Below are 144,179 nucleotides of genomic sequence, written 5' to 3' on the forward strand. Positions count from 1 at the left end.
AAAGAATGGTAAGAGAAATTTTAAAAATACTTGACATGAATTCTCTGGAGTTTGAGGCATACAGACACATGGGAGCTGTTGCTTATTTTTGGTCTAGAGCAAGCATGTCAAACTCAAGGCTAACATGGGCCAAATAAGCAAGGTTTAAGTTTATGTGGGCTGCAAAAAAACAAAAGCTTCAATTTTCATAGAAATGTAGGTTTATTTCAATAGAGACATGCTGAATACAAAGGCTGAAATAAATGAGTAATTGTTAACATAATAGAACATTTTTTTAATATTTTATTGATTTTTTACAGAGAGGAAGGGAGAGGGATAGAGAGTTAGAAATATCAATGAGAGAGAAACATCGATCAGCTGCCTCCTGCACACTCCCTACTGGGAATGTGCCCGCAACCAAGGTACATGTCCTTGACCAGAATTGAACCTGGGACCCTTCAGTCCAAAGGCGGACACTCTATCCACTGAGCCAAACCGGTTAGGGCAATAATAGAACATTTTAATAAAAATGAATATTTTTTCTTGAACATTAACTAACCAGACACTGAATAACTCTGCACAAATTAATAAGTGTAATGCAAATAAACCTATTTTTCTTGTTCTCAGAAAGTGAAATATTTCCTGTTGCACACACCAAATAAGTCAGTACAAGACTAATGATGTGGCAATCGGCTGCTAAAATATTCGCTGCTAATATTAGTGGAGAGAAATGGTGCGCCTGCACATAAAGTAGGTAAGGGAAATAGATGCAACACGATTAAGTAATCAGTCATTAGCGAACGTTATAGTTAGTTATTAATAATTATATATAACAGGATATTGTAAAAATTAAGTTATGAAATTTTTATGAAAATGTTTTTACATACAGTTATATTGGCTGGGCCGCAAAAATATTTGTTGTGAGCCGCATGCGGCCCGTGGGCTGCAAGTTTGACATGCTTGGTCTAGAGTAGCGGTTCTCATCCTGTGGGTCGTGACCCCTTTGGGGGTCGAATGACCCTTTCACAGGGGTCGCCTAAGACCATCAGAAAACACATATATAATTATATATTGTTTTTGTGATTAATCACTATGTTTTAATTATGTTCAATTTGTAACAATGAAATTGGGGGTCACCATAACATGAGGAACTGTATTAAAGGGTTGCGGCATTAGGAAGGTTGAGAACCGCTGGTCTAGAGCATTCTGAGGGAGGAAGTTCTGGTGAAGTACTCTGCACCAGTAAGTCTTGAACCATGGGTGCTGCCTAGGAAGAAGTGGAGTACAGCCCCTCCCCAACCAACTTCTCTATGCTTCATAAGAGAAGGAATACAAATATATGTGCTATTCCCATGCTCCACTTGAAGGAGTATGGAACCTAGAGGAAGGGTAAGAGCTGGGGGGCTTTCTAAGAGGCCACCGAGCCAAATGATGGGGTGCTCCACCCTGAGAAAGTGTCAGAACTGTGGGCTGCTGCAGAGGCTAAAGGGAGGTTAGACTATTGTTCTGAGGGGCCTTCACTGATCAAGAGGACTGAAAGGGCGTAAACCACCCATGTGGCATCTACACCATTAGTCTAAGCCAGCGATTTTCAACCTTTCAGTTCATGGAACACATAAACTATAACCACAGACTGATTCCACCTACCAAAATATATCTTTTGCCAATCTGACAAAAAAATAGGTATAATTTTGATTCATTCACACCAACAGCTATTGTGTAGGCTGCTGTGATTTTTGTCACTTGAAAGTCTAAGGAAAAAGTGGTCGATATCCCTGACTAATAGTCGGGCATTGCATGTATTAAACATTCTGTGCCACACCAGTTGAAAATCGCTGGTCTAGGGGACCAGTTTTAGACCAAACAAAGGCCAGTCAGAGAGCTGTCATTCTGAGTTCTATACCACATGCCAAAGTCATCTGGTCACTTGCACTTGAAGATCCAGCTATTTATAGCGTTATTGCAAAGTCTTCAAACATCAGCTCCTGAAAAACATTTCATTATTGTAATGCTGCTTATCAAGTGCGGTGAGCACAGTGCTGCAATGGTACTTCCCTATCCTCCCTCCACCTGCCCACCGACAGCAGCCAGACCCAGGAGTGGGGCCAGCAGCCCTTCCACCCCCCAGCCACATCCGACATGCTACGGTGGGAGAAAGAATGAACAAGAAAACCAGCCCCCAGGCCCCAGCTCCCAGCCCCCAAGCCTTTGGCCCCAAAACCTAGCCTGAAATGGGGACAGAAGGAGCTTTAAATTTATCCAACTATGTTCTTATAACTAAAGTAACCAGAAATTATGGTTTCTGCCTCAGATATCATTAGGAGACGAGGAAAAATCATGTGACACAACACCTCTGAAAGTTGTGGTTGAGGGGAAAATAATATCCTTATACCCTCAAATAATTGACATTCTTGGTAAATGATTTACATATATAATTCATTTTAGAAAGATTGCCATCTAAGGTGGTGTATTTCTTTCTAAGTTTGTGATTTTAAAGAAGCAAGGTTATTCTATCTAGAAAATTAATTTATGAGATATCAACATTTTTTCAGACATATGAAGTATTGCCATACTTTCTTTTTAAAAAATATATATTTTATTGAATCCAGAGATGAAGGGAGAGAGAGAGAGAGATTAAGTGTCAATGATGAGGGAGAATCACTGATGGGCTGCACACCCTCCACTGGGGATTAAGCCTGCAACCTGGGCATATACCCTGACCAGGAATCGAACTGTGACTTCTTTGTTCACAGGTTGACACTCAACCACTGAGCCACACTGGTCAGGCCATACTTTCTATTTAATCTCTTGTCTTCAAAAATAGAAGGAAATTACTGGAATCTGGGATAGATATTGTCATACATAAAAGAAATTTCTTACATAGAAGACATCTTGTCTCTTTAAGCATGAAGAAAGTGCCATTTCTATTCACCTATGTTCAGCGCCTTGGAATAGCATGCTGTTCCAGATGCTGACCTCATGGATAAAATGCATTCATTTATCTTACAAATTCATCTTCAGAACCTGTCCCCAATATGGCATGAGAAGAGGAAGTAGAACTAATGGAAAATTACAGAACAAGAAATGGCTAACCCAATTCGTTTTTCTTGCATGAATTCCTTTGTTTTAGTAAAGAGATTCAATCATCTTAAGTCACCACCACCAAGACAACATCCAATGATATTAGCATATTAGTTACAAGTCTGAGTCTATTTTTGATGGTCATTTGATAACATTTTCACTTGGTTTTGTAACCTCTTTTTCTTTCATAAATTCCATTTTTAAAAATTTGTCTTTATTGTTGAAAATAGTACAGATGTCCCTCTTTTATCCCTCCATTGAGCCCCCTCCTCCCCATTTCTGTCCTCTCCTCAGACCTTCACTCCACCATTGTCTGTGTCCATGGGTTATGCATATATGCATACAAGTTCTTTGGTTGATCTCTCCCCCTCACCCTCTCTTCCCTCTGAGGACCCTCAGTCTGTCTCTGAATTTATTTTGTTTGTCAGTTTATTTTGTTCATTAGATTCCACATATAGGTAAGATCATGTGATTCTTGCCTTTCTCTGATTGACTTATTTCACTTAGCATAATACCCTCCATGCTGTCTCAAAGGGTAAGAGATACTTCTTTATTAAAGCTGCATATCTTTGGTATTTGGGGATTTAAAATTAAAAGCAATCTTTCCTTATATTGAACCTTTTAAAGTAAGCAATGGACATCATCTTTATGTGGCTTTAGGGACAAAGGAATACAATTCTATGTGTATAAATAAATAAAATTTATTTTATTTTAAAACTAGAGGCCCGGTGCACAAAAATTTGTGCACTTGGGGGGGGGGGGGTCCCTCAGCCTGACCTGTGCCCTCTCGCAGTCTGGGACCCCTCGGGAGATAACGACCTGCTGGCTTAGGCCTGCTCCCGGGTGGCAGAGGGCAGGCCCAATCCCTAGGTGCAGCCCCTGGTCGGGCTCAGAGCAGGGCCAATTGGGGAGTTGGGGCACCACCCCCTGTCATGCACAGAGCAGGGCGGATCGGGTGGTTGTGATGCCACCCTCAGTCACACTCAGGGTAGGGCCGATTGGGGGGTTGGGGCACTGTCCCCTGTCACACTCAAGGCAGGGTTGATGGGGAGGTTGCGGTGCCACCCACTGTCACGCACAGAGCAGGGCCAATCAGGGGGTTGGGGCACTGCCCCCTGTCACTCACAGAGCAGGGCCGATCAGGCAGTTGGGGCTCTGTACCCTGTCACGCACAGAGCAGGGCCTATCAGGGGGGTTGGGGCTCTGTACCCTGTCACGCACAGAGCAGGGCCTATCAGGGGGGTTGGGGCTCTGTACCCTGTCACGCACAGAGCAGGGCCAATCAGGGGCTTGGGGCGCTGCCACTCTCACACTCAGGGCAGGGCCGATGGGGAGGTTATGGCTCTACCCCATCACATACAGAGCAGGGCCCGTGGGGTGGGGGGGGGGGGCCCGTGGGGTGGATTGGGGCGCCGCACCCTGTCACACACAGAGCCGCAGGGTGATCAGGGGGTTGGGGAGCTCCCCCCTATCAGGCATAGAGCAGGGCTGATCAGGGGGTTGGGCACCTTCCCTTGTCATGAACAGAGCAGGGCCGATAGGGAGGTTGTGGCCCCGCCCCCTATCACACACAGAGATGCAGGGTGATCAGGGGGTTTGGGCGCTGCCCCCTGTCACACTGATCCTGGTGCTGGGAGGCATATTACCCTTTTACTATATAGGATAGAGGCCTGGTGCATGGGTGGGGCTGGCTGGTTTGCCCTGAAGGGTGTCCTGGATCAGGGTGGGGGTCCCCACTGGGGTGCCTGGACAGCCTGGATGAGGGGATGATGGCTGTTTGCAGCTGGTCACACACCCTTCAGGGTGGGGGTCCCCACTGGGGTGCCTGGCCAGCCTGGGTGAGGGGCTGAGGGCTGTTTTCAGGCTGGCGGGTGACAGAAGCTCCCAACCACTCCTTTTTTTCTTTTTTTTTTTCTTTTTATTCTGGGCGAGCTTTAGCTTTGAAGCTTGGCTCCAGCCCTTAGGCCTCCGCTGCTGAAAGTGGTTTCTGGCCTTTGTTTGCAATGTTGCAATCCTGTTGGCTGAAGCCCAGCGGTCTAAAGCAGGTTTCTGGGGTTTTGGTTAGCTTCTATATTTGTTACATAGTTGCTTAGAGTTGCAGGTCAGAGGCCTGCAGCGGCAGGCGGGTAATGTTGGAGTCCTCCGTCACTGAAGCAAGCAAGCCTCATGTTAGTTTCAAGCTGCCTGGCTGCCGGCCGCCATCTTGGCTGGCAGTTAATTTGCATATCTCACTGATTAGCCAATGGGAAGGGTAGCGGTCGTACGCTAATTACCATGTTTCTCTTTTATTAGATAGGATGAGTTCACAAACTAAAATTGTATTTATTGTCACTGCTCTGCTTTGGACTTTGCCATGTGTGCAGAGCCTTTTGAGATGTGTGTCAGGCTGCACCATGAAGAAAAGATGGTGAGAAAGGACAGATGGAGTGAGGCCGGCAAAAAAAGTAGAAATTGTGACAAATGAACACATAATGGGTTCCCCAGATTAATCTCTGACTTGCTGATCAAGAGAATGAACTTGAGAAGGACTGTAATAAATCAGGGACTGCTCACACTTACTGATGACTGAGCACAAGCCCCCAGAGTGAAATCAGCTCTCCAGGGTGTAGGCTGGTTTTGAGTCGAGAGACGGAGAGTGTGTGTGTGGACTGCTGAGACCCAGGAGAATGTGCGAGAGGGCAGACATGACCTTTATGCAAGGAAAGTTAAAATAAGGTTAAAACCAAGAAACAATTTTAAATCGCCTTACCTTCAGATAGTACTTTGTGATCTTCATTTATCTCATAGTCATTCTTATGCCAGCTGTGGAGTCTATCTTACTACTTTATAAGAGGAGAGTGACTGACTCAAGGTCATCTAACTGGAACCACCAGCCAAACCCAGGCCTTCTGGCTCCAACTCCAGCATTCTTTCCTTGATGGGCTGCAAGGATGAGGTTAACCCAACATGGCCAGGGCATCTCCCACAGGAATGTGCATGCAGGAAAGTTCTTTCAACCAAGGATTAGCAGATGAATTGTATGTTTTGTTCTTGAGAACAATATAAATTTTGCATTTCTCCTGTTTTTTCTTTGATTGCTGAAAAGCCCAGGGCCCAATTCCTGGCTTAGTCTCCAATTTGGGAAATTGCATAAGATCTTCTGGTCATATCATCTCATTCCACCTATATTATCACTCACCTTGACTTTCAATTTACATTTTTCTTATTTTAACGTGGCATGCATGTTATAAGCCTCTTAAAATTATTTGTGGAACAAGGTAGAATATAAATATATAAACAGAAAAGGGAAATATGTGACATTTGACAAGTTTAGGTTTCTGGAGATAGAGGTATGATTCTGAGTCTTACAAACAACATCTAACTATCCATCTTCTACCTGCACTTGGATGAATAACCAGCTATAACTAGTGATATTGTGAGCCATTCAAGCGTCGGTGTCTGACAAACATTTCATTATAACAACTGCTTTTTGTCGAGTGCTGTGAGCACAGTGCTCCAACTCCAGCATTCTTTCCTTGTTGGGCTGCAAGGATGAGGTTAACCCAACATGGCCAGGGCATTTCGACAACTGCTTTTTGTCGAGTGCTGTGAGCACAGTGCTGCTGCAGCTGAAGATGGGCTCACATTCTTCGGTTAGGACCGAGGAAATCCCCACTGGGAAGAGGTATAAGTCTGGACTTTCCAAATAATCACCCCATGGGGGGAAGGGGCACTCATTGAACAGAGTCATTTAATCTGTAGATTCTTATGCCCCTCTCCCCCATACTTCCGCCCCCAGTTCCTGCCCAAATCAGAGCTCAGAGCTCCATTCATTCCTTCTTGAATCCTGAGATTTCTTCTTTTCCCGTCCTCCTCTCAGCCCTGAAGCACTTGGACCCCATGCTTCATAATCTCATTAGACCATCCAATCTCACCATAACATATAAAGCACAGCACATGATATATGTTAAATGTGTTGAACAACATAAAGTTTAACTGTGAAATAACGGGGCAGGATTTTTAACACATACCAGAACTTATGCCCACAATTGAATTTGGCTATGTTCATTTTGTCATTTAAAAAAACAACCAAATAATCCAGTCACTGAGTCCCACCTAGGCTGTTGTAGAGGTGGTCCTTGGTATATTGTTGCCATCATTAACTATGACCACGAAAAGTAATCATTGAATGAATATGGATTTGGTCTAAGTTCTTTGCTTAGGGTGTCAAATCTTCAAGACCTTGGCTGCAGAACTCATGGTTAAGGGCATCCTCCTGAGACAAAAGACTCAGCTAAAGCTGTACCCTGAGCATATCCTATATAATAAAAGCCCAGCGACCAAAACGGTGGAATGACCAGAATGACCAGAGACCAGAACAACTGTGGCCTCTCACCCTGGCTGGCCCCGCCCCCCAGCAAGGACCCCCAACCCAATCCGGGGCCCCCATCAGGGCAGGCCAGCCAGCCCCACCCATGCACTGAGCCTCTATCCTATATAATAAAAGGGTAATATGCAAATTGACCCTAACAGTGGAATAACTAGAATGACTGCTCAACCATTCACTATGAGGTGCACTGACCACCTCTCAGTCCCTTTCCCCAGCTGGCAGGCTCCAATCACCCGATGGCAAACGGGGACCTGGGGGTGGGTGGCAGGGGATGCAGGCAGTGCAGGCCAAGGCCCCTGCCCCACTGGTTGCCCCCCACACAGAGGGCAACCAGTGGGTGGGGGCAAGACCAGTGAGAGGGGACCAGGGATGGGTGGCAGTGGGGGGTGGGGCTGGCTGTGGGCAGCTGGGGAAGATGGTCCTGATCACAGGCCAGGCCTAGGGACTGTACCCGGGCATGAATTTCATGCACCAGGCCTCTAGTAATTACAAAGTAATCACACATTAATTATGCATATGATTACATATTAGCCCACCTGTATCATCAGTCTACAAATCTGGGGTCCCATGAGTGAATGGAGAGTCATTTTGATACAGATATAGGTAAAATTTTCTCTCTCTTTTTCAACTTAAATGTCCTGTGTTAAAATGGACAATTTAGTATAATAAAGCTACCACATGCTTCTGAATCTCTGTACTTGCTTTTGAATTGTTGCATTTAGATCATAACTCTTTACTTTCATTCTTTGTCCCAGACATCTCAGAGATTCTGCTGACTTGGCATATAATTTAGTGCACAGAATAAGAAAAAATAGTTGATTATACCTTTCTTTGGCTTAAATGCCCTCAGTGTGGTGGGAACTGCCATTGGAAGATGACCTATTTCTGAATTTAGTGTTTTCCTGGTTCTAGTGACAATCCTTCCAGGGCATGAAGGAAGCTAACATGGATATTCCATAGGTTATTAATGAAGGGACTTTAATTTAGAAATTCTCAAAAAGGCATGTTTTCCTCATTTGTAAGTCAAGATGGTAGCTAACTTTTCAGGAGTGACTGGTATCTGCTGCGTGTCTTGCTCCACAAATGAAGGGAAAGAAAGAGTCCAGCTAGATTAGGTGGGCAATTTCTTCAGATTCTAGGTTGGTGATTCTCAAACAGTGGCCCCAGGTAGCAGAGTCAGTGCAACCGGGGAACTCATTGCAAGTGCAGATGCTCAGGTCTCACCCCAGATGTGCTGAAGCAGAAATGCTGAGAGCGATGTGCAGGATCACCAGGTTACCGGTGCTTCTGATGCCCGCTGAGGTTGGAGCACCACTGCTCTATCTGTCTAGTGTGAAGACAAGTGTCTTGCATTAAACCACGCCACGAGAGCATAAACGCACTTCAGCTTCTTATACCAGAATGTATCCAGGCTTAGCTAATGCAAGGTAGTAGGTAATGGATAGAATATTAGGAATTACTTTTTTTTTTTAAGTGGCTTGTGGTTTTGTGAGCATAACTCCTTGGCCTTAGTTAATGGTGTCAGTAATTACTTAACTGATCTTAATTAGGCAATGATGTCAACAAATTGAGTGGTTAGTAGCCAGTCTTCTGGAGAGTTGCCTGAACATGGCACAGCCCACAGCTGATTGCCCTGCCATACCCAGGGGCACATCGCAGGCAAACAACCAGATCCTGGAGGGCACATTCTTTCTTAAATGCAGTAAACTCAACACATCCAATCCCTGTCTCCTTTCTGTTTGTTATGTGCTTTAAACACAGCCTCCATGGCCCTCGTTTTAAATATGTCTGTGTCTGAATTTTACAGTGGTTCCTGTGAAATTGTGACAAGAACTTTATGTAAGTGCTGGCATCAACACTTATCCCCCAGGAATAGCCACAATAGTGAGTATACCCAACCTGCCAGGAAGACCTTTCCCCTTCTTGAGCTTCCTTCAACTAACGAGATGTGCAACTGCCAAAAAAAAAAAAAAAGTTGGTGCCAGGATTGCAGCCCTTCCACCCTGCCCTCAGTTTCCCTGGGTACCTGGAGCAGCCGCCACCACCCTGCCCCAACAATGACCTGTTCTTCCTCTGGGATATATGTGGGAACTGCTGCTCTTTTGTGGGAAATGTCACCATTCCTTTTTAAAAAAAAAAAAAAAATTATTGATTTCAGAGAGGAAGGGAGAGAGAGAAACATCAATGATGAGAGAGAATCATTGATTGGCTGCTTCCTGCACACCCCCTAATGGGGATCATACCCACAACCCAGGCATGTACCCTTGACTGGAATCGAACCCTGGACCCTTCAGTCTGCAGGCTGACGCCTTATCCACTAAGCCAAACCAGCTAGGGCACCATTCTTCTTAATTTCTCTGTTGTCACTATGAGACCCAGGGACCTCAAATCAAATCAATTTGAACACGGTAGAAATTAGCATGTATCAAATCAGACCCAAGAATAATTACTGCCTGTGTGAATCCATTAAAAACAGTCACACTGGTCACATTATTATGTCCTGCCATTGGTCAGGAATTTGTAAGCCTCTACTAATGTTACCTTAAAATGTCTAAATGGAAATACTATCCCCAACCCACCCTGAACTTGAGCCTGTAGCTGAAGCAAGGCCTCCCAGTCTCCCAGAACAAGCAGACAGTTATTAATGGAGATGCCCTACCAGCTCTTGTATGCACTAACATCTGTTAGAATAGCATCTGTACAGGATTGCATGCCTGATTGATACAGGAACATATCACTTTGGCCATATACAAGCGTTTAAGATTTCACGATGATGTTTCCCAGAGTTCTAGGTTATGACTATCTGACTTTCAATGTTACAAGTTGAAGCAATCTGCTTTCATCCCAGGGGACTGTGCAGGAGAGGTTTTCATTTGGAACAATCTGCTATTTAAAGAGAATGGGGTCTTTACCAGTGGAGGGAGCCAGAATCTGTGGTTGGGACTCCTTCAGAGTCTCTGAAAGCAATGGTGTAGCCTGATACTCTGAAGGTCTTCAGAAAGAAGGTGTTATGCTCAAAATAGAGAAATTTTCTTTCCAAGTTTATGGTTTGTAGCTCTACTTCCTGGGGAGGGGAGTGTAGGGAAGCAGTGTATAAAGCCAATAATGACTGTTTTTGCTTGCATATTCCGCCGATGAGCATTCTTAATGCTCTTGAACTTGCACTCACTGCTTTCAAACTTTCATGTACTTGGACTTATATTCTAGTATAAACTAGCAAGTTCACAGGCAATGTGCAGAGGCTCTTCGCTTAACAAATTCCTTTATTCTCTAATTTCTTGGAAAAATACTTTTGGAAGTGAAGGAACAGGAAAAGTCTCTATGGTTTTATGTATTATTAGAACGGGACCATTATTTTGTCAACCTTTTTGTTCCTAACTAAAGTCATCTATCTACTCCTGTGGATATGATTATTGTGTCTGTGGGATTTGGCATAAATCACCACTAGGGGGCGCGAGACACCTCAGAATAGTTCACCGCTGAGCAAAGCGAGGCAGGCTGCCAGCTCTGGTGTTGGGAGGCCTCTAACTGGGGGAGGCTCTGGAACTGTTCCTGGAAGGCCTTCATCTGTCTATTAATTGGTTTGACAGAGAAGAGCCCTTCCAGCCCCCAGATGGGAGGGTGAGAAGGGGGATCAAGGAAGAGGTAAGGGACTGAGTAAACTGGTGAAAGGAGGGAGGAAAGGAGGAGAGGAGGACTGGAGGAGGGGAAAAAGATTAAAGGGAAGGAAAGGGAAGTTGCTTTTTGTAGAGGGGAGGGGGGTCCAGAAATATGGGGATATGGTATTTTTGTGGACCATATGGCCTGGCAGGGGGACATGGAAGGAGCCAGGTTTGCACTTAATTAGGAGACAAGGATGTCTCTTAGGTCTAGAAGGTCTTAGCCATCCTATGGGCCTGGTTCTTCCCAGAATCCTCCCAGGGACCCTTGTCAACCTCCAACCTCCATAATTTATCTCTTCCCCAAAGGGAAAGTGAATGACTCTTCACCACATATTTTCTATGGGTTAGAATCAAGGCCCTACCATTAATTATTCTATGACCCTGGGCTTGGCAAGTTATCTAACTTTCCAGCCACAGTTTTCATCTCTAAAGGGGAGATAATAATAGTACCCTCAAAGGATTATAGAGATAATTAAGTGAATAATGTATGTTAATGCTTAGAACATTACCTGGAATGTAAGTATTCAAAATGTTAGTATATTGCCCAGCTGGTGTTGCTCAGTGGTTGAGCATCGACCCATGAACCAGGGGGTCACAGTTCGATTTCTGGTCAGGGCACATGCCCAGGTTGCAGTCTCGATCCCCAGTAGGGGTGTGTGCAGGAGGCAGCCGATCAATGTTTATCTCTCATCATTAATGTTTCTATCTCTCTCTCCCTCTCCATTCCCCTCTCTGAAATCAATAAAAACATATTTTTTAAAAATGTTAGTATTATTGCCATTTAAAATGATTCTTGGCATCCTTTATATTCACTATAAATCATATGTTCCCTTTGGCTTTAATATCTATAGTATGTTGGTATGTTTAATCTTTTTAAATAATTTCTTATTTTTCAATTATGGTTGACACACATTATTTTATTAGTTTCAGCTGTACATCTCAGTGATTAGACATTACATAACTTAGTAAGTGATCATCCTGATAAATCTCATACCCATCTGACACCCCACATAATTATTAGAATATTATTGACTATATTTTCTGCATTGTACTTTATATCCCCTTAACTATTCTGTAACAACCAATTTGTACTTCTTTATCTCTTCACCTTTTTCATCTATCCCCCCCAACCCCCCTCCCTTCTGGAAACCATCAACATTTTACCTAACTATGAATCTATTTCTGTTCTGCTTGTTCATTTATTTTGTTTTTTTAGGTTCAATTGTTGATAGATATGTGCTTATTGCCATTTTATTGTTCATATGTTTGACTTTTTCTTCTTCTTAAAGAAGAAAAAGCATTTTCAAAAACTTAAACACTTCATATAATACTGGTTTGGTGATAATGAACTCCTTTAATCTTTTCTTATCTGGGAAGCTCTTTATATTTCTTTTGATTCTAAATTGTAGCTTTGCTGGGTAGAGTAATATTGGTTATTGGTCCTTGCTTTTCATCACTTAGAATATTTCTTGCCAATTCCTCCTGTCCTGCAAAGTTTCTGTTGAGAAATCAGCTGACAGCCTTTTGGGATCTCCCTTATAGGTAACTAACTGCTTTTCTCTTGCTAGTTTTAAGATTCTCTCTTTGTCTTTAACCTTTTGCATTCTAATTATGATGTGTCCTGGTGTTGGCTTCTTTGGGTTCCTCCTGTTTGGGACTCTCTGTACTTCCTGGACTTATATGTCGACTTTCTTCACCAGGTAGGGGAAGTTTTCTGTCATTGTTTCAAATAGGTTTTCAATTTTTTTGTGCTCTCTCTTCTCCTCTGGTACCTCCATAATGTGAATGTTGGTACACTTGAAGTTGTCCCAGAGGCTCCTTACACTATCTTCATTCTTTTGGATTCTTTTGTTGTTGTTGTTCTGATTGGATGGTTTTTGCTTCCTTATATTGCAAATCACTGATTTGATTCTAGGCTTCATCTACTCTACTGTTGACCCCATGTAAATTATTCTTCATTTCAGTTAGTGTAGCCTTCATTTCTGACTGGGTCTTTTTTATGTTGTCAAAGTTCTCACTAAGTTAACTGAGCATCCTTAAAACCAGTGTTTTGAACTCTGCATCTAGTAGACTGCTTGTTTCCACTTGTTTAGTTCTTTTTCTGGAGTTTTGCTCAGTTCTTTCATTTGGGACATGTTTCTGGCAGTCTCCCTGTGTTTGTTTCTATGTATTAGGTACAGCTGCTATACCTTCCTGTCTTGGTAGAGTGGCCTAATGTATTAGGTGTAGGGTCCAATGGCACAGCCACCCCAATCACCCAAGCTGGGCAATCAAGGTGAGCCCCCCATGTGGGCTGTGTAAATCCTCTTCTTGTAGTTGAGCCTTGATTGCTGCTGGCACATCAATGGGATTTACCCCCAAGGCCAATCAGCTTCAAGGACTGGCTGCGACCACTGATCACTGACCTCTGAGCACAGTGGAGGATCAGCTGTACAGGGACCCACCCCACAGAGCAGGCCTTACTTTGGCTGGCCTCTGGTATCCGCTGAATCAAGGGACCTCCAGTGAGGCACCTTGAGTGTGTCACTTGTGAAGGTGGTTGGGTGGTGCACCAACATGGTCTGAAGCTGTCCACTGGGTGTGCTGGTTCTGAGGCCTGACAGGGGGTGCAGTCCAAGGTCAGCTGCCACCTGTGTTTTGCCTGGGGTTACCTGGCGAAGTGATCGGGAGATGGCTGCAACTTGTGCTAGCCTTAGAGATGCCCAGATGAGGCCAAGCTGCGAACCAAGGCTGGCTGCTGCTAGTGCCGGGTCTGAGGCCACTTAGTAAGATTTACAGGGCAGGCTGAAGCCAGATGCTGCTTGTTTGAGAGATTTTAGAAAAATCTGAAGCATAAGCCCAGATAGGCAATTCATATGGAAATGCCATAGCTTGGTGTAGGCCTGCAAGTTGAATGGGGCTAGGTCTCAGGGAATCACCAGGGGGGAGAGGGGGTGGTGAACAGTGTGAGCTAGGTTGATCAAGATTCAGATATGGTGCCTGCCTTCTGGCTCTGTGTGAGGAAGGACATATCAAAGGAATAATGGCCTCTTCCAGCACTTCTGCTTGGAAGAAAGCTTCCCCTACAGCTCTCATCCTGATGCTGGGCAATTCAGTTCCTTCCATATGTCTCTGTTGCTTTTTGAGCTGCTACCCTATCACTGGAGCTCAGAATGAGTGAGTCTGCATAAATCCATGTACAGGCCTTTTAAGAGGAACTGCCTGGGACTCCAGCAGCCCATTGTCTCATTCAGCCTCAATCCCTGCTGGTTTTCACAGCCAGAATTTATGGGGGCTTCTCTTCCTGGCATTAAAACCCTATGTTTGGGGGCCTGGTGATGGGCTGGGACCCCTCGTTCCTCAAGGAGGACCTCTGCAGCCAAAGTATGCAACCCCATTTTTATGTCACAAAGGGGTGTGGGACCAACCTGTGCCATGTCTCTGCCTTTCCTACCGGTCTTGATGTGGCTTCTCCTTAATTCCCTAGTTGTAGGACTTCCATTCAGCCAGATTTCAGATGGTTCCGAATCATGGTTGTTCTTGGTTTAGTTATAATTTTAATGTGATAGTGGCAGGAGGTGAGCACTGCATTTACCTATGCTACCATCTTGACTGGAAGTCAGTATGTTTTATCTTAAATAACCAGGCAATTCTGGAAACAGAGATAACACCCTGCCGGATACAGTGTTCTATCCCAGAAGACCATGATGCCTATTCTGAGTAGTATCATTTGCAGTTGTGTTTCCATACAAAGAGTTTCTGATGCAGGGGTCAGTGGACTGACTAACTGGGGTTAGAACAGAGAACACATGGAATTTGTGGCCAGAGACAAATCGCTGGGGCTATGGTGCCAGCATAATATTTCCTCGCTCCTTAAAAAAAAAAAAAAGGCCAGATACCCGAGGTTCTCCATCAGTGGTCTTCTCACAGGGCCATGGGTCTCTGCAGATCAGTGACCACCCAGATGCCATCTTGGGGAGATGTGGGGTGAGAGGCAATGTGAGGAAGAAATCTGCCACATCCAACATTACCGGAAAGAAGCTGTGTCATTCCAAAAGAAATATCAAATGACAAGTGGCACATGCAAGTTTTGTCCTTGCTACCTTACTCCGGTTATCATGGTGCATGCTCTTAAGAAGTTTAAACCAGCTCCTGGGTCTGGTTTGTTCTTTCTTAGAACCGCCTTTTGTGTAACATTGTTTCTCTGTTTACTCCAAGTGGTAACAAATATCCGGTTCTGGTTTGCAAAGAGAGACTAACATTCCATGACCCATCTAAGACTTCAGCACACATCTGCTCACCACTACCAGTGAGAGCGTCTTTCTTCAGCTGTTGGCTGTCAGCAGCTCTATGCAGGCTGGTTTCAGTTGCACAGGAAGGACTGTAAGGGAGGGCCATGTGGTATCACCCATATGCTATGTAACCAAAATTGTATTTTCACGGCAGAGAGAACAGAAGCAGGGCTCCAAGTGGATTTCGGATCAGTTCCTGATTCTCAGGCCGATGTCCCATATCTGGTTTCCTCGTCCTCGTTTTACATTTCAACAAAAGGCAGCGCCTTACAATCTAAGAGTTTATTTGGCCACCGTCATCTGAGAATGCCACAGGGTGATTTGTGGTGGGAGAGACGTGTTAACTGGGCCTAAACTGCTATCCAATACCCCAAGCGAAAACTGCTTCCTGCAGGGTTGGGAAAGGAGCTGAGTTTACCTTTCATTTTCTGAGGCCTTCCAATTTCTTGGTTGCAGCTGGACATGCTTTCAGAGAAGAGGAGATACCCTGGGAAAGCAAAGAGATGGCCCGTTGTCCAGCCCAGCCGGGGGCATTGGGAGCGGGAGCCTCCTGGGTCAGTGTGGCTCTCTGCCTGGCTCCCAGTTCTGGGGGCAGCTCTCAAAGCCCAGAGATGGAAGAACGCTGCGTTGATTGGATTCTCCAGGGAGAACCTCCTCAAACAAAATTACCTTTCAGCTTCTCTGCATGTCTTCTTCCCAGCCAAGCACTCTTTCCCAAGTGTTTATTAAGCACCTCCCAGGCGGCAGGCACCATGCTGGGTACTCAGGACCCATTTGCCATTATTTACTTGGAGGTTGTTTACCAGGCAAAATGAAATGTGGATGATGAGCAACCCTTGCTTTTCTGTGCAGTGCTTCTTGCTGAAAATGCCTGTGACTTTCCCACACGTGCCCAGGGCGTAAGTGTGATGGACAGAGTTCTTTCGATTTGTTCCAAATAAAGTTGAGGGCTGAAGGGAGTTGTGAGAAAAGTAGTTTCTACTTTTGAGGTTTCCCCTCAGTAATCGGAAGGAGTTCTGATTGGCAAGGAGGAGTCTCCCCAAGTGGGAAAGAAGTTAATGGGGGTGGAGGAGGCCTAGGCTTACAGCAGGGAGACCGAGCAGCCAGGGCATGCCTGCAGATTTATCTCCCTGAACTACCAACTCCCATCTGTTCTAGCCCCTATTCACAAATGCGAAAAATAGCTAATTTGCAATGGCATCATTAAGAGGGAAAATATAAGTGATTTAAGAGCTGCTCTATGCTAAATGGTTCGTGTTGTACACACTCACCCAGGCAGAGAAATTGCTCTCTCTCTGAGTTAAGAGAGTTCCCTCACATCAGCCAGTTTCTGATTTGGCGGGACTGCAGGACAATTCCCATGAGGATGCAAAGGAGGAGGAGCGAGCCCCGGGACAGGACACTCCCCAGGCGACTCTGCCCAGGCAAAGGGGCAGCCTCAAGGCCAGTTGTTTCAGAATTATCCTAAACTCTTCCGGGATCTACATGTGTACACAGTACTGTGAGTCTAACTATAATTACTATAAATTATTTTTTCCAACTGTGCCAGTGATGAAATAAGGGAGAGGGTATCATGAATCATCTTGGTAAGAAGAGGTAGGAAGGTGTGTACGCACACAAAGCCATAGATTTGAATTCCTTTTTTTTTTCTTTTTGGCTCCTCCTTCCCCTGTCCCTTGCCCTCCTCTATCTTCTGTCTCTCTCTGTGGAAGACCTTCGGAATCACCTGGAGTGGCAGCAGCTTGGGATTGAGGAAAGAGCAAAAGGTTTGGAGTCAGTGGCTGCCTCTAGATCCCTGCCATGCTGGCACCCAGTAATGATGTGAAAATGGGGCAGGTGACAACCTCTCTGAGCCTCACTTCTCTTAGCTGTGGGTAGAGATGAGAGGTACCTGCTCTGTCTCCCAGGTCTTCGTAACCATCCCGTGGATCCCGATGGGACCGTGCTTAGGAAACCAGAAAGCGCTTGTGGGAGTGTGTGCTCTCTGACCCAGCCCTTCCATTCATAAGTGAGGCAGCAAGGCCCCTGCAGTGCTCAGATGAGAGCCTTCCCCTTCCACTTGGTCCCAGCACTCACCTGCTCACCCAGGATGAATTAGACACTTTCATAGCACCTGACTGAGCTGGTTCTGGGGGAAGGGGTCGGGTGGGAGGCACAAGCTCTGGTGGAGGACATAAAATAGAAGATACTTTCTTTGCTTTTGAGGAACTAGTGGGTCGGGTTTCACGCCTCCCTAAGGTTTCATGCTTCCCTGAGAGTTCAGAGACCTGTACCCAGAATCAGCATTGCCAGGAACTTTGGGCATATCACTCAGTCTGCTTCCCTGGGACTCAATTGTTCCCTGCCGTAAAATTAAGAAGTTTACACAAGATGTCTCTAGGAAGTCTTTAACCTCTAAAACTGTACTATTATGATACTATTCAATCTAATTGGGCACCAATTTTTGTTTTATTAACTGTAGATTTGAAACACTCATTTGCTCTGGGATCATTTGGTTGCTTTAAACATACTATGACTTGTTATTTCCATCTCTAATGATCTTATACGTGTAATAAGGTCAACAATACATAAAGTTGGTTCTGAAAAAGTAAACACAAAATGCCAATGGATAATTCATACAGGTAGGCTCTGCATAAGCTTTAAGTAGGAGCTTACTTGGGAGGTGCTAGGAAAAAATTATTCTGACATTTGTTAAAATGGGAAGGAAGACTTCATTCAGGACTACTGCAATAGGGAAGAGAGACTGAGCGTAACTCCAACTACAGAAAATGCCTCTGAGAATTTGTAGCAAAGGAGCAGAATGCGGGGGTCACTGGTTGGAAAAATCACTGAGAGGAGACATCCAGGGTAGGGGGATTCTTGCTAAACCCATTTAACAGGATTCTTGCTGGAAGGAGGCCAGAGTGAACAGGGACAGGGATCGGAATTTGATCTGATTTTGAGGGGATCAGATAGCGGTGGAAGGGGTCTCAGTAAAATGACTTCCTACAACTGGATGAGGCCCAAGGATGAGTCCTGGTTGAAAAGAAGACTGTCTAACGCTTGGTCAAGGAAAGAATTCTTGTCAGTGAGGGGAACTCATCTATTTTCTAAGACGATGTGATAAATTTGTGGGTGAATTTTAAGTAATTATTGTATAATTAGTTCTTGATAATTGTTTTCCAAATGAACGATGGAGTTGGGGGAGGAGGATGTAGAGCATCGGTTCTCAACCTGTGAGTCGCGACCCCTTTGGGGGTAGAACGACCCTTTCACAGGGGTCTCCTAAGACCATCGGAAAACATATAATTACATATTGTTTTTGTGATTAATCACTATGCTTTAATTATGTTCGATTTGTAACAATGAAATTGGGGGTCACCACAACATGAGGAACTGTATTAAAGGGTCACGGCATTAGGAAGGTTGAGAACCACTGCAAAACCATCTCAGTTCACCAGGCTCCCAGGATTCGTGCCTTGTGTTTCTGTCACACTTCCTGGGCTGGGAGAAGTTTCTAGGTAATTAGCATGCAAATGTGCATTTCATTGCGGGGAGGGGGGCCCGCGCACGCGCACGCGCGCGCACACACACACACACACACACACACACACACAGGCGAGCTCCACTCCCCTGCTGGGGCGTTGATTTTGTTAGAGGGCTCAGGAAGGTGTGTTTTCCTGGAGACATGCTTGTGTGACTGCGCACAGAGGCTAAATTCCACCTAGGCAGTCATTGATAAGGAACCGTGTGAGAAATGAGATCCATCCCCACAGCAAGGCAGCCAAACTGTGCCCTGTGCGATCGCCGGTAGATGCGAGCGGCTGGAGGAGTGTCCACTGTGAGCGATTCCGGCTTTTTATGTACTTAAAATGCTGTTGTAAAGGAATTGTTTAAAAAGCTCCAGTGATTATTCGCAGAATAACTAGCAGAGCACTGTATTAAGTCACACGATCTCAGTTCATTTATTATTTCTAAGTGTGACTCCCGAGGGCCTTTGTTCAGTCTTTGCTCCCTCCCAGGAAGGAGGCTCGCTGGAAGGAGGCCTGCGCAGGCTTTTCTCTGGTGATACTCAGAGGGGCGGCTTCCTGCTCTCTTGTAAACAGTGCTGCTTGGAGCACCTACTAGTAAAATGTGCATTTTTAAGACTGGGTTTCCTGGGATTTCAGTCTGTTGGTATTTCGTGGCTGGGATGACATATATAGGATTCCAGATGTCTCCCATTTCCCCCTGGGATGACACATCTCACAGCACCTGAATAAACTGAGCAGGGAGAATTGAGCATTTTGGGCACCAAGGCAGTTGGAAGCTTCTGGGGTCATTTTTGGCCAGACAGCCATTGCCTGAAATGTGAGCTCCCTGCCTTTGGAGCTGAATTGGCCCCACAGTGAGGGGAGGAGAGAGGAGCCTTGTCCTTGAACGGGTGGTGATGGGGGCAGAGGATGAAAACGGGAAACTTCTTAGCATCCAGGATTATGGGCACCTTAGCTTTTAGTCTATAAGGGGACAAAATGGCTACAGTGCTAGTTATCTCTGTCATGGGACTGTGTGTGACATCTGCTTCTTTACATATTTGTCCTCATGTTTAAAACCGTCTACAATGAGACTGTTACTTGTAGAATTCAATTAGTTCTAAAGCTCCCCATCCTGAAGGAGGTCAGGGGGTATCATGGAGCTGGGGACCACGGGAAGGCACTGAGGCGGAACACAGCCCCATCTGGGCTGAAACCCCACCCAAGGCTCCCCAAACCCTGACACTGGCAAGCAGCCTGCCTTCTGCTGGGGTGCTCCAGCTGCAATATGACCAGGGCGGGGTGTCTGCTCCCCAAGAAGGAACTCTCCCATTCTCCGCAAGGTGCTCAGAAGGCCGCCTCTGCTTCCCATCCCCACCTCAGAGGACAGGACGTGGGGCCTGCGCTCCCTTAGCGCTGCCCTTGACTGTGGTACCAGCTTCTAGCACATTGATTTATGGAGCTATTTGGTGTCAAGTAATTGCCCATCAATATCCTATTTATCACCCAGCTTGTCAGGGATTGTGGCTGCTATTCCACAAAGCCAAGGCTTTTGAGAAAGAGCCAGTGACTCAAGACAGAAAAAGAACGTAAGAAATGCAACGTGTCCAAGCTCTTGTCTGCTTCTTACCGCTGGGCCTTCCCATGAGCAGGGACAGGCCTGTCCCAGGGCAGGAGCTTTAGCAGGACTCCTGGAAGACAGGGAGGCACCTTCTCGCCCCAGCCCTTCTCCCCAGCATCCTTCCTAAATAAATGTGCTCTATGTTGGGAAGAACAACAAAAATCTGTATATGCAGTAGGTGATTATGTTTTTAAAAATTCCAAGTTAATAGACTGGAAAGAAATATATCAAAACATGAATACTCTGTGGCTGATAGAAAACTTCTTTCTTCTTTGCTGTATTTCCCATATTGTCTCTAATGAGCGCATATCTCTTAAAAGGAGAGAATGCGTTTGCCTATGTTTACTGGCTCTTGATATTCCACAATTAAAGAGTCGTTTATTCAGCTTCAAGTTTTTCGTGCTTTTAAAATGCAGAATCTTTGCGAAGGTGTTTTTAGCCTCCAGCTGAGAAGAACATCGGGCTAGAAAAGAGGCTTTGGAATTGGCCCCCAGAGATCAGGCTCTGAGGATCCCCCGGTGAGTGGGGCGAGGGGAGGGGAGGGGCTGAAAGACAGGCCGAAGTGGGCTGGGACACCCCCTTTGCCCGCGGCAGGACTTGCCTGGGGTGCTCCTGGTGACCTGGCACACTGGGGTCTCAGTGCAGAAGTGAGGCTCCTCCCCACTTTGAGTGCTGAATTCCTGGAAAGCCACCAGGAGCCCTAGAGATGAGGAATCAGATGGCCGGTATTAAGAACTCTCCAGGCCCTTCCCCTGCCCTTCAGCTTCCAGGGCTCAGTCCAGGGGCCTGGCTCCGTGGGGGAGTAAAGGAAGCCTGAGTAGCTGTGTGTTTCACAACGGAAAGTCCCAGCTGCTGAAGCTGAGTGATTCAAAGTGATTTTTCTTTTAAGAAAATAAAGCCACAAAGCCTTTTGTCATACTCCTCGGGCCCTCATAAACTATTTGGGTAGATTTTCCTGGTCTTGTTTTCACATGCAAAGGTGGGAGAACATACCTGTCCTCACCCTGACTCACCACACACACACACACACACAGAGAGAGAGAGAGAGAGAGAGAGAGAGAGAGAGAGAGAGAGAGAGAGAGAAAGATTTCTGGTTCTGTTCCTTCCAGCTCCACCCTCATTTGTGGAAGGGGCTGTGCATGGTATCTGTCCACAGATTCCTCCTTCTGCTGATTTTGTCTAAAATCTAGGTCCCAGAGCACAGGTGTGGCATGAATGAGGTGAGGAGAGCTCACATTCATTAGGTGCTTTCTCTGTGCCAGGCAATATTTTGACTACTTTCTCCATCCATTTAAATCTTACAATCCTAGGAGAAGGGAGCAGCTATTCTCATTGCCATTTTCTGGGCAAAGAAACGGAGGGCCAGAGAGTCACCCTCCTGAGACCACTCACTCAGTGAGGAGCAGAGCCAGGGTATGAGCACGCCTTCACCTGAAAACCATGACCCAAGTTATCTATTTGCAGGTGCTTATTTCAAATTTGCCTACATCTGTGCATAGAGGTTTTAAACAATAATTATAGTGAAATACCTTTCCAGGCATTATGCTAATTATAATGTGCTAACAATTCATATCTGTAATTAGCAGCCTGCGGACTGCCTAGGAGCCTGTGTTTCTGTTGCTTGAAAACGGAGGGCACTAATATCTCTCCTTGTGGAAACACATACTCACGGTCCAAGAACAGAAATAGCATGCCAACAGGTACTGATGCCCAGTGGGTAAATATTCTCAAGACCCAAAGATTGCAGTGATTAAATATCCCCACGGCATGAGTCTATAAAGACACGAAGGTGGGCCAAACAACTCAAGTCTGCCCCACTTCAGTGAAAGAGAGAAAGAAATATTTCGTACTATCCCTCCTACGTTCTCTGGCTGGGGCCCTGTAAATTGGACTGACAAAATTCAGATTAGCAAAAGAAAAGCATACAGATTTATTTAATATAAGTTTTATGTGACTCAGAAGTCATCATAAGGAAATGCAGACCCCAAGAAAGGTGAAAGCTGAGGGTTTTTATACTAGGCTCGATGAAGTGTGGAAAGCTGTAGAAAATCACAATGGACAAAAGGCCATGAGCTCATGGTAGTGAGCTGGGGAGATCTAGCAAGGCCTGTTCATTCGAATTCCTCTCCTGGTGCCTCTGTCTTCAGAGATAAGGATGCTCCTTTTTTCTGGGTGTAGGGAGGGCACCTCTCATGTGAGAACCCCAGGATCTGCTTCAGGGGAGATGGAGGAGGTAAGGGAGACCTTTCTGCATATACCATTCCTCAAATTCCTTCAGCTAAACATAGTCAATATGGCAAGTGGCCGTATTTGAAGTAGTGTGTTCTAAACCCTGTCATTAGCAAACGATGAAACGTTTAAGCTATTCGCATCTTACAATCAAGCTATTCAGTACAACACAGGCCTCAAATTTCTGAGACAATATCTCTATATATAAAAGCCTAAGTGACCATCCGACTGCAGACCATCCAACCGGTAGCTATCACGCACACTGACCACCAGGGGGGCAGATGCTCAACTCAGGAGCTACCGAGCTGCAGTGACTTGGCAGCTGCATTTCTCGGGTGACGCACCAAGAACCAGAGAGGAGAGAGCTCGCAATCTGGGACCCCTCGGGGGATTTCAGAGAGCTAGTTTCTGCCCGATCCCCACAGGCCAGGCAGAGGGACCCCACTGGTGCACAGGCCTCTAGTATTTAATATAATTGTCTTTTATAGAAATGAATACACTCATTAAAAAATATTTGGTTCCAAATTTTTTTAAAACTTTAAAGAATAATAACTTGCAAGCCTTTATATGGATTAATGCCCTAATATGTGGCCTTAACCTTGGACATGGAAACCTGAGCTGAGGGAACACTTCGGATCCACTCTGGCCTTCTCTCTGGAAATTTCTAATTCATCGCTGTACTCTGTGGGGTTTTGCATTCTTTCTACATAGTATCTTTAACAGAGATGACAACTGTACATGAAAAATGGTAACAGAATGTGTCCTTGGGGGAGCCACTCTCAGGCGTCCCCTCCCAGGCCTCTGACAGCAAGGGCTCTGAAGCTTGGCCAGGGGCGCCAGGCTGAACGCAGACCTGGCTCCTGTCCTGGAATGATTTACATTAAGGCTCTGGGCCAGGTTCCCAGCCTGATGCCACCCCTCTCCCCCTGCCTAGCCCAAGCCTTCTAAACCGTGCCAATAACACGGTTTTAGGTAGCCCTAAAACTAAGGCTAAAAGGAATCAGACAGTCAGTATTAAGAGATTTACCGAGGCCTTCCTCATTTTTTCATTTCCTTTCTGTGGGATTTCACATTCATGGGCATAGTCTCTGATTGTGATGGTGTAGCCGTGTTAGACACGGCCATCCTGATTCTCACGGCACTCATTTTATAAAGAGCGTGTGCAAGAGAAAGCATTAGAGGTATCCTGTAAATGTTTCCAACTCACGAATAATGTTTATGCAGCTAGTGAACATGGCTCGGGGCATGGAGAGGGCTTTCCTGTTGCTAAATATGGTGCTACTCCGAAAGCCAGCCCAGATGGGCTCCATATTATCACTTCTGAATGGGGCTCTGAAGTCCATTTCTGACCATTCTAAGCTGTCTTTTTAATTTATTATTGTCTTATTAGCAAAGGAAAATAACAACTGCATAAGGGAAATATCATATCACTCAATAATGAACTTTCCCCTCTCATCCTGATTCTCAAAGGAGTAAATAATTGAATAGAAAAGATGAAAGTCAAGCTTTCTATTCTGTAAGAGGTTAAGGAGTCAGCATATTTCTTTCTCCTTTCTCTCCCCCTCTCTTATTTGTATTAATAAAATGAGATCAAAATGTCTTCCCGGAAAGCTGAATAAATGAAATCACACGGCTAGAAAGCTGTGCATACAGGATAATGACTATCAATGATTTCGCAAGATAAATGATTTGATAATACAGGCATGAATGCATTCATCTTTTTTTCAGAGTTTTCCTACAGTAAAGATCACGGAATCAAGAGAAAATGTACACACTAACTCAGATTTTTCAAAGAAAGGAACCTATAAATAAACTAATTGGACTATCACTTGATTTGTATGTCAGATATGTAAGTACTTAGAGAGAACACTGTTTGCTTCAGCTGTTCTCATCAGGATGATTGATGACTACTTAAAAGTGCTTGATTCCATTTGTATGCCAGCTGTTCTTGTGCAGAACGAATGGGGACTTTCTCAAGACCATCAGAGTCGGACTGTGGGCAGGATTTGGGGCTGATACCTAGGAGCTGGAAAAGGTTACCGATGGCTCTTAGCTCATTGCTCTGAGATTAGACCACACTCGTGATGAAATGCAGTTGACCTTGAACAACATGTATTTGAACTGTGTGGGTTCATTTTTACACAGATATTTTTAAATAAATACTGTAAATGTATTTTCTCTTCTTTATGACTTTCTTACCATTTTTCTGTTCTCTATCTAACGTTACTGTAAGAATACAGTATAGAATACATATAACATACAGAATATGTGTTTATACTATTGGCAAAGCTCCCAGTCAACAGTAGGCTATCAGTATTAATTTTGGGGGGAGTCAGAAGTTGTATGCGGATTTCTAACTACACAAGAGGTCAGTGCCCCTGACCCCTGTGTTGTTCAAGGGTCAACCATATAACTAAAGTAGATGCTGATTACTGGGACTTGTGAACACAAGATCCTGCTTCTTTGTAGGTTTGGTTGGTGGAAAGGTCTTAGCCAATGTTGAGCTTTTGTTAGCAAGTTAACAAGAACCTAAGTAGTCTTAACTACATGCACTAATAGTCCTTTTAAAGGTAAAATTGCAAGATGAGTCATTCAAGTCACAGACAAGTTGGGCCAAGCAGCAATACGAAAATCATCAAACCATGGAAGCGATGCTATGTCCTTTCATAAGGAAGCAGCTGCCACGGGTTACACCCCTGGGTAGCAAGGTGCTGGCAGTGGGAAAATGCACACACGCACATTGGGGATGGTTTCAAACATAAGCTCCAAGATAGTGGCAGGTCTGCATTTTCACTTCCTGTTGCACATGTTCCAAAGCAGCTGCCAATAGATGAGAGTGATTTTCTTTACCACAAAAGTACTTTCAAAGGTATCCAAATGCAAATAAACACTAAGAACAATCTCATTGTTGTTTTTAAGGTCGGTTAATTTCAGGCTTAAAGACAGTCAGCAAATGCTGCTCAAGCTACTCTGTACTAGCGACTGTACCAGTAGGGTATACACCAGACCTGAAATAGCTCTCCGTCTTATTGGGGGATCAAAGTATAATTGCTAATGGTTGTCAACTGCTTACTATGGTTAGTTAGCACTGTGCTGAGCATGTTATATGCACAATCTTTTTTATTCCTCAGACCAACTTTATGAGGCGGCTACTATTATTATCACCCCATTTTAGAGGCAAGAAAACCAAGACGTTTTCTCAACATCCCATAGGTAAGAATGGAGGGAGCAAGATTCAAACCCAAGTTTCTCTGATGCCAAAGAACACCCATGCTCTTTACCCTCACATGCTATATGTGTGCTTTAGGTAAATGGCAATGCCAGGCAGTCAGCTATGGGAAAATGCCAAACTGACTGACAAAAAGTGTCACAGAAGGTCATCAGAAGAGCAAAAGTCATCTGGAGAAGCTTAGGGAGAAGGTGAGGCTTAATCTGAATTTAGATTTGAACTTGTAGACAAAATATTACTCGGATAATATTGAAGGTAACTACCATATCTTCTCACAAATATTCCTTTGGTGCTATCAGACAAAAAAAAATTGGCCTCATGAATCATTAAACTGATGTACTGTGACCTTTCTTGTATAATTATATGTATACATATAATTTTATATGCATGTAAAGTATATATAAAATTATAGAAGTACTGGTGAAGGCAAGTTCACATAGCCAGGCGTCAATCATCTCTTTTATAGATGAGAAATTACATAAAGTCTTGTGTACTGTATGAATTGCATAAGGTATTGGGAGGCAATTCTCCAGGTCTTTATTTTTTTATTTTTTTTATAGAAATCAGGAAAATAATTTATTCCAAAAGATGGCAGAAGTAAGAAATTCATCCTGAAAATAGACTTTGTGTAATTCTGTCGGGACATATCTCCACTCGAATATGCTCTCCTATGGCTGCCGCGCTGGAGTCTTATTGTCTCCTGACAACTTTTGAACACATCACTGGCCCCCTGTCATGAGCAGGCAGGAGCCACCTTCAGGTCCACAGTCCCGAGGAGAGTGCCGTGTTTCCCAGAGCACCTTCTGTCTCAGAGGAGCACATTACATTTGGTGGCGTCGGCAGCGTTTAGATTGAGGAGGCACGTCATTCATCAAAGTGCAAAAAGGCTAACGGGAGAAACACTGCACTGGAGATTCAGGTAGTCGCCTGTGCCGGGCATGTGTAAGGCAGGATGGCCAGAGCAGGCGAGCCGAGGGAGGCGGCCCCGTGTGGAGGTGACTGCACATCTAGAGGGATTCTCGTCATCACCTCGATGGCTGGGCAGCGGGCCTTCCTCCTCAAGGCCAGTGATACTTGAAATACCAAGTGGTTTCATTTTTCAACTGTGGTCCAAAGAGAAGGCTGAGTTGGGCCAGAACTGCAATCAGCCAAAAGAGATAGCAGCAAACTGAACAGGTCACCAGCATGGTGATGATAACTCCCCGGTTGGGACCCTTGGAAATGAACCGGGGCAGCAGGAGGCCGATGATGTCCAGAACACGCTCATCACCATCAGAGCCACCGGGAGGCCGCTGTACGCCATGGTGGCCGCGGAGCTGCCGGCCCCTGCCCCACTGCCACCTTTGCATGTCTTATAAACATGGGCTTCCTGACAGCCCCTTGCTCAGGACTGCCTTTTCAAGGTTGTTAGCAAACAGCCTCAGAGGATTTAATGTCTCCTCTCTGGTGAAAAGGGCAGGCATGCTTACTCTCCATTATAAAAGATTGGGTTCTCTTAGCTCCGGGTTCCTATCCTGTAACACAACCCGCTGCGCTTGTAGGCATCTGTCTGGGTCCATTCACATTGCCTCCAGGAGACTTGAGAGCCCGGAGAACTGACACGTAAGCTGTCTCATGCCACTTGCTGTGCCATGAGTGATAAAGCTCGTTGTCTCTGACCCAGAAATCTTCTGGCTTCTGGCAGTTAACTCACGAGTAGGGTAAAGCCTCAGGACACTTCACACTTTAGAAAACAGGAAAATTTATTTTCTTTTTTCGATAGGCCATGTCTGTCCTCATGAAAAATAAGGCACCTGCATTGGTATTCATTAGATGGATGTCAAGTAGATCCACCTTGGAGCCTGGAGAAACCAGGGAAGATAAAATGCCCGTGTGAGAGTCTGCCCTGCATGCTTAGACAAGGTGCAAGGGAGGAGTTTCAGGAAAGTACAGACCTTCCGTGTCCACACCCTCAAACAAAGTGCTCAACATCCCAAGAAGCGCTGACAAAGGGGCCCCTCAGCCAAATCGGGTTGACCTTTGTTTCAACACATAAAGTGTATTATCTAGGTATTATCTGTGGCTGCTTTTGTGCTACAATAGCAGCGTGGAGTGGTTACAATAGAGACTGTATGGCTGGCAAAGCTTAAAATATTGACTATCTGGCCCTTTAAGGAAAACATTTGCTGACTTCTGATCTAAAAGAAGAGACAGATACATGAAGAATAAAATATTCCCTCAAAACATGCTAACAGCAGAGGCATGAACAGAACATTATATGAGCATCAAATGGAAAGCTGTAAACACACACACACACACACACACACACACACACGGATATATACACATGTACATCCACATGCACACTTGCATCTAGCATTGATTTGCATGGTCTTATTTTTTCCTCACAGTACCTTTTAAAAAAAAAAAATATATATATATATATATATATATATATATATATATATATATATATTATTGATTTTTTACAGAGAGGAAGGGAGAGGGATAGAGAGTTAGAAACGTCGACCAACTTCCTCTTGCACACCCCCTACTGGGGATGTGCCCACAACCAAGGTACATGCCCTTGACTGGAATCGAACCTGGGACCCTTCAGTCCTCAGGCCAATGCCCTATCCACTGAGCCAAACCGGTCAGGGCCTCACAGTACCTTTATTAAGCATATAGATTGGTTCAAATTTAAAGCTTTGCCACTACTAGCTGAGTGATTTTTGGTAAATTACTTAATTTCTCTGTGCCTCACCTGCTAAACATGAGAAATGCTACTTATACATCATAGGGTCACCAGAAGGATTAAGCGAGGGCATCACTAGCCTCTGACGCATAGTAAGCAATCTGTAAATAGTCCTTTTTATTTACCCCGCTTTCCAGAAGAGTAAACTGAATGTCAGAGAGGTTGAGCAATTTTGTCAAGATCACAGGTAGAAAAAGATAGATGCAGAAATTAATCTCAGCGCTAACTCCAAACCTGGGCTTTTTACCTCTGTGATGATACTGCTTCTCAATTCTAAAGGCTTAGTGACTTAATAAATCAAATCACCACAATACAATCTTTTTACCTTTTCCAACAATTATTTTTATTTTTAAATTATGATTTGGGGTTTATTTATTGGCAGATCCTACAGGTCTCTGGTACCGTGTGAGTTCTGGAAGAGCCTTATTTAAATTCACTATATTAATACATTCACACCGAACACTCAGATGGGTATTGACCAGTTTTATATTAAAATTTTTATATTCATAATTTTAAAAGCAAAGCTTTTGTTAGTAACATATATAACAATATTCAAGTAATTTTAAATACAGAATAGTACTTTTAAATACTAAGTTCTAGATAAGTGATTTGATACCACTGTCTTCCTCTAAGAATATACCAAAGTGTTGTCTTCCATATAGTTTTCATAGAGTCTGTTTATCCTACTCTTAGTATTTAGCTGAGTTAAAACAAACAAGCACCATCCGTGTGTGGACTACAGCCTTCCTGTGCATGGCTCTAAGGGAAAAGGGGCCACCCCCTGAGACACCCGCATCTTATCTCCCAATTACTGCCTTCGGCAGAGGACTGCTATTGGCATATCTTGCTGGGGGAAAACAAAAAAGGTTACTATTTAAAGAATTGTATGTCAATAAAGAAAAAAGACCAGTATCCATTTGATTGTCTTTTGAGCTTCAAGAAAAGTATTTTTCATGGATGACAATGCGGTTTCTTTGACCAGGGAATAATACTTTTGAAATCTGCTATGTACTCACTAAAAGTGCAGTGCAAAACTGGAATCCTCATTTATGATACCTGCTCAAAGGCTGAAAGCCTGTGAAAAGGATTCTATTTAAATGTTCATTTCTTCATTTAATTAATAGCTATTTTTTGAAAGTTAGATATTAACTTTAATGAGATAGTTTGATTTCCAGAAGAGAAACTGTAGCTTTTGAGTCTAACAAGAAGCTTTATATAAATTGTTTTGAAATCTCAAACTACAATAATTGCCATAGTTTCCACAGTTTTTAAGTGACAGGATTCTAACTCAGCTCTCTGTAGTTCTAGACATTGCCCCATATTTCCTAGATCCAGTGCTGACTAAATTCACTTGTTATTCTAGCCCGAAGCTTGTCATTCCTGAAGGAGATCCCTAGCACTTCGTCATCCCACTGTAGTGACCAAGGTCAGCAATTTTTTTCCCTATAATTTTGCTTACAATTTATTTTGCTGAACAGAAATAATTTTGCTTATTCTGTATTTTTCTGAACAAGAATTTAACAGTTTTATGTAGCCAAACTTGTCAACTATGTTCTATGGCTTTTTTTTTTAATCTTATATAGAAAAGATCTTCACTTGCCCAGATCATAATTTTCTGATTGTCATTTCCCTGAGCAGAAAAGCTACGTCTGGACTTAATATTTTCTATTTTTATGTCTGTTTTATACTAATTTATTTTTTACTGTGTTTTAAATATATGTTCTGATATATTATGGGGCTAATTCCTCTATATTGTTGTATTTTAAAATATTATTGGCATTCCTCACTCTTCCAGATAAAATTTAGAATTTGTTAAGTTCTAGAAAAGAAAATGTCTTGGGATTCTATATGAAATTATAGTTAAAAAAAGAAATTATACTAACTGTATATGTTGCTGAATCAAGAAAATGGTGTATATCTTCATTTAGTCAGTTCTCTTTAAAATTTTATGTTTTTTCTTATGTATTTTTTGTTAAATCTATTTTTAGGTATTTTATAATTTTTGTTGCTATTGTGAATGTTTTCTTTTTATAGTGGATTGTATTATTATTAATAATAAATTTTATGGCCAAAACCGGTTTGGCTCAGTGGATAGAGCGTCGGCTTGCGGACTGAAAGGTCCCAGGTTCGATTCCGGTCATGGGCATGTACCTGGGTTGCGGGCACATCCCCAGTAGCGGATGTGCAGGAGGCAGCTGATCGATGTTTCTCTCTCATCGATGTTTCTGGCTCTCTATCTCTCTCCCTTCCTCTCTGTAAAAAATCAATAAAATATAAAAATAAATAAATAAATAAATAAATTTTATGACTGTGTACTTAACTGGTAAAACAGAATAGATAAACTTTAAAGACTTGAGAATTTAAACTCATTCCTGTTCAATAATCACCTAGAACCTAGTTAAGACAGGCAGCATACATAATGTCTCAAAATGGAAATGAAATGTCTCTGGCCTGTGCCAGACTGAGAAATGTGGTGTTCACCTGGGCTGTGTCACAGGGGCTCTGCCTGGAGCCTCTCTCATCCCATTTTGATCTTAGGCCATTGCCCTGTGAAAACTGTTCCCACAACTTACTAGGAGGTTGTTTTTCAAAGATGGTATTTTCTGTATTACATTTGTTATCTGTATGAAGCTCCAAAGAGGAATTCCTGGTCTTTGCTCCTCCGGAGAAACTACTTTGTGCTTTTATCTAGTGGCCCCGATTATAAATCATGTAACTTATAGCATTTCCTTCTGCATTGGCTGCTGGCGGGCATAGAGTCAAATTTTCACTCAGCTCCAACAAATGCATAAGCTTTTCATGGATGCATTTGAATTCTAAGCTTATTCCTGGCCTTGTTGAGCTTTCTTTACTACTCTTACGCCTTTTTTTCCTTCATTTATTTTTATTTTGTTACGTCTTGTATATCTTTGTAATCCACTTTAAATATTTTCTGGGTCCAAACAGACTTGAAAATGCTTAGACGAGTATGTATCCTTGGACCCATGCTCTAGTTCATGAAATTGCATGATAAATATAATGACCACAACATTTGACATACAGAACTTTATTTTGAAATAAAGAATTATACATTCTTTGAATTTACAGATTGGTTCACATAGAATAATCTTGGCCTTAATTTCTAAAATAAAATTCACTTTTAAAAACCTTGTAGTAAAATGATTACACAGGAAAACTTTAGTCTTAAAGCCTGACCAAGAAATAAGCACTTCCTGAGACTCATCATATTACTTATCTTTATCTCTCTTACCACTTAAAACGTGTATTTGCTTCATTTTGTGCTTAATACTGAAAACACAACTCAGCAAAGATTTATTATATTTCCATATTTCAAACTTTCACAGAAAAGAAGGTTTTTTTAACTGAAGGAATATTTCCAAGTCAATATAGATAGGACAAATACAATTTATGGAAATAGTTTTTAGAAACATTTATATTTCAGTGAAGTATATTAAACAGCGCTCTTAATAAGTTTCAAAAAATGTGAACAAAGTCATTTTAGAAAGTAATTTGTAATACTAGAATAGGTCTATAAATAGTCAAACTCTAAACAATCTTACTTTAAGCAAGTGAGAAAGGTGACTGAAGACATTAAAAAACATTGAATTTGCTTAACCAAGTGTTCCTGAGGCCTCTGGGCGCGAAGAATGCCAGTGATGAGGCCACAGAATTGCCTGGGATCAGCAGCTGTTTTACACAAGAATCCCAAAGGGCAAGGATGCTCCTGGGGAAACAGTGGGCTGGGATAATTTTGACAATAATAAGCTTTTCATGAGGGACTTTTCACAAGCATAAGATGATCTAAACAGACTACACTTTTGCCAAAAGCCTGAAGTCAGAAGCACAACCATGTCAATCCAAGTACCCCATTCTCACACAGAGAGGAGCTTTCTAATACTTTTATTTAAATAAATAAAATTAACGGGGAAATTTCATAGAAAATGTGTAGATTAAATGTCTTGTTTGAGCCACTTCTGTATTTGCTACTCTAGAGAAATCTGTAACGATCTGCTTCTTTAGTTTTTAGCTTCATCAGTACCCCTGGATGGAACATGAGGTCAACAACATATTCTTCAGGAGGAGGGAGACCCCCAATCAATCCCTTTTGAGATTCATTCATCAGCTTAACTTCATTCCAAGCTCTGCCATACTCCCCTCGAACCAGAGAGCAGCTGATGCCAATTCTATCAGCCAGAGCCTGTGGGAGAAAACACAAGATCAACCAAGAGTGAGGAGGGAGACGAGGTGGAAAAAAAATTCTCAGTTGTAAGACCCACCTTGGTTGAAGGTGAAATATACAACTCTTGCAAAGAAGTGCTTAGAAAGGAGGCTGAAAAATGTGGAATAATGTGATAGGAGCCAAGAAAATGTGATATGTTCCCTTGTTCCTCAAGATCCTGTAGATTTAAAATCTCTGTGTAGGTCCTGCTGGGAAGTGACATTTTTCAGGCAGTTACACCGCATTGTATCAGGACAAGATTGATAATGCCATTGGAGAAAAGCTATTCCACAGGCTTTCAGCACTAGTGCATCTATCAATCTTTCCAAGCTCCTAAGGCTGCTCTCTGGGTGTGAATCACAGTGAGACTGAAGGAGGGACCAAATGGGTGGGGACCGGTCTCTAGCCAATTTCTTCTGTGTGATGCACATAGACAGATGCTGTGGAGCAGGAGGAAATGTATGAGTGGTTGGTCCTTCTTGGGCTGCCTGCTGCCATCTCCTCAGGGTTTGTTTATGTTTTGGGGGAGTTGTTTCTTTAATTTGCCTTGACATTGAGGTTTTCTTTAAAAGTACCCTTGAAATAATCTAGAAACTCCTTAGCCACAGTATAGGCTCAGATTTCCTGGGTTTGGATTTCAACTCGTCCACTTTCTAGTTGTCACCTCAAGCAAGTGGCCCAGCCTCTGTGTGCTTCCATTTCCTCATCTGTAAAATGAGGATAACAACAGTCTAAACCAGCGGTTCTCAGCCTTCTGGCCCTTTAAATACAGTTCCTCATGTTGTGACCCAACCATAAAATTATTTTCGTTGCTACTTCATCACTGTAATGCTGCTACTGTTATAAATTGTAATGTAAATATCTGATATGCAGGATGGTCTTAGGCGACCCCTGTGGAAGGGTCATTCGACCGCCAAAGGGTCGCGACCCACAGGTTGAGAACCGCTGGTCTAAACACTCTCCTCATCGGTGGTTACACAGATGAAGTGAATCAATACATGTCAAGTGCTTAGAGCCGTGAATGCTGGCACACAGTGAGTACTCAGGTGTTCCTAGTGCTAGAGGGCGGGAATTGTGTTGTTTCAATAATCTCTATATTCATTTATTAATGTGATTTATCTGAATGTATAGCACTCTGTGATACTGAGATTTCTAATAAGAAATATATTTTAGTCTTCATCAGGGTTTGTGGCACAGAGCTCCTAGAACCCTAGGAATTTCCTAAATGATGAGAAGCAAAAAGGTGCCTTTTGTTATGATAAGGAGGTGACTTGGACACACCTGAGGATGGGGGCTGGTTGCCTGGAGAATCAACCACTTAATTAGATGTTTGGAATTTTTGGTCCTACTCCCTCCCCCTACTTCTGAGGAGAGAAGAGGGGCTGGAAGTGGAATCAATCAATGGCAATGATTTAATCGACCATGCCTATGTAATGAAGCCTCCACAAAAACCCGAAAAGACAGGGTTCAGAGAGCTTCTGGGTTGGGGAACAGGTAGAGAGTTGGGGTGAAAGCTCCACACCCTTCTCCCATACCTTAACCTATACTCTTCTCTCCATCTGGCTGTTCCTAAGCTACATCCTTTTATGATAAAACTAGAGGCCCAGTGCACAAAATTTGTGCATGAGAGGGAGGTCCTCTCAGCCCAGGCTGCACCCTCTCCAATCCGGGACCCCTCGGACATCCCTCTCACAATCCTGGACTGCTGGCTCCTAATCGCTCACCTGCCTGCCTGCCTGGTCGCCCCTAACTTCCCCCCACTGCTGGTCAGGTCGCCCCCAACTGCCCCCTCCCACCAGCCTAGTTGCCCCTCACTGCCCCCACCAGCCTAATTGCCCCCAACTGCCCCCCTTCCAGTCTGGTTGCTCCCAACTGCCCCCCTTGTTGGCCTGGTTACCCCCAACTGCCACCCCCCACCCTCCCCCCTCGCTGGCCTGGTCGCCCCATGCAGCCTGCTTGTTTAGTCATTTGGTCATCCCTCACTAACCCCACTGCTGGCCTGGTCATAGGCAGCCATCTTGTGAGGGCATGAGGGTTAAATTGCATATTACCTATTTATTATATAGGATGGTAATCCAGTATGTAAAATGTTTCCCTGAGTTCTGTGAGCAGCTCTTGCAAATTAATCAAACCCAAGGATGGGGTTATTGGAAGCTTCATCTATAGCTGTTTAGTCAGAAGCACAGGTGATAACCTGGGCTTGTGCCTGGCATCAGAAGTGGGGGAGGAAGCAGTCTTGTAGGACTGAACCTTTATCCTGTGGGGTCTGACGCTGTCTCCAGGTAGAGAGTGTCAGAACTGATCTGAAGTATAGGACACCTCGCTGTTGTTGGAGAATTGCTTCAATGTGTGGAACACCATCCCTCCCATGTTGGAATTAGTACTAGAATAATTTTGCACTCATAGTCTTGTGGGGTAGAGAGACAAAAATAAACATATAATTATATTTCCCAAAATAACTTTTACTGATCTCTTACTCCATGTCAAAGCACTTTAAATAATCAAAAACCAAAAAATCTGTGAAATACTTTGTATTTTCTGCTTTATAGACAATAAAACTGAGGTCATACTTAAACTGATGGACAAAAATAGATACAGATGAACAAAGAAACATTGAACAGACTGTCAAACTTCTGGGAAGAAGTGGGAAGGCAGGGGAGGGTTGAGGAGGAGGTAAGAGATCAACCAAAGGACTTGTATGCATGCATATAAGCATAACCAATGGACACTGACAGTAGGGGGGTGATGGCATGTGCCAGGGAGTAAGGGAGGAGGGGGTAGATCAATTGGGGGGATGAGGAGACATATGTACTACTATTTGTAATACCTTAAACAATAAAAACAAAAAACAACAACAACAAAAATACTGAGATCAGATAATTTTCCCAAGGTCACAGCAGGTGGGCCTAAGGTGAGAGCCAGGGAATCTGTCTCAAGGTCTGAGTTCTTACCCTCAGAATAATATTGCTTCCAGCTGAGATGAATCTGAGTGTCCTTGTGAAGTGAGAGACAAGGTCATCTGCTTACAGGAAGAAATGGAGATGCGAAGGTTTAGCAGGACTGAGGAATGTCAGGCCCGCAGGCCATATAAGGCCCAAGAAACCATTTGGTCTGGCTCTGCTAAGGCATTAGGGGTGAGTTAATTGAATGTTTGACAAATATAGCAGGCTAATTTTTAAGCTGATAATTTTGTATGGCCCAGGAATGATGTTATAAATCTCCAATTTTTATGGCCCTTGGCAGAAAAAAGGTTCCCCACCCGTGGCTTAGAGAGAAGGTCAGATGTGGTGCACAGTGGCTGAGGAAACTAGAAGCCTGGGATGAGGAGCTGGAAAAGGGTGGCCAGGCTACCCACATGTCACACACGGTGGACACCTGGATCAGCTGTGGCACTCCGCACTGTTATGTTCCGCAGCCTGAGTGTCACTAATGGAAAGGACAGGCAATCAGATTGGTGGTCTGGCCAGGCAGAGGGGTGGAAGGATGGGTAGCAAAAAATGAGGGAAATTAGTGAGCAAATTATAAGTCTGTGGACAATTCATCTAGGCTTCCAAAGGGGCAAAAAGACAAAACAAAAAAGAGCCAAACAACTGGAAGGAAATGGAAGAGACAAAAAATATACGTAAGAGGAGTGAAAGATTTAGGAGGGGTGGAAGGATAAGAGATTTCATCAGCGAGTTAAATGAGTGTTCAGGATTTCAGCAGTGGCCAAGGCCTGGGTAATTAATTGCAAGACTCAGTTGAGGTGTGAAGATAAAGAATTCAGTTTGGCATAATGTTATAAGTGAATCTCCCCACCCCCACCCACCCAAATTTATATATTGAAGCCATAACCCCCAGTGTGAAGGTGTTTGGAGGTGGAGCCTTTAGGAGGTAATTAGGTTAGGAGGTAATTAGGTTTCGATGAGGTCATGAGGGTGCAGTTCCCATGATGGGATGAGTGCCCTTATAAGAGGAGGAAGAGACCAGAGCTCTGGCACTCACTCTCTCTGCCAAATGATTATACGTGAAGAAAAGAGTGGATGCAAACCAGGAAGTGGGCCCTCACCAGACACTGAATCTCCTGGCACCTTGATCATGGAGTTCTGCCTACAGAACTATGAGAAATGAATGTTTGTTGTTTAAGGCAGCCAATCTATGGTGTTTTGTTACAGAAGCCCAGGCAGACTAATACAGTGCCTATGAGATACTTAAGTGTATCCAGCTCAAGGGTTTCAGACATACAGGGGTTTGAAATCAGGAGAGATTTGTGGGACAGAGGAAGGGGTCTGGAAACTTTAGGTGTATTTAAGGCCACATGAGGGGATGTCCTCACACTGTGAAGTACATAAAGGGAGAAAACGAAAGAGCCTGATGAGGACCTTGCAGGACCCCAACATTTAAGAGAAAGGACAGAGGAAAAGAGGTCTCCAAAGGTGATTGAGACGAAGTAGTAAAAGAGGGCACATTAATAAAGAGACTGATGTCAAAGAAAAAGAATGATCAATGACAAATTCTTCAACATATCAAGTAAGATAGACAATAGATCACTCTAATCCTTACTGAGAGGGAGCAAAAGCCAGACTGCAATGAGTTGAGAAGAAAAATGAGAGATGTCCCATTGGAAGAACACGGAGTTGAGATGACTCAGAATTTTGACCAGGAATGAGAATTGTATGGATAAAAGTATTCTGATAGGTTTTTGATTCAGATAGGCATGGGCTCAAATTCCAGTTGTACCCCTGGTTGACCTTAGGCCAATTTCTCCTCTAAATATCTGTCTTCTTATCTCTAAAACAAGAAGTCATTTCACTTTGGCATTTTTGAGACTCTTCACAATTACATTTATCAAGTGCCTGGCACATAGCTCAAAATGGTGATGGTCTTGAGAATAGGAGCCACTGTAGTGGTTGTGGATGTTATGAGAAAAGAAAAGATACTTACTCTTTAAATATTATAGATTTAAGTTTAGACTTAAAAGGAGAAATAGCTAAGAGTGAAAGAGATTAAAGACAGGAGAGAAGAATTAAGAGAGCAAGAAATCCAAGGAATTAGGAAAGACTGACATCTGGATTGTAAATATAATTAGCTTGGAGCTGGAGGCAAGATACCGTACACATAGATGCAATGAGGTTTATAAGTATTTGGGGGAGGGTAAGACTTTTATACATTCAGTCTATAGTTTAGAAACCATTTTCTTAGCTCCTATTATATTACAGACACTGAACACAATGGAGAAAAACAAAGATCATTCCTTTTATTAACCCTGATCCTTTTTTTAGTGTCCCTCACTTCAGCCAATAATGCCTTCATTAGCAGATGCCCTGCCTAGAACCTAGAAATCATTGTGCTCTTCTCCTATAATCTCTCACACCACATCTAGGCAGTCACCAACTCCTTTCAGATTTACCTCTTAAATCACCCTCTTTCACATCCTCAACTATGGCTTCAGTATAGGTCACCCACACTTCTGCTCCAGTAACCTTCCAATTGGTTTTCCTGTCTCCAGTCTTGCTCCTGCTCGAATCCATTCTCCATTCTGTTACCTGAATGGTCTTTGAAAATCATGTTACCCATTCAATTCCCCTTAATAATTTTCAGTGGCTAATCACATGGTGCTTTATGATCTGGTTTAACCTCATCCAACCCTTCCTCTTTCTTCATCCAGACAAACTAGTCTACATCTCCCAAATGGCCCATTGACTCAGACCTGTTATTTTGTTTAAAATGTTTGCTTTGTTTAAAATACTCTTGTCTTCCTTCCTTACCTGCCAAAATCCTATGTCACTTCCACTATATCATTTTCTCTCCTGAAATTTTCCCTGACATCACCTTAGAATCCACAAGCCTGGCTTTGGTATACCTTGTATACAGGAACTGTCACTTTAGAATCTCTATATTCCCAAACCCTAGAAGAAGCCTTGGCCCTCAGTTGATATATGATAAATGTTGAATGAATATGCTGTCAATAGTCTGTGACTATATATGCACCAGTATATATGTATATACAAATACATATATATCTCAAATATAAGTACATCTAAATGATAGGATTAATATTATCCAGTTAAATACTAGCAGCTGGCTCACTACATTATGATAAAGAGAAAACATTTTTACCTCATAGCAAATGAGGCAAACGTTTTAAATACCTTAAAAAGCAAAGCTCGATGGTAGAAGATTCCTTTTTTGATCTGTCCAATTGGAACAACATTGGATTTAAGTTGAAATTTTAGTTCACTTATATGAAGTTCCCAGCTGAAATCCTGTAGTTTATCTTTTGGAATTTTACCGCCCATTTTTTCTGCCACATACCTGTGTTAATTACATTGAGATCAAATCAATCAAGTTTAATCTCACTTTAGACAATTTGAGTGTAACTATATGTAAAATTATATATTTTTTCTCTGATTTTATTATTTACTTTAAAAAATGTACTTATTATAACTAGGTTAACATTCTGCTTACTAATCCAAAGTATCACTTATAAACAGATATTCTAACAATTTCATTCAATACGTGGCAATAAATGAATGCTAATTTTCCCAATACTTACAAGATACAAATCAGTATCACTTAATTTGTCTCAATGCAGTTTTAAAATTTTATCCTACTCTTGAAAAATATTTGCAAATGATTCAACCTAAAATCCAAGGCATTGTAATAACATATAGTCCTTTTTTAAAGAAATTTAAATTCAGAGATAAGATGAACACAGACATTTTCCCATTAGATCCCCAAATATTTTTAAGTTTTATAATTTTTTCTTTTAATGTAATTATTTTTAAATTTAGAGAAGGACATGGTATTTATGTAACACTGACATTAGAGGAGAGAGGAAGAGGCAAAAAGGAAAAATAAGTAAAAAGGTGAGCAGGTGGGATGGATGTATACTTTGCCTGTGGGCTTCCCTTAATATTAGGCTCTCACTGAAGAAGTCAGTAAACGCACTGTAAAAATTCTCTGTAGATTAAGGTTACTACATCTTGGAGTGAGGGTAGAATTGTATTAAAGAAAGAATTTCCCTTGTTGTCTGTAGAACTGAGCAAAGAACAACAGTGACAGACAAGAGAAAGTTGAGAGTTAATTAGCTGACATGCAGTCCCCCCTGGCCAGGTGTGCTGTAATGAGGGGGTAGCAACCAAAAGCATGGGGACAAATCTCTGTGTCTCTATCTTCATGTGGGCTCAGGGTAACAAGGCAATTATTTGGGAAATGGTGAGAAGTATTTCTGATAGGAACAAAGCATGAGGGAATTTGACAAATGTTGAGATGTGCTAAATCAGAGTTCTGCTTGAGTCATCACTTCTCAACATTAGGAAAACTTTAGCAGCCAAAAATGTTCTATTCCAGGGCTGGCTGAAACGCAGTCAATGATCTGGCGGCTGTGTTTCTTGCAGTTGTTGCATCCAGGTTTGATGACTGCAGCTCACTTCTATTTGGAGTAGATACGAGCTCCCGTGGAGGCCACAGCTGTTGCCAATCCAGTAGCTCAGCTGCTGGTTGGTGCCAGTCAAGGAGGCTCTCTGCTTCTATCTAGTGATTCCTAATCCCTTACCGCTACCACGTTAAGTTCTCAGCTTCCCTTAGAGCCGTGGTTCTCAACCGTGGCTGCACATTAGAATCACCTGGGAATCTTTTTAAAATCCTGATTTCTGGGCCTCATCCTCCGAAAATTCTGTTTCTTTTTTACTAACGTTGTGGCCCCACCCCATAACAAAGTAACAGAATTTCCGGAGGATGAGGCCCAGAAATCAGGATTTTAAAAAGATCCCCAGGTGATTCTAATGTGCAGCCACGGTTGAGAACCACTGTCTTAGTGGAACCAGATTAAATGCTCCAATTAAGAAGGTAACGTCACTGCTTATGCACAGCGCTGAGCCTGCCCAAACATTTTAGATTGCTTACGCTCGCACTTAGAGCAATGTGAAACATATAACATAATAGTAAGGCTTGGTTATTTGTATGAGAAAATAACTTGTGGGTTTACAAATAATTCACAATAGAATTTCTTTAAATTGTGAGAACCCCATATATCCAGGGAATTGTTTCATTTTCAAACTTTTGATTTATTTTAACTTCTTCAAGGTCAAGATTGAAAAGATACTTTTCATGGTTTACCTGAAAAAAATGACAAACATTTTTTGCCTATACTTATTTATTTATTTTAGTAAAACATAGTTGGCATATACACAGGTATTTTTCTTTAGGCAATTTCCAGCTACTAGTTCTGATTCTTGGCAGAAATCTGATCTAAAATAGAAATTGAGAAATTCCCCCCCCCCCCCATTCATATTTTTCTGTTTCAGAGTCAGAGGTAGGGAACTATAAAGTTCAATTTTATTATGGCATAGTTGTCTAAAAATTGGCTAAAAAATGCAAATCACCAAATTAAACATATTTTCCACAAATTGTATATGTGTATATAGACAACTTACTTTGCAAGAGCCTCAATCTGTTCCCTTATATTGGTTATGGGAAGTATTGATTTGGTCACTTCATACACATAAGCACAGAAGTCAGGATCAGTGGGAGGGGACCATTCTTTATCTTGGTTTCCTTCTCCAGCCCATTTTAGTACCACTGTAACCTCTTCCTCCTCCTTCTGTTTTTCCTCTTCTTTTTTACCTTTGCTTTTCCTTTAAGAGTAAACAACAATCAAAATCATAACACGAATAAGCACAATCTGCTCTGAGTTCATCTGAAGAACATCCAGAAATACAGTGTGTAAACCTCAATGATGATACCATATTGTTGTCAAATTTTCAATGACAATGGTAGATTTTTATAGAGTTTCTATGCTTTGCAGGAGATATTAATTTCAAGAGAACACACACACATATATTATGAAAATTATCTATTGGTCTTCTGAACAATTGTGTAGCAAGATGCCTGGCCCATCATAAGTATGATATAAATATTTATTGAATTGAAAAAATAGGTTGCCTTCTCATGGAGTCTTTGCCAATTTCATATCATCTCTTGCTTCAGTTGACATCTTCTGAAGGAAGAATGCAGATCACAATTTTTAAGAAAAATTATTGAAAACATAGAAAAAAGCAAAACAAAACAAGGATGGTATAGAATTCTTGTCATGCAGGGACAAAGGCTCACCAAAAGTTTATCTGGGGAAATGTACTTAGTTATTTATTTAAATTAAATTTATTGGGGTGACATTGGTTAACAAAACATACAGGGTTCAAGTGTACAACTCAATAAAACATCCTCTGCACACTGCATCATGCGCCCATTGCCCAAAGCCAAGTCTCTCTCTGTCCCCATTTATCCCTCCTTTGCTCACTTCCACCTCCCCCCACACCCCTTGAAATGTACTTAGGAAAAATGGCAGATATCTAGTAAACATTGAAGATGCTACTTAATTAAAAGATAATATTAATTAAAATGTCCAGATTCAGAGAAATTACTAGTTATCATATAGGTTTTTTTGTTTACAAAAGATGCAAATTATTTTGTCCAGTGGAAAAGATACTCTCAAAGGTTACAGTTTATTGTTCTAGTGGTTAATATCCTACAGTATGTTTTGTTATGTAATTTGTCAGTCTTTTTCTAACACTTCTTAATTAAGTACCTAGCTTCTCAAATGTTCTTTGAACCAATATTAACATCTTACTGATTCTCTCTAATTAATGAGTTGAACAAAAACAATGGCATGGGTTCTTTTTCCAGGTAACATGGAGTAAGCACACTTAACCTGTCTCTCCCACTGAATATAGTCCTAAAACCTGCACAGAATGTATGCAATCACTATTTGAAGATTCTGAAAAGTAATTAGGAGCAGAAAGATCAGAGAAGACACTGAATCACTACTGAACTGTTGGTGAATCTAACCCTTTATTTTTGTCCACTGTTCTATAAGCTGAACTAGACGTAGCCCCAAATCTGGAAGTGGGCATCAGCACAGGGAAAAGACAGAGTGGAGTGGGGGAAAGTCCTGTTTTTTTCTTATTTTTCTCATTCTCTTGTGCTCCAGCCCCTAAGGAATCCCGTCCTGTGACAGTGGTGACAGTGGTGGTGTCCAGGTCCCTAGGAGCCTAAAACTGCCGTAGACTCAGTCGTCCTGCTGTTTGGCTGCATATATGGATGCAGTCATGGCAAAGCTGTATCAGGACAGAGTATATAAAGGGAAGCCCAATGAACCAGCAAAGACAAAGGAGATTATGCAGAGGAAGGAGCTCAGGAAAGCCACCATATACATTTGTTTGTGGATTCCTAGGCTTACTCCCAAGCTGTGTGCATGGTTCCGACCCAAAAAACACCTACGCAGGTTTTGAAGATGGAACTATGAGATAGACCACTGCCCAAGTCCCAAACTGGACACTAGTTGGCACACAAGCAGGGCAGGTCCAAACAACACTGAAAAATCTTTGAACCTGAGACTGACTGTGGATGACAACTCACAGATCACTGGTTGGAATTTGAAGACTGAAAGCAACTGGGTCAATTACCTACTGAAACATACACACACAAAGGAATATCCTCCTTAGAATGCATAAAAGACGCATAAATAAAAACTGCAGCACTCATAACAGGACATTACAATCTAATTACTCAGCATACAAAGAACCAGGAAAACCTCAACTCAGATGAGAAAAAACAATCAACAGACATCAATGCCAAGATGGCACAGATATAAATGCTGCAATTAGTAACAAATATTCTTGAAATGAATAGAGAGTTAGAAAGTTTTAGAAAGAAATAAGACATATACAAATAGAATTTTGGAGCTGAAAATATAATACAGAAACTTAGAAAAATACAACTTTCTGAATGTGTTTAATACAATAGAGATAACAGAAGAATGAATCTATAAACTTGAAGACAGATTAATAAAAAGTAACCAATCTAAGCAACACAAAAAACAAAAGATTGAAAAAAACAACTGACAGAGTCTCAGGGACTTGTTGTAAGATTAAAAAAAGACCTAATATTGGTGTCATCAAATACCCAGAAGAGTAGGAGAAAGATGAAGTACAGAAAAAAAAATAATTAGGACTGAGATAACTTCCTCAATTTCGTTAAAGACATAAATCTACAGAGTCAAGAATTTTAGTAAATGTAAAGATAAACCCAAAGAATTTCACTCCCAGACACACCAAAATAAAACTATCAAAAACTAAAGACAAAGCAGATGGCATAATTGTCTATGTAGAAAACCCCAAGGAATCTACTAAAAAAACAAAACCCAAAAAAACTCCTATAACTAAAAAGCGAGTTCATCAAGGTTTCAAGATATATGCTCAACATCCAAAAATTGTGTTTCTATATAAAAGCAACAAACATGTAAAAAGTGAAAAAGTTTTGGAGCACTTAACAATTGCTCCAAGAAAGTTAACCCCTTAAGTATAAACTTGCCAAAATATGTAAAGAATCTAAGTGCTGAATATTAAAAATGCTATTGAAAGCAATCAAATAAGATCTAAATAAAGGATGAAACATACTGTGTTCATAGACTTAAAGATGCAACATATTAAAGATGTCAATTCTCCCCAAAATGATTTCTAGGTTTCATGTAACTCCTGTCAAAATCCAAGCAGAGTTTCTTTGTAGACATAAAAATATCTTATTCTAACATTTATACAAGAAGGCACAGAATAGCCAAATCAATCTTGACGAAGAAGAATAAAGTGGGAAGAAACTCTGCTTGATATCAAAGCTCACTATACAGTTACAATAATCCAGACAGAACAATATTGGTGGAGAGAAAGGCACACAGATTAATGCAACAGAACAGAGGACCCAAAATAGACCCACCAATATGCTCAACTGATTTTTTTGACAAAGATACAAAGGTAATTCAATGAAAGAAGTACTAGTATGGCCTTTTCAGCAAATACTGCTGAAGCAATTAAACATGTACGATCCTTGTGGTGACAGAAATGTCCATTCTCTTCATAGAGACATGAACTTACAGATGTATTAAAATTGTACAGAACTACACACACACACACACACACACACACACACACACACACACACGCAGTAAAACTGGGGATATCTGAATAAAAAATCATTGGATATATCAACCTAAGATACAATGTAATCTAAAATCTCTAAGCAAAATTTAATATTTCTCAGCTGTATCATCTTTACCCTTTCCTTTTATGTAAAATAGATAAACTGAACATACTCACATACATAGTAAATTAGGAAACAAAACTAGGAACCAACACTAGGAAGGTCAATTAGAATGGTAGAGAGCATAGATAGGTTTCATTGCTTTCTAAAATTACAGGCTAACTTTATAAGACTGAAGAGCTCCACCCTGTGATTACACAGAGCCACCTATAAAACAGAGAGGTGTACTTCTCACTGAGTGTGCTGCCTGAAATTAGAGTCAATTGGCATGTAGAAGATTTTATCCAGCACAGGGACTAAGCACGTCAGGGAGGGCTGTCTCATTGAGTGATTACAAATAGATAATTTACTGGAACCCTGAACGCTACTTCCCTGTGGATATAAATAGAAGTATTTCATTTGAACTTCTTTCCCATGAAGGCTGCCAGGTTGTGTTATAAGGGATTCAATACCTACATGAATTTCATTTCTAAATAAATATGGAAAAAAGCACTTGGAAATTACAAAATTAATTCCTCTAAAATTAACCTCCAGAAAGAATATCAATTTATGAATAAAGGTAGCGAACTTTTACCTTTCTTGCAGAGACTTTACCAAAACAACCTCAGAAAGCAGAGACTTACTGTGTGGGTCCAAAACAATTAGGATATTATCTATTTTCATAAGAGATGAGTAGGTAGGCAGTTAAGTAGGTAGAGAGAGATTTGTCTGGCCCCAAATTGTATACTGATATTTTCAAAGTTTAATCACTTGCTCTTTTTTGATATCATCAACTAGATGAATACATAAACTATAGGACAAGGCTATAGGAAGAAATAAGTCATGAATCCAATCCACTTGGGGTTTTAATTGAGGTAGGAAGATTTTTGGTAGGTGAAAAGTAATTGCAATACCAAGTAGCAATCAATGAATTCCATTTGAGTGAAAAAATAAGAAATTCAAGGAGTTCAATGTCCATTGGGTGTCCTATTTCTACCCAGTCTATTCCAACAGGATGAGTAGGGAGTATTGTACCAAGTGAAGATATGGTTTATTTAGATTAGGAGGGGATATATACACATATATATATATATATATATATATATATATATATATATATATATATATATACACACACACACACACACATATATATAGAGAGAGAGAGTGATATTAGAATATATCATATATAATATATAGATATATATAGATATATATTAGAATATATATATATATCTTAGAAGCCCGAAGCATGAAGATTTGTGCAAGAATAGGCCTTCCTTCCCCTGAATGCCAGCATGCTGTGGGCTCGCTCTGGCAGCCTGTGCAGCGGCAGCGGAGGACTGGAGAGGTTGGGTGCACAGTGCGTTTCACTTTCCCATTGTGAAAGTGGGATGCAACTGGCCCTCTTCCTCCTCCTCTTCCTCCTCTGCCCTCCGCCTCCTGCCCACTCGCCCTCCCTCCATGCCCATTGCTCCTCCCCTCTTGATTTGGCGAGATAGGGAGGAGGGAGGTCTGATAATTTGGGTTACTGTGTAGGTGGCCCCTTTCATCTATTCAAACCAAAGCTGAGCCACCAGCCGCTGCTGCCACAGCTGCCACCATTGCCTCTTGGCTGGCCTGGGGCGCCCGGGGCGCTAGCGGTGCACCGAGTGAGCTCCTGCATGCGTCCGTGCCTCTGGGGCTGCTCCAATGCGAGAGTTTTGTTTACCAGAGCAGTGGGGCAGGGGTGGGGTAGAGGGAGACGCCAGACACCAGGAGCTATGACCTCAGGCACCAGAGGGTTGCCTCTGAGGCCAGGGGCTGGGCCACAGGGAGGCTGCAAGGACGGTTGACAGGTGTGGGGTGGCAGGGAGGCCCTGAGGAGGCGTGCTGCCCAGAGGCCCTGTGCAGCTTGGGCGGGCCACCGCCATCTTTGCATACTTGCTCCTGATTGGCTGTGGGTCATTGCAAAATGATGGTCAATTTACATATTTCTCTTTTATTTTATATATATACTAGGGGCCTGGTGCACGAAATTCGTGCACTGGGGGGGGGGGAGAGTGTCCCTCAGCCCAGCCTGCCCCCTCTCACATACTGGGAGCCCTCAGGCGTTGACCCCCATCACCCTCCGATCGCCTGATCGGCCCCTTGCCCAGGCCTGAGGCCTCCGGCAGAGGTGTCAGGCCTGGGCAGGGGACCCCCAGCTCCCCGCGACTGCAGGCTCCGCCCCTGCCCAGGCCTAACGACTCTGGCTGAGGCATCCGGCCCGGGCAGCGGGGACCCACAGTGGCAGCGGGGGGCGCCGCAATCGTGGGCTTCGCTTTAGGCCCAGGCAAGGGACTCCTAGCTCCTGGGACTGCCAGCTTCGACCTTGCCCAGCTCCCATCGCTGGCTCCACCCCTACTTCCTGCTATCACTGGCCAGGGTGGAAAAGGCGCCTGATTCTCCGATCATGGCTGGGGGGCAGGGCAAAGGCGGCCCTGGGGCCGCCTTTGCCCTGCCCTGTTGGGGGCCAGATGTAAGCTGGCAAGGTCCTTGCACCTGAAGGGGCTATCAAGGCTGGGACCCTTACCCACACAGTTTTCCCAGACTTGTTTGGATGGCAATTATCAGTAGAATGGGAGTAACATTTGTAGAATGAGAACAGCCTTTCATAGCTTACCAAGACGTCTGTAACTATTTACTGAGATATGCTGTACTGAGAACTTGTCCTTCTGCTGTATCTCTCCCTTAGAGATTAAGAGGAACAAAGAATACATTCCTCTTGACAGACCCTCCGATTCAGTGTGTTGTGTATAAATAAGATTGTATAGCTAATAAACTCGCTTCAGTTCATCAAGAGAACTGGGGTCCTCCCGACCCCGCTTTCCTGTCTTTCTTTCTTTTCTCAATTCCCACCTCCCTGCCTCAGCCCGGCTCAACCCTGTCAGGCTGGCCCTGACAGATCTGGCGCCCGAGCTAAGGGACTGAGGAACTGGGAAAAAGACGGTGAGGAACTCTGTCGGGCTTGGAGAGACGACGTGAGGATCTCCTCCAGATAAAGAGTGCACTCGTTAAGGTAACGGAGGAGCAATTTTTTGATAATCGGGAGTAAAGCATGGGGCAATTAGAATCTAGAGAAAATGCCCTTTATGGGCAAATGTTAAAGTTTATGTTCAATAGTAGAGGAACTAAGGTTAATGACAAGCAAGTAGAAAATTTTTTAAAATTCATTCAGGAGGTCTGTATTTCCTTATCCAATTTAATACGGGATTATTTAGATCCCACGCATGACCATAATCAACCATCTCTTAAGCCAGAACAAAAGGAGAAGCAGTGTGATAGCACAAAACAGGTGTCTAAAAAAGACAGTATATTAAAAAGGAATAATGTAACTTTTAAAGACAATTTAACTCCTCAAGATGAGGAGAATTTTGAGAAAGCTGCTGCTCTTTGTCATGATGATAATACAGGTGTTGTTCAGGCAAAAGAGGAGGAAGAATGTTTTTCTGCTGGAACTGAAGAGGGCAGTGATATAGAGGATGTGTTGAAATCCTTTTTAGAAACATTAAAGCTTTTTGGCAAGAAAAAGAGAAGCCGCGGGGGCCGTTCCCGCCGCTCTCCGCTGCCTTGTGCAGCACCAGTTCCACTTTCCCCTCTTCAGATGGCCTTTCAGGAGGCACGAAAGTGTGGTGAGGAATTGGGCATTCACGCCTTCCCTGTTATGGAACAGGTGAACCCTCACACGGGACAGCGTGAGCGTGCTTATGACCCGCTTCCTTTTAAAACCTTAAAAGAGTTAAAAACAGCCTGTGCTCAGTATGGGCCCACTTCCCCTTATACTTTAACCATCTTGGAAGCTATGGCCTCAGAGGCTCTCCCACCTAATGATTGGAGAGCTATTGCCAAGGCTTGTTTATCAGGAGGGGATTATCTCTTGTGGAAATCAGAATATGATGAAAAGGCTAAGGAACAAGCTTCTCGTAATCGAGCGGCCCGGATTAATATTTCTTACGAAATGCTGGTAGGTGAAGGAGTCTATGCTGATACCCATAATCAAATTCAATACCCCCACGAAGCTTATGGACAGATTAATGGAGCTGGGATCAGAGCCTGGAAAAAGTTACCCACCTCTGGTCAGAAAACAGAGGAGCTCTCAAAAATTATTCAAGGGCCAGATGAAAAGTATCAGGATTTTGTCTCTCGGCTATTACAGGCTGTTGGCCGAGTAGTGGTGGACGGAGAGGCTGGCATGTTAATAGTTAAACAGTTGGCATATGAAAACGCCAACACTGCCTGCCAAGCTGCACTGCGGCCCTATCAAAGACAGGGGACTCTCTCAGATTATATCCGCATTTGCGCAGATATTGGTCCCTCATATATACAAGGAGTTGCCATTGCGACTGCATTAAAGGGAACTACCATTGAAGGAATTCTTCAGCAACAATTTAGCACAGGGAAAAGTCAAACATACAAGTGTTACACTTGTGGAGGAATAGGACACATAGCAAAACAGTGTCCTTCTAATAAAGGGGTTAATAAAGGAAATGGCAGAGGTCCCAAACAACCTGGACTATGCCCTAAATGTAAAAAAGGAAAACATTGGGCAAATGAGTATAAATCTAAGACAGATATCCAGGGAAATTCTTTGCCTCAACACCAGTCGGGAAACTACCAAAAGGGGCCAGCCCAGCCACGGCAAATAACAGGGGCATTGTCTATTTACCCTCCTGTCCCTGTGCTGTCTCAAGGCCAGCAGGCTGCACAGCACCCAGCCCGCCCCAGAGAGCAAAATAGATACAAGAGCTATTCCGAGCAGCCCCCGGAAGTGCCGGGCTGGACCTTGGATCCATAGGAATAAGACATTCTGTCTGCCCTGGGTGCTGCCCTTGCCTACTGAAATAAACAAAATATCATTGGATTTAAAACCTCCCACATAAAGAAGAAATGATGATTTCCTTGCATTTCTGATATAGCTACAGCAAATGCCACCGAATCTGAAATTTAAAAATGCGTCTGGGATTTCTGTACATGTGTAAAGAGAAAACTGGCTTGAAACTAAGGCGCGCATTGTCCGATTTTGGACATTTAGATAGAGTTTCAAGCTAAAATCTCTTTACAAATATACAAAATAAAACCCAAGACTGATTATTTCCTAAGAAAGATGGCAAAATTTAACCCAAAGGAAAAAAGATGCTGGCTAGATTCTAGCAGCAGAATTGGCATTTCCATAATAAAGAACAGTTTTTAAATACTAATAAAGAATATTAAAAAGTTAATTTCAAGGCTGAAAAGGAAATTCAGTAAAATTGTCTCTGTTACAAAAATTTGCTAAAGAATATGCCTTAAAATAATAAATTGGATTTAAATCTCAAGAATTATTAAAATATACTAATTATAAAAATCTAAGTAGCCCAGGTAAAAGATGGCTACACCCTTTAATTAAGGCTGGCTTCCCAAAGCAGTTTCTAATAGAGGAAGGGCTAGCCTCCCTTCCCCCAACAGAGCAAGTAGGCAAAAAATTTCCTGCCAGTGATAACTTTTAAAGAGAGGCTTGCTTCCCAGTTTCCCATCCTTGGTAGAAAGAATGTAACTAATTTGCATTTTAATGGTTACCTGTTTTCAGTCAATGGCACCCCAAGGCTTAGGAATTTGCTAAATTAAATTAGATATTCTGAAATAACAAAATACTAAAATATTAATCTAAATTTCCTTCATGAAAAATCTAGAGGACAGAATTAAATCTATTGATTATGTCATGTATTTTTGAAGTTTATTCTTAAAAATGTTACTGATTAAGAAATACTAAATATTTAACTTGACAGCTAAGAGTTTAAAGTTCTAGTTACATAAATTAGGAGAAATCATATAATTATAATAAAATTTCAACATTTATCTAATTAAAAAAAGAGGATAAATTCTATAATCCCAACCAAAATTTTTAAATACTAAGATCAGTTTTAATTTAATTGATATCTCTTAATAATTATAAAAGGTATATAATCTTTAAATTATAAATACACATATATATTTAATAGTTTTTTAAGTTAGATTTCAAAACTATAATCAAGGAATGACTTTAGGACATTTCCTGAAATGTTTTCAAAAGTTTATTCTCTTTTCTTGAAGGATTTTTTAATAAAGCCAATTTCATATACTTGAAATCACATAGAAAGCTTTATCAGATAAATATTAATAAATATATATTTTAAATTTTTGCCTCTAAGAAAGGGCAAAACAAATTATCTTATTTAATATTTCTTAAAATACAGCAGTAGAATTTTAAGATATAACTTAAAATAACAAAAGCTCATTAATAATTTTTAATATTTTACAACAGCATCTTAACATTTATTCCAAACAAGCTTACAAACTAATTATTTGGCAGGAATTTAATAGAACATAAAAGGATTTTATCCCTTCCACTGTGTGGAAGGCCCCCTAGGAAGGCACTTGAGCATTCTATATTGACTTCTCTTGCCCTTTTTGCCAAGGGGGTCCCTCTTCCAATTGTCCACAGCTGTTACCTAAACTCTCTGTTCATACTGAGGTTGAAGCCTCATGGTGGCTGGTACCATGGATCTGTCTCTTGCCCAATGGCGTAAGCTGGGCCCTCTCTAGAGAAGAAATCTGGGTTCCCCATGATCAATGCCGGGGCCCCGCCAGCAGGTGAGGGGATCACAAGGCAGTTACTGGGCATGGAGGCCACAGGGGAATATGCTACCAAGGAGACAAAACTAAACCTCACATCACCCTGCTTGGCCCTGGAGGATGGCTGGTTAGTCAACGACGGGTAAGACCCCTCTGGGAGGGGCAACCTAAGACAGGCACAGTCGCAGAGGGCCTCAGGGGAGAACTTGGGGGTCAACACAGGTGGGGCAAAGATCCTCACCCCTCCCCCAACTATGCAGGGGCTTGAACACTGGCCCCTTCTGAGGGAGGTCTCCTGCCCCCATGGCTGTTGCGCTTCCCATGCCCAGCTCAGATCGGGACCCAGATAACAGAAAGAGACTTAGCCCAGCTGAAATCGATACCCAGATAACAGAGACTTGGCTAACAGCAACTACCCTATATCTAAATCCAGCTTAACACCAGGAATGCTCGGGGCCTTCTCAAGGATGCAAAATAATCCTTTCCATTAATATTTACAGTATAAACTAAGATTGTTATTAAAGTATTAAATTTAACAGTAAAATAGTAGTCAAGTTTTCAGATTAATTAAATTTTACTAATTAATATAAGTAATTATTCATAAAGTATTAGCCAAAATTTTCATTTCATGGACAAATTGCTTAACATACTATAAACCTAAAGCAGTCATATTTTTATACAAAAATTAAAATTAAAAGTTATCAAGACTACACTAAAAAAAAAAAAAATTTCTAAAAACCTCCTAATATTAAAAAATAAAAAAGGGGGGATAGTGGAATAATAACCTATTAAGTAAATGATAACCTGTTAAGTAAATGCCTTAATTGCTTTAATATTTTTACTTGAAAATTAATTTTTTCATTTATAATGCTAATAGCAAGACACCCATGAAAAACATACATGGTGTCAAAATAGCCAAAGGATAATCGTTTGGACAAAAATTAAAAGAATCCCAAGACTAAATTATAGATATGATTCCTTTATTAACCTTTGGTCGAGAATACATTTGTACATTTTCAGAAAACAACTCCAAGACCATGTGGATTCCTGCAACAGAGAGGAATTATCAGGACTGCTCCAGCCACAGAATAGCAGTGGCCTCATGAGACAACAAGAAGAGAAGCAGTCCAGAAATAAAGATGGTGAAGACGCCTTATCATGCTAGCAGTCAGCAGCTGTGCATCGCTGCAAGTTGCCCAGGACCAAACCAGAGAGGGTCAGACCTGCATTGCCACCATTTGTCCACCATCCAGAACTGAAATATTACTGCTGACATGTACACATAAAAAACTGTCAGACACTGAAACATGAACTTCGCCTAAAAAACAAAGAAGGGGGATCTGTTGGGGGCCAGATGTAAGCTGGCAAGGTCCTTGCACCTGAAGGGGCTATCAAGGCTGGGACCCTTACCCACACAGTTTTCCCAGACTTGTTTGGATGGCAATTATCAGTAGAATGGGAGTAACATTTGTAGAATGAGAACAGCCTTTCATAGCTTACCAAGACGTCTGTAACTATTTACTGAGATATGCTGTACTGAGAACTTGTCCTTCTGCTGTATCTCTCCCTTAGAGATTAAGAGGAACAAAGAATACATTCCTCTTGACAGACCCTCCGATTCAGTGTGTTGTGTATAAATAGGATTGTATAGCTAATAAACTCGCTTCAGTTCATCAAGAGAACTGGGGTCCTCCCGACCCCGCTTTCCTGTCTTTCTTTCTTTTCTCAATTCCCACCTCCCTGCCTCAGCCCGGCTCAACCCTGTCAGGCTGGCCCTGACACTGCCCCCCAGCTCTTAGCTCCCCCCTGGGTTTCAGATCACTGTCAGTGGCAGGGGGCTTCTTCCTGCTTTCCCTTTCGCCTCCCTGCATTGTGCCTACATATGCAAATTAGCTGCCATCTTGTTGGCAGTTAACTGCCAATCTTAGTTGGCAGTTAATTTGCATATAGCCCTGATTAGCCAATGAAAACGGTATCGCCATACGCCAATTATCATTTTTCTCTTTTATTAGTGTAGATATATATATATATATATATATATATATATATATATATATATATGGTTTGTTTTGTTTGTTTTGTCTGTCTCCCCACTAGGATTTAAGTTCTATGAGGACAGAATTCTCACTGCTATTTTCCCCACACTGGAACAATTCCTGGAACCTAGTGTATGGTCAATTAATTTACTTTTTCCATTTTACTGATGAGGGAACTCAGGCAAGGATGCCAACTAAGCACTGTGCTAAAGAGTGGGGATGAAGAGAGAAATTATTCAATCAGAACATGTTCTTGTCCTCAAAGAGCTCTCAGTCCAGTGAAGGAGAAGCAGAGAGTTCCCATGAGGAGGAGAAAGGAGGTGAAGGGCAAAATTGTCAGGGCTGGAGCCATAGCGGCAGGTTAGAAGCAGAGCTCAGAATACTGAGCAACAGAGACTGACAATACAAAACAAGGTCAGAAATGGAAATAAATAGCTCTGAGATCTGGGGAACCTAAACCTTAGGGATCTTAGGGGGCAGTCTCAGTTTAGAAAGTAGCTGGTTCAGATGAGGGCCAAATACACTCCAATTCCACAGTGGTTTTGAGGGCTTACGTCCTCAAAAGTAAAGGGCCATGGAGTGTGGCAGGAGGTCCAGGTGGATTTTGAAGAGTCCAGGAGAGTGCTCACGAGAGAAATAATGTATTTTAAAATATGTAAACAAGTAGGAAGCATGTTTAAAGTATGGCAGGCCTGCAAAACACGCAAACACAGTCTACAATCAGTGGTTCTCAACCTGTGGGTCGCGACCCTTTCACAGGGGTCGCCCAAGACCATCGGAAAACACATATATAATTACATATTGTTTTTGTGATTAATCACTATGCTTTAATTATGTTCAATTTATAACAATGAAATTGGGGGTCACCACAACATGAGGGACTGTATTAAAGGGTCGCGGCATTAGGAAGGTTGAAAACCACTGGTACATGTTTCGGCCAAAGAAGAAGTTGGTCTTGTTTGCCTTGTCTCCCTCTCGGAGCTCCCTGCAGGGTCAGAGACCTCAGTGAGCAGCTGGGTGGGTGGGATGCATGCAGCAGGGAGAGCGGGAGGCCCCAGCCTGTGTGCTGCCACCTGCAAAGGCAGCCACTGGAAGAGGACAGAAACGTTCCTTTTCAGTTGATTACTATCCTGGGTGGGACTTTTAAATGACTGACTAGAGGCTGCTTCCGTCGTCATTTTCGAATTAAAGTGACTGTAGGACTTAATAATGACCAAAGTGACCTGAGTTCTCACCCGGAGGCAGGAGAAGAAATCCTTCTGGTAAATTTGAGAGATGGCGAGAGACAAAAATAAGGTTAATTTTAACTGTATAACATGAGTCCTGCTTAGTTCAACATACTGATGCCACAAGAAGAGCTTCCCATTTAAAAGCCACCCCTCCCTTTCACCAACTTTTTTGGGTAATGAAAACTTGACCTGATTACAATTAGGAGAAGAATAAGTACCGCATTTCTTACCTGGATCCTTTCTCTTTAGCGGCACTTCTGCTAACAGCAGTATTTCGTCCAGAAGCAGGTTCCGATTTCTCTTCTGTGGGAGATCCAAATCCAGCACTAAAATAATAACTAGCTTTTCTTGTCATATGTAAAAAACCACAACCACTTTCAATTATATGGAAAATACATTGCATTTAAAGGCAATTAATAATTTATAAGGCATTTTCACTTCTTTTATATGCTTTGATTCCTTTCACAATTACAAAGCAGGGCACCAGGCATTAGTTCATTTACAGATGAAGAAACTAAGCTTGCTCTCAGACTCTTAACTCATGTGCTCAAGATCTCACTGTGGGTTCACAGCAGAGAGAATGTCAAGCCAGGTTTCCTGCCTCCTTTCCCAGAGGTCTTTCCCATAGCTATTTAAAAAAACAACTACGAAGTTATATTACTCTAAGAAGAATCAAAGACTGGTTGCCAAAATCTAATTTTTGTACTCCCAAATTAAGAAGAGAATTATTTGAGTATAGATAAAAGATCATTTTCTTACCTGGCCTTTTCTTTACTAGCTCTTCTTAAAGAAGAGGAAGAAGAAATACTTCGCCCATAACCAACCTCTGAGGATTTATCTTCCGTAGATGGAGGTGGAGAACTGCAATTTTACATATTTGAAAGTATGGATGAATTAAAATAATTTACTCATCAATATTGGCTTTGTCCTACAAAACAGATTTCTTCCCTGAAAATCATATTTGGAGTTGACTCTTAACAGTGACATTAATTTAAAAGCATAAAGAAGAGGTTAAAATAAGACAATAAATAGTATAAAGCTTTCCATGAATTAGAATAAGACATATTTTTATAAAATGTGTCCCATAAAATGTATTATAGAGATATATATGACCATTTAAAGAAGGATGTTGATGCTTCAATTTTTAGCTCTCCTATTTGCCTCTTAATATATATATATATATACATTGTGCAGTAGTTGGACACCTGCATACAGTTCTTGAGAGTTGTAAACATCACTCTTCTTAGTTTGCTCCTATCTAGTTATACATTCTTCAATTACTTCATGTCACCAGAAAAGTAAGAAGCCCTGGCTGCTGGAATACACATGGGGTTGACTGGTAACACGGAGTCAGAGGGAAAGCTATGGTGATATTCCTGACTTTACTATGTAAGGCTATGGATTTATGCATCAGTGTTTATTTTCATGGGGAAATGAAAGATAGCATACTGGGGATCTTTACATAGTCACATGATCATGGACAAGCAAAAGTGTATGTGCTTCCCTACATCCCTCTTTCCCCCAAAGACTCACACATCAGATTTACTGTTAACCAAGAGTATAGTACGTAGGTCATTTGGTTCTTGTAAGCAGAGATCCTTCAAAGGCCAAAGTTTGGTACCAGGACTTATCTGTGGATAATTTAAAGATTGTAAAGTAATATTGGCATGGGTTATATTTTTTAATATGATTGCTGTTACAATATGTTCTCAACAGTTTGAGGTGTCTGATTTTACACACACACACACACACACACACACACACACACACACACACACACTTAGAAATAGGAACCTGGAGTTGTGGACATCTTGCCTTTGAGCAGGATATATCTCTCCAGTTCCCCACAATCTCTGTTGCTTTATTCTCAGCTATTTCACACCATAATTATCAATTTGACCCCTGAAAGTATCTGGGTTTAAAAATCCACCTATATACATAAGGGAGAACTTATTGTCTGAAAGAGAAACTAGTTACTAAACAGATTACAAAAAAAATTGTGAGGCTATCTGAAAAGAGGCTAGACAAAGCTCTACACTAGCTATTTTATGAGCCTGGTGAAGATTAGATCAGATCACCTTCTGAGGTCATTTCCAACTATATAATAGTTAGACTCCTCTCTCACCCAAGATGCTTTTCATGGTCCTTTTAAAATAAGACAGATCATTTCATTCTTCTGCCAAGGTTTCCCAGTTCATTCAGAGTAAAGGCCAAAATCCTTCTGATGGTCTACAAGACTGACATGACCTGGCCTCTCTTCATCTCTCTGACCTACTCTCCACTCTTCTGCCCCTTGGTTCCCTCAGCTCCAGCTGCACTGACTTTGCTATTTCTTAAGTACGCCAAGTGTGTTTACACCGATGGCTTCTGCACCAGTTTCCTCTGCCTAGAAAGCTCTTCCCCCGGATATCCTCATGGCTAAGACCTGCACCTTCTTCACCTTTTTGCTCAGGTATTACCTCTTGGTGAGGCCCCCCTGACCACAATTTTGAAAATTACAACCATCAACCCCAGTCCTCCCCAGCACTACAGAGCCCCCTTATCCTGCCTCTGCTCTACCTACCTCTCCCTCGTAGCTCTTATTTTAATTATGTGATGTAATTTATTTAGTTGTGATGTTTATTGTTTATTGTCCGCCTCTTCCCACTGGTGCCATGGGAGTAGAGATCCTTGACTCTTTTGTTCACTGACATATTCAAAGCCTACAATACTAGAAATGTAATATTTGCTGAATGAATGAATCAGAGAATTCTTCTTTATAAAGGATATTGTTTCCTTAGCATTTTAAAAAACTCATGAATAAGATAACATTTTATCATCATTTTCTGATCCATGGCAATGTTTTTCTAATATGTTCTTTGTTGATTTTTCTGCTCTTCTCCCTCAAAGCATCTTTATACTACTGTTGTGCCAATTTTTAAAAAATGAATCATCAATGAGATGAGCTTTCTCAGAGCAGTGACTTCTCAGTGGTTTGTACGTGCATTGTAGGGGTTTGTGCCATGTTATGGTGGTGATGGTGGCCAGGGGACGCAGAAGCAAGAGCTAGAGTAAAATTTTAGGCTAGCTATTTTTCATTATTCAAAATACCTCTAATTCTGTTATCATGATAGAGTGTTTCCTGCAAATGTGACTTAGCTATGGGGTTCTTGTTATGGCCCTGTCTCCTCTGCTTCTTTGGACCAATTTGGCCCAAGAGGGCATCTGCTGCCAGCCTTTTCCACCCCAGCTCCTGATCCTGCACCCACCTGGAACAGAGTTTTCCATTTGTACTTCTGAGTTTTCCCATCACCTCAAGAAGTAGATTTAAATATATATATATTGATTTCAGAGAGGGAGGGAGAGGAAGAGAGAGAAACATCAATGATGAGAGAGAATCATCTGCACACCCCACACTGGGAATTGAGCCCATAACCCAGGCATGTGCCCTGACCAAGAATCGAACCATGACCTCCTGGTTCCTAGGTTGACACTCAACCACTGAGCCACAGAGCTGGGCAGGCAGTAGATATTTTTTATAGTATTTTCTGAGATCTGCTACCACTAGCACTCTTGTGCTTCCTTTTTCCCTTTCATGCTTCCTTTTGAACAGCTTCTGCCTGATTTCAGGGATTTTTAGTAACTTTTAAATTTGTTTGAAGTCTGAGGATCATATACGTTTCCTAGTTTTGCCTAAAATGGAATCTGTGGATTTTAAAATGTTCTCAATTTTTCTTATTGCTTTTGCTTTTGGTTTCCAGAAGAAGCAGAAAACACTGGCTTAAGCAGCAATGACAAAAAGTCCTCAAGATTCTAATTTCTAGCTTCCCATTTCTCTCAACATTAACACTGAATTGCACTGTAAGTTGTTTTAAAAATCATAATCAGAAATGCAGTTAAGTAAAACATTATTCTTCTACATCACATTTTAAAATCCAGTACTACAATTTGATTAATTTCAATTATATGATGCTAAAATTAAAAACTTATACTTATGCCCTTATCACTAACATTGAGTCCTAGAAATAACAGAACCCCAAACTGAAAATGTGGTTCTTCCATATCTTCTCTGAAACCTGAACTAGCATAGCAAGCTGATTTAAGTAAAAGTAATCATGTTCTAGTTAAAAGTATATACAAATGCAAAATCTTATAGCCAGACAAAGTCAAGGATGAAGTTCTGATTCCCAAGTGTCAGTCTGTAAAAATAAAACATGTTAGGTGGTTACGAAATTGCAATGTAATGGCATCATGATTAAGGAAGAGACCCTTATCATACATACATACTAAAATACAAGTCAGTGCTCCCACTTACCCGGCCATAATCATAGAAGCCGTCACTGATGATGTTACTTGATGACAAGTAGCCAGTCTGGCTGTATTTCAGAGACAGGTGGTTGTTGAGCAATTTGTTATAAGCTACCTCACTGAATTTATTTTTTCGAGTTACTGATAGGTTGATTTCTTCAAGGATCTCTAAAGCCCTGTCAATAAAAGCAAAAGGCATTATTTGCTTTATATAAGCCACCCAACATTAAGTTCTCACTTATCTACCTAGCCAAGATCTTGAATGCAATGGAAAGGGTATAGCCATCCAACCCTTTTAGATAAAATAATACTGTCAGTTATGAAGACAAATCAGTTTTTCTGAGAACATATATACCTTGTAGTTACTCATGTTCAAAGAGTTGAATAGGACACTTTTGGGGGGAAAAAAGGTTCTTCATTTAAAGCAAAATTAATATTCAACTTCAACTTTTGCAACTAAGCAGACAATATATACAGGGAATAAAAATGTTCAGAAATAGGGTAATCTGGTCTGTGAAACCTAACAACCCTATTTGCTGATGTGCTAAAAACCCCATCTTTCGTAAGTAATGGAACGGATCTGGGGAGGCTGGCTAAATGTTGGGTTCTGATGAAAAGATTCGGGTCGGAGAAGGAGCAAAATGGAGTGGTCATCAGGGCTCACCCATTTTATTTTAGAAAGTTGAGGGACAGAGAGGGTTGTATTACAATAGTTGAGGAAAATGAAGGAAGCATTTCTCAAGAGGAAAACATGGAAAAGGAAATGTTGGACATGATTTTATAAAGGTGGGGAGGAGGGAAGGACCTTCCTTCCACCAGGCAGTCCCTCCAGAGGTTTGGCCCTTGCCGTGCCCTGCAGCACCCTGAGCGCTCTGTAGACCTGAGAGGGGGAGTGTAGACTCTGCCTGACCTTCCTTTGGCCTGAAAAGTGTGCTCTTCATCTTCTGCTCTTCATCTGAGCCGGAAACTTGAGACAGCTCCACTCACCCAAGCCTGCTCAATTCAGCGGCCATCAGCTCATCGCCGGCACAGACCATCACGGCCCAGCTGGCGTGCCTTCTGACTTCGTCATTCTTGGAGCGCAGGAGCTCTATGAGTGGCTCCAATCCACCTGAATTTCTTAACTAGAAGTAGACACCAACACTGTATGCATTAGGAGTCCAGAATATAAGCATTATGATTTAAAAAAAAACCACACACACAACTCATTATTTGATTGTTTAAAGGCTGTAACTATGTAAAGGCATTTAAAGATGTGTCCATATGAAATTTATTAAATTCAGGGGGCAAAATCAATCACAAACCCTTACAAACAAAATCCCAATTTTCTGTTCAAAGTCAAGAAGAGGCCACAGTAAAGTAATCGAGGGAGGTCACGGTGATTTTGCACAGCGTGGAGGCTGGGGAAAGAGCCGTCTTCTCACTGCCCACAAGTGGGATGCCCTGTGGGCTCCTCAATACTGAATGCTCATTTGGCCCTGAGGTAGACCTAGAAGTCCTTGTTTCTGGAAGGGGTCTTGCAAATATGATTACGTTAACAACGATGTCCTGTATTATTAGATAGGCCCAATCCTGTATAATAAAAGCCGAGGTGGCGTCGCACAATGTCGTCACAAGATGGCTGCCCCCACGTCTTCACAAGATGGTCGTCACAAGATGGCCACAAGATTTAATAGGGTCAACCACAAGGACTAAACACACTATTATGTGCTGTACTTGTAGGAAATGCAATTCTATGTTTTAAAAATTTGCAATATGAGAAACTAGAGCGTATGTATAACTCATATGTGTAATTCCAAGAATCACAGTGAAAGGCATACCTGTTCATCTACCACCAGCTTAAGAAATGGCACATTTCAATATCCTTGAACCCCTGGGTGCTCCTCTGAATCACATCCACACCCTTAGTCCCCCAAGAGGAAACCACTTTTTTGAACTTGGGGTTAATCATTCTGTCGCTTTTCTTTATAGTTCTAGCTGGTGTGTGTGTGTGTGTGTGTGTGTGTGTGTGTGTGTGTGTGTGTGTGTATGCATGCCTAAACAACTTCTTAGCTTCATTAGCACACTTTTTAGCACATTTCTGAATGGTATATAAATAGAATCATAAGATACATTCTTCACAACTAGCTTTTGAGATGAAGCTTGTTGAGATTCATCTCTGCTGTTGTCTGTAGCAACAGTTCATTCATTTTTACGGATGTGAGATCCCATTTTTATGAATATGCCATAATTGATTTACCCACTCTCTTAACAGCTGGACAGCTGGCTTGTTCCCAGTTATTTAGATATTAGACACAATGCTTCCTGGAGCATAGAGGCAAGGGACTGTCTTAGGAATACATACTTAGAAACAGAATGGCCGGTCTACAAGGTCTGCTCACATTCTTTGCTAGATAATGCCCATTTGTTTTCCAAAACGTTGCACCAATTTTGAAAGACTTAAATGATGGATCAGTTCAAACATTTGAAAATGTTTCACATGAATCCACCCATAAGTAATGACCAGAAAAATGAGAGCACATGTTATGAAAATACCCACCTCTGCCCGGGCCTCAGCGTCACACGCAGTCGCAGCGATGGTGAGAGCGGCTTTGCTCTGCACGACCATGTTCGCGGAATGCAGCGGGCCGATGAGGGCGTGCATGATGTCGCGGCTCTGGATGCTCACACGCAGAGCCTCCTGCATTGCCATGTTCGTCAGCACAGTGGCGGCGTTGGCCACGGCTCCGTCTCGTTTACTGGACAGGATGTTGACTAATGGATCAATGCCATCAGCTTCGGCAGCAGCACTGGGTAAACGAAGGCGAAATGAGTGTCATTCGTCCAAGTTCAAGAAATTGTTTTTGGAGTGTACAACTGAGCTTATGAAACAAATGAGTACATAAATGCAGTTTTGGAAAGAAATTAATTTACAATGCGATGAGCCCAGAATTGAGGCTCTCGTCGTTTAAATGAAGTCTGGGGGAAATGTCAGAAATGAATGAATTTAAATGATTCTTTTCCTGTATCTACAGCATTGGTTATAGAAAAATGTATGACTACTTCTTAGAAAATCTACTGCTGTTCATTTTTTAAATCAGTGATACATATAAGATCAGGCAATTCTATTCAAATAAAGTCTCTTGAAATATTCCTAACCAACAGGAAAATAAAGCGTTAAATAGGATGAATCAGTGAGCATGGGAACTCTGATTCAGTTAAAATACTTTAGTCCATCTTTCCCCTTTTCAGATTAGGTTGCTAATTATAAGCAGAAATTAACACATTTAAAGGCAGCAACAATTTTGCTTTTATAAGTTAAACAGCAAAAATCAAAGTCATGACATTGACATAAATAAATATATAATTTCAATTATATAGGCATATTCAACTGCTAAATTTCTGATTTCTAGTATAAAAAGACTACATTATCCATTAACATATTAACATTTTCTCACAGTTAGAAAGACTAAATCTCCTTTGAAGAACACCATGTTTTCTATAATCCTTGCTTCATAAATAGTTAAAAAGCTCATAAAATAGTAAAAATAAAAAAGAGATCATTTTAATGAGTGGAAAATGATTTAATTATGTGTTATAATGTTTAAAATGGCTTCAAATAAGAGATGTTCCAAGCAATAAGATATATAGAGCATCCTGGTTTTAAAGGAATTCCCAAAATTGTGAGCTAAAATCCAAGTAAGTCATCACGGGAATAGAGGCAATCAGGGCAATAAAAGCATACTTGAGACTTTAATAATATCAACATCTTTTTTAAGTTTATATTTGACACATTTCATGTAAGATCATGTTAATAACCAACACTGAAAAAAATGTGAGGCTGTATGATGTAGCCCATCACCTGTATGCAGATTAGCTGATTTTAAGTTGGCACTGTCACTTAAATTTGCTGATTGTAAAGAAGAACTGACAACTTCAAGAACAGAAGTTATCACAATTGCCCAGAAAACAAATTCTCGCTAAGGAGACTGGTAGCTCTCGGGGAAGAAGCTATGATGGCGGCCCAAGCCGGCTCTGCAGGAGCCTGAACAGCAGAGACTGGGGGCAGAAGTGACAGAAGGGGGCCGCACTGGAGAGTAAGTCTTGGATGATGTTAACCTTGAAGGCACCTCCCACCCTGGTTTTTATAAATCCACCCAGAAAACACACCATACTGATACCAAGGCTAAGCCAGCGCCTAGTTCCATTTCTCTCACATTTAATGTATATTTAACTCTTCTTGTGACATCTCAGACAAGGCATCCCTGAAAACTAAGGTTTGGTTAGATGACTTTTAACCCCAATTTATTGATATAAAGACATTGGGAGGAAGGCCCGGCATCTCACTATGATGACCTGAGGGCTAGCATTTAATTTCCTTTCTTAGGGGATAAAATAAACACATTTAAGATAATTTCACTTTTAATTATCTCTCCTAGTATTAATTGACTTGGCAGTCTTTTGATTTTATAAATAAGGGAAAATTTGGGAGTTCTAATACATTTATTTATCAGAAACTTATATTGAACTTACAGTTGAAACACTGAAAAAAACTTCCAGCAAGAATTTCAAATGATTAATGTTTTCTGATTAATTAACATATACTTAAACCTTTCCAAAAAATCATTTTTCCTTTGACTTATTTTTCAGGTACTTAATGCAATCAATTCCTTAGACCAAATACTTCTTAGGTTTTATTAATTATTTATTATTGAGTGGAGTTGTAAGCAATCAACTAGAAATCTTCAACTATGGAATTTTAATATCAATGAACTAATCATCTGCTCCCTTACATCCCTAACAAAATCACTTGGAAAACACTTACATTAGAATAGGCACATTTTCCAAAAAGATTTTTATTTTTTGTGTTCTTCTCTCTCTCTCTCTCTCTCTCTCTCTCTCTCTCTCTCTCTATATATATATATATATATATATATATATATACATATATACACATATATACATATATATATATTTAAATTCTTTATTGTTAAAAGTATTACATATGTGTCTTTCTTTACTCTCCAAGATGGTTTATAAACAAGAGAAATTAAAATGATGCAGCGTAACCCTGTGAACGCCTCCTTTCCCCCACTGACCTCTACTCAGCCGCTCTCCCCCCCCCCCCAAGCACAGGCCCTCACCCCTACTGTCTGTGTCCATTGGTTATACTTATCCACAGCACGGATGGACCTGGAGAGCATTATGCTAAGAGAAACAAGCCAGTCAGATAAAGGTAAATATCACGTGATCTCACCCATTTGTGGAATATAATTATGAACAAAAGTAGATCCAGAGACATAACGGTAGAAGCATCGAACAGACTGGGGGGAAGGTATGAGAAATCAACCAAAGGATCAAATATTTTTTAGTTGTTGATCTTTATAAACATACTTTGGCTAAAATGCACGAGACCTTTGTCACGGAATAGCTTTTCCTTTGACAATGTTCACTTTTTAAACCATCTTGGGGAATAAAAAAAAAGAGTACACATGCATCCACAACAGAAGTGTGCCAGGTACACGCATACCAATGAGTTCTCAAAGGCTGTCTCTTGTGTGGATCAGGGAGCTTTTGGAAAATTTAAGGGAGTGCACAGGGTCATGCTGCATTGTTTTAATTTCTCTTACTTATAAATAAACAGCGTCATGGAGATCAGGGGTTTTTCATCAGGCGTGCCTGTGCTCAGAGCCTTTCTGCTTGGCTTTTGTCTCTGCCTTTCTCCTTCACAAAGCCGTGTTTGGCTTTGCTTCACTTATACTCTACCTTCGGCTCTTTTCTTTGCTCTTTATGGAGGCAGTAAAGGGAAGTACATAAAACCCAGCTGTTTAAAAAAACCAACGCTTCTAGTAACACGGTGGACTATAACGTTTACTAAATCGAACATAACTGCCAGCACAGAGAGACAAATCACAGCGCACAGCTGGGAGAACCACTTGCGTGGTCCGTACATATCTGCCCATAATTCGTGTGCAGTTCTGTTTACGTGTGAAAACCATCACTGCAATTAAATTATTCTGGTAAAAATTCAAGCTCTTATTCTTACCTGAAAAAACTAATTTTAGTTATAAAAGACATTGTTTTATTTTTCCCTGTCTTATATGCACACAAGCTGACGTCTGTCATATTCTAAAACACATTTCCGTTTCCCAGATAGCACAGCGTTATCCAAATGAATGGGACAGAAGTCAAACTGCTTTGTTACAAAATCCAGAATTACAGGGCCATATGTCATCACAATAATCTGAAAATGTTTTCTGATATTTACTATTATTAGTCTCCATCCAGTTGGAGTTTAATCAAGTCAGAGTTTAAAATGTAAACTGGAAGAAGAACCAAGCTAAAATAAAAAAGGGAATGCACAAAAACATCTGTTTGTACCATTTGATATATGTAAAAAGAAGTCAAGTTTGACATGTCATGTGTATCCAATCTATTACCAAGTCCTGACTGTTTCCCACCTCCATATTTCTCGAACCTCTCCCCTGTCTCCGTTTCCATCTCTCCCACTGAATCCAATCCGCTATGCTCTCTGGTGAATTAGTATAGATACTGTCCCGACAGGTCTCTCTTAATTGTCTGCAATTCTTTCTCCATCTTACAGCGAAAGTGATCTTTTAAAATTATAAACATAATCATATTGCTTCCCTGCTTAGAACTTTCTTGGCTTCCCATTGCTCAGATGAAGCTCCAGGTTTCTCAGAAGGCCTCCAGGTCCCGCCTGAGCCAAGCCCGCCTGCCCCATCTGCCCACGATCCCCACACGCCTCCAGGTTGCCCTGTGCTCGGGGCCTCGCCAACGGGCCAGGCTCTGTCTCACCTGAGGGTATTCACCAGTGCTGTCTCCACCTCCTGACACTCTTCCCGCTGGATATTCCCATTCATCTTTCAAGGATTGCACACATGACTCAGGAAGAATGTCCTGATCTCAAAACTCAGTTAGGTATCTTTTTTTTTTTAACATGAACTCAGAGTATTTATTTGCTAAACATATATACAATTATTTTTGTTTTAAAAAAATGATGTTTGGCCCAGCCACTGTGGCCCAGTGGTTGAGCATCGACCTATGAACCAAGAGGTCACACAGTTCAATTCCCAGTCAGGGCACATGCCCAGGTTGCAGGCTCGATCCCCAGTGTGGGGCATGCAGGAGGCAGCTGATCAAAGATTCTCTCTCTCATCATTTGTCTCTATTTCTCTCTCCTCCCTTCTTCTTTGACATAAAAATATATATATATATATATTTTAAAATGATGTTTGGCACTAATGTTCACAATCAGAGAATAGCAGCAACCTTGAAATATTATTTTACAGCACTTGTTATAGAAAGGAATTCAGCACAAAGTTTTTATATAAGTGCCCTTACACCCTGGGCACTAAGAACATCATTAAGGAAAAACTCAATTACAAAAATAGTGTCCATTTATGGCTCACTGAAAATACTGTGTGATTTCATGTCTGTGAGCCTTTGCATTCACGTTCCCTTTGCCCCAAACACCCTTCCCTACTCCTCCCTCACTTCTGCCTGCGGAAGCCTAGTTCACCCTTCAAAACCTGCTCAACCACCCTTTCCGCTAAGAAGCCATCTGTGGCATCACCGCCTCTCCTTGTTAATCACTCCCTCCTCTGGCTCTGTCTGCACCTCTTACTTACTTCTTAGAGGCAGAGTTTGAGTCTTATTTATATCCCAAGTGCTGACAAGTCAATATATTTTAATTGACTTGGATCAACTCAAAGAAAGTGACGAAGAAAACCTCTGTGGGTGTTGAGAAGGGGTCAGGAAAAAGTACTCAGCTCAAATCTAAGTTTGCAAGAAGGGAGAGGACCCAACAACATTGCGATCCCCACTTTTACCCTTTACCACTGCTGTTGAAATCAGACTATTTCCTCTCCACTCCCAATGCTCTGCAGTTATATCATGAAGTAACTTTTATATGAAGTTTAATAAATGAAATTTTTCACTTTGGACAACTTTTTAGGAATCCGCCTATTTCATATATCAAGGGATGTCTATATTTTGTCTTTGCCGACATTGTTGACTCCATTTATTTTGGTTGTGTCATCAGATGACACCATTTGGTACCTCCCAGAATTTGACCCTTGCTGCAGTTTTGAGGTTCCCATTTACCACATCTGCAAAGACTGGTTACACGAATCAAGGGTGACCTTGGGCAGTGTAGAAATCTGTTTAACAGAGCCCACATACAGGGTAATACGTGGAACCTGGTGGAACAGATGGTAATATTGGCAATCAGAACCTTGTTTGCTAACAGTGATTGCAACCATTCCCACCAGCATGGATTTTCATATGTCTCCGTGAGTTTTGTCACACCAAGGAAGACACATTGGCAGCAGACACACTGCAAGTGGTCAGGAGAGGTGCGTGTGCAGCAGCCACTGGGGGTTGGTGTGTTTAAGCCTGCGCACTCCCAGTGTGTCTATACAGGTGTGTGTGTGGGGTGGGGGGGGGGGGGGGCACAGTCGTCATGAGAAACAGGTCGCCTGCTTCTCACAGCCAGATTTGGAATGCTGTAAACAGGATTCCTGACTCTCATCCCAGCCAGTTTTTCAACAAAGGTAATGATCCAAGATGTCTAGTGTGTTCCTTAAATTGATCAATTTCAGAGTCCAAAACAGCTCTGACCCCACTGCAGCCCCACAGCTGCAGAGACTGGGATATGTGCCCCTGAACTCTGGCTGAACTCCAGGACTGACAAAAGTAGCCAGGAAACTTTCTCCTTTTTAAGAAATATTATTTAAAGAAGCTTATCGGTAATAAGGGGGAGAATCACAATTAGTTGCAGGCAAATGCTTGAAGGGTGTTTAAGTAACATAATTAATAAAGTAAAGCCTAACAAAAGAAAGAAATGCATGAAGTTTTCCATCCCACAGCAAAATGAGAAAAATGTAAAATTATTTAAAAGTCTGTGAAACCATACTGTTTCTATCATATTGATTCTCCGTAGTGGGCACGACTTTGAGACTTTCAGAATGTGCTTTCCTGCTGTAGTTGCTGTGACATCATGGCTTTTCAACAGAGAAATACTAGTTGCAAAGAGGCTAGTACATGCTAACCTCCACACACAGCATCCAGTTTTTATCTAGGGAAATCAAATGTAATTTTCTTACAAGTGACATGGAATCCTTATTGACCTATCTCTTCAATCACAATACTTCACATCTATACACACCACCTTCTGTCTCTAGAGCTGGAAATCCTGCCAATAATTAACCAGCTGCCATCAGGAAAGAACAACTGTCTTCATTTTACATGGCTGACTTGTCTCCTGATAGAATAGATATAATGGTTAAGGTGTTATAGTCATAATAAATGGCTTGTGCAGTAACCGAATGTTTCTGTTCAGCCTGGAAATCAGTCTATTTACATATCTGGATGATAAGGGACACAATCCCAAAGTAATTAGAGATATCCTGTTGCTGATATTCTTAACTAAATAATAAGGACACTGAATGCTTTAGTGAGGCAGCAAATAAAACCACCCTGGGTCCTTGCCAGGACTGGGTTAGCCTCATCAGCTGTAATGTCACTTCCTCAGAAAGGCCTTTTTTGATGAGCTCCATGCCATTCTCTACGACTCCTTTCATAGCTTCAGTCTCATGCATGCCCTCCCTATGACACTGTGCTGCTTTATTAAATCTACTAGAGGCCTGATGCATGAAAATTCATGCAAGAGTAGGCCTTTCTTCCCCCGGCTGCCAGCACCGGCTTCCCTCCAGCACCCGGGACCTGGGCTTCCCTCCTCTGGCCGCCTGCATGCACCCGGGACCAGGCCTGGCTTTCCTCGGGCTGCCCACAGGCACCCAGGACCCGGGACCTGGGCTGGCTTCCATCCGGTGCTGGCTTTGTCAGGAAGGACATCCGGAATGACATCCAGAAGACGTCCAGTCTAATTAGCATATTACCCTTTTATTATTATAGATAATGTTATCACTTCTGAAATTACCTTTCTAAAGTTTCTCAAGTATTGATTGTCTCCCTGACTAAAAAAGTAAGTTTCATGAAAACAGTTTCATGGAAGCTTTGTCGTGTCCCCTACTATAACCCTACAGCCTAGAACGGTGCCTAGCACATTAAGAACACCCAAGTAATGGTGAAGGGATTACGAAAGAAGCCTATGTTCAGAGGTAATAGGTTTCTTGGCTTTAGGAATAAAATGATGACAGTGGTAAAGTTCCTGGTAGTTGTGCTCTAGGCTCCTTGTGATACTGAGTAGAGGGCAATCACTAAGAGGCACAGAATATAATAGATAATCTAGATTCACTTTTTATTGTTTGTTTTATAGTTAAGAAAGGTAAAATTGAGAGAGGCTAAAAACTTATTCACCAAGCAATTCAATCAACAGACACAGGATCAAAACTATGGTGTTCTATTAGCACATTACCTTTTTTATGATTATCAATCTCTTAAGCTTTAAAAAGTAGAGTATTTTCTAGAAGAAACAAAAAGGTCAGAATCTACTTGGTTCACTTCATCATTCCTCAGGGAATAGAAACGAGGCAGACCATTTTAATTTACAGTATAATGGGAAATTTTTACTAGTCATTGGATATATTTTTTGCCTTGTCTTACTCTCTGTAAGAGGGGGAAGAGGAAATAGAGGGAGAGAGGAGGGAAAACAGGGAGAGGAACGTGAAGCAGAGTGGAAGGAGGGGAGGAAGGAGAGGAGAAGAAAACTCACTCCTCCAAAGGTGAGATTGCCTGGGTTTGAGAGTCCATCCCACCTCTGCGACCTTGAGCAAACACCGTGCCTCTGTTTCCCTCTCTGCAAAATGGAGGTGACAATAATATTCCATACCCCATAGGACTGTTTGAGGATTTAATGATATATTCCATTTCAATTACTTAGCTCAATGCCTGGCACACACATGCCAGCCATGATCATCATCATCATCTGCTCATACTCTGTGAGCCACAGGGCAGAGATTTCCCTATATCCTGTCACAATTTCTTGGATCATGGGAAAATATGATCATAATTCAAAATTTGCATGTGTGTGTGTGTGTGTGCAATTTTCATTTTCAGACAACTCAGCTAGACAGCCAAATCTCCAACATCTGCAGGGCTAGAGCTGGGGCATTTCCTCAGGAATTCCACCCAAGTTTTTCCATTTAGGTGCAATCATTGAGCAACAAAGGCCATTTCCGGAGGGAAAACAAATCTTGGGAAAAGGCAAATATAAAAGGTCAAAGATGAGTAAAAATGGGATTTATGTAGGTTTTTAAAGTACTGCTTCAAATTGAGAGAGTGAGAGAAAATTCACAAAATGTAAAGATAGGCAAACTGATCATTTCCTCTAAAAATCAGTAACAATGGAAATTAAATCTAAAAGAGGTACCAGCAATTTAAAAATAGTATTATGCAAATGTCAGCCTCTGAGCTCTAATAAGAGCACATGGATAATTTTCTAATTGAACATTTCAAGGGATTCACCTAGCTTCACAAAACAGGTAGCTAATAAAGTTCAAATTGAGAAGGTCAAGTGGGCATCAACTGACACAAAATGGGGATGTGGAGTCAACTTGCTTTAATTGCAAAATCCAGCTTTTCATTTTATATATTTCTTCAAATCCAGAATAATTTTCTAATCCAGAATAGTTTATGTCATGACAACATTCCATCAGGCAGAAAAGGAATAGTAACCATTCAGTAAACTTGGCTAGAATAATTCTTAAATTTACCATGATGACTGTGCCCATCCATTTAATCTGTTCATTTCAGAAGCCTTTTAAAGTAATGAATAACACTTTGTATAGTTCTTTGAGGAATCATCCTTAATACAAAAGTTTGAAACATCCTTAATGTGAACCTGAACTTCCTGAGATATTTTGGAACTAGCTCAAATTATCTTGTAGGGCACTTATATTGTGAGCATTCTAATTCAAAGAACAAAGCATCTTTCAACAAAGCAATATACATAGAAATTTTAAAACAAAATAATCTTTTCTATACAAAGTCAAGAGCAAAAAAAATCAACCCTAGGATAACTACAGTAACAATAAGATTAATCCACAACAGATATTCAGCCACCAGAACAATGAATGTGTCAACACATTTTGAAGTGGTTGCACCTTAAAAAAAGGACAAAGACAAACCCAAACATCTATTAATACACATTTAGCAGTAGGATATTATCTCTTTAAAGGCATCACAATTAAATGATTTCCAGATCATTATCTTTTAATAATGCTTAAAAATATTATTTTAGGCACATCGGAGAGTGCTTCCAATTAAATTATTGTGCGGTTCACTAAAATGCAGAGGAAGCAATCTTCCATTACCTTTTTTGCCCCTCCCCCAACTTCCTCCCAAACTGCCACTAGGGGTCAGTATAAAGACATAGTTCCCCTCACTGTTCGCGAGAAGGATACGGAAAAACATTCCCCTGTGAAAAATCCTAGGCAGCAAAGACAATACACAACTGTAGCATTACTAAGTCCAATTGATACATCACGTCTATAACATGAGTTTACACTTACCATAAGACTGCATTTTAATTTTGTAAACCACCTTGGATTATTTCTATGGTCAATGTTTCTTTAATAATAATTTAGAGAGCATTCTAAATGACAAGATTACTTAGCTAAGTGAATCTTTGCCTATTGGCCAAGGCCTATGATCTGGAACAGACATTAAAATTTATTTTCAAAGGATGATAGTACACCTCTCTAGCCATCTCAAAGGTAGATATCCCATCTCTTCCTTAAGGAATGAAGAGTAGGGGAGTAAAATTGTGGTGTTTTGCCAACTTTAAGAGAGGTAGGGCTTTTTTCCTTCAAAAGGACGATCAGTTCACTGAACTACATACGGTCTTAAGTGCACAATAAAATGTAGGCAACTCTAAGGAATAACATTAGTCTATACTTAAATCTACAGAATGAAAGAAATGAAAAGAAACAGTAAAAATAAATATATATTATCTCTTCCCAATTCTATTTAATGGGGTGGGGATGAAAAACAAACAAACACAAAAGCCTTGAAAAGCGCCTTCTGTACACATTAGAGAGATTTAACATTTCAAGAAGTTCATTAAGGTCAGGCCCTTTGCTGACGATACTGAAATGTCCTAGAGAGTTTGGGTTGCTGTGAATAAATAAAGTACTGCCCTTTCTTAAAGTGCTTACTGTGTGAAGTGCTGTATGCGGCATACCTTGTAAATATTTTTTTTCTACAAATTTCATGGCGTTCCTAGGCATGGTACTCCATGAATAATTCTAGTAGGTATTAAAATTTAGTTAACGCTTTATTTTTATAATGAGGATATTCAAAAGTTCCAAAAGCTCTCAAATACACATCCACGTATTTGGGGGGCATTCTGCCTCTTTCTGGGGTCCTTTTGGGATATACTCCTTTCTGACTCTTCACTTTCTTTGTTGTGGTACTGACCTTATATCACAGTAGCGGGACAGTCCCCAGAGAGAAGCTCTTTGTCTTTGCTATTGTGGAGGCCAGCATTGGCCCAGCAATCAATCAATTTTTTTCCCAGTAACCAATATATATGCTGCCCTCAGAACTATATTGAGTCAATGCTGTTATGGGAAGTCAAGAAGGGGTATAAAAAATAAACAATAAAGTAACAAGGACATTGAGATAAAAGGAGTCAAGATTTCGGGAAATCATCCAGTTTTTCATGGAGAGAATGTAGAATAAGGATGAAGAGTCTGAGCTAGTATGATCTATATGTAAATACTAGACTTGATTACTAGTATTTTCTATAGCAAAACTGCAGTTTTGATTTATCTATAGGCATTAAAATAATTATAGGTATTACTTTTTATATTTTTTATTTTATTCATTGTGTTTTATTTCCTAAAATATTCATCTCTCTTGAAAAACATCTAGTTAATAATTATAATATTTTGTAATTTTTTTCATAGTTTACCAATAGCCAAAATTTAGTTAGTGTTGGCAAAGGGAAATGAAAAACACTGACCACTTTTCATTCTTGGGATAACTTAGAAACTCTAATTCTGATCAAATCCAACAGATGGCGGTGATGTTATAAATTAATAGTTTAAAATTTTCTTATAATATGTAGGATCTGCCCCTTAGATGAATGTCAATCAAGAATAATTCTCTTATTGCATAAATAGTGTAAAACTTTGATATGATGAATTGGATAGAAGAGTATAGATAAATATAATATGAAATTTAGCTGACAATAGCATTTTCTCTTTTAAAAAGCATTATCTTTTTCCTTTCCAAAAAGCATTACAAATTGAGAATTGTCAAAAAGGTTAGCAGTGAGTCAAGAAAGGATAAAGGATAAAGGATAGATAAAGAATCCATACTAACTATGTGGATTATATTTTTACATAAAATTCATTATTGCTCTTGGATTCTATTTTTATTTTCATCTATTTTTTTATAGAGAGTTGTTTTAGCCTCCTCACTTTTTATTTACTAACTTAAAAATAATTTTACTTTTCTTTCTCTTTCTATCATTTTAAATAAGTGAATCTAGTTGTTTTTACCCTGTTTTCCTATTTCCTATTTCCTTTACACACTTTTATCCATTTTAAGTGATAATAAAGAATTCTGCAGATAATAAAGAATGAAAAGTATGAATAGAAGACTCCCAAGACCTTCAGACTTGGACTGAATTACCCCACCATCTTTCCTGGGTCTCCAGATTACAGAGATCAGATCATGGAACTTCTCAGCCTCCATAATCAAATGAGCCAATTCCAATATATAAAATTATCTATCTATCTATCTATCTATCTATCTATCTATCTATCTAATTACCTTCCTCTTGGTTCTGTTTCTCTAGAGAACCCTGACTAATACACATATCAATTAAGATTTAGGGATGATAAAGAATTATTAGTTTATTTATAAAAGTTTCCTTTAAGAAATTCTTCCTGTTTTATAAGGAAACTAGAGGCCTGGTGCACGAAATTTGTGCGGGGGCAGGGGGGCGGTCCCTTCAGCCCAGCCTGCACTCTCTCCAATCCAGGACCCCTCGAGGGATGTCCAACTAGGCAATGGGATTTGTGTAATAGGAGCTCCATTATAATCTTTGGAGACCGCCATTATATATGTATGTGGTTGGTCATTGACTGAAAAGTCCTTATTGGCACATGACTGTGTCTTTGCAAAACAGGCTTATCTGATGACTTATTTTCACATGGGTTTTGAAGGTTTCCTAAGAGTTTATCCCAAGGTAGATCATCTGAAAGAATGTAAACTTCCTTGAAAGCCAAAATATTAAAATGTGCACTTCTTGCACTGTTAGATTTCCCATACAAGGCAGTGTTGAGTCTTTTTGTACTTACTTTGCATTAGTGGGATTGCAAGTGGTCAGATTAGCCAGGGCCAGGGCTGCAGCTTCCCTTACCTCTTCATTGTCACTTTTCAGCAACTGAACTAACTGTGGGATCCCTACAGAAAAAAAGAAAGGTAAAATGTAACTTTGTCGGCAAAGAATATGGTAACCTAAAAATGAACAAAATGGTTTTTTCTAGTTTGCTTACCCTGATGATTGAAAAATTCTTTGCTGGCTGAATTCTCACACATTACCGAAATAGCTTGGGAAGCAGCAATTTTAGTTCCATCGCTTTCAGAGCCCAAAAGGGTTATAAGGCATTTTTCAACCTCTTGCTCATGAAAAAATTTTCTGTTTTCAGCTTTCATTAAAAAAAATAAATAAATCAGAATTTTGCTGCAAAAAAAAATTGTCCAAAATATAATAGGAATTCAAATTATTTGCTAGCTTTAGTCACAGAGAATCTAGACTACACAAAAAATATACCTATTTAACCTTTAGAACATAGCGGTTACACAAAATGAGTCGGGAACATTGATTGCTCTTTTTTCTATCTCCTTATATGATATCACTTTGGGAAAGAAGATTCTATAATAAGAGAGAGGCGAGTTTTAGATTTAGCAAGAACTTACTTAATACCAATTATGTGCCTGGAATGGTGCTGTGTTCACATACACTATCGTCTCACTAAGAACAAATACCTGTTTATTTGATGTCTATTTTAAATAAAATCCCAATATTTGAAGAATAGCTAAGATGTACAAACTGGTGAGCTAGAGAAAGTAAAAATGAATAATAAACTATGATTTCAAGTCTTAGGAATTTATAAGCTTATATTAAAAATTGTAATCATCTTTTACTTAAATTACAATACATAGTGACATCGCAAAAATTAAAATAATTAAATTGCTAAATTACTATACACATAATCTAAACATATATCAGCATAGTTTTCTTTATCTGAAAACAAGTAAAGTTACAAATCTAAGTACATACCATGATAATTCACCCCATTATAAAATAGTAAATTAGCCGAGACCGGTTTGGCTCAGTGGATAGAGCGTCGGCCTGCGGACTGAAAGGTCCCGGGTTCGATTCCGGTCAGGGGCATGTACCTGGGTTGCGGGCACATCCCCAGTGGGGAGTGTGCAGGAGGCAGCTGATCAATGTTTCTCTCTCATCGATGTTTCTAACTCTCTATCTCTCTCCCTTTCTCTCTGTAAAAAATCAATAAAAATATATTTTAAAAAAAATAGTAAATTAAAAACCAAAGTATTTTTAATGTTCTTTTCATTCTTTAATGTTTTTTCTTTTTTTCCATTTTATTTTTTAAAATAAATTACAACCTCATTACTATACCAAAGAAAATATTTTATTCAACTAAATTAGAACATTAAAACCTAATTTTTTGCTTTGTGTTTATAGTTCATTCTAAATAAGCTGCTTTCTATTAAAAAGCGTGTACCATAAAATATATATTAAACCAAATTCAGTTTTAATGCCACAAGAAGTACCAGAGACTACTCTGAAAAGAAACAGCTTACAAATAATTTTTTGCTAATTTATTTAGCTCCTTCGTTAAACTTTGTTGTAGGTTTGATTCTCTATTTAACCTTTATAAAGTCAATTTACATGATTAAAATGGAGGAATGTGAATATATGTTATTAGGATGCTGATAAATAAGAGAATATTCTGTTAAAATAAAAATCTCTGCAAAAAAATGCTGATGCTGATATTAATTGAAATAACAGCTACTAGTACATGTGGAATTAATTCATTACTTATACATATTTTAATTGTGTTTTTCAGAAATGACTGCAACTAGGTTTTCATTTAAAAGTTAATATATGATTTGTCTTTTTTCAACCATAACTTTTAAATCACCCCTTTCACAGAAACAGTGTCACATTTAGATGCCACCATATTTGCAAATACTTTGGCCTTTCATCTGAGTATCTGGCCATAATAAATGGCACAAGCTAAATTTCTAACACTTCTGTTCATTCGTCTTAAACCATTCATGAACCATATCCTGTAATCCTATCATTTAAATCCCTTGTTCCTGTCATTTAAAATTAGAATTCAGGCAGTCCATAATGGTTTCAGTAAAAAGCTGCAATTAATAGTTACATCGAAAGTACATGGCTTATAAAATGTTTAAAAATATATATGATCCTTATTTGTTTTTCTGAATAATCAAGATCTGAAAATTTTCCAGTCTCTGACCTAAAATGCTTAGAGTTATAATTAAGACTTCTCTGACGGCTCTAAGTCAACTTTACTAAACACAACAGGAAAATCTGCCAAAAGAATTAATTTGAAAAGACTAAGTTTGAAGTATGTGATTGTTGCATTAAAAGAAAAACAGTATATATGCAATTATTGGAGAGATTTTAAAAAATAATTTAAATAATTTAAATGGGCAATTAGTTTCTCAACCCTGCTGATAGTGTTCTCAAAATCCAGCTGTGTTCACCAAACCTCAAAAGTGCTGACTGCAGCGTGGCTATAATAAATTTAAAAGATGAATTAACATAGTAACCACGCACCTTTATTGAATTGCTACACGGAGAAGTGAAGTATTTATGTTTTAATTATGCAGATAATAAAGATGGCAAGGTAAATATGCTATTAAAGAGGAACGTCCTTTAAAAATTACATTTGTTCAATATCACTAAAATAAAAAGCATGAGGTTTTGTAACTGAAAATAAATCTGTATGTAATGATGCTTTTCTTCACCTCTTCTCCTAAGTCGCTATGGTGCCACCTCTGCTCCTGCTGAGATGTTAATGCCAGTTCATAAACCTCCTGGCAACGTGGTAATTAACACCTTCCTCCTCCTGATGCCAAGTCGCAGGCATACAGATTTGGGCTTTCCATGGTTAAAATGCATGTTAAAACTTTATTCAACAAGCAAAACTTAAAGAATGTGCGCTATGTGTTTTGTATTATTGAGCCTACAAATTTTTTGATGATGATGAAAAGTAAAAAAAAAAAAGTTATAAATAAGCACTGATGGGTACATTGTTCTTAACAAAAGTATAAGGAATAATATTTGTTAAAACTTAGTTAAGAATGGAATTTTCTATAGGTGGAAAATTATTTTAAAACTCATGATTATCTACTTTCAATACAGAAATATTAGAAGATAACTTTGTTAATCCTTATAAGCTTTTAGAGTTTATCTTTGTTACTAATATCAAATAAGGCATGTCTAAAATAAAGCAAGGCATGCCAACCTGGCTGGGTCTGCGGGAGCGGGCAAGGCAGGCAATGGCTGATATAAAAGGGGGTAGACAAGAAACACAGGTAGGGCCTGAAAACAAGGTACGGTCTAGCATGGAGGCAGAAAGGAAGAGGTGGGCATGGTGGAGCTGGCCAGGTAAAGAGCATTACAAGGTAAGTAAATCAACAAAAATAGAAGAAAATAGGTAAATGAGGAAGACGCCTGTCTGTCCTCCTGCACGGGCCCTTGGGGAGAGGATTGGTTTTGAGCACAGTGGGCAGCTCCACCCACAAATGCTATGGCTAAGGCAGTTCAGAGTCCTGAGGGGAATTCTGCTTCTGCGGAAGTTTGGAATAGAGAGATGTTCTCAAAGCCCTGTCCTGCCAATCAGGAGAGGCCTCACTCTTCGGGATGTGTACAGAAAGGAAGCTTGGATCTTTGTGGAATCATCTCTTTCTAGAGGCTCCAAGAATCAAGTTGCCAAACTCGACTATAAGAAAATTAAGCCACCTGTGCATCCATTAGATTTGCAGATTCATTTGACTCACTTTTCCAGTGTTTGCACAATCACCAAAGGTGGAAACAATTTAGGAAGGAAGGAGACCATGCCAGAAATTATAGAAAAGGTTTCCAACTGTAAGCTTTTCAGTAACAGATGAAACCTGTAAGATAAAGTTGAAGGATCTCTACTGCAATACACATGGGCAGTGGGTCAAATGATGTCAGGGTAGCTGTAAATCTTGTTCCATCTGGAAGATGGGGGTTCTACTAAGCAATGGAAGTTAACTTTTGTCTTGTGCTTGGTTGATATTCCAAAGTATCAGGTCAAACTACCTGAATATAGCACCATGGAGAGCATCTGAGCAAGAAAAAAATGATAACCAGTGGCCATATCATAGTACAAGATGGAAAAATCTCTGATTCCAAGCTAGGGCATCTGGACTTGAGCCTATTTATTCTAGTTCAAGAGTTACTAACATGGAGTCCTGAATCCAGAAGGCATAGATGAGCTTCTGGCAGCCTATGAACTCCCTGAAGTTATAGGCAAAATGTTGAGTATTTGTGCATTTGGGAGGTGAGTCTCTTTCATTAGATTTTTCAAAGGAATTAATGACCCCTCAAAAATTGAATTTGGGTAATGTAGTTGAATGTGCTTGGAAGTCATCAGAAATATAAGCTGGAATTCAGAAGACAGGTCATAATTAGACACAGATTCGGGATTAATAAGCAAATAAGGAGTCAGCTGAAACATGAGTTACAAGTATGATTACTCGAGGAGATTTGAAAGACAAGACAGAAGTTGGGAAGGCAAGTTTAATATTGAAATGATAGGCAGATGAGAGAAAGCTGATAAAGGCAAAGGGTTGGTCTGATGATTAGAATCACACCAGGGAAGAGGAGTGCTATGGAAGTCAAAGGATATAAGAGGTTTCCGGTGGAGGGGGCAATCAACAGTGTGGGATGCCACAAAGAGATCAATAAAGAAAAAACTGAAAATGTATCTGTAGGATTTAGGAGTTGGGACGTTAATGGAACATTCTACAAGGTCCGTTTTTGCAGGATGGTGGAAGCAGGAGGTTAAAGGATGGAGATAAGATGAAGAGGTGAAATTATTTAAATTGACTAGTCTTTTTTTTTTTAATCCTCACCCAAGGATATTTTTCCATTGACTTTTAGAAAGAGTGGAAGAGAGAGGGAAAGACAGAGAGAAATACTGATATAAGAGAAACACATCAATTGGTTGCCTTCTGCACAAGCCCTGACCAAGGCCTGGGCCAGGAAGGAGCCTGCAACCCAGGTACGTGCCCTTGACTGGAATCAAACCCGGACCCTTTGGTCTGTAGGCTGATGCTCTCTATCCACTGAGCCAAATCGGCTAGGACTAAATTGACTAGTCTTTTGGTTGAGAGGTTGATTGAGAAGAAAAGAGGGCCCTAAAGCAGGGGCAAGAGAGGAAGAAACAAATTTCCATAAATACCCCTGGTCAATGAACAATTATGGGCCCCACCAAATGTTCCAAATTTACATCAGCTTCCTCCTATATAACCAATGGGGCCAGGAGGAAAAGACCACATTAGTGTTGCAATGCCGCATTAGAGAGGAGCTTCATCATCATCCAAATCTGGGCAAAAGTACTCTATTATCATCTCAACTGATGAAGGAAAGACAAAGGACACCCCTGTCTGTTTATTAAAATCAGGTGTAGGCAGAGCACTCCTCATTTTGGAGTGTGGAATAGGTATAGAAGAAAGAGGACAGAGGTGTTCTAAAGTTAATAAATATTCCTGGGGAAAATATGAAATAAAACAAAGACAATAATCAAAAGTATAATAGAAAAACAAACAAAACATGATTCTGGAGATCAAAAAGAGATAGAATCTCAAACATATTTTGGCAAAAAATTTTGACTCATAGGATAAAGGATCTACTCAAATACAAAAAGAAAGCATCCTATATAGCAAACAGGCTGGCCTTAGACTCAGACTCTACAAAAACAAGGTTCATAGAACTTTGAGGAGAAAATGTTATGGCAGAAGAATTCCAAACTCAGCTACACTGTCATAAACAGGGTTGGGCAAAAGTAGGTTTACAGTTGTGAGTAGAAGTAACAGGGTTTATTCTTGTATTATTATTTATTAACTAGAGGCCTGTTGCATGAAGAGATTCATGCAATAGGCCTTCCCTTCCCCTGGCTGCCGGCACCAGTTTTCCTCCGGCACCCGGGACCCAGGCCTTCGCTCCTCCAGCCAGAGCCTTCCGTCTTCACTGCTCTGGCCGGAGCCTTCAGGGACGGTTGGTTTACATGTTTGTCTATTATTAGGTAAGATTATTGTATTCTTTTCCATATGAACAGCTGTAAACCTACTTTTTCCCCACCCTGTATGTATAAAGGCAACAGACATTCACAGGTAAGGACTAAAAAAATATGCCACTCTTGACTATTCCTAAAAAAAAAAAAATACTGAACTGAAAAAAATATACTCTGGTTAATTGAGAAACAAATGAAAAACAAAATCTTGAAATCTAGCCCTGGCTGGTGTGTTTGGTAGTTAGAGCATTGGACCTCTCACTTGAGGGTTATGGGTTCAATTCCTGGTCAAGGGCATGTACCTGGGTTGCAGGTTCAATCCCCGGCCCCTGTCGGGGTGCGTGCAGAAGGCAACCAATCAATGTCTCTCTTACATAGATGTTTCTCTCTATCTTTTTCTCTCTCCTTCTCTTCCTTTCTCCCTCCCTCCCACTCTCTGTAAAATAAAATTTAAAATAAAATAAAATAAAAATCAATGGAAAAAATATCCCCAGGTAAGGATTAACAATAAATAAACAAAATCTTGAGAAATTCACAATGTATACTGAAAGAGATCTAATATGTATAAAACTCTAAAATTGTAAATGTGAATAAAATTGAATGTAATGGCAAAGTGATTCTTAAAAGAAGAAAGGTTTATATAGATTTTATTTTATTTTTTAAATATATTTCTCTTGATTTCAGAGAGGAAGGGAGAGGGAGAGAGGGATAGAAGCATCAATTATGAGAGAGAATCATTGATTGGTTGCTTCCTGCACAGTGGGGTTCGAGCCCACAACCCGGGCTTATGCCTCGACCAGGAATTGAACCATGACCTCTTGGCTCATAAGTCAATGCTCAACCACTGAGCCATGCTGGCCAGGCTATATAGATTTTAGAGAGGAGAAGCTATAACCCCTATGAAATGTACAAATATCAGGAAGAAAAAAAGTTTCCAAAGCAAAAATGCTAAATATATTAAGGTAGAAAATTTATCTTTAAAATAGCCATGATTTTAAAAATCTGTGTAACAAAAAGAATTAAAAGGAAATCAAGGAGAGAGCATAGAAAAATAAAAAGCAAAAAATCATAAAATGTGATGTCAGAAATAAGGCCAAATACAATAGTTGTAAAAATAAGTCTAACAATGTTTTATCCCTTGCCTTTGGATCTAGTGATGAGGATATCTCAATATTGCTAATTTCTGGGGACCTTACCATCTCTTGTTTATTCCCTTGACTACTTGTAAAATAGTCTCTTTATTTTCTCTTTATTTAAACCATCTGGAGTTTGCAAAGCTGTGTTCTGCCAAGACCATTTTTGATAATAAAATGGCAATCTTTTTTTTTTAAGTGATTCTTTTTAATTTTTATTGCTTTCAGAGAGGGAGGGAGAGGGAGAGATAGAAACATCAATGATGAGAGAGAACCATTGATTGGCTGCCTCCTGCACACCCCCTACTGGGGATCAAGCCCACAACCTGGCCAAATGCCCTTGACCGGAATCGAACCCAGGTTGATGCTCTCTCTATCCACTGTGCCAAACCGGCTAGGGCCATGGCATTCTTAATATATATTATAATTTAAAGCTAAAATCAGTAAGTGAGGTTTTAAAAAAATGAGTAGTGGATATAAAATAATATTAAATTAAGCAAAGTTAAAGTTATAAGGAAGAAAATCAACAGAAACAACATAATGAGAAGCCTCTAACATACCACTTTTCATCAGTGATAGATCAAAGAAAATAAAATATAAAGACAAAAGGGGCTGTACAATATAATCTATTAAGTGGAGCTGAAAGATAAATAGCAAGCTCTACAAGAGTGATCTTTCTTTGAAAAGTGAAAATCTGCAATGTTCCCTCCTCTTTCTATGTCAATTCAAGGCTCTTTGTTGCTATCAATATAAAGTTCAAAGTCCTTAACTTGACTTATAACATCCATTAGCATTTGGTTTCTCATTACTCAACAACCTTAACACTCAGTTTTCTGCTGCATTCTATTCACTAGCCATTCTGAAAACGTTCAGTTCTGGAACTTACCATCCTCTGTCCCCCTCTGGCTTTTACACACACTGTTCCATCAGCTTCAAGTGCTACTTATCCTACCCCCTTCTACCAGCAGCTCCTTTGCTCAGCCAATTTCTATTATTTACTCTAGGTTCTAGCCTGAATAGGTCCTTTCTATTTCAGGAAGACTTATCTGATCCAAGTCTGCCTTAGGTGGCCCTCCTGGGGTGACCTCATTCTTCCATCATCAAATCCATTTACATTGTGATTGCCTATTTATTTGCCTGTTCTGCCTTTATGGACACCAAGGGGCTAAGCTCAGTAAATCATTAATAAATGAATTAATAAAGAAATTTTTTATTAACATTTAATATGCCCAATAAATATGAACCAGAGTAAATAAAACATTAATGTATCCTGGTGAAATCACAGAACAGCTATGACCAAAAGGCTTTCCAAGTAACCAGAAAGAAAACATTGCTTTCAAAAGAGTGACAATTACCTGACATCTGACATCGCTAAACGATTTCTGTAGGCCATGCTCAGGGAGGAAAAAAACACCTTCAATCAAGAATTCAATTTCTGGCAGAAACATGTTTACAGAATGTAGGCAAAATATAGAACACATTCAAAATACAATGGGGAGGAGGAGGTTTCTCTGTGTGATATTGAAACGGTTCTCTTTCCTTTTATTTTATTTTATTTTTTCGGGAGATTCCCAAGTCCATAGCTGAGACAGAAAGATCTGAATCTCATAGTTGGTGTGGCAGATCCTTACCCATAGCGAGGGCCCTGAAGATGCTGGATGGCCCAGAAAGGGCAGCAGCCACAGAGGGCCCCAGTGGCACACAAGGCTCCCCCACCAGAGGAGGAGAATCCCAGGGCCTGTTCTCCCCCAGTTGAAATGCAAGATCTGTGGGAGCTTTGGGCACAAGGAAAGCAGCCTCAGGTGTCCCATGAAGCGTTGAGATAGGGCTGAGCACCCCCAGCCCCGAGGATCCAATAAGCTGAAGAAGAATCAGAAACCATTGGCTCCCCAGGATCCTCAGAGCCCATGTCGTTCTTACATGACTGCTAGGGATATTGAGCAGAAATCAAGGCTCAATGAAGAACAGATCCTGGCTCAGAGCGAGAGAGACAAAAAGAGGCCCCAGGAAACCTGGGAGGACGAGACAGAACTCTGTGGCTGCGTGAGACACCCAACCCGGCCGATGCCCACCCCACAAGCAAGAGAAAGTATGTGCAAGACCCAGACGTCACCACTGAGTGACCTGTCAGAAAACCTGACGTGACATCCTCAGCACCTACGATCAAGACACTGAGGGAAGCACCCGCTCACCTCCTTGACTAATAAAGGGCAGGGAAGGCCTGCAGCAGACACTCTTCACCCAGCAGGCACGCTTTGTCCAGAATCCCACCCAGTGTCCACCAGAGGAAGAACAGGCCCTATTTTGCCTCCGGCATCCCAGGCTGCCACATGCTCATCCCTCAGGAACAAGCCAGGATCCCTGAGGCCCAGAGAAGCTGTCGCTCACTCATAGTCACACATCGAGGCCAGTGCAGTGCCAGCAGTGGAACTAGTAGTAGAACGGAAACACCAGGAACTCTCCATGCGGTGTTCTTTCCCCTACTGTGTCACATGAAGGTGATAAACTCATGAAACTCACTATCCCAAAAGAGGCTGACACTATCTTTGAACAGCCCAGCCATACTAATCCAAAGAGAAGTTGAGATATCCACAAATTTTAAGTGGTTCCTGTCTTCCTACTACCCTCTCTTTGGGTCTCAAACAGCTAAGGTCTGCAATAGATAGAAAAAAGAACTGACCAGATATGATAAGGTCTAGTTCCATCAGACAGAATGCAGAATCAACCAACTTTTGCCAATATTAAAAACCTTGTTTTTTATAGCCTGTCTTTAGATATGGCACATATACTAGTAACGTAACTCAAAAGCCACTCTATATCGACTATGTACTGGACAGTGAAATTTGGCTTACTGTATTAAAACCTCGCCTGAAGAAAACCAGTATGAGTTGAAAAGGAAATGTTTCCCATAATATACACAGAGGTATATATACAGATATGAGTATATTTGTTTAGAATATAACTCACTTAAACTAGTCAAAGTTGTTGTCATTCATATGAGGAATGATGTGGAAAGGGAAAAATAAAGTCACATCTTTTCCTAAATCATATACTCCAAATATACATAAATTAAAACTATAATTTCATCTTTGGTGCTTGTGATATAATTAATCTCTCATATTTTACAGATTTATGTCAACATAGCTTGCCACTGAAATGAAATTGTGTTATGTATAGTATGAGCATATTATTTTTCACAGCTCTATAACATGGCACTGACTCAGCTGAAATCTGAAATTACTATATAGATATCACTCTAAATGTGGATTTATTGAAATAATGTTTTCAGGATCACAAGCAATGTGCATATTCTGCATAACTCCAAAATCAAGAGAAATAAAGACTTAAAACTTAATTTAGGACTTATTCATTTAAAATAGATAGGGTTATAATTAAATCATGTTCAGTTTAGTATATCCTTGACAAAGCAATATCTATTTTAACTCACTGGCACTGAGATGAATTTTGGTCTTAAATAGTAAGTATAGCACTATTCTCAAATGGTCATTTAAAAGCAGACAAATACTCTAGTGTTTGCTAGTGCTAATCAAAATCAAGAATACAGATGGAATATGTGTGCTTAGATTACATAAATTGAGACATACGTTCATAAGCTGCTTTAGTAATTGCTTTTGCTGCATTCTTCTGAATATCAGGAATTGTAGAGTTTTCTGCAAATACTAAGAGCTTCTTAAGACCCCCTGTCTGTTGAATCTGCACCATGGTATCCATATCTTCAAGGCAATTGGCTATCACTGAAAGCGCTTCTATATGAAGGTCATTTAGTTCCTAATAATAAAAGCAAACACAATTTTAGAAAGTTGTACTAAAATAAATTTATACTTTCCAAATTCTACACAAGAGGAACTACGGTCAGTCAGAACATAATGTAATTACTTTTGTTGGGACAGAGGCCCAAGGAAACAGTTCTGCTTATTAACATAACATCACTTACCCTAACCCAGTGGTCGGCAAACTGCGGCTCACGAGCCACATGCGGCTCTTTGGCCCCTTGAGTGTGGCCACGAAGTTTTAATCGCACTGTACGTGCGTGCCTGCACTTGGTATTTTGTGGAAAAGCCACACTCAAGGGGCCACAGTTTGCTGACCACTGCCCTAACCGTTTGCCCCGTCTTTTCTCATCTCCCCTACTCCAAAGGGTTTTATAGATAAAAATAATTACTGGAAACTTCCGGTAATGGTATTCAAGTGAAGGTGCTCATACGTTTCACCAAAAGTAATGTTCAAATCTGGAGAAAAATTGTTTTAAAAAAGCAGACAGAAGCTGAAGGAAAGTATATTCCTTAAAATCTCCAACTGGTAGAGAGAAGCATGTGAGTGTGTGGCTTTCTTGCCTGAGGAATCTCCCAAATCCCCACAGCAGTGGAAAACGGCAGCCTTACCTGAGCTAGAGATTTAAGATGGAAATCCTTAAAGTGAAAGAAACACAGGAAGATGTGTCACCGTCATGGTATTCCACACAGCATTGCTTCTGGTCAAGGAGCTTACTTCACAGCAAAAGAAGTGTGGCATTGAGCCCATACTCCTGGAATTCAAGGGCCTCACCCTGGTCCTCATCATCCTAGAGCAGCTGACTTGATAGAATGGCCTATTTGAGGTTCAGTTACAGGGCAGCCAGGTGGCAATAACTTGTAGGTCTCGGGTGAGGTCCTCCAGGAGGCTGTATAAGTTCTGAATTGGTATCTAGTACTAGTATATGGTGCTGTTTCTCCCATAGTCAGGGTTCATGGGCCCAGGACTCAGGAAATGGGAGGGATACCACTCACTCATTATTATCTCTAGTGGCCCACATACAAATATTTTGGCTGTCTATGTGACCTTATGTTCTGCTGATCAAGAGGCCTTAGCTTCAAAGAGAGAAATGCTTCTATCAGAAGACACCTACAGAAAAGATCGCTGCCTGGCCAGTTTGGGCTCCTTATGCCTCTAAATCACCAGGCAAAGAAAGGAGTTACTGTGCTGGCTGGGGTGATTGGTCCTTACCACCAAGAAGAAATTGGATTGCTCCTCCACAATAGAGGTAAGAAAGAGTATATCTGGAATACAGGCGATCCCTTGGGGTGTCTCCTATTATTATTATGCCTGGTGATTAAAGTAGATGGAAAGCTACAATAACCCAATCCCGGCAGACTACTAACCGGCCCAGACACTTTAGGAAGAACATTCAGGTCACTCCACCAGGAAAAGAACTACAATGAGCCAAGGCCCTTGCTGAGGGCAAAGGGAATATGGGATGGGTAGTGAAAAAGGCAGTTACAAATACCAACTATGACCGCACAGCCAGTTATAGAAAAGAGGCTATCATTGTTATGAATATTTCTTCCTTATTTTGTTACGACTATGTGTGTATATGCAGCATCTTTAATTTCTTCCCTCTTTAATTCCCTTACATAAGATATCTGACTTTAGAACTACTAGTAGTATTTAAGTATTGTTCATTTTACTTCACAGTATTTAAGTTATGGGATATCAAGGAGAAGAGTAAACATCATCCAAAGACTATGCATCCTTTTCTGGGAAAAATGTCAGTGCATCTTCAGTGGTACACAGGATATCGGTACCATGTTAGGCAGAAGTAGGACAATGTTATTGTCTTTATTTGGAAATTAAGTGTGATTTAAGATGTGTACGGGTGCCAAATTGGCAAGAGTGAATTTGTAATTGTTAATTTTTATGTTTTAACTTGGCTAGGCCTCAGTATCTAGATATTTGATCAAATATTATTCTCAATCTAAAAATATTAATTATTTAGATATAATTAATATTCAAATCAGTAGACTGAGTAAAGCAAAGTACCCTCCATAATGTGGGGGTAAATTACTCATCTTGCTTTACCCTAGAGAAAGTTATGGCAGACAAAGGTTAAAAAACGAATTCTAGCCATTTCAGGAAATCATGAAGATCATAAACAGTACTTTAAAACCTTAAATTTTCTTAACCAGAAGATTTTGATTAAGGTATAATTGACATATAGCATTATATTAATTTAAGGTATACAGCAGAATGATTCAATATATTACAAATATCACCACAAGTTTAGTTAACATTTGTCACCTTACATAGTTACAAAATTTTTTTCTTGTGATGATAACTTTTAAGATCTATTTTCTTAGCCACTTTCAAATGTGCAATACGGTATTATTAACTATAATCACAATGCTGTACATTACATTTCATAGAAACATTTAGGAGAGATACATTTCCTCATAGACAATTGAATAAATGTTTTAAATACCTTAGCTTCCAGGATCTTAATAAGGTGGTCCATCCCTTGATTGTCTCTTAGCATTGCTCGTGACGCCTTATCATTTGTAATAACACCTAAGGTTTTGAGAGCCAACAACTGAATAATTGGATATTCTGACTTAAAAAGCTCTAATATAGGAGGGATTGCATTTAGTTCTGGAAGTGTAGCTCGACACTTAAAATCCTGCCATGAAATACAAACGATCAAATAAGTAAATTTTAAAGCAAAATATAGCCTCAATAATCTAGAATTTCTATTTTCTAACAAAGAATATTCTAACTTATAGCTTTGAAATCTTTCATTCCAGATTCCCTTCTAAAATAATTCATAAACCAAAGTAAGCAAACCCTCAATCGACAACACCAAAATATTCCTTGTAACTATGCAGGCATTGTCAATAACAGGAAATAGACATATCTATGACTTATGCAGTAGCTATTGTTTCTTTATTTCATAGCAAGTTCTTATTACCATGAATAGTATTACAATGAAAGCTATGCATAATGAAATTCTTTTCACATTCTCTGTCCTGTGTCAAATAGTATTTGATAAGATGAAATTATGGCATCAGTTCTTTATTATCTTTATTCAAAAGGATCGTTTCTGAAATGCAATGCTATTTGCAGGCTCTGGGCATGCAAATTCACATCAGGTTTAGTTCAGACACATGACCTTTATTTAAGACATTTATAATATCAAGGGGTCATTAGAGTCTAGGCAAATTGCTCTGCATTGTCTGTAATTTCGTGTGTGTGAGTTGGGTAGGAAGGGGTTGGTTAGAGTGAACAGTGGAGAAAACAAGACAAAATGCCATGAAAAGCTCCCAAACTCTGACATTTTAAATCAAATGTGTAAATGTAAAAAAGTATTGAAAGTGGAAAAGGCCTCACTTACAGCTTAGCTTTCCTCTATCCATCCTTCAACTGTTAATATTCAGCTTCCTTCAGATATAAAAATTGGAGGTTTCTGTGGGTTTTTTTTTGTTTTGTTTTGTTTTTGGTTGAATTGTATCCCCCCAAAATATAAGTTGAAGTCCTAACCCTCAGTTCCTAAAAAATGTGACCTTATTTGAACAAGGTAATTGCAGATATAATTAAGGTAAGGCCCTAGTGGCTTAGGGTAGGTACTTAATGGTGTCCTTATAAAATTGGTGTCTTTATAAAAAGAGAGGAAATGGAAGAGGGAGAGGTTGCAGTGCTACAGCTGCAACCCAAGAGACATCAAGGATTGATGCCATCATCAGAGGCAGAAAGAGTCAAGGAAGGGTTCTACCCAGAATCACAAAGGGAGCACGGCCCCCTGACACCTTGATTTCAGAATTCCAGCGCCCAGCACTGTTAGAGAATAAATCTCCATTGTTTGAAGCCACCCCGTGTGGTACTTTGTTACAACAGTCCTAAGAAACTAATAACACGATTACTAACTAGTGCTTCTGTTATTAGTAGTGGAGGTCTTTTCATTTCTGTTTGATTTAAAAAAATATATGGGGAACCCAGCCAGTGTGGCTCAGCTGATTGAGCATGGTCCCCTGCACAAGAGGTCACCGTTGGTTCCTGGTTGGGGCACATGCTGGGTTTTGGGCTCGGTCCCCAGTAGGAGGCGTGCAGGAGGCAGCCAATTGATGTTTCTCTCTCATCAATGGTTCTCTCTCTTTATCTCTCTCCCTCCTCTCTCTCGAATATCAGTAAAAACATATTTTTTAAAAAATAAAGGCAAAAAGAGCTGGAAAGAGACTTGGGATGTAAAACACACACACTCTTGGAGGATTATTTTGGCCTTTTGAAAAAGGTAAAGTCTTAAGTAACCCGAAAAGGGAAACAGAGCTGAGCTGTTTTTCCAGGATGCCCTTTTAGGGAGAAGCAATGGTAAAACCAGTCACTTCCCAGCCAAGTGCAAGGACTGCTAAGGCCACAAATGAATGCTTTTGCTGCCTTTGGCATAGTCTTCTGGGTCTCTCTTTTTCTGTATGATTCGTAGAGACAGTTTACCCAGAACCCTCCCTCATCTCTGCTTTGCCATCTCTTCCTTTCACACTCTACTGATAGCTACTTAGAGTGGTATTTTTGTATTTTCAGTTGATCTAAGCTGATCAAATGTGCGTGGGAATTGTTCAGAAACCTGAGCGAGGAAAGAAGCAGCGAAGGATGTCCATAGAGTCAGGGAGCTGACCTGCTGTGGGTGTAAGAATGCAAATGCTGCGTTGGGAGGTGGGGCAGAGGTGGGGGACAGAGGACAAGCCAGATTGGGGAGGAGAACGTAGTCAGTTTCCATTACAAGAGAGAGCAGCACAGTGAGGTCACATCTTGCAACTGTGACTGATGAGTTCTGTTCAGTGTCCTCAGCTCACTAGGCTTTCACCAATACACCTGTCCCCAAATCCTGGGACACTGAGGAGGGCGTATATCATACCCACTGTGCTTAGATCACCAAGGTTAGGTCAATAGTAACTGCCCAGGTCAAACCTAGTTAAACAGGAATATTAGATTTCCTGTTTCAGAAGAGATACATCTTATCTAGTATAATCCCACCTTAATTTGTAAACCATGCCATTCTTTTAAAATTTAAATACATTTATAAAATGCCCTTTCATGGGAGACAAATACTTGTAAAACGCAAAAACGGAAAGGAATCTACACTCAATGTCCTTTATATCTGAATGATCACTATTAAATAGTACTAAGAAGTATTAATTAAAACCGGCGAGTTTCAGGCTTTTTCTTTTTAATAGGAAAGCAAATCCTACAATCAACTTTTGGTCAAAATACATTTTAGGAACGAAACTTACCTGCACCAGGTTGTAAATGCACTCAATGGAATTCTTCTTCACATCGGGGTCTGGGCTGCTCAGCAGTCTGATGAGAGGCTCTAGGCCACCGTGTTCAAATATTTGCACTTTGCTGGTGTACTCCGCAGACATGTTTGCTAGGCAAAGACTAGCAAACTCGTGGATAACTACCTCTTCTGCATACGAAAAATAAATGACATGAGTATGCTAAATACCTATTCAGCCATTGCTTTCAAGCATGTTCTGAAAACCAAAGCTCCACAAATCTTACCTTGGCTGGAGCCCATCTTGGCTTGAGAGAGTTTAATGACAATTCACAATTGATATTTCATAGGCAGTTTTAATAAGTAGTGTATTCAAGTGTGAAAAGTACACCAGCCCCATTTTTAAAAACACATATAGGATGCCAATTTACCTTCCGGAGCAAGCTGCGCAATAACAGAGTTCATGACATCTAACTCTCTTAATAGTTTTTTAACATCATCTACAACAGAAGCAAAATATTAATGTTTGTTATTAATGATGATAATGGCCATGCCTGTTGAATAGTGTTAATGAGATAGGCTCCATTATTATTTTTTACAGAGAAGGAAAACGAGGCTCAAAACCAAACACTGTAGATCAGTGGTGGGGCCAGGTCTCACACCCAGGTCTGCCTGACCCTGGTCACACTCTCGCCTGTGCTCCTTGATCACTGAGCTGTTATGCTACCTTCCAAAGCACTAGAACAAATAACCATAAAGCTGAAAAATGTGATTAGAACATATGCCCACAATTTGAGTTATGGTGCCCTACACTTGTTTAGTATATAATAGTAATTCTTTTTTTGTATTTTGTCGGAACAGTGTTTTTAAAGCTTGATTTTAGTAAAACTTATACAGAATTCACATAAGAATTATCTTCAGCCTTTTTTGGATTAACACATCTTGTTTACATTTCATTTCATTTCATTATCAAAATGCCAAAAATGCTTAATGATAAGTACACTGATTTTTTTTAGAGTTCACTTTTGTACTATTTATTCTAGAGGCCCGGTGCATGAAAATTCATGCACTGGAAGTGGGGACCATCAGCCCAGCCTGCCCCCTCTCACAGTCTGGGAGCCCTCAGGGCGGGAGGCGACCCGGCAATCAGGGGAAGGCGACGCCACATCACACCTCTGCTGCTGCCACTGCCGGTAGCGCAAGCTTCAGCCAGCCCTGGTTACCTGAGCCTCAGGCAGCCCTGGGAGGCTGGGCAGCTGCCATCAGAGGCTTGCCTGCATCTCGGGCCTGCCCTGGGCGGCTGGGCAGCTGACAGCTGAGGCTTGCCTGCACCTCGGGCCAGCCCTGGGCGGCTGGGGGGCTAAGGGGACTGGGGGACTCTGGAGGCAGGCATGCCAAGCAGCCGGGCCTGCCTAGGGGTGGGCCCGGCCTTGCCACATGCCTGCTGCCCCAGCGGGGCTGAGGGAACTGGGCACCACCATCTTGTGGCTGTGGTCACCGCCATCTTTGAGGGTGGGGCAGTCAATTAGCATATTCTCTCCTTATTGGCTGTGGATGCCTCTATCTTTGAGGGTGGGGCAGTCAATTAGCATATTCCCTCCTTATTGGCTGTGGGTGCCGCCATCTTTGCGATGGTGTGAAGGTCAATTAGTATATTCCCTCTTTATTAGATAAGACTAGAGGCCCAGTGCACAAAAATTTGTACACTCAGGGGTGAGCGGGGTCCCTCAGCCCGGCCTGTGCCCTCTCGCAGTCTGGGACCCCTCAGGAGATAACGCCCTGCTGGCTTAGGCCTGCTCCCGGGTGGCAGAGGGCAGGCCCAATCCCTAGGTGCAGCCCCTGGTTGGGCTCAGAGCAGGGCCGATTGGGGTGTTGGGGCGCCGCCCCTTGTCATGCACAGAGCAGGGCAGATCGGGAAGTTGCGATGCCACCCCCAGTCACGCTCAGGGTAGGGCCGATTGGGGTGTTGGGGCACCGCCCCGTCACACTCAAGGCAGGGTCGATGGGGAGGTTGCAGCGCCACCCCGTCACCCACAGAGCAGGGCCAATCCGGGGGTTGGGGCGCTGCCCCCTGTCATGCACAGAGCAGGGCCCATCAGGGGGATTGGGGCTCCTTACCCTGTCACGAACAGAGCAGGGTCGATCAGGGGGTTGGGGAGTTCCCCCCTGTCATGCACAGAGCAGGGCCCATCAGGGGGTTGAGGAGCTCCCCCCGTCACTCACAGAGTAGGGCCGATAGGGGAGTTGGGGCACCGCCCCCATCACCCACAGAGCAGGGCTGATCAGGGGGTTGGGGCACCACCACTGTCACATTCAAGGCAGGGCCGATGGGGAGGTTATGGCTCTACCCCATCACACAGAGCAGGGCCCGTGGGGGGGGGGGGTTGGGGCGCCCCCCTCTATCACCCACAGAGCAGGGCAGATCAGGGGGTTGGGGCGACGCACCCTGTCACACACAGAGCCGCAGGGCGATCAGGGGGTTGGGGAGCTCCCCCATATCAGGCACAGAGCAGGGCTGATCAGGAGGTTGGGGCGCCTTCCCCTGTCACGAACAGAGCAGGGCGGATAGGGAGGTTGTGGCCCCGCCCCCTGTCACACACAGAGCCACAGGGTGATCAGGGGGTTTGGGCGCTGCCCCCTGTCACGCTGATCCCAGTGCTGGGAGGCATATTACCCTTTTACTATATAGGGTAGAGGCCTGGTGCACAGGTGGGTGCCAGCTGGTTTGCCCTGAAGGGTGTCCTGGATCAGGGTGGGGGTCCCCACTGGGGTGCTTGGCCAGCCTGGGTGAGGGGATGATGGCTGTTTGCAGCTGGTCACACACCCTTCAGGGTGAGGGTCCCCACTGGGGTGCTTGGCCAGTCTGGGTGAGGGGCTGAGGGCTATTTTCAGGCTGGGGGTAACTGAAGCTCCCAACCGCTCCTTTTTTTCTTTTCTTTTTTTTAATCTGGGCCAGCTTTAGCTTTGAGGCTTGGCTCCAGCTCTTAGGCCTCCGCTGCTGAAAGTAGGTTTCTGGCCTTTGCTTACAATGTTGCGATCCGGCTGGCTGAAGCCTGGTGGACTAAAGCAGGTTTCTGGGGTTTTGTTTATCTTCTATATTTGTTACATAGTTGCTTAGAGTTGCAGCTCAGAGGCCTGTAGCAGCAGGTGGGGAACGTTGGAGTCCTCTGTCACTGAAGCAAGCAAGCCTCATGTTAGTTTCAAGCTGCCTGGCTGCCGGCCGCCACCTTGGCTGGCAGTTAATTTGCATATTGCCCTGATTAGCCAATGGGAAGGGTAGCGGTCGTACGCCAATTACCATGTTTCTCTTTTATTAGATAGGATGAGCCTAAGTAAAGATAGACAGGTATGGCCATGCTTCTTTTTTGCCATCCGTAACCCCCCTTTTCTGAGAAATAGAGCATGGCTGCTACTTTAGTTTTGCAATTTTTCTTCTTGGTCAGTTATCTTTGTCTGTAAGCAAAAATTGGCATTACCAAAATTTTGGAAAAGTTCACTTGGCAGCAGCCGAAACAGATGGTTACTGGATGAATTCTTCCACATTAATTGCTGGATGTTTTTGCCGTGTTTTGTGCGGGGTTTTTTTTGACACCTTTTCCTGTGAATTTCAGGGATGTGGCTATTCTTCAACTTATCTGTTTCTGTTCAAAATGGCTAAATGAGGGCCAGCAAAATGATAGCCAGCTACATGTATGTGAATATGCCTGAAGTACAAAAAAAATTGAGCTTCTGAGAAGTGTTGTGTCCCAAGGTGGAAGAAATTATTTTATAGTTGAAACTCATTTAAAAAATACATTATCTCCATAGGCTAAGAAATAATAGATCATTCTAAGTGTTCCAGTGAACTGTGGAGATGTGCACCCTCTGGAAGAATCTATTGGTATTCTCTTCTCTTACGAGTCTGGTGTGTATTGCTAGGAATGGTTTTGGGGAAGGCTATAACAAAGTCTCCTCTTTTGCTGGGCTTCTAGATCTCCAGGTACATTCCCCATTTGGTATACAAAATAGCCTTCCACCGAGTAAGCTTCAAAGTTTCTGCTGCAACACTGACCATGAGGTCCAGAAGATTCATGCTCTGTGTACTCTCTGCACCTCTGACTTCTCTGCAGGAAGGATCTGCTCCTCAACCCGGGGCGAGGCCACCTTGCTGCATCTGTATGTGACACCAGGTCTTGTCCTGTCAGAGGATTCTCTGTGCCATAAAATCCCTTTCCATCTTGAATGTAGCCCAAGTCTGTTCAACAACAGATCTCTTAAGTCCATCCACTAAACAGTTCCTTATGGTTCAATGGACAATTCAAATTCACCGGCAGCTTTTGTAAATTGGTGGCATCATTGATCAACTTATTATTCTGCCTTTTGGCAGCAGCTTATTCAAAGAATCTTTTCTTGAGGTCAAATCTGCAAAACAAGAATAGATAAGCTTCTACTGCCATCACTTTAAACACAGTATTGATCTCTGTCCCCTTCTTTCTAAACAGGGGAAACTCTCAGATATGGCAACTGAATAGAATTTCCAACTTGTGGTTTGGCTCATGAACATGTTCTAGCTAAACAGTGTGACACCTTCAAATTTAGTTGTTTCAGAACTGCCAGCACCTTATTTCTTGAAGCACATTCATGCAATCTGTTTTACTTGCATTTTTATTTACATTTTTTCCTTTTTATTTAATTCACTGGGTGACAATAGTTAACAAAATTATACAGGTTTCTGCCCTAACTGGTTTGGCTCAGTGGATAGAGCGTCAGCCTGCGGACTGAAGGGTCCCAGGTTCGATTCCGGTCAAGGGCATGTACCTTGGTTGCAGGCACATCTCCATTAGGGGGTGTGCAGGAGGCAGCTGATCAATGTTTCTCTCTCATTGATGTTTCTAACTATCTCTCTCCCTTCCTCTCTGTAAAAAATCAATAAAATATATTTTAAAAATTATACAGGTTTCAGGTGCACAATTCTACAACACATCACCTGAACATCTCCTCCCATGCCATTTATCTCCTCTATACCCTCCTCCATCTCTCCCACCCTCCTTCCCCCTGGCAATCACATTGTTGTCCGTGTCCATTAGTTTTTCTTTCTTTTTTTTCCCCAATGCCTCCCTTCCCCATCCAGGCTCCCAATACCCTCCATTTCCCGACAGCTGTCAGCCTGCTCTCTATCTATGAGTCTGTCTCTATTTTGCTTGTTAGTTCATTTTGCTCATTAGATTTCACATGAGTGGAATCTTATGGTACTCATCTTTCTCTGACTGGCTTTACTTGGCATAATAGTCTCACAGTCCATCCATGTTGTCCCAAAGGGTAATATTTCCTTCTTTTTTACAGCCGAGTAGTATTCCATTGTATACATATGCCACAGCATTTTTATCCACTCATTTACTGATGGACACTTGGGCTGCTTCCAAATCTTGGCTATTGTAAATAATGCTGCAATGAACCTAGAGATGGCATACATACTTTCAAATTAGTGCTTTGGATTTCTTTGGATAAATTCTCAGAAGCAGAATCGCTGGGTCATAAGGCAGTTCCATTTTTAATTTTTTGAGATAACTCCATACTGTTTTTCCACAGTGGCTGCACCAATCAATCTGTATTCCCACCAACAGTGCCTGAGGGCTCCTTTTTCTCCACATCCTCACCAACACTTGTTAATTTATTGATGGTAGCCATTGATGACAGGTGTGAGGTGATATCTCATTATGGTTTTAATTTGCATTTCTCTAATGACCAGTGACACTGAGCATCTTTGCATATGTCTATTGGCCATCTGTATGTCCTCTTTGGAGAAGTGTCTATTTGAGTCCTTTGCCCACTTTTTAATTGCATTGTTTGTTTTTTTGGTGTTGAGTTTTATAAGTTCTTTATATCAGCAAATATGTTCTCCCATTCAGTGAATAGTCTTTTCATTTTGTTGATGGTTTCCTTTGCTGTGCAAAAACATTTTAGTCTGATGCAGTACCATTTGTTTATTTTTTGTTTTGTTTCCCTTGCCTTAGGAGATATATTAGAAAAAATATTGCTATGAGAAATGTCAGAGATTTTACTGCCTAAGTTTTCTTTTAGGATTTTTATGTTTTAGAGTCTAACATTTAAGTCTTTAATCCATTTTAAGTTTATTCTTGTGTATGGTGTAAAAGGTGGTCTAGTTTAACGTTTTGCATGTGTCTGTCCAATTTTCCAAAACCATTTATTGAATAGATTATAATTACCCCATTTTCTGTTTTTGCCTCTTTTGTCAAAGATTAATTTACTATAAAGGTGTGGGTTTATTACTGGGCTCTCTCATTCTGTTCCATTGATTTATATATCTATTTGTATGCCAGTACCATGCTGTTTTGATTACTATAGCCTTGTAGTATAGTTTGATGTCAAGTAGTGTGATTCCCAAACTTTATTCTTTCTCAAGATTGCTGTGGCTCTTCAGGGTCTTTTGTGGTTCATATAAATTTTTGGAATATTTTTTCTAATTCTGTGACATATGCCATCGGTATCTTGGTAGAAATTGTGTTGCATCTATATGTTTTGGGTAGTATGGGCATTTTAATCCATGAACATGGTATGTGCTCCCACTTATTTGTATCTTCTTCAATTTCTTCAGTGTCTTAAAATTTTCTGAGTACAGGTCTTTTACATCCTTGATTAAATGTATTCTTAGGTATTTTATTCCTTTTGAAGAAATTGTGAATGGGATAGTTTTCTTAGTTTCCCTTTCTGATAGTTCATTATTGGTATATAAAAATGCAACTGATTTCTGGATATTTATTTTGTATCTTGCTACTTTACCAAATTTATTTATCAGTTCTAGTGGTTTTTTGGTAGAATCTTTAGGGTTCTCAATATATAGTATTATGTCATCTGCAAATAATGACAGTTTTACTTCTTCCTTTCCAATTTGGATGGTTTTCATTTCTTCTTGTTGTCTGAGTGCTGTGGCTAGGACTTCCATCACTATACTAATAAAAGGGTAATATGCTAATTAGACCCATGTCTTCCAGACAACCTTCTGGACATCCTTCCTGACAAAGCTGGGCCTGGGAGAAGCCACTCATGGCCCTGGGTGCCTGGGGTTGGACTGGTAGTCAGACATCCCCTGAGAGGTCCCGGATTGGAGAGGGTGCAGGATGGGCTGAGGGACACCCACCCCCATGCACGAATTTCGTGCACCAGGCCTCGGATGTTTAATAAGAGTGCTGAATGCGGACATCTCTGTCTTGTTCCTATCTTTAGGGAAACATTTCTAGTTTTTGCCCATTGAGTACAGTAAACCCTCAAATTTGCAGACCTCAATGTACTGGATTTTGAGTTTAATGGATTAAATTTCCAGTCCATATGTCATGTGTGAAAAGTAACACCCTGTTATGTTAATCTTAAAATGCTTTTAACCAAAATTTGCTTATAATTAACAGGTTATTTTTTGTTATTAATTCACTCTTACTTTTAACAAATTATAGCGAATAGGCCATATGTTGGAAAAAACACTGTAGTAATTTTGCCAACATAAATATTACTAGTACACATCTACAACTACAGGCCACATATTTAAATCCAAGAGTCATCACTCATAACCAATGTTTAGGGAATGATCAGCACGTGGTCACACAGCATCACACGTGGTAATTGGGTTCTGATGTTGTGTGGCATGATCTTCTGCAGCAATTTTAATGCCTGCTGGCCAGTGTTCCTACGTATGCTGAGATGTGCCCCAACCATGTGCATTTGTTTACTCCAGTGACTGATTGCCGGGAGCCGGTCCATCCTTGCTGTTTCAAAGGACCTGGCATATATGGCATACTGTTCTTAATATGTTTGCTCACCTTCTTGGCACTATGTGTTTTAACCAAGGTCTCTGAGAAAGGTTGTTTCTTCAGGTAGGGATTTTCCCCTGAAGTTAGGGAGGGAATAAAACCCCTCAACTAAGTGCCAGGCGGGTAATTAATCACTTTAACTACGAACAATCATGCTTAAGCTACATAATCTTTACTCCCTGGAATGGAGATAAGAAATGCCCTAACCTTTGTAATAGAGATTGATAGGATTGAATCAACTGGTATAAATACAGATGTAACAAGACAGCAAGACTCAGAACTTAGAATACAGAGCTTAGAACACAGAACTGAGAAGACAGAACCTACACAGAACCTAGAGACAGAAGAACTTCGCTGGAGAGAACATGGCAAAAGATCCTGGACTGAACCTGATTACAGAAATTGGCAAGAGAACCTGACTAGAACCTGGTGACTGAACCTGGCTGGAGAACCTGGACAGAACCTGGCTGGAGAACCTAGTGAGGGAACATGGCTACAGAACCTGGCTGGAGAACCTGGAGAACCTAGCAAGAGAACATGGACACAGAACCTGGCTGGAGGTCCTAAGCAGAACCTCTCTGGAGATCCAGACCAGAACTTGGCTGAAGATCCTGGCTAGAGATCCTGGATAGGCTGCTGATCAACTGAACGCTGTCTTCGTGTCATTCCTTCTTCGCCGACTCCGTCCACACCTTTGGGGACTCCTGGACCTGCTGGGGTTGGACCCCGGCATCTTGTTCTCTCCAGCGAAGTTCTTCTGTCTCTAGGTTCTGTGTAGGTTCTGTCTTCTCAGTTCTGTGTTCTAAGCTCTGTATTCTAAGTTCTGAGTCTTGCTGTCTTGTTACATCTGTATTTATACCAGTTGATTCAATCCTATCAATCTCTATTACAAAGGTTAGGGCATTTCTTATCTCCATTCCAGGGAGTAAAGATTATGTAGCTTAAGCATGATTGTTCGTAGTTAAAGTGATTAATTACCCGCCTGGCACTTAGTTGAGGGGTTTTATTCCCTCCCTAACTTCAGGGGAAAATCCCTACCTGAAGAAACAACCTTTCTCAGAGACCTTGGTTAAAACACATAGTGCCAAGAAGGTGAGCAAACATATTAAGAACAGTATGCCATATATGCCAGGTCCTTTGAAACAGCAAGGATGGACTGGCTCCCGGCAACTGATAAATACACACATTTACTAGACCTACTCAGTATTAATTTAAAAGTATTGTAATACATATAGAAAACTTTTCTGTGAAATTGAGCTTTTCATACATACTTAATTTTAATTATAAAAGTGTGTGTGTACATAAGTAAAAACAGATAACCTAATTTGTCACATTTTTAACATGCGCATTCCTGAAAAACCTACTTTATTATATAATGGACTTTGGGCTTTAACGGGCTCCCTCTTGCCCAAATTAGTCTGTTATATTGAGGTTTTATTGTATGATGTTGGCTGTGGGTTTGTGATATATGTATGGCCCTTGCTACATTGAGGTATGTGTTCCTCTATTCCCTGCTGAGAGTTTTTATCATAAATGGGTGCTGGTTGTTATCAGATGCTTTTCTGCTTCTATTGATATGATCATGTACTTTTTATTTTTCATTTCACTTCTGTAGTATCATGTTTATTGATTTGTGAATATTATATAATAAATCCCACTTGGTCATGGTACATGATCTTTTTAATATATTGCTGGATTTGGTTTGCTAATATTTTGTTAAGGATTTTTTAAATTGATTTTGGAGAGAGAGGAAGGGAGAAGGATAGAGAGATAGAAACATTGATGAGAGAGAAACATCGATCATTGATTGCCTGCCTCCTGCATGCCCCTCTCTGGGGATCGATCCGGCGACCTGGGCATGTGTGTGGGCTTGGGTACAGCAGCCCAGTGCCAGCCCGAATGCAGCTGGGCACAGAGCCTAAGCTAGCAGAATCGGGACAGGGACTGAGTGGGACTAAGCTTTGGCATGGACTGAACTGAGGCACAGAATTTCTGGACCCTGGCCCTTCTCCCACTGCAGGATGGATGGAGATGAGATACCGGGAACCTGGGGACAGTCTTTTATTTCTACTCCAATCAAAGACCGCAGTCCATCTCATTCTCAGGCACAGGCCACCGAAATGCTTTTCTCATGACCCTGTGGAAGAGATCTACGGGCACCAGCAGCACTACCAGGCCCAGTGTGGCTTCTTCTGTAAATTCTTGGTTATCAGGCTAGTCTTCAGTTGGTTATTCAGGGTGACTGTCATATAATTCAGTTGTAATTCCATTTTGGTCCTGGGAGGGGGTGAGTATAGCTTCCATCTACTCTGCTGCCATCTTGGATTTCCCTACAATTTGTTGGTTGCATAATATTGGCCATCTGATTTATCCTTGACCTTGTATACTCTTACATCAACCTTTTCCTAAGATGGCAAGCTCTTCAGATTGCCTTAAGTGGTACAAAGTCTAGACTTCAAAAGCTACTTCTCACAGGGATCTTGATGAAATCTCCCTTTAACTGACTTCATTAAATGAGTCTCTGTTATAAGACCTCATCAAACTAAATACAAACTTTCAATTAAAAGAAGACAAAAGCTCCGTTTTGATAAAAAAAATATGTTTAACAAAGTAATTTAAGTGCCTGTCTCAAATGACTCAGGCTTAGTATAGGCACATAGCTCAACCACTCTAAGGAAAAGAAAAAGAAACAGGAATTTGTTTCAACTGCCAAAGGGAAAGATGGCTCTCATAACAATCCTTTAAGCACCTGGAATTCTGTTGGAACTTCTGTTGGTTCATCCACTGTAAACATAGTTATATTATTGAGTGCATGAAAAACATATGAAGAGACAAATTTCTGAAGAAGCAGCCATTTTTTTAAGACTTCCCAAGGATGATAAATTAACTGTGTATTTATAGATTATTCTGGAAACATGACTTTCATTGAGATCAAATGACCGCTTATTTTTTGTTCTAAGTTTTCCATGGGCATGTGTGAAAAATGAAACAATCGCTGTTAATGGTTTTGCTCTCTTAACAAAAAAGGAAATTCACACGCATTTGAGGATGCCATGTGCTTTATCCATGTCCACAGATAGATCAAACAGAAAATCAGTTCTGTTAACCCCCCAAATGGTTTGTGTGTGTTGTTTTTTCACCCAATTCATAGAATCCAGGGAAAGCTCTTAGAAGTTCATTCAGCATACCTGAGTCTCCAGCACTCAATGGAGACCTTGAAGGCAGTAAAGTTCTCTCCAATGTTAAGCTTGGCGGTTGCCGACTGCACTGGCCCTAGCACTGGTCCCTGTCCAGCAACAAGCTTAGTACAGAATATGGCTTGGCAGGTCTAAGAGGGTTAATTCATTTAGTGCCTGAATGTAACAATAATCCTTAATATTTTCAGGTCACAGATTCCTTTAGAAACTCATGAAATTCCTCTTATAAATCTGCTCAGAAAAAGTTTGCAACCAATTTGGAGGGCTTCCCAGATTATAAACTTCTCATATATTGGAACATGAGGATAGAAAATAAAGTGAATAGAAATTAAGAACTAAGTAAGCAGGAAAAAGTCATAGAGAACTAGACTTTAAACTAGAAAATATAAGTATAAATAAGAAATTATAATTCTCCTTTCCAAATGAGATGCATTCTCCCCCAATATCATTTAGAAGGAGAACCTGACTTAGCATTCACACTAATGTTAAGGGTCATAAAAGATTTGGTGAATAGAACGTCTGCTAAACTATGAGTCAGAGGGTAAAGTTCCAATTCTAGAACTAATCTTAGTTCTGTTAATAGCCACCTGCATGACTTTGGGCCAGGAACCTAATCCTTTAGGGATAATTCTTATTTTTAAAATGAGGAGTTGTACAAGAGGTGTTACAAAGCACCTTTGGTTCTCAAATTCTGTGGTGTGTAAACAGAATAAAAACAAAAGAAAAATTTTAGTTTTCCTTTTTTTTGGCTATAAATACATTCGACACAGCACATTCAATATAGCAACCCTTGAGATAAATGTATGAAGTCCCCGCAATATAAATGATTACTACTTTATTTAACTTCTCTGTGCCTCAGCTGCCTCAGCTGTAAAGGAAAAAATAATAACACCAACCTCGTTAGTGATTTAATAACATAAACAGCACATACAATAATGCCTGTAAGTTCTACGTTAAGTGTTGACTAATGTTATCATAATCCAAGTTGGTGAAACACCTACTCCCTCACGACTGTCCTCATCCTGCTGTCATCCCCAGAAATACTCTCAGAGCCCCAGCACAGCCACCATTTGGAACTCCTGCAGGTGCTGCCAGAACCCCCTCCACTAAAACTCCCAATGGAATCCGGGTTCTCCCCACACAGGTGCTGCTGGTGTAGTCTCTGCAGCTGAGGTGGTAAAGGCACGGATGCCAGACAAAGCTTTCTTCCCCAGTCCCTCCCCAGCCTCCACTCAGAACTGTCTCTGAAGACACTAAGGCCACAGTCCTGCTGGACACCACAGAATAAGGAGACCCCCTGCCTCCCACAGGGTCCAGGGAACGTGAGGGAGAGGGGGCAGGACGTTGGGGGAAAGTATGATACAGTGAGAAAGTCTGATAGTTTTAGCCAAGTACTATGATAGAGACATGTTCATTCCTAGCAGCCTGAGGTTCATGTTAGAATTCAGTCTCCACCAAGAATATAATTTTTTATTACAAATTACAACGCTTTTGTTGGCTAACTCAGAAACCTACCATTATAGCATGAAAATGACTTACAAATGAGAACCTATCCTGTTCATTAGTCAGGGACTGCCTTTATTTGCATGATTTGGGTCAAACTGATATTCCAATAAACATAACAGCATATTTTAACTAATATTATTGCTCCATCCTATTACGTATATGAAAATATTCAAACAAATAATAGATCTGATGTAAATGCATGTCTGAATTTATTTTTGGCAAAATATAGTTTGTGGCTTCCAAGAATAAATGTATCAAAACTCTTTACCCTGAGTTTCCTTCACTATGAAATACATATGAAGAGTAACTTACATATAGGCAAACAAATTACATTATACGAACTCAAGAAAAAAAAACTAAATTTAAAAATTTTAAAAGACAATGATTTAAATTGTCAATTTTAAAAGACAATGATTGCTCTCCTAACTAGTAAGTCTGGGACATCACCAACTTGGAGAGCATTTGCACATATTTTTATATTTTAAAAATGTCCCTTAAAATATGAAATCATACATTTGATACATCATACTTAACTTTTTCGGTTAACATTAAAGTTAGTTTAAATAAAATTAAAATAAATCCCTTAACATTAAATTTACAAGGCATTTATGAGATTACTTATTTTAAAAAGTCTCTACTTACTATTAGAAGCCATGATTCCAAATATCATAGTGGCATTTCTTCTTACAATTTTGTCTTCATGGGTGAGCAGTTTAGTTAAAGGTTCCACTGCTCCCAGTTCAAGGAGGGTTGTTTTATTTTCCTCACCTGACATTACAGGTAAAATAAAATAATGCATGGCTACCATCAATTTCACCAAAACTTCTTTGTGTTATTCCAATTCCTTATTTGCCATCTGCCTTCCCCGTTCCTCTGCCTCCAGGTGTCTTTCTGCCGACTCAGCTTTAGAGCACAGGTATCCTGGGCGTCTGCTGCTCTCCCTTCCCCCATGTTTACGAAGCTGGCTTCCTCTTGCCATTCCATTCTCAGCTCGCCCTGCGCCTCCTGAGAGGTCTCCTTCCACTATCTGTCTGATGTTACCACCTCCAAGTCTTCCTTCTCTCTCTCTCTCCTGCTTTATTCTTTTCATACCACTCACTGGCCTCTCTGCAATGTTTGCCTACTCCACTATAACTTAACTTTCCACGAGGACAGATACCCTTTCTGTTCTATTCCCTCATATCCTCACGCAGTGCCTAGCACAGTGCCAGTCATGTGATGACATAATTAATTGAATAATTGCTTAGTTAGTTATAAAATTAATTAACATTCACAGGAGTATGTTATTTGTTTTCTATTGCATGATGGTCTCGAGTTCTTTGTGCTATTGATTTTTAATTTAATTCTATTGTGGCATGGCATATTTTTTATCATTAGAACTCTTTTTAATCGATTAAGGCTTGTTTATGGCCCAGAATATGGTCTATTTGAAAAATGTTCTCTATGCACTTGAGAAGAATGTATATCCTGCTATTTTTGGAGTGCTCTATAACTATCAATTAGGTTAAATTAATTAATCTTGCTGGTTCAATCTTTTAGTCTTTTAATGATTTACTATTTACTCGTTTGTTTGTTTTTCATTAACTGGGGGGTGGGCATCAAAATCCCAGCTACAATTGTGACTATATATTTCTCCTTGAATTTCTAGTTCCATGTATTTTAAAGATGTGACATTAAGTAATGCCTGTTTAGGATTTTTCATAGCCTCTTGATTAATTGATTCCTTTATCATTATAAAATGACTTTCTTTACCTCTGTACTATCCTTTCTGTCTACTTTTTTAAAAATATATATTTTATTGATTTTTTACCGAGAGGAAGGGAAAGGAATAGAGAGTTAGAAACATCAATGAGAGAAACATTGATCAGCTGCTTCCTGCTCACCCCCTACTGGGATGTTCCCGCAACCAAGGTACATGCCCTTGACCGGAATCGAACCTGGGACCCTTTAGTCTGCAGATCGATGCTCTATCCACTGAGTCAAACTAGCTAGGGCCTTTCTGTCTACTTTTATGATAGTAATAAAGCTACTCCATCTTCCTTTTGTTTGGTGTTATCATAGGATTTTTTTCATCCTTTTACTTTCAAATAATTTGTGTTATTATATTCTAAGTGCAGTACTTGATGGTGGCATGTAGTTTGGTCCTGCTTTTTATCCAAGATAACACTCTCTCCCTATTCATTGAAGTACTTAGACCATTTTACATTTAATTTCATTTCTGATAGAGTTAGGTTTAAATCGGCCATCTTGTCTTTTGTTTTTATATGCCCCATTATTCTTTGTTTTCTTTTTCCCTTCTTTGTATAAACTGAATATTTCTTATGATTCCATTTCATTTCCTTCATTAGCTTATTTGATATATTTTTGTTCTGTTATTTTACTGTTTGTATTAGCATTTGTAGTATACATCCTATGACAGTCTACTTTCAAGTGATAATCCAAGAACCTTATCATAGTATACTTCCATTTTCCCATTTCTACCTTGGTGCTGTTGTTGTCATATATCTTATTCATATGTTTCAGACCACAATATATGACTATTATTTTCATTTAAAATAACCAAGTTGCTTTTTAAGTGATTTCAATAATAAGAAAAATATCTTAAATGTTACTATTTCTAGTACTCTACTTTTATTCTTTGTGTAGATCCATATTTTTATGTGGCATCATTTTGCTTTTGTCTAAACTACCTACCTACTGAACCATAGTTAGCAGTGTGGGTCTGCCCTCAATGAACTGCTTTTACGATTTTTGTCTTTATCACTGATTTCAAGCAATTTGATTATAATGTAAGCTGGTGTCATTTTCTTCATAGTCATTGTGATTGGTTTTTTATTTCTAATCACAGTTGACATACCTTATTATATTATTTTCAGGTGTATACCCCAGTGATTGAGTTTTGGTGAGCTTCTTGGATCAGTGGGTTTGGAGTTTTCATCAAATTGGGGGTATTTCTGACTATCATTTCTTCAATTTTTTTTTCTGTCCTTTCCCTCTTTTAGAGATTCTAGTCACACATATATTGGTTTACTTTCAATTCACATATTGATTTATATCCTCATTATGAGTTATATTTTCCTGCTTCTTTTTCATGCCTGGTAATTTTTTATTGGATGCCAGACATTGTGCATTTTACCTACTTGGGTAATGGATATTTTTGTATTCTAGAAATTTGTTCTGGGACACAGTTATCTGGAAACAATTTGAACCCTTTAGATCTTTCAGAACAGTGCTCAATCTAGGGTTAATTATTTCTAACTACCAAGACTCTGTATTCTGCACAATGGTCCGTGCATCCTGAGGTTTTTGTTCTGGCCGTGAGGACAAGCACTATTTCTGGCCCTGTGTGAGGACCAGGCACTGTTGCCACTAATCCTGAGGGATTCTTTGTCTGACTTCAAGTAGTTCTCTCACATGTACATGCTGATCAGTACTCAGCTCAGTACCTGACTGGGCTGCTTTACAGATCTCCAGAGTTCTCTCTCGGTTAACTCTATCCTGAAAACTCTTGCTGCCTTTGTCCGCTGGACTCTCAGGTCTGTCTTCTCAATTCAGAGAGTCCAATAGGCTCTGCACAGGCTACCCCTTCTTGTGCTGTACTCTGGAAACTCTGAAATCAGTAAGTTCAGGCAGTCATAGAACTCGTTTCCTTTGTTTTCTGTCTCTCAGTGGTCACTGTCCTTCGTTGCCTAATAGTCAATGTTTTGCCAACTGCTACTTTATATATTTTGTCTACTTTATTGGTTGTTTTGGTTAGAGGGTAAATCTGGCCCCTTACTCCATCTTGGTCAGAAGGCAAAGTCCCATCATTTATCTTAAAAACTATTTCAGAAAATACTGCTAGTATAAAACACCAGAGTTACAATAACTTCTATATTGATTAAACATAAAATACATGCCTACCTATTTATTTATCTCATGTCATATCAAAGATGATATATAATTAGGTACATAGGACAGCCAGGTGACTTATGATGGCTGAAATGGGACTTATGCTACCATAGATGCATAATCCAATGTCTCCATGAAATTGACCCAGTATTCTATATAATCTGTTCATAAACTATACCTTCCAGAACCACTCTGGATTTTGTCTGGATTCCCAATGATGACAAGAGTGACATAACGAGACGAGTATTTTACCATTTGCTAAATGAATATTTTTTTGTTCTATCATACAAGTCCTCAACCAATGTTTAATCATTTCTTTAAAATCAGATTGTTCCTTAGTTTAACAGATCTTGTTAGATATACACTAAATTCTTCAAATAGTCACAATTAAAATATTATACAGTATAATAAAAATCTAATTTCATCACCATTGGAATGAGTTAAAGTATAATCATCTTTTATGTTTATAAATCCTCAATGAATAAATATCTCAATAGAATTATATTTGAAATATTTACAATGTTTTAATAAACTTTATTTTTTACAACAGTTTTACTTTCACAGAAAAATTGCAAAGATAATACAGTGAGTTCCCACATATCCCACACCAAGTTTCCTCTGTTATTAATATTTTACACTAATTTTGGTATATTTAATACAATTTGAGCCATTATTGATGTTTTATTATTAACTAAAAGCAATAGTTTGTTCAGATTTCCTTAGTTTTAGCCTAATATTCTTTCTCTGTTCCAGGATCTTATCTAGGATTCCCCCCCATGAGATTTCTTATCACATACCCTTGGCTATGAGAGTTACCCAGGATTTCTGGCTACATATTTGTAGAATGTCCCTGAGTGGGAATTTTATTCTTTTTAAATAATAATTATACTGAGGTTATAGGTTTTGGGGTTAAATAACACAGAAGTAAAGTGCCATTTTCATTACATTCTGTCAAGGGCACTTGACTTATTGACAAGATTATTAACATGACTTATCACTGTTGATGTTGATTTTGATCACCTGGCTGAAGTAGTTCTGTCAGGTTTCTAACTATAAACTTATTATTTGTTGCCTATTTCCTTACTGTACTCTTTGGGAAGAAGTCACTAGGCACAGCCCACACCTAAAGAAGTTATATTTTGCCTCCTTGAGGGCATAGTATCTACATAAGTTATTCAGAATTCTTCCACTTGGGAGATTTATCTTTCCTCTTCCATTTATAAACTTACTCAATCATTTATGTATTGCAGTATACTCATGGATATTTATGTTCTACTTTGGGTTATAATCCAATACTACTTTATTTTGTTGCTCAAATTGTTTGGCTTTGACCACTGGGAGCTCTTTCAGCTCCTGTGTCATTTACAATTTTTTAAACAATAAAGTCTTCAAAATGACTCTTCTACCCAGTGAAAAACATTACTCCTTAAGATTAAGTTAGGCACTTAGGGAGATACACTATTTTCAGGTAATGCGATAAATATCTGGTTGTCTGAAAGAATTCATCTGACAGGAAGTAAGTTGAAGACTGGGGAGAAAAGTGCCCCTTATGTAGTAAATATTTTAAGCAACTAATGACATAGAAAGATAAAGTAAAAAAAAAAAATTCAAACCTTTTAAAGCAAATTTATAAATGGCTTCACATGCTTTGGCCAAAATTTCTTCTTCCGGAGAATTAAGCATTAGCACCACAGTTGCTACTTTTTTGCTTTCAATTGTTAATGGATCAAACTGAAATGCAGAGAAAGAAATATCAGGTTCACATTTGAGCTTTGAAGAGCACATAAAAAATGAATGGTGTCTTGAGACTTAAATAGAACACAATCTTACAAAAAGGATGTGGTCACTGCTCAGGAAATGCATTGTAACGTTTTTACTTAAAAAGCGTCACTAATACAGAGACAGCTACCCACACTGACAGCTTTGGAATACCTGGTGTATGGTGGAAAAAGCAAAGCATTTTGGAATCTGGAAGACTTAGTCTCTCAATTTAGCTATGTGGAATCAAAAAAGTTCTTAAGCCACTAAAATTTCAGTTTCCCTTTCTATGTAAAGGGCAAAATAATTAAGGAGAAAATTAGATCATCTATATACTGCACTGAGCACATTAGCACATAATAGATGCTCATTAAATAGCATATGATAGTATAATTCTTAATCAATACACAAGAATCCTGAGTACCTGTATATATTAGATGCCCTGACAGTCTCAATAATCTGTACCTGCTTTCCATACTGCACTCTTTCTGGGAAAGCAGCTATTATAATGGAAAACCAGTAGAAAACAAGGTATAAAAAATATAAACTTGGAAAAAGTCTGGGATAGAGGAAATGGTAATATAGAATAAAGAAAAAGTATAAGACTGTAAGAAGACCTATATCTTGCTGTGATCTTGAGAGTCATGAGAATTCATGTGCAGCTGAAATGAACAATAACAAACTCATGACACCTATGGACTTCCTTTATCAAGGAGAAAATAAATTATTACACAATTTCTATTCGTTTCCAGAGACTGGTGGAGGAGGGAGTTCTGCTTATTTTTTAAAAAATAAATAAATAAATAAAAAAAAAAAGCCCTAGTTGGTTTGGCTCAGTGGATAGAGTGTCGGCCTGCAGACTGAAAAGTTCCAGGTTTGATTCCAGTCAAGGGCACAAGCCCAGGTTGTGGGCTCGATCCCCAGTAGGGGTCATGCAGGAGGCAGCCAACCAATGATTCTCTTATCATTGATGTTTCTATCTCTCTCTCCCTCTTCTTTCCTCTCTGAAATCAATAAAAATATATTTTGAAAAATATGAATTTCAAAGCTTTAGCTGGTTCTTACTGGCTAGCTTATTGTATTTTAGGATCACAAAAACCGATGTTCAGTTATAGGTAGAGGATGGAGAGATAGATTAGTATGAATAAGGAGACAATTGTGTGAGGTTGGAAGAATGAAGAAGACAGAGAAGAAAGCAGTGAGCGGAGACCTGAAAGGACATTGCTGGGATAAGAATTCTCCTTGGAGGGGGAATGGCTGTTGTATTTTAGGGCAGCGTTATCTAACATCCAAATTAAGCTTTCATTTGTGTATGTCTGACATTATACTAGAACAGGGGTGTGCAACCCCTGGCATGGGTGCCAAACATGGCACGCCAGTAACTTTTGCTGGCACGTGAAACCCTCTCTTATAATCTTCCATTTACAATTTTTGTGAACATTTGAATGACTTAAATGTTAAATTACAAGGAACTGACAAGACACTTGATGTTATGTTTGGATACATAAACGCTTTTGAAAAGAAACTGGAAGTCTTTAAGAGGGATGTGGATGGTGAGAGATTTAGATATTTCCCAAACCTCAAGAGGCACATCAAAGACCTCCCAAAAGATGACAGAACAGACCGTCAAAGCCTTCAAAAGCTGTTTTTAAACATCATTGAGTCAACTATTGAGCAGTTCTTCTCAAGATTTGCGAAATTCAGAGAACTGGAAGAGACAGCAAAATTCATGAGGTTTCCAGACAGCATGAAACTGGAGGAACTAAACTTACAAATGTTTTCATGGATAGACATGGCTGACTTTGAAATGCAGTTGATTGAATTTCAGAGTAGCTCAATTTGGAAGCAGAAATTTATTGACTTTAGAGTTGACTTGGAAAACATTGAAAAAAAGCGATTAGGGACAGTACCAGAGAGAAGTGTTGAAAACGAACTATTGAGGACTTGGAATGCCATTCCAGAAAATTTTTTCTGTTTAAAAAAACTTTGCAACAGTGTTACTCTCCTTGTTTTTATCCACATACACTTGTGAATCTTTGTTCTCAGTGATGAATTTTGTTATGTCTCGTAATAGCAGTAGCCTGACGGATGAAAGTAGTAGCTCGTGCATATCTCTGAAGGTCACGAAATATAAACCTGATGTAAAATCTCTGTCATCAGCGATGCAGCAGCAAAGGTCCCACTGATAATATCAAATGGAGTCATAAAGTTTTCTGTCAGACTATCAGTGTACATGTATACATTAAAAAATGTATTTTTCATCATCATATACTGTGTTTTCGTCGCTTGGATGAATTTTATTATTTCTTCAAAGTTCTTCACATACATACACCTTAAGAGATATCAAGTAAGCCTAACATGTTCTCAAAAAATTAGGGTTGGCACGCAGAAGAATTTTGAGTCAGAGATTTTGCTGGTTTTGGTACGTACTCACAAAAAGGTTGCCCACCCCTGTACTAGAAGCTGTAAGAGTTATAAAAGTCATGTTGTTCATTCTCAAGCCTTTTAGACTCTTTTTGGAGAGACAAATCTTCAGTAAAAGTTGGCCATATACTCCAGGCTTGTAACACTTGCAGGTGTCCAGTGGCATGACCAGTGAGGATAAAATGGCCTCTAGCAGAGCCTACAGCAATGGCTTGGCCGCAGGCTGCAACCCTGATCAGGAGATCATGAGGACCTGCAAACCCGCAAGGTTTTTTAAGGGAGGATATCTGTAAGTATTTGGGGATTGAAGCTTGAGAACTATTTTATTTAGGTATTAAAGGCTAGCCCCAGAATGCCAGGAGGCTTGGGGTCTCTGGGTTACAAATGTGGTTTAGTGACCACCTCTTTTTTAATCTGAAAAAATGAGGGAATTGGATTATATCTCTTAGATCTCATCCAGACATAAAATCCTAGGATTCTAGGAAGTACGAAAACATGTGGCAGAGATAATAAATGTGATGAGGAAGGGGAAATTATTATGAATTGGGGTAAATGGAGAAAGATCCATGGAGGTGGTAGAATTTAGATATAATCTGAAGAATGGATAAAATGGAGTAGGATGAGATAAGGAGGAAGAATATTTAAAAGGGGAAAACAATACTAGGAAGGTTTAAAATAGGAATGAATATTGTATTTGTAGTGATAGAACAGGAGCTTGACTAAATAGAAAATATATAATAGAAAGCAGAAATAACACTGAATAATAAAGATGATGTATCAGCAAATGAGCTAGCTAGACCCTCCCTTCAACCAACTTTATATTGAGAATAAGCAACAATTTTCAGAAGGAAAAAGATTATAACACTAGAAATTTAAACCTGGCTAAGTGATCATTCATACATGAAAAAGACATGTTCAGGCATTCACAGACTCAACAAGTATATCAAAAACTCCAGCCAGAATTGAGGAGGACAGAATATAAAAATAATAGTGTTGAACTGAGACAATAAAATAAGTAGTTTAACTCAATGATACTGATGCTGTGAATCATAATGTAATTTTAAAAAAAGGGTTCCTGAAGTAATAATGACACATTATAAGAAAGGGAAAAAAAGCTAGATTCTAGGTTTTTTTCAACAAAACTCAGGTAAAGGAAATTTTTGGTAAAGGGAACAGGACTGTTGTCTATTATTGCTCATTCTTTACATTGAAAAAATACAGGTTTAGATATGTGTCAGGTTTAGATATGTGTATTTTTAAAAAATATAGTTTTATTGATTTCAGAGAGAAAAGGACAGGGAGAGAGAGGAACATCAATGATGAGAGAGAATCATTGATAGGCTGCCTCCTGCACATTCCCTAATGGGAATCAAGCCAGCAACCTAGGCATGTGCCATGACTGGGAATCAAACTGTGACCTTCTGATTTATAGGTCAAGGCTCAACCATTGAGCCACACCAGCCAGGCTAGACATATGTATTTAAATGCTACAGATGAGTAGTAGGAGTTCCACAAAAAGAAAGGTTAACAAAGGAAAGTTGCTCAATTCAGAAAAAGAAGATACAAAAAAATACAGCATAAAAACATAGCAAAGAAATACCAAAAATGTAATGTAAAATGATAGAAATAAAATAAATCAATAATCTAAATAATCATCCCTATGGCAAATAAACCTTATAAAATAGTAAGATTGGGTTAAAAAGCAAACTCGACTCTGTTTTTTGTGTACTGACAGATATTTCTTTCACTTGATCTTTCAGAATACAATACCTCTCTGACCAAGTTACAAAACATTCCTATCATCCTGAATATTTCCTCAAACTCCTTCCCCAAAACCCTCCCAGAAAGATAACCATTGTTCCTACTTTCAAAGTCATAACTTAGTTTTTCCTGTCCTTGAACTTCATATAAATGGCATTCTTTCACATCTACCTTCTTTAGCTCAGCACAGTGTCCCTCAGATTCATTCACATTTCGTATAATTGAGTCATATTTTTATGGCTATTTGGTATTCCATTGTATGGATATACCAGTTTGGCTTCTTTTATTTCAGATTGAGGCTATCATAAATAAAGCTGCAATGAATATTCTTGTTCATGCATTTTTGTGCATATATGCCTTCATTTCCCCGGGTATATTCTGAGGAATAAAATTGATGAGTCACAAGGTAGATATATATATTTACCTTTCACAGGTACTATTGAACAGATTTCTAAAGTGGTTTTATCAGTTTACATTCCCAGCATTTATTAATAAGAGTTCCATATCCTTACCAACACTTGGTATTATCAGTCTTGTTAATTTGCCTGTCCACACACACCTCTTCTGATATTTTTAAATCCATCTGCTTTTTATTTAATTAAAAAAATTATTAATGCTGACATTATTGCAGGAGTCTCCCTCCCCACCTTTGCCCTCCTCTCCCCTCCCCCCTTTCCCCGTCCTTGGCCTTTACCAAATTATTGTCCGTGTCCATGGGGTATACACATATGTTCTTTAGCTATTTCCTTCCCCATCTTTATCCAGCCACCCACCACCCCTCTCCCCTTGGGCACCAGACAGTCTGTTCCATGTATTCATGCTTCTGGTTCCATTTTGTTCATGAGTTTTTTTGTTCATTAGATTCCACATATTAGTGAAGTAATATGATATTTATCTTTCTCTGACTGGCTGACTGGCTTATTTCACTTAGCATAATACTCTCCAGGTCCCTGCATGCTGTCTCAAACAGTAAGGCTTCCTTCTTTTTTACGGCCGCATAGTATTGCATGGTATAGATGTACCACAGCTTTTTTACCCACTCATTTACTGATGGGCACTTGGGCTGTTTCCAGATCTTAGCTATTGTAAATAACACTGCTATGAACATAGAGGTGTGTACATTCTTTCTGATTGGTGTTTCAGGATCTTAGGATATATTCCTAGAAGTGGGATCGATGGGTCAAAAGGCAGTTGCATTTTTAATTTTTTGAGGAAACTCCATACTGTTTTCCACAGTGGCTGTACCAGTCTGCATTCCAAGCAGCAGTGTACTTGGGTTCTCTTTTCTACACATTCTCACCAGCACTTGTTGTTTGTTGATTTATTGATCATAGCCATTCTGGCAGGTGTGAGGTGATAGCTCATTGTAATTTTCATTTGCATCTCTCTGTTAGTGAGTTTGAGCATATTTTCATGTCTCTTGGCCTTCTGTATGTCCTCTTTGGAGAAGCATCTATTCAGGTCCTTTGCCCATTTTTTAATTGGATTGTTTGTTTTCCTGGTGTTGAGATGTGTACATTCTTTATATATTTTAGAAATTAACACCTTATTGGATATATCATTGGCAAATATGTCCTGCCATACAGTGGGCTCTCTTCATTTGTTGATGGATTCTTTTGTTGTGCAGAAGCTTTAGAGCTTGAGTTGCTATAGTGGAGGAAGTGCCCTACTGCAACCCACCACTACTACATCCTATCCAGAAGCAGAAATGTTCTCATTACTTTTGAAAATTCTCTTCTATGTCCTCTACTTAATTCCGACTCAGTAGCATTCGTCTATCATTCAACTTTGTTTTCTGCTATTATGATATCCCACCAATTTCTCTTTACCTACTCACTTTGCTTTCTTAGTACCCACCATATTCAGACTTTAAGGATTTCTTGGTAGAGATACAGCTTCATTATTTGGCTACTCCTACTACAGCTATCCTTCAGTTTCATTGGGATACCCCCCCCCATTTCTCCCTCTACTTTCACTTCATCCAGTTTCTCATTTCTTCAATTCTTATGCTGCTTAGATTTTATGATCTATTATTTTAATAACACTCCTAATCAAACCTCAAATCTCCTTGTTCCTCTATCTTCTGATCCGTAGTCAGACGCGTTATCCATTGCGCCACTGGCCCAGTACCTTGTTCCTCTATCTTTTCATCAAATTAATTTTCAAAAACTCAAACCATGAATGAACACTAGTTTTTGCTTTCTTTCATTTGCATCCAGTCATCCCTTTCACTGTCAAAAATCTTATGAACTTGCTGAAACCGGTTTGGCTCAGTGGATAGAGCATCGGCCTGTGGACTGAAAGGTCCCAGGTTCGATTCCGGTCAAGGGCATGTACCTTGGTTGCGGGCACATCCCCGGTGGGGGATGTGCAGGAGGTGACTGATCGATGGTTCTCTCTCATCGATGTTTCTGACTCTCTATCTCTCTCCCTTCCTCTCTGTAAAAAATCAATAAAATATAGAAAAAACAAACAAAAAAAATCTTATGAACTATTTACTTTTATTCATTTTCTCACTCTTACCTCCAGGTAAACAGTTCCTATCTGACTTTCACCCTCACTGACTCACCAAATGGTTCTCACTAAAGCCATCATCTGTGAGGTGATGTCACCTACCACTTTTTGATAGTTTTATTTCATTTCTAAAAAATTAAAGTAATAAAATAATACTTGAAACTATAGAAGTTTATGGCTCATTTAATAGTAAGGAGTCCATCTTTCTGGATACATTTTCTATTGCTTTTTATTCATAGTCATTTTGGTGTTAAAAACCCTGGGGCTTTCTTTTCTTTCCCACAGCTATATTCCTCTGAATTTCTATATAATAGCACTTAGCACACTGCACTCTTTCTTTGTTTTACATGTATACTTTAGTATATTTTACCATAATTTACTCAGTTGCTTAGTCCAAGAACCTTGAAATATCTCAGCTCCTCTCTTTCTCACACCCCACCTACAATCCATCACCAAATTCTGTCAAATCTACCATCAGCATATGTCCTCATTCTGGTCACTTCTCACCTTCTCCACAGTTACAGCCTAATCCTAAGGGTACTAATGAACACTACCCTCAACTATGTCATTAATAACAACAGCATTTATTAAGCTCTTAGCTAGTGCCAGGCACTGTTCTAAACATCTTACATTGATCTAACCTTGCCTCTATGAGTAGACAGTAGCTGCCCTACTGTCATAGCCTCCAAATTGGTCTTCCTGTTTTCACTCTTCTTTCACATTGTAGCTAGAATCGTCTTACTTTTTTGTTTTAAATGTAACTTAGTTATTGCTACTCCTCTACGTGTAACCTCCTAATGAATCCCCTATTTTGCACAGTAGAGGGAAAAAATCCAACCTCCTTAACATAGTCTAAAAGGCACCGTCACTACCACCCCACCACCTTTGTGACCCACCTCCTGATCCCTTGCTTAGCAATCTCCAAGCACACCAACTTTTTTAGCATTCCTCAAACATACTAAGTCAAGCCTTAGTTATTGTTGATCGGCTGGAGTACTCTCACCCACATATTTGCATAGCAGATTCCTTCACTCCATTTAAGTCTTTCTCAAATGTGACCCCACTGGGAAGGCTTTCCCTAATGTAGATCCTACTTAAAGTGGTGCAGGTACTATCACTCTCCACCCTGTATCCTACTTTTTCTTTCTGGAGCTTATCACTACCTGAATTACATTATTATTTATTAACTGAATATTTCCCCCACTAGAATGGATGCTGCCTTGAGGCCTTAACTTTGTTTTGTTCTCAGGTATATGCCCAGGGTGTAGAACAATATTTGTCCAATAAATGAATTAATTTCTTTGGGCAAAGGACTATGTTATTTCTCTATCTCCATTACCTAGAATAAGTCTGGGGTATGGAAACTCAATATATGTCTGTAAGGTGCCTCTGGAAACTTCTTTTTTATGATTCTGGCCTAAAGTACCTTAACTGTGTATTGCTTGTTGATGTGAGGAGAGAAGTTTCTAAATCAGATTCATGGAACCATCCATGGGCTGCTCTAGGGATAGATTTGCCCACTGAAACTGCATGCAAAAATTTTGGTGTGCATTTTTGTGGGGATAGAGTCCACCATTACCATCCTACCCACATAAGCTCTCCCCCTCTTTACACTCCCTCCAAACCCTTGAGAATCACAGCCTTGGATCAGCTTTACCACTTAAGACAGTTTCCCTAGCATTCTAGCAGGTTACCTTCTCCATCAACCCCCCATTCAGAACAAATTTCCCTTCCATTTTAAAACTCTCACTTCAGAGTCCTCTGACATTTAATATTTTTAAAGCTGATTTTATAAGGTTGTGCATAAATATACTAAGTTGGAACATGGATATGTCATATCTTCGCAGAATGCCTACAATGCTTAAAAGACTAGAGTACATGAAAATACATTTAAAAAACAACTATTGTAAGTATCTTTCATCTTTCTTCAAGTGTTTAGAAAACACTTCAGTATTTTGCCACATCTTCTGGTCATCATTAAGGAAAAGGTGATATGGCGTCTTGAGAAGCTTAAAAGGAGACTGTGACTGTGAGAGACACAGACTACAGAGCTGTCAAAGGAGGAGAAATGTCAATGTTTGGCAGACAGTGGAGAAACTTGGCATGACATTTGTTTCTCCTACAGAGCCTACAGCATTATAGTAATTTTTTATTAAAAATGGTGCTGAGAATAAAATGATAGCTCTGACAGAATGCCACACAACTAAATAAATAATACTGTGCTGTAATTACACATCCCATCTGCTTTCCTGTGAGAAACTCACAATCAGTCACAAGCTGGCTGTGAAATTATAATTTCATGCTCTGCACAAAATAAATGATGAACCCAATTATTTACAAAAAGAATGAAAGAAAGGGGAACCATTTTAGCTAAGCTTTGAATTTTAAGCTCAGTCCATGAGAGAAGCCATCGATTTATAGGGATACTTTTATATGTCTGTAAAGAAAATAAGACCATCTAGGGTAGTGTTGTCCAACAGAACTTGGACGATGGCATTGCTGATCTATATCTCTAATACGGTAGTCACAGCCTCATGTGACACTTGAGCACTTGAAGTGTAACTGATGCGACTGAGGAACTGAATTTTTAATTATTGTTCATTTTAATTAGCATAATTTTATTACTATAAGTTTAAATGTAAATAATTACATGTGGCTAGTGATTACTGGATAGCACAAGTCTAAAAGAATACAAAATTACAAAGCTGAACTCAATGAAAAGTAGATAAATCATGACAAGCGAATGATTTTTATGGTGCTGGTTAAGTGCAAATAAAAGGCCCCCTTTTTTTTTTTTTTTGAAGGTGTTAACCACATCAGTGGTCTCGGATCACATGGAATCAATTACACAGGAAAAGAGAAACAGATACAGAAGGAAGTATGAACTTTCAGTAAGACTACATAGATTTTAAATTGCTAAAAATCATAAAGGTTAAAATGAAAATAGCTAATTTGTTTGGCTTCTAGTTTGCTTTACAACATGATTTAAGGTAACAAACATTTAGAGCAAGGGGAGCAAGCTGATAATTATCATATATGTGCATATTTGTGAATTTATACTATATTTCTTATTCATGATGGCTTGTTTATCTGTGATGAGGGATAAAAATAGGAAAATAAGTCCCTATGATGCTTCATTTCTAGGAAAAAGTCTGGGAAGTTTGGGCAGTCTCTGACAGAGTGTTAAAGGTTGAGTTCTAAGGTTGATGAAGAAGGTTGAGGAAAAATAAGCCCCAGGAGACATCGCAGTCTTCCAAAGAACTGAGTTTGGTCACCCAGTTGAGGGAGCAGGTTCTACTATTGTATGTTGCTTCGATTCAATACTCACCAAGCATACTAAAACCATTTCTCCTAAGAACAGGAACAAGACAGGGATGCCCACTTTCACCACTCCTGTTCAACATAGTCCTGGAAGTGTTAGCCATTTCGATTAGACAGGAAGAAGAAATAAAAAGCATCTAAATTGGAAAAGAAGAAGTAAAACTGTCCTTATTCGCAGATGCCATGATATTGTACATAAAAAAACCCTAAAGACTCCATCAAAAAACTATTAGACTTAATAAATGAATTCAGCAATGTAGCAGGATACAAAATTAATGCCAAGAAATCTATGGCATTTCTATACACCAATAGTGAACTTACAGAAAGAGAGACTAAAAAAGCAATCCCATTTATCAACACACAAAAAATTAAGATACCTAGGAATAAACCTAACTAAATAGGTAAAAGACCTCTACTAAGAAAACTACATGACGTTGGAAAAAGAGATAGAGGAAGACATAAACAGATGGAAGAACATACCATGTTCTTGGATTGGTAGAATCAACATCATTAAAATGTCCATACTACCCAAAGCAATCTATAAATTCAACGCACTTCCCATTAAAATACCAACGGCATATTTCACAGACCTAGAACAAACTCTGCAAAAGTTCATCTGGAATAAAAAAAAAAAAGACCCCGAATAGCTGCAGCAATCCTGAGAAAGAACAAAGTAGGTGGGATCTCAATACCAGATATCAAGCTGTATTACAAAGCCACTGTTCTCAAAACTGCCTGGTACTGGCACAAGAATAGACATATAGATCAATGGAATAGAATAGAGAGCCCAGAAATCGGCCCGAACCAATATGCTCAATTAATATTTGACAAAGGAGGCAAGAACATACAATGGAGTCAAGACAGTCTCTTCAATAAATGGTGTTGGGAAAATTGAACAGATACATGCAAAAAAGTGAAACCAGACCACCAACTTACACCATACACAAAAATAAACTCAAAATAGATAAAGGACTTAAATGGAAGACGGGAAACCATAAAAATACTAGAGGAATCCAAAGGCAACAAAATCTCAGATATATGCCGAAGCAATTTCTTCACCGATACAGCTTTTAGGGCATTGGAAACAAAGAGAAAATAAACAAATGGGACTAAATCAAAATAAAAAGCTTCTGCACACCAAAAGAAAGCATCAACAAAATAACAAGAAAGCCAACAGCATGGGAGAACATATTTGCCAATGTTATCACCGATAAGGGTTTAATCTCCAACATTTACAGGGAACTCATACAACTTAACAAAAGGAAGATAAACAACTCAATCTAAAAATGGGCAATGGACCTAAACAAATACTTTTCAAAAGAGGACATTCAGAAAGCCAAGAGACATATGAAAACATGCTCAAAGTCACTAATCATCCAAGAGTTGCAAACCAAAACAACAATGGGGTACCATCTCACACCTGTCAGAATGGCTATTATTAACAAATCAACAAACGACAATGCTGGAGAGGATGTGGAGAAAAGGGAACACTCGTGCACTGCTGTTGGGAATGCAGACTGGTGCAGCCACTATGGAAGACAGTATGGAGTTTCCTCAAAAAAGTTAAAAATGGAGCTCCCATTTGAGCCAGTGATTCCACTTCTAGGAATATATCCCAAGAAACCAGAAACACCAGTCAGAAAGGATATATGCATCCCTATGTTCATAGCAGCACCATTTACCATAGCTAAGATTTGGAAACAGCCTAAGTGCCCATCAGCAGACGAGTGGATTAAAAAACTGTGGTACATAATGGAATACTATGCTGCTGTAAAAAAGAAGGAATTCTTACCATTTGCAACAGCATGGATGGAACTGGAGAGCATTATGCTAAGTGAAATAAGCCAGTCAATGAAAGAAAAATACCACATGATCTCACTCATTTATGGATAATAAAGACCATTATAAACTGATGAACAAAAATAGATACAGAGGCAGAGCAGCGTCGAACAGACTGTCAAATGACAACGGGAAGCCCGGGGAGGGCTGGGGAGGGCGGGTAAGAGATCAACCGAAAGACTTGAATGCATGCATATAAGCATAACCCATGGACACATGACACTGGTGGGTAGGGGAGGCCGGGGGAATGTCAAGGGGGGAAAAAAGGAGACATATATAATACTTTTTGTAATACTTTAAGCAATAAAACAAAATTAAAAAAAAAATTTTACACTAGGAAAAAAAAATACTCACCAAGCTTAGCTTCCCCATAAACAATTAACTATGGAGAGAAGGTGCTGACCCATTAACATAAGTGTTCAGTTGATACTTAATCATTGATACTCTAGAACAGGGGTGGGCAAACTTTTTGACTCGAGGGCCACAACGGGTTCTTAAACTGGACCGGAGGGCCGGAACAAAAGCATGGATGGAGTGTTTGTGTGAACTAATATAAATTCAAAGTAAACATCATTACATAAAAGGGTACGGTCTTTTTTTTCAATAGTTTTATTCATTTCAAACGGGCCATAGTTTGCCCATGGCTGCTCTAGAACCAGGTCATGTTCTCTTTTGAGTTTAGATACTGTGATTTGTCCACTGGAGCTCAATTGCCTCTGAAATATTAAGAGAATAAAATTTCCATGCTCATAAACTCAAAGACCGGGCCATGAATCATGATGGCCATGCACCAGGCCCCCTGGAACTTTAGAGGCCAGATGGTCTTCCACAGCTGATCACCTGCCTCCTTTGACAGTTCAAACTTCTACAGTGCTATAGAATAATGAACAGTACCCTCAACTATGTTATTAATAACAACAGCATTTATTAAGCTCTTAACTAGTGCCAGGCACTGTTCTAAGCATCTTACAGTGATCTAACCTTGCCTCTATGAGTAGATATTAAATGGATGTCCTGTGAAGTGGATATCACTATATCCTCACCGAGGTATACAGAGGTTGGGAAATTTGCCCCAGATCATGGATGGTGGGTGATGGAGTGATGGTTCAGGTAGTTTAACTCCAGAACCTTACTCTTAGCTGCTGAATATCTTGCCTTATAATAAATAATTCCCACTAAGGTAATTTCTATTAGTAATTATTTTATGCAATCATTCCACAGTAAGTTTGCCTTTTATTGTAGCATCACTGACAGCCTTTCAACCAAACATGGAAATAATTTGGGGGAGCAGAATATACTAGTAGTTGTATTGTTTGTTCAAGCCACATCTTCCAACTTCTAGGCATCTTCTTAGCTAGTGTTCCCTTTTATGAGGAGGGATGGAGGTCAATAAACCATATATGCACATATGAATGTATGTTTTGTCAAGAAGAATATTAAGAAAAGCAAAAGGAGCTTTTTGTTTTAACCATATCACTAAGCACTCCTCTTCTCTCTGTCCCTATTGCCCATTTTAACTAGTAGTTGAAAGACTAATGAAAATAAAATGTATTGACATGCTCTAGAATGTTCATGCGTACACAATTTATAACCCCCCAAATGGGAAACTACTAAAAATGCCTATCAGTGCTAGAATAGATAGGTCAATTGAGGTATAGTCATACAATGAGATGTCATATAGCAATAAGAAAAAAAAATCACAATTATATGCAATAGTATAGATAAATCTCAAAAATGCACTATTAAACAGAAGTCAGACGAACGAGAATATACTTTATGGCTCCATTTATATATTTCAAATACAGGTCACACTATTCGATGATGTTAGAGTCCTTGGCGGGCATGGGGGATTTCTGGGAGACTGGTCATGTTTTGTTTTGTTTTTTATCTGGGTGCTGGTTACATGGGTGGGTTCATTGTGTAAAAATTAATTGAATTGTATCTTTCTGTGCACTTTTCTCTATGTATATTATGCTTCAATAAAAACCTTAACAATTGGGGGAAAAAGAATATCTTTGGAAACAATGGTTTTAGGAAACACATAAAGCAAAACTACCATTAGTTGACACAGAAACGTTTATTTTCTCAGGCAGTTATGTATCCCTCTTTTAAAACTGGTTTTCATTTATAACTTGTACATCAAACCTTGCCTAGCCTTTGAAGAAGAATGCCTTGCAACAAATTCCAAGTTCAGATGCCTTAAATCATAGTATACTGCCTTAAAGTATTAGAATTTACAAGCCAGAAAAGTAGTTAGATATTTTAATATTAATCTATCACCTTTTTAGCATAAAGTCAGAGAAGGGGAAAGATGGAAGGACCTAGGGCAATCAGTGGTCAGGGACCACTGGTAATTGTGGCACATGCCTCTGGCTGCCCCCAAGGCTGTTGTGAACTTAGAAAGCAAGAGCTAGACTTCTGTTAAAGCTAGGGTTGGCTTGGTTTCTCACGTCTTGACACCCAAGGATTGGGATACAGAGAACAATACTAGAAATACATGACAAAATTACAGAATGAGTCAGACTAATAGTTCCATCAATAGTCCCTTAATTCTCATTTTAATCCAAAGTGTTTGTCATCAAGTTCTATGTTCATGAGTTCACTTTCTAGTAATAAAATATCAATAATGCTCTTTTTCAGCAAAAGGAGAGGTAATGAAAACCTAGAACGTAATGAAAACTAAGAGAATTTGTTATGTTTTAAGAGTATGTCCAACAGAGAGCAGCCAGATTGATGAAAATACATCAGGAGACCACAATGCAAAGCTTTCTTAAACCTGGGCAGATAGGTGCTTCCATAGCCTCTGTTCCCAACTGTATTGAGGTGTGTGTGTGTGTGTGTGTGTGTGTGTGTGTGTGTGTGTGTGTGTCAGAGTCTAAAGGAACCCACAATTCAAATTTTATTAGTATTAACTATGTGCCAGGTAATGAGAACTTTATACATTTTATTTCATTTTCATTCATACAACTGAAAGGAGTCAGTCATTACAATTCCCATTGAAGAGATGAAAAACTGAAATAACTTGTTCAAATTTGGCAACTTCATAAAACACACACACACACACACACACACACACACACACACACACACACATCCTGTTTGTAAGAGGCAGAATAGGGACCAAGCTTGCATTTGTAATCTTGACGCTCCAGTGGACTAAATTCCATTTCTTTCAAACTATAAAATCCTGTGAGTTGACTATACATGCTTATTTTTTTTCCATTCATGTTTTATTTGAAGAAAATCCTACCAAGTATCTTTCAAAATAAATTTCTAAACTAAAAATTGTCCAGGGTCATTTTCTCTTTTAAACACCATTTTTCAGTAATTCAAAAAATGTGAAGATAGAAGATAAAAACATGCTTTTAAAAACAGAAACAGAGATCAACCAAAGGACTTGTATGTATGCATATAAGCATAACCAATGGACATAAGACACTGGGGGATAGGGGAGGCTAGGGGACTGTCTAGGGCGGGGGGGAAAAATGGACACATATGTAATACCCTTTGTAATACTTTAAGCAATAAGATAAAAAATAATAAAAATAAATAAATAAATAAATAAATAAATAAATAAATAAATACAGAAACAGAGCTTTGTGTTATAAGGAATGTATTACTTAAGCATTTGGAATAGAAATTGATGATGAATCCAGACTTCTCTCTCCACAGAATTGGAAAATACAATTTTCCAATTGTATTTTGACGTCCAAAAGGTCATCCTCTGACAACCTTATATGCATGTATAATAGCTGTAGCGTAATTCCCAGTTAATTGTGAAAATTCACTTGGATAATTAACATTAATGAGAGACTGGCAAGGTAAAGTATTTAAAAGAACAAACCAAAACTATTTATTCATTAACTTGGCTTATAAAGATGCCATCCACATACTAAAAGCTAATAATTATTCTCTAATTGTGCTAATTAGGTAATGACAATGTTGTAAATGTTTGTTTATATAATATTAGATTTCTCTGACTAATGTTATCATTAGTCAGAATTTGGACTTCTGCCACCATGTACGCATGTATATACTGGCACATGCCAAACTGTTTGAACAATTTCTTTTTAAAACTGGTTGTTGACGTGCTACTAGTATTCAAATCAGAAACTTACCACATCCTTCGGGGGAGGTTCTGCTTCCTTCTTTATCTTTTTACCCATTCTGGGAAAAGATGCAATAAATGGTTTAAATGTTGTTTACATATTATATATGTACAAATTTCTCAGTTATCTATACCTTTATGAGGTCTATTTCCTTTATATTTTACCTAAAAAGTGACAATGCGATACATGTAGAAATAACTGCAGACATACAAATATGTTACCTACATCCCTATTAAAACCGTGATTTTAAAGGAATTGATTGAAAAGATTGTTGGGAATTAGTCCTGGCTTCTAATTTGGAAAGGAAGAGAATATATTAGTGACAATATTCACTTTTTAGTTTACCATGTAGGGCTTGGGAGATAAAGTCCAAGTTACTTTTGAGATCTGCAAGAACGTTTTGCCACAAAAAGAGGGATTTTCGTCTGCTTCCTTGCATGGATCTATCCCAAGCACCTAGGACAGTGTCTGGCACATAGTAGACATTCAGCATTTATAAAAAGAATTAACTCTGTTTTCCCGGGAGTAATGGTTTTGTGAATTATATCCAAGATCTATCAATCCCAGATGAACATTTGTGTCATTTTCCCAAATAACAAAATTGTATCTGGTGTAATCCAAATCTCAATAAAAACTAATTGAGAATCTAAAGAAATGTATTCTTGGAAAAATAAGGATTACTCCTTGCAAAACCCTCTTCTACCTGCCCTCATGTATCCATGCCTGTGTGGAAAAAGGTAAAAGGAATCATAGATATAGCTGATATACCGCAGAGGATTAACTCCACCTGGGTACAGAAAACTTCAAGATGTTGGGGACTATTAGAATAACTCTAGAAATCTTCCCAATTTTCTCCAGTGAGAGTTCGTGGGATTATGTTTAGCATTAGGCAACCTCACTCAGAGGGTATATTCTAGTTTTAAGAAAATTATTAGTCTCAAAAGAAATCCTGAGAAGTAGAAAATCCTTGGAGAGAGTCTGCGATGTCGGCGTTAGTTCAGGTAGCTTGTCCGGGGAGAAAAGCAGCTCCTAGCATGAGAGACAGTGGCCAGAATTTATCACATGTGTGATAAACCACACGTTCCTAGAAACTCATAGGGACTTTTGAAAGACATCTACTCCAAGTCCCTAACTTCAGTTCACATAGATTTCAAGGCCTTTGAGGGCCTGGACAAGCTTACTCTGTGAGGCACTTCCTCACACGATAGCCAATATATTAAAATGTTAAAATACACCCCCACATCCCCCATTATATATAATTTTCATCATAAACTGTTTTAAAATTTTGCAGTTGAAATCACTCAGCAATCAGTTTGTGCACTTGCAAATTCTTGCAAAATTAATTATTTTAAAATGTAATCAAAATTTAATATTAATGCAAAACATTTAATTTAAAATTAATTTTCCCTTGTCTTCATATTTTAGGGCCATTTTTTCCCAAATCTCAAACACCTTTCATAGATACTTAAAAAGCACACAGGCCCTAGACTTTGTGCCTAAAATGTTTCATGAAACTATTCTGGATAAATAAAAATCTATGCAATGATTAACCTCTAGAAAAATGAGATTTCATAGCTCTTTATAATCAACTAGAGGCCCGGTGCACAAAAATTTGTGCACTCGGGGGGGGGGGGGTCCCTCAGCCCAGCCTGTGCCCTCTCGCAGTCTGGGACCCCTCGGGAGATAACGACCTGCTGGCTTAGGCCTGCTCCCGGGTGGCATAGGGCAAACCCAATCCCTAGGTGCAGCCCCTGGTCAGGCTCAGAGCAGGGCCGATTGGGGGGTTGGGGCACCGCCCCCTGTCACACTCAAGGCAGGGTCGATAGGGAAGTTGCGGCGCCACCCCATCATGTACAGAGCAGGGCCCATCAGGGGGGTTGGGGCTCCGTACCCTGTCACACACAGAGCAGGGTCGATCAGGGGGTTGAGGAGCTCCCCCCTGTCATGCACAGAGCAGGGCCAATCAGGGGGTTGAGGAGCTCCCCACTGTCACTCACAGAGCAGGGCCCATAAGGGGGTTGGGGCACCGCCCTCTATCACTCACAGAGCAGGGCCGATCAGGGAGTTGGGGCGCCGCCACTGTCACACTCAGGGCAGGGCCGATGGGGAGGTTATGGCTCTACCCTGTCACACACAGAGCAGGGCCGATCAGGGGGTTTGGGCGCTGCCCCCTGTCACGCTGATCCCGGTGCCGGGAGGCATATTACCCTTTTACTATATAGAATAGAGGCCTGGTGCACGGGTGGGGGCTGGTTGGTTTGCCCGGAAGGGTGTCCTGGATCAGGGTGGGAGTCCCCACTGGGGTGCCTGGCCAGTCTGGCTGAGGGGCTGAGGGCCGTTTTCAGGCTGACGGGTGACTGAAACTCCCAACCGCTCCTTTTTTTTTTTTTTTTTTTTAATTCTGGGCCAGCTTTAGCTCTGAGGCCTCGGCTGCTGAAAACAGGTTTCTGGCCTTTGTTTACCGTCTGTATTTGAAACAATGTTGCAGTCCGGCTGGCTGAAGCCCAGCTGAGTAAAGCAGGTTTCTGGGGTTTTGTTTAGCTTCTATATTTGCAACATAGTTGCTTAGAGTTGCAGCTGAGAGGCCAGCAAGTCAGGCAGGGAACATTGGAGTCCTCCGTCACTGAAACAATCAAGCCTCCCTGTTCGCATCAGCTGCCTGGCTGCCAGCCGCCATCTTGGCTGGCAGTTAATTTGCATATCTCCCTGATTAGCCAATGGGAAGGGTAGCGGTCGTATGCTAATTACCGTGTTTCTCTTTTATTAGATAGGATTCTGAAATATAGCAGTTTTATATTTAACAAAATTATGCAAAATTATGAATATTTGAGAAGCAACTAAATTACACCAGCATAAAGTTGCTTTAAGTCATCTGATTTTCACTGAGGAACTTATTTTTCCTATTTCAGGTTTTGAGTAACTACATATTGAAGAGTATAGAGGCAGGGAGAGCCTAAACATACAGAATTGCAGATGAAGCTGGTCTAGGCACTATTGTGAAGTAGGAAGTGTTTAGTTTGTGTTTGTATTATGATATTGTGTGTAATGGTTAATGGGGGAGAATGTATAAAGCTGACATAGGCCACAGACAAGGAGCCTCAGAGATGATCCTAAATTTAAAAAAAACAAAAAACTTTGTAAACTTATTTCACTTAACATCAATATGATACAATTAAATTACCTTATATTATTTTATTCTTTGAAGATTTGTTTTCCTTTAAAGCTACAGGATGTCGAATTATGAAAATAAATCCCTTTGACTTTTTGAAGCAAACTAACCGTGTTTCCCTTAACTATTTAGCACCTGCCCATAGATTTCTTTTATTGTACTGAAACACATAAAATTTACCACTTTAAACATTTTTGAGTATGCCAGTTATAAAGGTAATACATTTCACTATAGAGAATCTGTAAAACCAAGAAGCCCACATGGAATAAAATAAAAATCACTCATAAATCAGCTCTTTGAGGTAACACTATTTTAATATAGTTCTTTGTGTGTGTGTGTTTTCTACAGTGATTTTACCATCCTATTTGGATTTCTATCCCTTATTCTCAACTTCCTTTCCTGGGACCACTTCCCACTAAATTCTTAAATTAATGAGCAGGTTTTGAAATCTCTGCCTCAATTTATTGCTCCAATCATAACCAATGAATCAACATGTGTCATTTAAAATAATACTTAAAAAGCCACTATGTATCTAGCTAGCCTCCTACTATTGAGCATTTGTTTACAATTTTATGGAACTATGGGCAAGGCAACAATGAACTTCAGACATAAATGAATGAATCCATAGATATAAAATTTTCATCCACATTTACAACTGTTTCTTTAGAATAAATCCCTAGCTGCAGAAGAACTAGATGAAAAGGTATGAACCGCATTGGGTATGAAAACAAGTCGCCTTTAATTTTGCAGCTTTTTGATTTTTTTACATTTTTATTATTATTATTATTTTAGTTATTGATCATGCACATTTCTCCTTCGTGAACTTTCAAGTCTAGGCGACCTTAATTATTTTCCAGTGGGGAGATTTATTTTGAGGAGACTTGAAGGGGAGGAGGAGGGCTAGAGCAAGTCGAGACCTGCGGGTGTAGGCTAGGGACCGACCACCCCTCACAAAGGGTTCCCCTTAGTTGTCCCTGATGTCCCCCCCACCCCTACCCCATTCCCACGCGGCAGCTGCTCCAGTCCCCAAGTTTTGCTGGGACTTCTGCCCTGGGCCTCTCCAAACCGCGTGGTAGCCATGCAGCCGCCCCCTCCCGTTACCTGCCAGGAGATCCCTGCGAGCAGCTGCTCCCTAGACCCAGGGAACCGCACACGCCAAGGCTACTCCTAGTCCAAGGTTGTCCCCGGTTGCTAGGCGACGCCGGGCCGCGCCTGCGCACGGGAACCCACGTCCTGTCCTGGAAGCGCGCTGGGCGGTCCTGCGCCCCCTTCGTCCCGCGGGAATAGCGGTCGCTACCCGAGGGGCCACGTTCGCTCTCAGTTCCCAGAGTCCCTGGTTTGGGGACAGGAAATCCCCCTCGTCGTAGCTGTTGAGTGCCCGTCCAGGTGAAAACTGTAATCGGGACTTGGTGCAGCCGCAAATGCTTCCCGGCGGACTGGCTCTGTCTGGGTTCACCGCGCCCCTTTGCTCCCAAAGACCAGCCTCCGTCAGAATCCATGCGGACAGCCTACAAATCGCCACCTCCTGCCAGCTGGGCTGCGGACGCGCACTGCCAGCTCTCCATGCACAGAGCATCCAGTTCCCCGCAGAACTTACCCGTCCCTTCGAAACCCTCATTTCTTCCCTCTTTCTGCATTCCTCCCAAAGGTCTACAGCGGTTCTCAACCTGTGGGTCGCGACCCCTTTGGGGGTCAAACGACTCATAGGGTCACCTAAGACCATTGGAAAACATATATAATTACATATTGTTTTTGTGATTAATCACTATGCTTTAATTATGTTCAATTTGTAACAATGAAAAGACATCCTGCATATCAGATATTTACATTACGATTCATAACAGTAGCAAAATTACAGTTATGAAGTAGCAACGAAAACAATTTTCTGGTTGGGGGTCACCACAACATGAACTGTATTAAAGGGTCGGAGCATTAGGAAGGCTGAGAACCACAGGTCTAGAACCTCCCGCTCCTCTCATCCTCTTCGGCTGCCAGCTCCAATCAGCAGCTGAGCCAATTAGCCATCTCTATTTTGGCCCCTGTTTTGCCCCCTCGCTACATACTGTCACCCAACCCAGGGCCTCCTTACTGATGCCTGTGCTTTCTCTCTCCTTCCAGTTCTTTCTACATACCGCAGACAGATCAACTTCCAGAAATCATTGCTCTAGTCCTGTCACTCCCCTAGGCAAAGCTCACTGGCTTCCCAAAATAAAGTCTACACTCATCAACCTGGTGTTCAGAGCTGACGGCCTTATCCCTAATCTTTCGGTACAGCCTATTTCCCACCACTCTCCCATCATACAAGCCCCAGCCAAGCTTACTGGTCCCCCCAAATTTTTCCCTATTTCTCCTCTAGATTTTTGCTCACTCTGTTGCTTCATCATCTATTCAACAAATATTTATTGAGCGATTACTATTTGCCAGATTATATGCAACTTTTGGAATATTCTTTCTTTTCTATTTAAGCGCTGTTCAAGGGATAGCTTCATAAAATACTCTTTGATTGACTTTGGCAAAAAATCTGCCCCTCCCTGGAGTCCCCCTTGCACCCTCCATCTTCTACCTGCTCCTGTAGGTCCCCCAACCCTAAGAGTGCTTTTTACAGTTGCAACTTTCACATCCCTTTTTGTCTCCTCTCGCCTTTTAAATTACCTGATAAATAGCTTTCTACATACTTAGCAATTCTTTTTTAAAAATGTGCCTTTATTATTACAGATGTCCCATATCCCTCACCCCCCCCCCCATAGACCTTTTTCCTGCCCACTTCCTTCCTCTCTCCAGGCCTTCACCCCACTATTGTCTGTGTCCATGGGTTATTCATATAAGCATATAAGTTTTTGGTTGATCTCTTCCCTCCCACCCTGCCCCCTTCCCTCTGAGGATCTTCAATCTGTTACATGCTTCTTTATATTAAATTTTCTGTGGTCAAATAACACTTAATTTCTGTCTTCTGATTGGACCTTAAATATTACACCGCTAGAACTTCAGCTTCTCCTTTGCTTCCAGGCCTTTGCCCTTCAGTATATGTGAAGTCTCTCCTATGCCTTATGCAAAATAATAATAATGATAGTAATAAATAAAATAAACCTCTTTGGTCCTGTATCTCTTTCTAGCTATCATTATATTTTTCTCTTTCTCTTCTTGACCATGACTTTCCAAAAAAGTAGCCTGCATTCGATACTTCCATATTTTTAACATCTCATTCACTTTTCAAACTATAGTCATCTAGTTTGGTCTCATCACAGAATCTATCAAAATCTATTGGCTGTTTCTTAGTCTTCATCTTCCTTGTCTTCACTGCTGCATATAACCGTCTTGATGATATCTCATTTTTGAAACACCATCTTTGGTTTCCTTGATACTATTTGCTCTTGACCTCTTATTTTCATGACTACTATTTAAGGCCTTTTTTTTATAGAGTCTAAAATGTTGATATTTTCCAGGGATCTGTTCCTGACTCTCTTCTCATACTATATGCATTTCCAGGGTGATCTTTTACATATTTGTGACTTTACTGCCAGATATATAGCTCCAAATCAGACTCTGATACTGAGCTTTAGGCTTATCCAGTCCTCTTACTGGATGCCTCCATATGCATGTTCACAGGTACCTCCAATATCAACATTAATCCACCTAAACTCATAATTTTCTCAATATAAACAGTGGGTTTTTTTTCTATTTATCAAGGGGTAATACCGTCTACCTAAATACCCAACAAGAAGTCTAACACTTATCCTAGAATCCTTATTCTTCATAAACAGTCAGTTATTGGATTTCCCAAAAGTCCCTTGAATTTATTCTGACTTTTCCATTTCCATAGCCCAACTACAGAATGTCACCATCCCTTACTGGATTCATCTAACAAGCCTTCTGACAGGTTTTCCATCTTCTAGCTTCATCCAAACTTCAATCCATCTTCTCAGGATTATCAGTTATCTTTATATTATAACTAGGGCCTGGTGCATGAAATTCGTGCACAGGAGGAGGGATGTCCCTCAGCCCAGCCTGCACCCTCTCTAATCCAGACACCCCTCGGGGGATGTCTGACTGCCAGTTTAGGCCCGATCCTGCAGGGATCAGGCCTAAACCAGCAGTTGGACATCCCTCTTGCAATCCAGGACCTCTGGCTCCTAACTGCTCACCTGCCTGCCAGCCTGATCCCCCTAACTGCTCTCCCCCACCTGACCTGATCCCCTTAACTGCTTTCCCCCACTGACCTGATCCCCCTAACTGCTCTCCTCTGCCGGCCTGATCAACCCTAACTGCCTCTGCCTTGGCCCCACCACCATGACTTTGTCCAGAAGGACGTCCAGTCTAATTAGCATATTACCCTTTTATTAGTACAGATAGAGGCCTGGTGCATGGGTGGGGACCGGCTGGTCTGCCCTGAAGGGAGTCCTGGATCAGGGTGGGGGTCCCCTTGGAGGGTGTGGCCGGCCTGGGTGAGGGGCTGAGGGCCATTTGCAGGCTGGCCATGCTCCCATCAGAGTGAGGGTCCCTGCTGGGGGGTTTGGCCGGCCTAGGTGAGGGGCTGAGGGCTGTTTAGAGGTAGTTTTCAGGCCAGCCAAGCCCCCAGCTTTGTCCAGAAGGATGTCCAGAAGGTCTCCGGAAGGTCTCCCGGTCTGATTAGCATATTACTCTTTTATCAGTATAGATATGTCTCTCTCTTTTCTGGCTCCCAATTGCTCCACCACATATATGATGAAATGCAACAAGATTCTTTTTTAAAAAATCTTTATTGCTGAAAGTATTACAGATGTCCCCGTTTCTCCCCATCCTTTCTAGCCTGCACCCGCACTCCAACTCCAGGCCTTCACTACACTATTGTCTGTGTCCATGGGTTATGCATATATGCATGTAACTTCTTTGGTTAATCTCTTCCCATCCACCCACCTATCCCTGGTGCCTTCCCTCTGAGATTCATTACTCTGTTCCATGCTTCTTTGTCTCTGAATCTATTTTGTTCATCAGTTTATTTTGTTCTTTATTTTCCACATATGAGTGAGATCATGTGATACTTGTCTTTCTCTGACTGGCTTATTTCACTTAGCATAATACTCTCCAGGTCCCTCTGCTGTCTCAAAGGCTAAAAGATCCCTTTTTTACTGCTGCATAGTATTCCATGGTGTAACAAGATTCTTAAATTGGCATTCAAGACCTTGTTCTGGCTGACTGCACACTATTGCAATAGCTTCTCTAATCATACACGCACACACAAAAAAGCAAATTGCTTGTAATTCTCCAAGTATACCATGGCATTTTATGCCCTTCATTCTCCTAATTGGCCTGAAAACCATCTATTGATCTTTCAAATTTTCAGTCATGATTTTCTCCAGAAAGTCTTCATTGACTTCTCTAGACATAACAAAACATTTCTCATTTTATGCCATCACTGTATTTTACCCTTGCTCTATTTCTGCTGATTTCACATGATACTGTAATTTATTTGCTTCTATATGTCTCCCTAATTAAGCTGTTTCTAAATGTTCTTCAAATAACTAATATTTATTGAATTCTCATTATGAGGCTATTATAAAGTGGTTAAAGTGCATCATTAAATTCCCACAATAACCTAATGAGGGATGAATGAAATAATTGGCGCAAGTTCTCTCTCCTGGCGACTGGCAGAGGCAAGACTTGAACCAAGGTCAGCTTGACCCTTATAGCCAAATTCTGAACCAACACAATGTTATAACAAATTGTAAAAAGCTTTCATGAAATCATTAACACTGCTGTTTTAATTTTTCCCCACAGATTTAGTCTTTACTACAAATGTCTATTTTTTTGGTCCTATTTATTTTACTATACACGGTTGGATGACTTTTGACAAATGTTTATGGTTGTGTAACCACTACCACAGTGAAGGTACAGAACATTTCCATCATCCCAAATTTCCTTCCTACCCCTTTGAAGTCAAACCTCTCCCTCCACCCCTACTACCCTGGGAACAACTGATCTGGGTCGTCCACCTCTCCCCCCCCCCACACACACACACTATAATTTTGCCTTTTCTAGAATTTCTTATACATGGAACCACACAATATGCTGCCTTTGTGTCTGCTTCTTTAATTCAGCATAATGCTTGTGAGATTTGTCCATGGTGTTGCTTGTCTCCTGATTGTGAGTAGGAATACACTACATGGGTGCACAACATCCATTCACTGGTTGATGGACATTTGGGTTTTTTCCAATTTTGGACTGTTATAGATAAATCTGCTCTAAACATTTATATACTGGCTTTTGTGTAAACATATGCTTCTCCCTTCTCAGGAAAATACCCAAGAGTGGAAATTCTGGGTCTTATGCCATGTGTATGAGAACTTGCCAAACTGTTTTTCAAAGGAATCTTATCTAATAAAAGAGAAACATGCAAATTGACTGTACCTCTGCTACACTCACAAGCCACACACACAAGCCAATCGGGAGCAAGTGTGCAAATAAGCCCAACCAAGATGGCTGTGGCCATGGAGCTGGAGCAAACAGGAGGCTTGGGTTGCCCCTGGTGATGGAGGAAGCCAAGTTTCCTGCTGGCTCTGCTCAAGGCTACAAAGTTTCAATTACAGAAGATAAATAAATCCCAGATACCTGCTTCCAGCTGCTGTGGCCTGTGCTCAAAGAGGGTCTGGGAGCCTGGGTGGCTCAGGGCTGTCGCCAGCCTGCAAACAGCCATCAGCCCCTCACCAAGGTTGGCCAGCCTTCCCAGCAGGGACCCCCACCCTGAAGGGGGTGTGGCCAGGTTGAAAACAGCCCTCATCTCCTCATCCAGGCTGACCATGCCCCCCCAGTGGGGAACCTCACCCCATTAGGGAATGGCCGGCCTGCAAACCACCACAGGCCCCTCTCCCAGGCCACCTCACGCCCCAAGGGAACCCCCACCCTGATCTGGGACACCCTTCAGGGCAAACCAGCCAGCCCCCATCTGTGCACCTGGCCTCTATCTATACTAATAAAAGGGGAATGTGCTATTTAGACTGGGAGACCTTCCAGGAGACCTTTTGGACGTTCTTCTGAACAAAGCCATGGTGGTGGGGCCAAGGTAGAGGCGGTTAGAGGCCAAGAGTGGAGGGCAGTTGTGGGTGATCAGGCTGGTGGGGGGCGGGGCCATTGGGGTTTGCAGACCAGCAGGGGTGCCATTTGGAGGCCAGCAAACCATCAGTGGGGGTCAGTTGGAGGTGATCAGGAGGCAGTTTGGAGTGAGCAGGCCAGCAAGGGGGCAGTTGGGGGTGAGCAGGGCAGTGGGGAGAGAAGGTGGAGGTGAGCAGGCCAGCAGGGGGGTCAGTTGGAGGTGAGCAGGCTTGGGGGGGGCATTTAGGGGCAAGCAGGCTGGCGGTGGGGGGCAGTTTGGGACAAGCAGGCTGGCAGGCAGAGTGTTTAGGGGCAATCAGGCAGGCAGGCAGGTGAGCGGTTAGGAACCAGCAGTCCCAGATTGTGAGAGGGATGTCCTACTGCTGGTTTAGGCCCGATCCCTGTAAACTGGCAGTAGACATCCTTTGAGGGGTCCCAGATTGGAGAGGGTGCAGGCAGGGCTGAGGAACACCCCCTCCCCCGTGCACAAATTTTGTGCACCAGGCCACTAGTTATATTATACTAGTATTTGCACACCCACCAGCAATAAGTGAGAGATCCAATTGCTTCATTTGCTCTACAGCACTTGATATTGTCAGTCCTTTTAATTTTAGCCAACCTAGTGGGTGTGTGGTGGTATCTCCATCTGGTTTTAATTTGCATTTTCTTTGTGACTAGTGATAAACTCATTCTCTGTACTCATTCTCTGTACTTGTTAACCATTTCTATATCTTTTTTTTGTATGAAGTCTCTATTCAAGTATCTTTTGTACTTTTAATTGAGTTATTTAACTTACTACTGTTGAATTGTAAGAGTTCTCTAAATATTCTGGGTATAGGTTATTTATCATATTAATGTAATTTGGAAATATTTTCTGAAGTATATGCCTTATTTTATTTCTTAAAATTGTCTTCATAGACCAGAAGCTTTCCATTTTGATAAAATTCAATTTATTCATTTTTTTTTAAGGTTAGGACTTTTTGTTTTGTTTTTGCCCTAAGAAATTTTTGCCTAACCACCACCAAAAATATAAAATAAAAAAGCTTTGCTTATGATTTGTTTTAGAAAACAAAATGTAAGAGTCTTATTATTTTGACTCTTACATTTAGATCTGTGATCTATTTCAAGTTAAATTTTATAAGTGGTACAAGATGGAGGCTGAGGGTAACAATTTTACATATGGATGTCCAAATGTTTCAGTTTCATTTAAAAAAAAAACACTTCTCTTTCTATTTTGAATTACTTTGGCATCTTTGTCAAAAATAAATTTATCCTTTATATCCATGTCTATGTCTGGACTCTATTCTGTTCCCTTGATTAATATATATATCCTTATACTAATACCACAATCTGGGGATTAAGCCTACAACCTGGGCATGTGCCCTCACCAGAATCAAACTGTGGCCTCCTGGTTCATAGGGTGACACTCAACCATGGAGCCACACCAGTTGGACAGACTCCTTAGCACTTTTGAAATAGCTATCCATGTAATCTATAAATACATTTTTACTTCATTCTTTCCAGTCTGAAAGTCTTTCCTTTTTTCTTGCCCGACTGCACTAGGTAAAATCTCCAGCACAATATTGAATAGAAGTGGTATAAGCAGACATTTTTGCCTTATGCCAAATCTTAGGGAAAAAGCATTTAGTCTTTACCAGGAACTGTAAGTATTTTTGTAAATGCCCTTTGTCATGTTGAGAAAGCTTCCTTTTACTCCTAGTTTGCTGAAGGGTTTCTCTCATAAATAAAGTTTAATTCTTTCATGTTTTTCTCTGATTATTTAGATAGTCATATGGTTCTTTTTTTGTCTCTTAATATGAAGGCATTACATGAAATTCTTTCCAAATTTTGAACTAACCTTGAATTCCTAATATACACTCTATTTGGTCATTATGTATTATCATTGTACATAAAACTGAATTGATTTGATAACATTCCTTTAAGGATTTTGCATCTATGTTTGTGAGGAATATTAGTCTGTAGGTTTTTTTTTTTATTGTAATATCTTTGTCTGGTCTTGGCATCTGAATGATGCTGGCCTCATAAAATGAATTGGGGAGTGTTTCTTCTTTTTCAATTTTCTGGATGTATTTATGTAGAATTGGTAAGATTACTCCCTTAGAATTTATTAATGAAGCTATCTAAGCCAGGAATATTTTCTGTGGAAAGGTTTTAAATTATGAACTCTTTTTAAAAATAGATGCACAACTATTTAGGTTATCTATTACTTTTGAGTGGCCTTTGGTAGTATTTGTAATTAAAGGAATTTGTCCACTATAGTTTGCCATATTTATTAATATAAATTTTCATAATATTTCTTATTGTTTTTATGTTTATAGTATCTATACTGATGTTCTCTCTTTCATTATTGATGTTACTACTTTGAAATTGATTTTAAATGATATATTCATACAAAAACCTGCACATGAAAGTTGATAGCAGTTTTATTTGTAATCTTGGAAGCAACCAAGAAGTCTTCAATAGATGATTGAATAAAAAGTATATCAAATATTCTTACAATGGGCCCTTGCTGGGTAGGTCAGTTGGTTGGAGCATCGTCCCATACACCAAAAGGTTGTGAGTTCAACTCCCGGTCAGGGCACATACCTCGGTTGCAGGTTCAATCCCCAGTCAGGGTACGTATGAGAGGCAGTTGATTGATGTTACTCTCTCACATTTATGTTTCTCTCTCTCTCTCTCCCTCTCTCTCTCTTTCTCTCTAAATCAATAAAAACATATCCTCAGGTGAGAATTGAAAAATATTTTACAATGAAATTTTATTCAGGGATAAAAGGAATGAACTATTAATTCGCACAACAAAATTGGTGAATCTTAAATTTATCTTGCTCAGTAAAAGAAGATGACCCAAAAAGGCTAGAAAATGTCTCATTCATTATATATTCTGGAAAAGGCAAACCTATGGGTATAAAAACAGATTAGTGGTTGCCAGGGCTTTTTGGAGAGGAGAGTATTTGACTAGGGAAAGCATAGGGAATTTTTAGAGTGATGGAACTAATATGGTACTGTAGTGGTAGATACATGATACCATGTATTTGTCAAGGCCCATAAAACTTTATAGCACAAAGAGGGAACTTTAATGGATTGTATGCAAATTAAGCAAAATTAATCAGGAGGTTGAAAGGTACTAGTATTTAATGCATACTATAATAAAATAATTTAACTGTATTAAAAATGTATGGCATAACCTGAATGAAAGGGGTGAGGGAAAATAGAGCTGACCTAAATAACTTTGGAAAATTGTGTTTTGACTGAAAACAAAAGAACTATATATAAATAGTGTATTCTACTTGGTAAGGTTGTTTCTCACAGGGATTTACAAAGTTTAACAATTCTGAAATAGCAGTACATTTATTTTGGGGTTAAGCAAATAAACATGAAAGGCAGCCATGCTACTAATAAGTAAAATTTTTAAAGATAAATTATCTGATAAAAGTCAAGAAAGCAGGTTTCATTCACTTAAAAAAAAAGTGATAATCTGCTATTTGCCACCTCTACTATGTAAATATAATTCTGACCAAGGTGACTATGAAGAATATGAAAGGTTTGACAAGGAATTACACGTAACAATTTTGAGCTGTAAATCAGATGTGTGTGTGTGTGTGTGTGTGTGTGTGTGTGTGTGTAAAATATTCACAGAAGCAAACTCAATGTTTTCATTTAAAAATGTAAGACTATTTGGAAACAGCCCAAGTGCCCATCAGCAGATGAGTGGATAAAAAAGCTGTGGTACATCTACACCATGGAATACTATGTACCTGTAATAAAAAGAAGGATCTCTTACCATTTGTAACAGCATGGATGGACCTGGAGAGTAATATGCTACGCAAAATAAGCCAGTCAGAGAAAAAGTATCACATGATCTCACTCATATGTGGAATCTAATAAACAAAATAAGCCAATCAACAAAATAAACCCAGAGAGATAGAAGCATGGAACAGACTGATGAAATTCAGAGGGAATACAGGGCATGGGAGGGAGAGAAATTAACTGGGGAACTTACATGCATCTATGCATAGCCCATAGACACACACAATAATGTGGTGAAGGTCTCAGAGGGGCAGTTGCGGGGTGAAGGGAGTCTCTGGGGGGAATAAAAACAAAGGGACATCTGTAATACTCTCAACAATAAAGATAATTTTTAAAATAAAAATTAAAAAAATAGAAATGTAAGACTAATTTATTTATAAATTTTTACAAACTCAATATTTAATAGCTCTACTAATTTTCCTTTATCATATGTACTATAAAGAAAATTTAATAATTTTTTCACCTAGACCCATTCTGACTCCCACAAATCCCCATTTTATCTCAGTGTGATTTATAAATGTTATCATTTTCTGAATTTGCCATGTGTGAAAATGTTTGAAAACCACTCATCTGAAGTCTCGTTGACCACTAGAAGTTCTGTTCTGGGTCTATAGGATTTTGTCTCCAACAGTCCCATCCAGTAACTTGACATTATCCATACACGGAGAGATCATCAAACACTTATTAAACAATTTATGAGAGCTATTCCCTCTTCCCCTAAATCAGTATACTTTCTTTCCTGGTATTGCTATCTGAATATTGTCGGTGAATATGAACTAGGATAATGAGAAATCTGATGGATGTTTCTACCCCACCACAGACATCTGGATTATTACTGACCTTCAGACTCAGCATTTCTCCCCTGGACTCTGCTCCAACCTAAGGAGTTATTTCTGCGGCTAAGAGATCTTCTGTCTCCTCATATTAAGCATGTTTTAAAATCGGTGTCCTTAGGTACTGTCACCTCATGCACCACCCACAGCGGTAAAAAACAAACAAACAAACAAACAAAAACCCACCGCTGTGGTTTTGGAAGCTAATTAACCTCATAATACTATCATGTCTCCCATGCTAACAACTTGAGAGTCTTTAGCATAACAAACTTCATTTGATTCAGCAGATATATTCCAGAAAATATGATTTTGAAAATAATTTTCGAAATCTTATTATGCTTAAAGAACATTTAGAGAAATTTGAAGATGCATCACTTTATATAGAGAAAGAAGAGTCCTTCAGTAAAAGAAAGCAATTATCTATTAGTTATTTATTTTATAAATCTAACGTTGCTTAAAGTGAGGGGGTACATATGTGTAATATTAGGTAATTTATCATAATACATTCTTTTTATTCCATTTGAATTAGTCATGTAGTTGAGTGTCATAAATCAATTGAAATTGGTTGAAGGTAAATAATAAAATTGTAAAACTTTTCTTTATAACATTGATGACAGTCTTAGCAATGTAAGAAAACCCATAAACAGCATGGTAAACTTTCACCTTTTCTAGAGCTTAAGCATATATACTTTGCCAACATGTGCTGTAAATGCTTGCTCTTTTTCTCAACAGTGGATTGCCACAGGCAGTTTCTTCTACCACACTGCGTTATTTAAAAGTTATCTGCTTTTTTGGCTGTTGTTCAAGGGAGTTCTTTGCCTGTAAATCCTCTTTATCTGATGCTCTAGTTGAAGCAAAATCTTGGCACAATTTCAGTGCATTTGTCTTGTACCGAGGAGAAAAAATGAAGGGCCCCAGAGACTGACACTGCTCTGCAAATGGTCATGAAACAGTGGGGAGCCCTGTAGACTATTCAGAAGGGTAATACTGCTAAGCACCCACTGTGAAAAATAGGACCCCCTCACATAAAGGCAGCCACACTACAGAAAAGATCATTACTAGCCTGAAGGATAGAGTTTCAAAGTAAACAATGCTCATTGTGTACTTGACTCGTGGGCCTTTAAAATCAGCTTAACTTAGTGGACTGGGTCCATAAGTAGCTGTCATTTAGCTGTTAGTCTAATTTTTACATCTTCGACTCTGAACTCAGCTTCTGTAATTGCACTACTGAGATATTCACCAGTTTGCTAGAGGTCGTGAGGTTTAAGAGAAATCAGTGTGCATCCCACTTGAAGACAAAGAGTGATCACAGATGTGTTGAGACAACATATGCCTTCTCTCAAATGAGAGGGGGTCTCCTTCAGACTGGTGGAAGATGAGATGTCTGTGGATCTTAGACAACGAAGACCCAAGCTCTGTCCCTGTCAGTGCCACGGGAAGCTGCTAGAACCAGAGAGGAATGGTTGAATTGTTTATTTAGGAGAAAAAACTAGAGGCTCCACCTTTCCGATCTTGTTGCTGTCAAAACAGAATTAGATGTGCAAGAGATTTACTGGGGAAACACTTGGGAGCGATAAAGCAGAGAGGAAACAGGAGTAGGTGGACCACCAGGCAGGACTGAACCTGTGAAAGAAGAGGCGGGTGGAAAGAATTGTGTAGGGAGAGCCTGAGACTGCAGTGCAGCTCTGAGAAAGTCCCCAGCAGACTGACAGGGATCCCCAAAGCAAACACTGTCTGGCTCACTATCTCCACTGTGTCCCCATCAAAGGCCAGGAGGGGCCCAGGACAGCATGAAAGCAGTACTTACTTACCTTTTCACTGCAGCTTCTCTTGAAAGGAAATCTGAGTAATACATCTCCGCAGTCACCGCCATGATTCTAAAATTTAAAGATGGCAAAATAAAAAAGCAAGAATAGCCAGGAGAATTTCAAAGAGAATAGTGAAGTTGGATTACCTTTATGAGATTTTTTTTTTACTTATTTATTGAAGTACAAATTACACACAGTAAAATACAGCAACATGTAATTTGATGAATTTTAGCATACATATGCCTATGTAACAACCACCCACATCAAGCCAGAACATTTTGAGCACTGCAGAAGGCTCCCTAGTACCCCTCCCAGTCAATACATTCCAAAGGAAACCCTTATTTTGATCTGTGACATCATGAACAATTTTGACTATTTTTGAATTTCATATAAACAGCATCACATGACATCTACTGTTTTGTTTGTTTTTTGTTTTTTAAATTTTTTTAGGTGTGGCAATGCTTTACCTTATGTTGTGGTTTTTTCTTTATTGATTAAGGTATTACATATGTGTCCTTATCCCCCATTGCCCCCCCCACCCCACTCCCGTTCATGCCTTCATCCCCCTGGTGTCTGTGTCCATTGGTTATGCTTATTATATGCGTGCATACAAGTTCTTTGGTTGATCTCTCCCCCTTATCCCCACCCTCCCCTACCTTCCCTCTGAGGTTTGAGCATCTGATTGATGCTTCTCTGTGTCTGGATCTGTTTGACATCTACCGTTTTATGTATAGCTTTTTTTTCACTGAGCGTTATGTCTGTGAGATTCATCCACGTTGTTGCTTAGAGCAGTAGTTCAATCTGTTTCATTGATATAATTATTCCATTGTATGTATTCTTCCTATTGTTGATAAATATTTTGGTGGTTTCTAGGATGAGACCATTATAAATAAATATTTGTAATATATGCATTAAGAGCACACTGCTTGCCCTGGCCAGTGTGGCTCTGTTGGTTGGGCATCATCCCTTGTATCAAAATGTTGCCGGTTGGATTCCCAGTCAGGGCACATGACTAGATTGCAGGCTCTATCCCCGATAGGTGGCGTGCAGGAGGCAGCCAATCAACGTCTCACTCTTTCATTGATGTTTCTCTCTCTCTCTTCCTCTTCCTCCTCTCTCTCTAATCTTAAAACAAAACAAAACACTGCTTTAACTGTATCCTAAAACTTTTGACACATCATTCAATTAAAAGTATTTTCCAATATTTTCTGTGTTTTCTTCTTTAAACTATGGTTTACTTAAAGGCATCATGCTTAATTTCCAAACATTTCAAACATTTTTAGGTGTTTTTTGTTGATTTCTAGTTTATTTTCACCTTGATCAAAATACACACTATAATTGTTGTCTTTTGAAATTTGATAAGACTTGCTTTGTTATGCACTAGGTTATGCTCTGTTTTGATAAATGTCCATGTGTACTTAAAATGAATGTGTATTCTGTAGTTGTTTGTTAATTGCACTATTCACATCTTTTATCCTTACTGATGTTTTGCCTACTTTCCCTCCTAGTGACTGAGAAAGGTTTGTGAATCTCTAACTATAATGGTGATTTGTTAGTTTTTTCTATTGTATTTTCAAAATTTGTTTTATATATTTTCAAACTATGATATTAGCAGCATAAAAAATTAGGATTTTTATGTTTTCCTATCAAATTAATCTTTTTATCATTATGAAATATCCCTCCTCAAATTTACCTTTTTTATTAATATCTAATTTAGCCTTTTTTGATGATTGCATGGTATATCTTACCGCAACTATTTATTTATTCATTTATTCATTTATTTATTTATTTATTTATTTATCTACTAGAGGCCCAATGCGCGAAATTCATGCAAGGGGCTCGGCCCTCTCAGCCCCAGCTTCCTCTAGAAGGTCGTCCAGATGGTTCTTCTGCTGTTCAGTCTAATTAACGTATTAGCTCTTTATTATATAGAATTTATTTATTTATTTATTTTTAGTTTCAGTCTTTTAGTGGCCTTCTCCCCTATGTCTCTGTGTTTCTGTCTTCACATAGCATTCTCTTCCTTGTGTATTTGTGTCCAAATTTCCTACTTTTTATAAAGACATCAGCCATTGGATTAGATCCCATTCTCATTCAGCATGACATCATCTTAATTTAATTACCTCTTCAAAGACTCTATTTCCAAATAAAACCACCTTCACAGTTAGGATTGTTACATATATTTTGGGGGGACACAATTTAAATCCACAGCAAACTGTACTGTCCTTATTTGCCTCTATGTAAATTTCCCTTAGCAGACTATTAGCTTCTTGAGAGCAGGAACTTTATCATTACACTCTTAGAGTTTAGCATAACATCTGACTTATATTCAGGTAATTAATAAATGTATATAGAAGGTAACTCAACTGAATTAGAAAAAAAATGTTTGCTCTGCTAAAAATGAACTTGAGAAAATGCAGGAGGAAATATAGAATACTATGTAAATATTTCAGTTTTTGGCTGTGAATACAGCTCTGAATGTAGTGTTTCACATAGGATACAAATTTTGGGAGCTGGCAGCAGAAAAACCCAACTCATACTATCTTAAAATAAAAAGGAAATTTATTGGTTCATGTATCTAAAAGTCCAGCAGTATAGGTCATTTTTCATGTGACTCATAGGCTTAATGATATAACCAACAGAAAATGGAGAAGATCTTTTTTTTCTCAGCATGATATAACAACTGATATTGAACTAGCCATAAAGAACTAAAAGTTGAACAAAAATGTCTGAAACAAGAGTTTTTAGATGTTGTAAATAGTCGGGACTGTAATACTTT

The 144,179-nt window shown here is 40.2% G+C and overlaps 1 protein-coding gene and 1 pseudogene across 2 annotated transcripts; both read right to left on the minus strand.

Moving 5' to 3' along the window:
• Window positions 1-26,990: 26,990 nt before the first annotated feature.
• On the minus strand, window positions 26,991-27,235 carry LOC118657835 (annotated as a pseudogene).
• A 5,419-nt stretch (window positions 27,236-32,654) lies between these two features.
• ARMC3 (armadillo repeat containing 3) lies at window positions 32,655-113,669 on the minus strand. 2 transcript variants are annotated; one of them, XM_036312715.1, is made up of 19 exons: window positions 113,641-113,669; window positions 111,419-111,440; window positions 108,585-108,702; window positions 103,723-103,848; window positions 91,007-91,075; window positions 90,592-90,767; window positions 87,795-87,989; window positions 85,144-85,327; window positions 74,577-74,729; window positions 74,379-74,484; window positions 61,643-61,892; window positions 60,091-60,227; window positions 59,111-59,279; window positions 56,350-56,447; window positions 55,576-55,677; window positions 55,047-55,142; window positions 41,303-41,503; window positions 39,017-39,179; window positions 32,655-32,864 (listed from the first exon to the last, which is right to left on the minus strand). In XM_036312715.1, exons 1-19 carry the CDS (start codon window positions 113,667-113,669, stop codon window positions 32,655-32,657), a joined length of 2,604 nt encoding a protein of 867 aa, XP_036168608.1. The 2 variants fall into 2 exon arrangements, with proteins under 2 accessions (XP_036168608.1, XP_036168527.1); XM_036312634.1 differs by having other exon boundaries at window positions 55,047-55,163.
• Between the last annotated feature and the right edge of the window lie 30,510 nt (window positions 113,670-144,179).

The sequence above is a fragment of the Myotis myotis genome, unplaced genomic scaffold (genome assembly GCF_014108235.1).
Source record: "Myotis myotis isolate mMyoMyo1 unplaced genomic scaffold, mMyoMyo1.p scaffold_m19_p_1, whole genome shotgun sequence".
NCBI lineage: Eukaryota > Metazoa > Chordata > Mammalia > Chiroptera > Vespertilionidae > Myotis > Myotis myotis.

Bases quoted from the DNA above. Each gene is read 5' to 3' on its own strand.
- ARMC3 (XM_036312634.1), bottom strand. From the start codon at position 113,669: ATGGGGAAGGAAATAGCTAAAGAACATAT. The intron at 59,280-60,090 runs GTGAGTGGAGCT...TTTTATTGACAG, and splicing joins GCTGAATTGAGCAGGCTTGG to GGCTTTAGAGATCCTTGAAG. The intron at 55,164-55,575 runs GTAAGAAAATGA...ACATATGACAAG, and splicing joins GCTAGTAAAGAAAAGGCCAG to AAAAGCTAGTTATTATTTTA.